Here is a 144,179-nt window from a genome sequence, read left to right on the forward strand (position 1 = left end):
AGGCTGGAAATCAGCTCAGCCCACAGGGCAGCAGCTCCCAGCTCCAGCTGTCCCCACAGTGTCACCTTGGCTGCCTCAGACCTGCAGCACTCAGAGCTCTGCAGGGCTGATTTTCCTTCCAGCTCTGGAGGAGTTGGATGCACACCAAGGCCAGCTGGCTGCAAGCTTCCCGAAGGTATAAAACATTAATGTCTTGTGGTGGTTCATGAGATATCAGTCCAAGGACTGCACTGCAATTGGCAGCATCCCAATGCTTGGTAGGAACTTTTTCTGGAGTCACATTTGCTTCAGAAGGTTGGTAACTTCAGCACCTCTTACACTCTGGACAAATCAGTCTCCATCTTGTAAGAAATTAAGATTGAATTTCATCAGAATGTATAAACTTCATTAAAAAATGGGAATGAATTAGTGAAAAAACTCAGTGAATTAGTCTGGAGATGCATTTGTCCCTGGCCCATCTGTTGAGGCAGTGGCCAAGGCAGGGAGCTTTTCTTAGGAAAGGAGCAGCAATTTTGGAGAACATGTCCCCACCATGAACTTTGTTTATGTCTGAAAGCCACCTACATGCACTCCTCAGAAGAGGATTTTTTCCCTTTCAACTTGCAGAGTTTGGGGTTCTCACCTTGCTTTGGCAGTAGTACTGGCAGTAAGGTTCCATGAGCAAAGCACACACTGTATGAAGAATCATCTTCCAGAAATCTGAATTTCAGTTTCACCAAAGTCCTCTCAAACTCTTCATCCAGAAGCCCCTGAACTCACCCTTGGGGAACCAGCAAGCATTTTGACCACCTCATGTACCTGAAAGGGAGCCAAACCAGAAGAGTTTCATTCAAAGCAAAGTTAATTCCTGCTCAGGAACTGCTGCTTGATTTCCCAAGCAGCCTGGAAGAGAAAAACACAGGGTAAAGTTTCAGCTCAAACATGCCAAGACTTTATTGGGTGCTGGAAGTTTCTTAGGAACCCATGGCTGACCCTTTGCCCACCATGAGCTGTTACTGTGCTGTATTTTTGCACATATTTGAGTTCAACACTTCAAAAAGCATACCAAAGAGGTCCAGTTACCCAGTATTTTGCTAGTTGATGCTGTTACTGAACAGTTTGTTGAAATGATTCCCAAAGACAAGTCTCAGAGCAAGCAGACACTGTCCCTGTGTGACAGGGGCAGGACAGCTGCACAGCACTTTCCCTCCCACGCTGCTCAGGAGAAAGCAGGGCAGTGACTTCCACAACATTGAATACATCCCCTTGCTGATGGAAAGCTAGTCCTTCCAGGAAGTGGTCTGAAGAAACCCTGAGAACACATGACAGTCTATTTTGACTAAAGAATGCATTGCAATACTGCCTTAATAAAATCAAAAGCTGCCAAGTTATGAAGGATCAAAAATAGCTGTAGAGATGGGAAACCTTAAAGAATGTCCCCAGTAGAATCCAGGGAAGAGAGACTTCATGGGTTTGTAACTCACTTCTGCTCTATTTCCTGTCTATGGCTTGAAAAAACAGCTTTTTTTCCAAGACAATTGTGCAGTAACCACCATTTTCCCCCTATATTTTTCCCCCTACTTGGAAGAAGCAGAAAAGCTTTTGCAACAGAAAGAGTTCCTTCCCATTTTAGCAGCCAAAATTTTTTTATTAGGATGTTTCATGCCTTTTTACCATTTGGGTAACCCTCTAGCAACTCCTCTCTGTCTGTCCCTTGCTATACACACAGCTCCCCTTTCATGAGTCCTACTACATCATTTTTAGCTAGTGAGCTAATTTTCCAATACCATTCATTTCAGCCTTATTTTAATACTGTATTTACTTTCTTTGATTGCCACTGCTCATGTTCTTTAAATTATCATTTTTTTATGAGCTCTGTGCTGGCTCACAAAGGCTGGAACTCTGCTTGGGGATGCAGTGCTTGAGAGGAAGAGCAAACTTCAGCCCCACAGAATGTCAGGAGGGGATGAATCACTGCGCAAACCAAAAATCAAAAACACAGCTCACATAAGACTCACAAGTGATGCATAAAAGATAGAATTCAAACCCAAAATTGACTAAGTACTTTGTGTTGATGCAGTGTACTGAGACCAATCTGTTGCAAAAAAATAGAGAAGCAAAGCTTGCAGAGTACTGGGGTGGTCTGACCCAGCAGGGAAATTAACTGGCCACCCAAAAATCATTATTAATGCCAATCTCCTAGACCACCAGCAAGGGCTAAATTTATTACTGTCAGCAGCAGATAGCTTAGGAAATAACCAGCTGTTGGGAGACACTCGATGTGCAGCATGACCGATTGCCCTGGGAATTCAGCAAGACACAGGATCAAGGCCAGCTGTGCTGCTTAATCCTCTCTGCTGAATATTTTAAAAATTTAAGCTGACTGGAGAGTAAAGGCAGAAAGCCACAAACCACTGAGCTTTCCTTCCTTAGCCTAAACAAGGAGTTAACAATATTTTTATCTCATCCAGAGGATAAGAACAGGATGCCTGAGAGTCCTGGTGGCACCAGGAAAAAAGGGTCAGTGCTTCAGCCTTGGGATGGCACAGATCCTCCTTGGAAACACCAAGCTGATGTTTCCCCACCAGACGGTTTTATCAGTCCAGGCAGACTTACACACACTTTTACAGAGCAACAACACAACAACAACAGGGGAATTTGCAACTTTTCCATGATAAAATGTCACAGCACACCTGGAAGCATCACTGTAGATGTACATCATATCAAAAGTTGTTCCTGGCAAGGAGGTGATGGAAAAAGTAAAAAGTGAAACCTCTGGTGCTCTGGTTGTGCTCACCAATACATTTTTGTTTGCTTTACATTGGCAAATTGATTTGTAGATTGCATGGCAAAGCAGCTGAACTGCAGGGATATTGCAGCAGGTAACTGCAGCAAGGTCTGGGTCAGAAAGAAGAATGCTTCCATGTAAAAAGTTTCAAATATTAGACTGGATTTGTGGAAGTGCAAAATCTCAACCACTTCCCCAAAGAAAGACCAGACCTTCCCATACAATAACACTGATCACACGGAGCTAAATTAGAAGAAATGCAATAGTTGGAAGAGAAGTATAAAAATGCAGGAAATATTAGCAGGCAGCTGCCATGGAACTGGCATCACCCAGCCTCCCAGAGGGGAGGGAAGAACTGCTTTCCCGAGGAGGAGGCAGAAAGGCAGAGAGCTGCACTGTCAGGTGATCTGCCCCCTTGTGAGCATTTCTGCAGCTTGAGGAAATTCCATATTATGCTCCGATTAGATACAAGAGGATTTGGTTTGGAAGTGAAAGGCATGGAAGGATTTTGATACATGGACATTGTAAAATATTGGTGATATTATGAGTGCTATTTTTTGTCAGTTTAAAGTATGCAGCTTCTTTGCATAACTACATAAATTACTCCATTATTCATATTTTTACAGCTAGATAAATATTTTAATCCCTGTTTACTGCCCGTAGCTTTAACTAACTGCTTTCTGTAATCCTGTTATAAATCTCACTTGTAATGTGTTATATCTGATATAAATTCTGAGCATTCCACTGGTAGTTTTACTCATTTAGATTCCAGCTGCCTGCCGAGTTCTGCAGGCCAGATCAGTCCTGTTGCTGAGCTTTTGAAGCCCCACTTGAAATGACATTTTAGCCTGAGACTGCACAAGGATTTTGGGCAGAAATATTGCCAAGAACAGGCAACAAGCAGCCTGCAGAGGCATCTGTGACTACACATCAACAAAAACACACACAGCTCTTTGAAAGGTGCTTTTGTCAACCAAAAGTGCATAAATGAGTCTAAGAATTGGCAGTTACCTAAAGAACTTTCTGCAGTATTTTTCAATGGAATTTGAATTCCCTTAAAAGCAACCAGTATACAAATATGGTGTATTTATGTTCTTTGAGCAAACAAATTAATTTCTTCAAGCAGCTGTGGCTGCACACCAGTTCAGGATAACAGCAATAGGTGACACCTGGGGTTATTATCAGAGTTTCACACTGCAGGACTGCCAGGACAAACCTGTACATCTACTCCATTGCAGCACAGGGAATGGAAGAGCTTCAGTGTTTTCCACAGCATGCTCAAATCATACTGAATAATGAGGATCTGCAAGGAGATGAACACTCCAGAGCTGTGTGCTCACCCTGAATGGGAGCAATTGCTCTGCAGCATGCAGGGAAAGACTGGCAGAGCTGGCAAAACCAGCAGTTCTTCCACAGGCACAGAGCAGCTGAAAGGAGCAAACCTCAGAGCTCCAACCAGCATCATGTCCTCAGGTCCAAAGGCCACTTTTCCTGGGAGCAGAAATTTTCCTTAAAAGCCTGCAGCAGATCCTCAGTGGGGCTGCTGTGTTTTCAGGGGTGTTTGTGTCCTTCCCACAGGGAGGCTGAGCTGATCTCCTCTAACTTCTCATACATTTCCCACTCCCAAGCCCACTTTTCTGTAGGTATCTGAGACCACAGGGAGCCTGGGAAAGAAGGGAATTCCTTTGACAAGTCACCCAGAACATCCCACACCATGGAATGGCAAAGGATGGCCATTTGCTGCTTTTTCTTGTGCAACAAGGGGAAAAGTGCATGAATTTTCTGTGCAGGTTTTGGGACTGGCTGTTGCTCTTAGTAAGCACAGCTATTAAAGCCTTTGAAGCAAAGTGGCTGAGCATGTGTAATATGTTGGTTTTCTAATTTGTCACCCTGAGTGAATTCAGACCTTCATCATTTAGTTTGTTAAAGTAAGATGGATCCAACTCTAGAAATGGTTCTTTGGAGCCAACAGGAGATTTCCATGTGATGCTACTAAGAACATTTGCACCCTAATGCTCCAGTCAGGTGTCTCAAAGGCCGTGGGTGCTGCTGGAAGATAGCAGAGATACCCTATGGATCAGAGAGTGACAAAATGCCAAAACCCTGCAGAACTAACACTGAATTAACAAACTGTTTGCAATACCTGTCAAGAGCAGAATATCAGTCTATAACATAACTGCCTCTAAAGATGAAATACTTCAGTTATATAAAAAACAGGAAAATACAAGAATTTTCTGTCACACTTTGATTTCACTTGCCACAGGAATGAATCAAAATAATTGCCTGGTCCAGCATTTAGTATGACACTAAATACAGTGCTGGATCTATTGATCCTTTACATGAACAGCTCTTTGAACCTTCTTGCATCTCTTCACTTCTTGCATTTTAAATCGAGGGAGGGAAACACATTTAAATGTCATATTCTGCCAGGGGGCTGCTTCTTCATGCATTTGTTTATTCATCTTTGCCATAGCAAGTGTTAGTACTCAGGCTGGGTTTCTCTCATCATTTCAGTTACTGATGGTGGTCTGGAGAATTTTTTAGCACATGAGAAAATTTTCCATGAGGCTGGATGGAAAGACTGCTGAATTATTTAATGCCCCCAGCTACAGAAAGCCTTTAGAGGGTTGGTAACCTCTGGCTGCTGGCAACCCAGCACTGAATCCTCTCAACTCAGGGCTTTTCCTGTGGAAAATGTGCTCCTACAGGACCTCTTCTGTCCAGTTTCAATCAAGCCCTGACACACTTCTGCTCTGCTCAGTCCCAGCAGTGCTGCCCACAGGCAGGCAGAGCTCCAGCCAAGCATTCCGAGTTTTGACATGATTTGGGTTCTCATCCCAAGCTCCAGCGAGTGCTGGGCTCTGATGATTCTGGTTGTGTTCCCCCTGTACCATGAAGGCCTCCTGGTACTTTAAATGTTTGAGCAGAGACAGATGTCTCTAAGGGTGGATTTTTGATGTGCTAGGACCTCATCAAAAACAAGAGATGAAAGTAAAATGACCTCTGAAAGCTTTGATTTTCCAAGTGTAATTTTCAAGGCAATCACAGAGGGGGAAAACTGCTTTTTTTTGAAAATCGGATTTTGAGATAACTAAAATGATTGTCAAATAAACACAGCCAGAAATAGCCAAAATTATGCAAACAATATTTCAAAATTCACTGGCCAGAACCAGAGAAATGTACCTGTAACAACACTGTAAGAGGAGGGTATTGATTGCATTAACAGGGAATGATGTTGTGCAGCTGTACTGATTTCACTCTGAATATCTTATAAAAGACTTACAATCCAGCCACATAATGTTCATGCTTTAATTTTTATCCAGCTCTGACTTTAAAGTAGCTTTCCCCCAGAAAGAAAATTAAAGGATTTCAGAAACAGGGTTTGATTCACAGAAATAATAAGACAAAACTCCTGCTGGAGTTAAAAAACCCAATGTAATAAAACCATGGGGAAATTTCCTTTGAAGGATTTGACACCAAATCGAGTGTTGACCCTCCTGTGAACCTCCCAGACTGGAGACATTTCAGTCAGAGGTGTTGGCTTGCTCTGAACATTTGGGTCCAGCTGGGTCAGAAGGGAAGATCTACAGATTACAGGGAGGGGAAGAGTTGTCATCCAGACTAAGTGAGAGCACATTGCTGGGGAATTGCTTGGGGATTGCTTCAGGAGCCAAAGGGACATCTTGCTGCTGTGTTACATGTTGGTCCTGACAATAGATCTTCCCAAAAATATCGTTTTTCTCTTCTTATGCATCCTCTGCCACCTCTGGCACTGCTCTCCCTCCTCATTTCCTACCTTCAAACACACCTTGACTCACCTGCAATCCGCCACCTGAGGCTGGAGGATCACCTGGAGCTCCCAGGAGCACAATGGCATCTGTTCCCTCCTGAGCCATTGGTACAGACAGGATGAGTCACCAGACTCTGCTAGCACAGCTGCTGCAGGAAAACAGCCACAGGATTTAGTGTCACAGGCTAAAGGGGAAGAAACAAACCCAAAGCTTTAGATATCTGAAGGCACAAGGGACAGGGTGAAAGATGATGCAGCTGGAAAGAAAATCATTAAGCACGAGGGATTCTCGGCAATATCCATCCTGCCCCTTGCGACACCCCACTCCTTTCCCATTACAGCAGCAGAACATCAATTTCTGGGCATTACTCCATGGGATGAGAAAGCTGTGAAACACTGTGCATCATGCAGGAAAAATATGGGGTTTTAAACGCAGAGTGCTAATCACATCCATCCATTGTACTTCCATCTCCCCACTGCGGCGGCAGGAGGATGTTTAGCTCTGGGCTTCTTCCTGAAACTCTCCAGCACAGACCCATCCTCAGCCCTTCAGGCAGTAGGAACCAACCCAGAATCCCTTCTGGCAGCAGATCTCAGTCACCTCAGCAAGCAGGTGACCCCAGCAGCCTTCCTTCATCAGCACTTGGGAAGCTGTGAGCAACCCTTCCGTGACATTGCTGTGTGGCTCGGGATCTGCCAGAGCTGCAGTGGGCAAGGGGAAGGATCATGACAGGGATAAAATATTCTTACCATCACAGCAAACAGGCTGCCCAGTTTCCACAACACCCCAGTGCTCCAGAGGCAGCAGGTTCAATAAATAGCCCCTGCAAAACATAATAAAGAAAGTTCTTTCTTCACAATGACACAACAGAAAGTGAGGAGACTTTTCAATAAAGTAACAGAGCCCTTAGGTTAACAGAGATTAACAGCAAAGAGGTTTATTAAGCGTGAATCATTTCCTCCTTATTGTCCTCAACCGCATTAGAGTGTGCTTTTCTTTTTTGTAAGCCAAATGTGTAACTGGCATTATTAGTTTCCTCCTCCTCTCTCCCTCTCGTTCAGTTTTTAATTAGAGCATAGAGGGGGGAAATGCATATTTGATATGAAGAAGAACTGGGGAGGGAGAATAATAATTCTGACTGTTTCAATGATTCCTGCACAAGATGAGCCAGATTTCTGTCCAAGCTCAGCCTCCACAGTCAGCACGGATCTGAGGCTTGGCCAGCAATGCCAGAGCTCAGCGGGGCAGGAGAGCTCTGGAGATCCAACCAGCCCAGGCACAGAGGGGCTGCAGGCTCTGCTGGGCTCACCCCAGCCATGGAGCCTTTTCCAAGCCATCAGCCTCACTCAGACACTGTGGCTCTTGACCCCTGGTCAGCAGCAAAGCACTGCTTTGGGCTGAACATCTCCTTCTTGGCAACTCCTTATTCCCAGGGAACCTTCGTGTGTTGAAGGGAATCATCCTTCAGCCTCAGAGACCTGTGATTTGGTGTGGATGCATCTCTTTGCTCATTTTTGTTGCTCTCCCCTGAACTTTTGTTTTCCTCCCTCTCAGTACCCTTTCAAGGCTGTATCTTCCCAACTCCCTGTCATTCCCTTACCCAGTTTGAGTACAACAAGCCCTGCTGACAGGACATGCACACAGCCCAGTCTCTTCCCGAGGCTGAGCTGCACCCACTGGACCACATCACAAAATTCCAGGCACAGGCCTTGTGCCACGGGCTTTCTCTGCCTCCTTTTCCTTCCATCTTTAATTTGGGAAAAAATTAAGATTAGAACTGATAAGGCTGCAATGACCTTTGCAAACCTGTTCAGTTTCCATCACTCAACAAATACTTCAGGAGTGGTTTTGTGCAGAACACACTTAAATGTAATTATTATCCCTGAAGAACATATTTTAGGTGATGTATAGCATTTACAAAACACCGTCAGGTGTATCTATAGAAACCACAAGATAGAAATGCCATATCACCAGGGCTCCATCAGTTAATTCCATATTATTTTGCCAATATATTTACTGCAGCAATTCAAATGTTTAGTTCCAGCTTGGTTTCATTCATAAGCATGACTTTATCACAAAAGCATTTTTACAAAGTGGGGGTTACACCACAAGCACTTCCAACGTGATGTCTCAACCAGCAGGTTTTTCAAGGAATGCATTTGCAAAGGCAGCGAGGAGCAAGCAGAGGAGGAGGTTGGATCACTCTGATCCTTCCTGTACCACAGGAGCAGAGGGGCTGAGCTTGCAGAACTGCAGAAGGACATTCTGAGTGCAGAGCATTTAGCACTCCAGCTGGACAGCTGGACAGGCAGGGTTAGCCCTGCTGACCCCAGCCAGCAGCCAGCAGTGCCTGCAGGACAAGCACAGTGTCCCCACAGCCCTGCAGCCTTGTGAGCTCAACAACCACACGGGACAAAGGAATTTGTCTCAGCTCTAGATTCAGCAAGCACACAGCTCACTGAGTCATTTCAGGGCCTGTCTCTAATTAAATGTAAGCAAATGCAGACATGGATTAGAGAAATCCAGACCGCCAAGAAAGATGAGAACTTGTAGTTCCTTCACATGTTTAAATCTCTCCCGATTCTGCAGACGCCTGAACACCTTGTCAATCCTCTTAAATACAAGCTGTACAAGTTCTGAGGCAACAGGCTGGCAGGAGGCATTTTATCTCAAGAACACAAATAATTTTAAATGGTATTAATATTTTTCCCCACATTGTGGGAACTGTGCAGTTGTTCCCACCCACAAATACCTGTGTGCTCCACATCCCAGCAGGGAGGAGAAGATGTTATCTGGAGATAACAGTTGCCAGCTGTGTCCCAGAGCCCAGAGCTGCACTCTTGCCCTGCTGTCACAAGGTCCACATGAATAGCTAAAGCTTTGCTGGCAAAACCCCTGGGCAAGAGGCTTACATCAGGTTGATTTTAAACTGAGAGAACTCGCAAAATAACTCATTGAACTTTAGGAAAAAGGTAGCAAAGGACTCAGCATTACAAAGAACAGGTTTGGTAACATCAACCAGAAAACTGGAAAACGTTTCCCTTGGTTGCTCCCCTGTTACCTGTAAAATGCCACCTCCAGCTGGGGAGCAGCAGGGACAGCCTTTCCCTGTTTGGGGAGAGCCAAGCACAGTTATACTACAGGATAGGAACTTTGTTGGTATCCCTGTTCCCTGTATGCAAGAGGGGAGGGAAATGTGGCAAAGACTATGCAAACTTGCTTACTTTCTGTCAGAGAAATGGAGTATTCTGACTTAGAGTATTCCCTGGAAACCAATAACTTGCATCCTCTATTATATGCAAGCTCCACATGACAGAAAATCTTAATGTCAGAGCTTTAGAAAAGCCCTTTTCCCCAAAGAGGATGCAAGAAGCAGAGAAGCAGAATTTCTGCTAACTCCAACCAGACTTGAAAAATTCCCTGAGTTCCTGATGGCTCTCAGGCAGTCAGAAGGAAGAGTTGGGTTTAACATTTTAGGAGCAAGACTGTGAAACCTGACAGGTGCTTTCACCCCCCTCAAACACAAGTGGATGGTGTCTAAGCACAGGTGCATTGAGACATTTTGGGAGGTGACACCAGCACAGATCTGTGAGGTGCTCCAAAACCCCTTGGGTGCAGAGGAGGAGCACAAAAAGAGAAAAAGCTCAGACCCAATAACATCTCCTCACTCTGCTTGGTGCTGCAGGGAAGCAGGGGAGGAGATTGGTTTGTCCTGCCCTTCATCTCCATCTCCTCCATTCTCACCTCACATCAAAGATTTACTTTGGAACACTAAACTAAAACTAAACAGCTGCCCAAATCAGAAACGTGTTACCTCCCCTAAAAGCAGCTAAAGACTGAACATGGTGGGCTGTGGGTAACTCACGTGCTTCACTGCAACAGCATCAGGATGTGGCACAGCAAACACTGGGAGCACTTTGGCAAACAGAGCTGATTTGTTGCATTGCATCAGTGCAGCTGAGCCAGATGAAGGCTGAGCTTCAGAAGATGGTATCTCCCACCATCCCTTGTATGTTTATTGTTCCAATCCAATTTAATTCATCCTTTCAATTTGTAAATGAACAAAGCCCTGCAGAATTTGTAAATTGGAGTTTGCCCAGCAAAAGTCCTCATTTTCTGTAACAGAAGGCTTTAAAGCATACAAGCAAAATATGGTGCATTAGGGAGGACTACAAACCCAGACATTACTGATGTGCAAGGTGCAAAATTAGGAGTCTCTGCAGCATTTGACAGACAAAAGTCACTCGAATCATTACAGCCTAATGACTAGGAAGGCAACTTCAGAAATGCCAGAGCACTTACATGCTCTTGATGAATTATTCTTTGAAGGTAGATTTGATGCTTTTCTAAACAGAATAATTTTACTGCATAGCATTTGATATTGATGTGCAAAACAGAATTGTCACACTAAGAGTTGAGCCTCAGCATTGAGAGTTCCTCCTACCTGTGATCTTCTGATATTCTGTAGGTGAGGAAGAATACAAAAGAAATTGGAAAACTCTCACCACCCCACCTTTTAGCCATGGACCCTCCCCTAAAACTCAATCCTTATTCACGTATATTCAACTTCTAGTCCACCCCAGTGGAACAATAATTTAAATATTTTTCTCCTTCACTGCTCTTATTCCAGAATGATCCATTCATTACAGCACCAGTATCGAAGGGAGAGATGTACATTCAAATCCCTGCCCTGCAGATTTCCTGTGTGTCTGAGATTTCCTCTCAGGCACATCCGAGAGCCTCAGTTATACAGGCAGAGCAGAGACTGGCCTGAATTTCAAAGAGTGGTTGTTATTTGGTCTATGAGCATTTGTTTTACCCAGAGTGAGCTAGAGGGGGTGGAGGAGAAGGGGCTGCCAATGCATCTGCTGGCTGCATCCCATTGGGAAAAGCTACATATGGCACATTCTGATCTGAATAACTTAATCATAAAATAGATTTCTCTTCTGGTTGCAGGATGGGCTGTTCAAGACAACTGTTTTTCTCTCAAGGCTCCCAAGTTCCCTTTGGAGAAACAGGGAATCACAGCCAGGAGCCTCAATCTCCAAAGCATGTAATAAAGCATAGGGAAAGGGGCTGCTTCAAGGCAGAATTGCCTGCAGGCTCACAATCATTGTCCTGAGCATCCCAGCACAGTTTGGTTTTGCACACTGGGTTTGCCCACTCATCCCATCTCTGACGTCCCCCAGACCACCTGGGTGGGAAAACACACTGCTCATCTCAGACACAGCTGCCTCTGCCCTGAGCACAGGTTTCTCTTTCACTCTTTTGCTCATACCTGTGCCACTGTGCAGTGCTTGCCCACCCCTGTCACAGCCCATTGGAGGGGAGAAGACTGCTGCAGCCCAGGGGTGAGCAGCAGGGCTTGGAGTGCAGCCTCCTCTCCTCCCCTCCCTTCCCTTCCCATCCCATCCCATCCCATCCCATCCCATCCCATCCCATCCCATCCCATCCCATCCCATCCCCCGCAGAGAGATGCTGTCTGCCGAGGCTGCAGGAGCAGCAGGCTGGGTGTTTGACGGATGGTTCTGTCGCTGCTGTGGCCTCTGGAGCTCCCACAGGAGACAAGAGCAGTGAGCTCATGTTCCAGACACGATGACTCAAGGCTGAAGTTAACCCAGCCCCGCGTTATTTATGCAGCAGTTAAACATCTCTGGTGCTGTGATTCACAATGGAGATGCTGCAGTTGTGTCCTGCAGCTCCACACAGGTAATGCAAGACCCAAGCTCTGCAGAAACTGCATTTCAGTAGTGATTTCACAGCAGGGTTTAAATCCTGACTGTCTGTGATATTTTCATGGATTTCTGCAAAACAAAACCAGAGTGCTATTCCAAGGAAACAAGAAAGTTACCTGGCATCACATGCTGACAGCATCATGTACTTAGTGAAGGTAAGGAATAAAGCTCCTGTCGGCTGCTAAACATGATTTAGAGCTCCAGTTTGCATTTAATCACCTCATCAAAAGGCAGAAGCACTAAGGATTGACTTCTTCCAATGACTCTTTGCTCTGACCACCATCTCCTCCAGCCCTCCAGAGAGGTCAGCCCACTCCTGGAGGCTGACAGAGGCAAACTCTGTGGCTTATTGGAGCAAAGCCTCCTTCAAGCACAGTTTGAGCTGATCTGGTGCACTACAAACAGCCACGTGGCTCCCCAGCTTCTGTGGCGGTGGGAGAGGTGTCTGTGGGAGTTAACACTGCAACTATCATAACAGAAATGTTCAAAACTAGCAGATAATTTTAGCACCAGCATTAAAAAACCCAATAACCTATCTTTCCTCTCTAGAGTTGACATGATGAGAAAATGCATTAATACTCAAGACAAGTCCAAATGCAATCTGATCTAAACTTCTATTTGAATTACCTTTGGTCACCTTGAGGTGGTTCAGAAATGGATTGGTTTGGGGGTTCTTAATTGGGAGGCAAAGATAAACCAATTTCATTAAAAGCTACAGATCTGCTTCCTTTTTAAACTTAAACTTTCCATGCATTCATTTTTAAAATAACATTTCCAAAAATTACTTCTCCCTAAATAAAGTGTTGGGCTTTTTTTGCTTGGCATCAATTGCTGCCTTGTTATATCACTAGGATCAAAATCTAGTGTTTCATCTTTGGTTTGGGACAGTGGTCTGATATCTAGAGAAATGCTCTCTTTATGGAAAGAGCCCTGATAAGTGGAACCACTTGGTACCTATCTGGCTGCACACAGAATAACACCCTCACACCCCCCAAGTGCACAGCAGCTCACTTTCCTGGCCATCAGCAACTGCTGGGGCTTTTCCCTAAGCCTGATCATTCTGGCAGAGAAAAATTTAGAAAGGAAAAATTTCCCCACCACAATACATGAATAAACACACTGTTGGCAGAGGAACACAACACCCTGAAGCAGCTTGTTCTAAACTGGTGACCCTGTGGTGACAGTGCTGCCCCTGAGCTGCCAGAGCCACTATGTAAGCATCTTGTCTGTCACCAACACACCCCATGTGGACATCTCTGTCATCTATGGACATCTGACCTCTAGCAAAGGCTATTTAAGATGCTAAAATTTGATCTGGGTGGGGGGAAGCATGCCGAGCACTCAGATATCAGGAAGCAGAATATGAAACGAATTTTCAGAGGAGCCCCAAGGACCCCTACAGGAAATCTCTACTGGGAGAAGAGAGCAATGAGCAGCAGAGCAGCCACACCACAGGAGATGTTGGTGTTCAGGTGAATCCAGATCCCTGCTGTGCCTGAGGCAGCTTGGTTCCCTGCACAAAAACTGCTCATCCAAAACTTCCCTGCTAGTGCCAGGGAATCCCATTTTGTGAGGCTCATGTCATTCCTCAGGGGACAGACAAGCCACAGCAGGGCTGAGAGTGTGGAGCAGAAAGGCAGAGAGCAAAGCTGCAAACACATGGGTTTAATAGTCAATACTTACCAAGTGGCAAGTTCTTTTCTTTTAGAACTCCTAGGAGGATTCCTCTACCTCTTCCATATTTTATCTGATAAAACACTACAGACATTCACACAAATTTATTTCTCTGCATTAAGCTCCTCAAGACATTGCTTAAGAGGAAAAAATCCACACAAGTAAAATAGTTACATTCATACATTAAACATAATGAAATACAATGCACATATGAGATGCCTGTGAAATATTTATGTGCACATTTATTTTCTTGTAAATACCTTCTCCATTAAGATTCTAGCTTGATCCTTTGTATAAGATGCCATTTTGCCTGCAAAGTGCAGCCACTGGAGAATGGCAAATATAATTTTTTTCTCAGTTAAGAGGATGACAATGATGCCCAATACATCAATGAAATTTCAGTCCGTGCTAGCATCACTGATGGAACAGGAAATTGGATTCTACTGGCTAATCCATTGTTAATGATTTCACTTCATAAATACACTTAGGCTTCATTATACTTCTTGCTATTGGAAATGGTTTAAGCTTTGGGAAAAATATTCTTGGAAGAATCAATTATCAACATGGCACCTTCTAATATTTTGATTTATTTATTTTTCACAGGTAACAGACCTCGAACCCAGGCTTGGCTGGAAGAGATCAAACGAGTGCCATAACCTCCACCTCCCAGCAGCAACCAGGGCAAGTTTTCATGGGCTTAAATCCCATCTATGGGAAGGGCTCTGTGCACTGCAATGACACAGAATGGAAACTCTTGATTATCTTCCTTAGTCCTGAACAGCTTGGCTGCACCACAAGCTCCTCATAACAATGTAGTTTTGAAGCAAAACCCTCCTGCCAGGGACGTGTGCCTGCAGGACTCAGGTGACAATGGGATAGCAAAGCGGAGATGGATCTAGACATGGTTATTAATCTTCCCTGGTATCTTTCCCTGGCTCTGGCTGAAATCCTCCATTCCTGTTCTTCCTTTCAAACGTGTCTCAGGCTGGTTTGTTGCAGCAGCAAGTTCTGCACAAGTGTTTAGAGCCACATTTGAGGCATATGTTAACTAGGAGGAGATAAATAGGGTGGCTGAGCAGTGAGTCAGGACCTCAGCACACCTCCCACCAAACATCACAGCACCATGAAGGTCCTGCTCCTCCCCACTGTGCTTCTCTGCCCTAAGTCTGTCAGATGTTCACAGCAGTGAAGCACCAACTCCTCCACATCCTGAAGGTCCTGAGAGGGCTGACATCTCCCTGCAAGAGTTATCCACTCAGAACACGAGCCTGGGAGGAGTGTGAGCTCCTCTAGTCACCTGGAAAATATTAAATAACCAGACAAGGCATTAAGGGAAATTCAGTACTAGGTGGAAAATGGAAGTGCCCAGAAATATGGTTTATAAACAAATATTGACCCCTGAGGCTTTGCTCTGGTCAGAGCCTCTTGAGACCCCTGTGGGTTACACCAGAGCCTGCCAAGGGTAAAGCCCCATGCTGGAAGTGCTTGAAGGCAAAAGTAGGTAATATTTAGTGCAGGATTTCCAAGCACAAAAAGTTTCATGTTTTCTACCCAGCTTCACGGGAGATTTTTCACTATTATGCATTAGTTGAATTTTAGAATGGTTCAAGTAAATAGATCACAAATAGCAAAGGAAATGTGTTTCAATAACACAGGTGTCCACATGAATATATGCATGAATCCTGGCACATATTTTTTTTTGCTAAGAACTGAAGAGTTTCCCTCTGGCATCTCTCGTTGTTTGCTGTAAATCTCAGATGAAAATGCAAACAGGAAAGGACACAAAACTCATTGGTAATCCTGAGGAAACTGCATCAGCCCAAAAGGCCAAGACTACCCAAGTCTGCCTGAAGCATCCTTATGCCAATAATTAAGCAGCAGCTGGATCAGCTCAAAATCATGGAGTGACATTCAAACTGGACATGGCTTTAACTCCCAGGCATTTCCAGACAAGCTGATGTTTGTTCTACCTGCACTGTGCACCTTCAGGTGGTGCTGCCACCGCCAGGCACCAGAAATAGAGCATGACTTACCCAACATCACTTTCTGCATCCATCCTGAACTGCAGTGGAGATGCAGTGCAAGTAGTATGAAGCATGAGACAAAAGAAATTTGAAGAACTTTAAAGAAAACAGAGTTTTAACTATGAACCACATATATTGGCCACAAACTGAAATCTCTGGTTCCTTGAGGTATCAGACCACAGCTAAAATTCCCTGATGACGTATGTGTAAAATAGCCTCACTACCTGCATTCTGCTTTCTTATCTGTTTTACAGCTATTAACTCCTCTGACAGTGATACTTTCTGAGATTAATTTTGAAGCAACAAAGAGCTAATGTGCTCTCTCCTCTCCTCAGCTGGGCAACCACAGCTCCCAGGTCACAGTGCCTCTTTCCTCTGCTTCAGGGAACTGTGCTGTAATGAAGAAAAGTCCTTCTCTGTACAGCTACAGCAGAGGAAGCACTCAGGGAGCTTTATCAGATCAAACCAATATCTGCTCTTAAAAAGCTTGTCTCCTACAAGGCTGCTATTAAATAACTTGCTCTGCATGCTCCACTAAGTGCATGCTCCTTTTCAAACACTACATTTCTTGAAGATGGAAACACACACACCTCTTACCCACCTTTCCTATGCCTGCAGAGTTACTCTGGGAGCAAAACTATCCCTGACAGGATTCCCAAAATCATAAAGGTCCTCATACTGCTCCAAGCTGAGTCCAAACTGGATTGAGCCACTGAATTCCTGCAGCTATGGTACAAACAGACCCCACTCACTGCTGCTCTGCTGGAGGGTAAAGCTCCTACTTCTGCCCACATATATCCCTTATCCCTTTCTGGACAGAATGAGCTCATTAGCTTAATCAGGTGCTTCTGCTAATCCAGCCCATTTAAACTGAGACGATTGGAAGCTGATGAGCAGTGCAGAGTGTGAGATCTGCTGCAGGGAGATGGCTGTGTGGGGCTGAACAGAAGGGGTTAAGCAGGTCTAAGTGAAGAGTTTGTGGAGATGGGCAAAGTGGAGAGAACCACCCAGAACATGAGCACCATGGGCAGCACTGCTGCTGTGCAGTGCTTAGACCAACACCAACAAACATCCTGCCAGGTCAGATCCAAGGCCTTTCTTATTTCTTTTTTTTTTTTTTTGGTAGGTAAACTTTCTTCCCTGCAGAGGAGTGGCTCTGTGTGAAAACTCTCTGTGGCCACCTGTCCCTCCCAGCACACCCAGCAGCAATGAGCAGAGCTTTAATCCCAGCATGGGCGAGGGGTGTGAGTGTGGCTGCACAGGGTGTCTGTGGGAAGGAAGCCCAGAGACAATGTCAGACAGCAGAGATCTGCACAAGTAATTTAGCTGTAGTTCAAACATCTCATTAATTTAATTTATAGGGAAGAGCTGTCAGCCTTAATTTCAGTTAAACACTGAACCACAGGTGAACTTTATGCTTGTGAAAACTGCAAAGAGAAAAGCGATGCCTTTTCTCCTCCAGCACCCCGTGGCCTTATTAACCCGTGCCAGAAAGGTGGGAACAAGGCAGCATAATAACTTCCCAGGAAGCCCAGGATGTTTCTAGGCTGTAGCACATCTGCAAGCTCTGTGTTTGCAGCAGAAGCACAACAGCAGCTGTGTTTCCACAATGTCATGGATGGTGAAAAAGCAAAGTGGTCACAGCTGAAGGGTGTAAGCTGCTCCCCTCTGCTGTATGCAGGATCAGCTCTCTGCTGTAGATGGCATTTCCACTTTGCAGCTTTTCCAGTTCCTCCTTCGTGCCTAAGAGCTGTCAGTTTGTAGCTGCAGCACAGGTGGGATTACAGATCTTTGGCACCTCCTGCACTGCCCTATAAACCTATCATGTGTGTAATTCTGATGGGCTTGGAGCGAGGGCTGCATTTCCATTTCTCTCCTTGCTGAAAGAGAGACAAGGCACTGCACAAGAAGTTCCCAGGCTTGTGTTTGGCTGTGGAAAGGCTAACAAGCACATCCCAGACACACACAGGTTCTCACTGGAAAGTTGCCTGTGGCACTGACTGCAATGGGGACTCGAGTAGTTCTCCCTCCAACCAGCTCTTCCTCAAACTCCCAGCAGTCTGGGTCAATCCCCTGGCTGCAGATTCAGTTCCTCCATGTCTCCCACTGAAAAGGAATGTGAAGCTGACCAGAAGGGATGAATGATAAATAGACTGTGAAAAAAGCACTTCTCTGGTGCCAAGCTCCTTTCCCAAGGCTGGGTCAGCAAGCAAACACCCTCCAGGACAAAACCAGGGAGGATGACCCTGCCTTTGTGAGCTGCTAGCATTGAGGTGCTGCCAGTGCAGTGATTTCTGGGGCTGCCTGCACTCCCTGATTCATTCTGGGCAAACCAGCTGGACCACAACACCACCTGCAAACAGCCATACAGGAGCGAGGTGTTTGTGCCCCTGCAATGTGACAAAAAGGTATTCCTCCAAGATTTTAAGAAGGCATTGCCTTTTCTCTTGGTGTTTGTAAGCCTCTGCTTCGAAAGCAAGGAAAAAATCAAATGTATTTCTCAAAAGCTGCTGTTATTCCTGGTCAGGTCACATCCAGCCAGATGCTCTCCTTACTTGACCAGCATTGTGCAGGGAAGCAATGAGCTCCTGGCACTGGCAGTGGGACAAGGCCATGGCATCCCTCCCTGCTTAGCTGTCCCCTGCCAGGGTCCCACCAGCTTACACACCAAATATTCAATGCAATATTCCCTCTATAGTGGTGCAAGAAATCTCTTTCTGCATTTCAGTTGTGTTTTTCCCATCCTCCTTATTCAGTGCTTTGTTTTAAGAGCTCATCCTCCACAGTAATTTCATAGGTTTCTATTCCTAGCATCAGTAGAGGGAAGGGAGAATCTAATAATATTGATGAATAACCAAGCTCTGCTAAGAAGTCTGCCTTTTATTTAAAAAATACCTGCTAGAGAAAGTAAAAAGGGTGCGTCACTGCAGACTGTTAGAAATGCAGTAAGTGACAGATATGGGACCAGGTTCCCAGGCACATAATCCACATCAGGAAAAAACATAATATGGTAGCTTCAAAGAGCAGGGACAGTGTACAAAACAGATCACAGAATGTGACACCCTGAAAGGTGAGCCCTGCTGAAAAGCACATTTGGCCTTTCCTTTCATTTCCTTTGAACAAACACCCACCCATTTCCTGGGCTTGGGTCATGCGATGAGATCCACTCACCAAAGTATATCAGAATAAACAACACTGGCAGGATGAGGCTTGCAGTGACTTTTGGGTTGGTTGTCACATGTCTTTTCCATGTGATTCGTGCTGGGGACTGAGCCTTCCCATTGGAAAACAGTTCAATCCCTACCCAAACAGCACAGCCAAAAGCACAGGCAGACCCAGGGTGATCAGCACAATGGGGTTGCAAAGAATTGCTCTGAAGCAAGAGAGGAGCTGATAAAATGGTGATGGAAGGAAAGAGATGCTCAAAGGGATTTCATCAGAGTTTGTGTGCAAAGGGGGGCAGGGGAAAGCAATAAGGGAAAAATATTACTAAGCTGCAACTGATACCTTTTGGGGTGAATGTAGAGCTGGTTCTTTATTATTTCCAGGAGCAACATTCAATGCTTAGACCACAGCAGGGAGATAAAGGCAACAAAACAGGTCCCTGCAGTTTTGACAAAATACACTGGTCATCAGTGAGTGCAGGGAACAGAGCAATATGGAGAAGAGGTCCTGAGTGCTCCACTTGTCCAGCTGAGCCCCAGAGCACTGCTGGGACTCCCCAGCAGAAAGCAATAGTGCTGTGACTCTTCTGCAGCAGCTCTTTCCCTCAAGGAGCTGTCTGGTGTTTGGGATGAGCAGCACTGACATTTCCCATGGATTTAATCAGGCACAAGGCAGCCAATGCAGGAGCTGACAGACTGGATTCTCCTACAAGTGCATGCCAGGAGACACAATTAGCAAGGAGAATGAAGAAATAAGAGGCTGAATTCCTTTTAAATTGTTTCTGTGTTTCTATTAAATATTCCTCCTCCATCCCAAGTGCAGGGAAACTGTCCACCCACACCCCACCCTCGATCTCTGGACTGCTGCAGCATCACCAGGAGTTTGCTGCACATGTGTGTAGCAGATGGGTATTTATTGCCCTGGGCTACTGCGAGCTCCTTTGGCTCTCCCAGCTGATGCTGCTGTGCCAAAATGTTGGTTCCATGCTCTGTCTTCCAGCCAGGGAAGAAGCCTCTGCTGTCTTTTCCTGCCTTCACATCGAGTCCTTCTCACAAACCATGGGAAATGCTCTGGGTGAGGGAGAGAGCAGCTTTCCTAAGGCGGCAGAAAAAGGAAAAAAAGAAATCAACACAAGGGGAACGGCAGCAATAAAGTTTGAGAAATGACTGGGAAAAATCCGGATGCTGTACTAAAGCTGTGGCTTCCCAAGGCAGAGCTGACAGAGCCATCTAGAGCTCACGGAGCACAGTGGCACAGCAGCCTGGCTGGTGGCACAGACAGCCTGGCACAGCCTCTTGGATCCCCACTGCCTGCACAGCCACGCCTGGAAACACCTTCCTCATGCAAATTATATTAGGCCTATTGCTTTGTGACATCTTTAAAATAAAAAAAAAAAATTGTGACATAAAGGAAAGAAGAAGAGGCTGATAAATAATACATAAAACAAGAAGCAGATAGTTCTTGTAGCCTTTTAAAATAACTCTTACGTGGGTATAATATACCATAAATATCAAAGCTGCAGTGCAGCCCTTGTATGACAGACTAGTCAGAAAACACTTTCTGAGATCTGAATCATGGCCACTTATGTATTCGCTTTTATTAGGGGGGAAAAAAAGAGAGAAAAATTAATAGCATCTCTCAGCAGAAAGTTATTTCTAGTCTTCTACTTTGCAAAGGGAACTGTCACTTCATTATTTTGGTGGGTGTAATGGCACATGCTGTACCGACCATATGTAATCAGAGAATTAAATGCTGGCTCAGATATGAAGACATAATGAGATACACACATTTTTTTAATGAGAAAAATGATTGAAAATAAAACCCAGTACAGAGAAAAACACAGATGTCTCTGGCATGCTAAAACTTTCTGGAAATGTAGATCCTAAGTTGCCATTGTTGCAATTACTTAAGACTCTTCTAAGTCCAAGTTGCTGCTTTTAACTTTTTCCCAAAAAACTGTTTGTACAGTAACTGGGAAATTCATCCGGTGGGGAAAGACATCAGCAGACTAATATTCCTGCTGAAGGACCTGCAGGCAGTGGAGAAAACCCTGCACCAGTATGGATTTAGCCATTTGGGAAAGTGAAGCCTCTACTAAGGTTAAGCACCATTTTTTTCACAGACGGTTCTCTGGTCCATTTTTCCTGTAGCACCAGACTGAAAATTCCTGAAAAGGAATTCTGAAATGAGAAAGGACTGCACGAAAAGCCAAACTAAAGCTGGAAAAAGAGAGCAGACCTTTGTGCAAGAAACAGAGCAGTAAGAATTTACCAGTGAAGGAACTGAGTGTGTAAATCAGGAGCACTCAGTGCAAGGCAAGGACTGACTCAGCTCCAGCTGCCTTTCAGGAAGAAGCAGATGCCAAACAGTTGGACAAACAGCAAGGAAATGATGCTAGGACATTGCATTAAGGGCCAGGAGCCAGATATAGGGCTGAAACCTGGATTGGGAGAGGCTAGGACTGCCAAGAAGAGAAACTGCTTTTCCCTGTGTAACTCCCTGGGAGTGTGAAGAAAACAAATTTTGAAGTTTCAGCTGCAAATACCCACCTTCAGCATCTGTTCCTCCAAAAGCAAAAAATAAATTTGGAAAAAAAATCTGAAATTTAGAGGTAGTTTATGCAGACTAGCCAGTTAAGATAGATTCAACAGAGCCCCTTGTCTCTTCTATACCTTGTGTCATTTGCTCTAGCATACACATTTCATCATCTGTATCTGAAGAAGAACCTGTGTTGTTGAATTTATTACTCGAATAAGTATTAGTTTATCATTTCTAGGGCTCACAAAGAACAGTCCCCATCACCCCTGGCTGCTCTCATTCTGTGACAGACTCAGCAGCAACTCTCTGTTGAGGTTTTCCTGATGAGCTTGGAGTGGTTTGGAATAATTCCCCATGACCCTGGATTTATACATGTTGATGTAATCACACACCTTTAACAATGCAGAATATTAAAGCAGGAAGTTAACATGCTTGGAAGTTTTTTAAAATCCAATTGGATGCCATTAAAATATTTATCCATTGGATGCAAGTTTTTCCAAAGGGGTCTCTTTTACAAATAACTATAACACCAGGTGTGGGTCACAGCAGAGTCTGTTCCATTAATTGTTTTCAGAGCTTTTTAGCATTACCAAATTTCCAAATTAACAGCACATTAAAACAGAAAATTATTAACTCAGAATGAAATGAGTAACACCCAGACATCCAGATTATTACCATTTACAGTAGCTACCAAGTCGGAGCAAGGGAAAAAGCAAATTCAGGCTAATATGAGGACCAAGTGCCATCTGGTGGAGCCACAGGCACTGCACAGGCACAGGCAGGATTTAGGAGTCCTCAGCTGCAGGGTGGATTTGTATGCTGTAGGCATCATTACTCGTATTTAACAAAATCACTTCTCTGAAATCCCTGATGCTCTCCCTTCAGAAGGCTACAGACACTGCCTTCAGGATTTATGGCTATGCTGTAACTCTGGCTCCCACAAGCAGTCCATAAAACTTTTACCACCCACTTCTTGCATCACAGCCATAAATCCCGACAGTTTTATCTCAGACAGCACAGTCTGGGCACTGCAGAGCCAGGCAGAAGCTGCTGGGCTGAGCAGAGAGCATTCACAGCCAGGACCACCCTGAGCCAGAGCCACAGCCAGGCTGCCATCTGCACCAAGCCTCTCCAACAAGAAATCCGAGTTTCTCCCCCTGCACTGCTCCCAGCCTAAGCTCTCATTGCAAAAGTGGCAATTCTGCTCCTGCTGCTCCATGTCACCATTCCAGAGCCTGGGACATCCTGCTGAGTGCAGGACTGAGGCTAACACCACATCTGCCACCCCACAGGCAAGTGCACCAAACGTGTTTCCCAAAACAAGGAGAGCAAGGCAGAAACAAACAGTGAAGGCTTTATTTTGCAGAAGATACCTCCTCCCCTCAAGATCTGGTAACTTCTATCAAACCTTTGGAATGAGAAAAGTTTTGCAGTTCTGGGCTGCCCACAGTTCCACTGCCACAGAATCATCCTTCAAAGCAGGGAAATTATCTTAGCCATTTTTTACAGAGGAGAATGTCCTTGTGTGAGGTTTGCTGCCAGTGCAAGATGTACACATTGCTGTAGGCAAATGAGGCCAAGTCCTCTTCCAACCCATGCTGAGCAGGACAAGCTTTGCACCATTTTCAGGTCCCACCTAGGAAGGAAGGAAGGAGAAAAATTTCACTGTTTCAAAACTTGATCAAGACTGCCACCTACTAACATGCAGCTGAAATGACTAAAATTGTGTTATGTTTCCAGACAGAAATTAACAGAAGACTAAAAAACCCTAGAATTGCACTTGTAAAGTTGTTTGACACGAAAAGCATCTTTTTTTTTCTCTTAGTTTTGGATACGAAACCCTGCTATTAAGATACCCTACAATAGATATCCTAATAGTCCCCTTAAGGATGAATAAAATCCTCTTTTTTCCCTCATAGCTAGTACCCAGCTACGTGTTAGCCACTTACACTGTCATTCTTTGAATCTAAACCCAAGCATTTTTGTAAAAGGAAGATTTGGGATTACCTGGAAAGGAGTTTTCCCACAGGAGAAATTAGTGCAGAGCTCTTGAGCCTAAGTGGATGCCCTGAGCAGAGAACTGTCCTTATTTTATGTTGTGGCCAGCTGGAAAGAATTAACTTCTTGTTCATACAAGATATAGCTTTTGCATTTGGTGTTCAGCTGATGATCTTTTTTCGCTCACATTCTTGAGCAGTTTCTCTCTAAATTTGACACATTCATCATATAGAAACATATATATTATATACACAGAAAGGGAGTTACAGCCAGGTATCATTAACCTGTAATATTTATATCTTCCTGGAACAAGGAGCTGACAGCTGCTAAGCTACTGGCAAACTGTCTGAAGTATTTCCCCCTTTCTTTTGGCACCATGCCCTGGCTTGCTTTCAACTTCACACTGCAGAGGCCATTCAGAATAACTCCACACTGTCTCATAAAGTGACCTGGGGAGAGAATTCCCCCCTCAATGCTGCGTGCAGCTCATTAACAATGATGTGAGTTGCCCACATGTGCATGGAGAGGGGAAATTAGCTCCTCCATGAATCAAGTGACTTTCCTGTCCTTGCTCGAGACTCCCTTCGCACCAGCTGAACCAGTGAAAACTCAGATTTGCAGACTGGTATTTGGATTAACATCTGGAACCACAAAGAGCTAACAGGAGACAAAACTCAGGTCCTGTGTGCACTTCTGAAAGTCCAGATATGGACTGGAGTGAGTCCAGGGAAGGCCAGGAAGAGCTTTACACACGAACATGTCTTTGATTCTTCTTCCTCCTCTGCCATATGGTACTACAAGAGAACACAAGGATTTTAAAGAAAAATCTGTTGTATTAATTTCTGTACTGAATCCATGTGTTTTCCCTTCCAGTTTTAGCAATTTTGGAAAAAATACCTTGAGCCACTAGTGGTCGTTGTTGTCCTGTGCAGCAGGAATTCCTGGAGTTGGTGCCAAACAGTTCCCTCGAGCTGACTTTCTCCAGGTACAAACCACAGCCAAGATTCTAAAGTCAAGTACAAAACAATAGCTCTGCTCATTCATCAGGAGATGAACGGGTGTTACATTTATCTCTTTCTGTAAATTATATTCAGTGTCAAGGAAAGCACAACAGTTTTTGACAAAAATTGGGAATCGCAGTGCATGGGAAAGGCTGCAGAGAGCCAAGCAGACGCTGCTTTGTTTACTGAGTTTGGGCAAACACTGATTTTGATGCAGCTCCTTTTATCTGGGCACATGTATTTCCCTCCACCTAATGACAGGCAATTGCAAAATCACAGGCAAATATGACACCGTGTTTTGGGGGTTTGGTGTGTTTGCTGAGTGCTCAAACAAAGCAGATGCTGTTTCCCCAGCTTCCCCCAGACAGTCTCTGCAGTACACAGAGTTAGACATTTCAGCCCAGATTGACAAAGGGACCGAGGCTTTAAAGCACTCTGCTTTCAGGTCTCCAGCTGGTGGAGCAGAATCACAGATATGAGTGGGGCATTCACAGGGTGGCTGCAAAGCATATTTCTGTGCTGTGCAGAGTTACCCTGGCTACTCTGCAAGAGCTCCTTCCAGCAGGGCAAGCAGAACACTCACTGCCCTTCCATAAATGCCAAAGGTATACAAAAGGTGACCACAGCCATAATTAAGGAGTTGAACTTTACATTTCTAGCTGGATGCACCAGGGAAAAGCTCAGTACCTATGGACTCTGGAAGGCTCTGGCCTGGCTAAAGGTACAACACTCAGTGAGAGTTTTCTAGAGGAAGGGTCAGTGAGAAATCAAGACACAAATTCAGGAAAAGAGTGAATACAGCAATTGCCTTCACTAGCTCCAGTTTCCTGCATTTGGCATGGTAAACTGAGTTACTGTAAAACCTCAGTCTTTAGTAAAATATCATGTTACTGTTACCATCCAATTATAAATCACTAATCAACACTACAAGGATACCATACTCTTTGCCCTCTTTCTACTGGCCTCAAAATACCATTTCAGAAAATAGAAAGCCACAGCTTAATTTTTAAGCTACTTCAAAAATATCAAGATTTTAATTGCACATTCATTACTATATGGGTGTATAAATAAATGCATCTCTATATTCACACATACACAGAAATTCCTTTCTCATGGGCAGGAGTTTTTCAGCTGATTTCAGTGAGGACAGGTAAGTCCAATAAAGGAAAACCCATCCCTTCAGTGGGGAAGGAAAGCAGGAATTTCTCTGAGACAAGCAGGACACATTAGTGCCATTTTAGACATTCAGCAGTGCTCCCACATTTTGCCTTCCCCCTGGTTAAAGAGCACATCAAACATTGTCCACAGTGCACACTGAGAGAGACTGACTGATGAAGACACTCTGAAAGAGGACTCACAACAGACTAAAATCGCTTTGGACAACATGGAAAAAGTTGCTAAACAGCTGACATAAGACTCAATTCAAATTTCACTATTGTTACTGGGAATTTCTCCATTGACTTTGCTGAGCTTTGCATTAAGTCTCAAGCTATGACACGAGAAATGGAAGAGGGAACTCTGTTTTTGCAGAAAACCTCACATCACCTCCACCAGAAGCCTCCCTCAAGACTTTGCAAGCAGTTGTTGCTGCTACACAGACTGTAAATTTCCTAATTTCCTTGGTAAGGTATAAGGAAGCATTCTGAAGCAGCTTTCTCTTTCCTAAAAATTTCTTCTCTTATCTCTTTGAACTTTCCTGTGGAGATGTACTCAATACTCATCCATGCTCCAGTAGTAGATCTAGTCAAACACGTTCACGCAATTTCTGCAGTAAATGTTCTAAACACTTTATTCACTCACTTGTAGACTGTCCCAAAGGCTATGTACTCATTAAAAAAAAATTATTTAAAATTCAGTTCTACATAATTCCATTTTAGTGCAATCTATATTCAAGCAAGCAAGCATTTAAATATTCTATTAAAATGGATCCATCATCAAATATCATGGAATCAGCAAAATAATAGCTAACATCCTGGTGCTAAGCCTCCATCAGAGTCACACCGGTGCCTTGATACCCCCTTCATTTATTTCCAATTCTGGCACCTGTAACCATGGCAACATATACTGAAACATTTCAAGCAGAACAGAACTGACAATCACAATAACAGCACAAAATACCTGAGGTGGGGAAGAAAGAGGAGAGCCACAAGCAGGTAGTTGTTGAAATTAAAAGCTAATGACAAGAAAACAGCTGGAAACAAATGCTGGCTCACACAGCCATATTCTCTAGGCAGATGTATTTTTGCAAACCTGCTCTCTTCCATCTTATTAGCTGTGCAGCTGTGGAAAAGGAGGTAAAATAATTTATTTTTTTTCAGCAAAGAGTGAAAGTGTGAACTCTAAAAAGTAAGTTGCTGCAAATAGAAACCAAATGTTTATCTGTTGCATGCACATCCAGGAGTACTCAGCATTAGCTCATGAAAAGCAGGTATTTTTTCCAAAGGCAAACACTCACATATGTGCTTCAGAGAAACACTATCCATCAAAAAAGAAAGAGAAGTCACCTTTTAAAGAGATTCTAAAAGAATAATTCCATTAGCCTACATCAAAGAATAGGTTTGAAATGAACATGAGTTAATAAACCATATATGTGTAAACTGGGATAACTTCCTAGACATTTAAGGGAACTAATTAGCATTTGAATGCTGTGAAGGAAGAAAGGGAAATTCTATCTTTAAACTGTAACAATCAAAACTAGAAATGAGATTGACCTGTGTGGGAGAGCCTAGCAGGATGCAGCTGCAAGGTTCGAAGGTTTATGGGGCTGGAGCTGAAAAAACACAAAGATCAAGGCCATCATGAGACCTGCAGGGAAGGCTAGGGGTTTTTATCTGTTACCCCATGAAGCTGAATTTAGAGAAGAGAATTAAAAGAACAAGAGCTGGACTTACATCAGCCTCCCAGTTGTAGCACCTCACAAGGCAAGAGCGATGAATCAGGCATCAAAACCACCAGGAAGTCAGCGAGAAAAGCTCCCTGGAAAAAGGGAAGAAAAATAAGACAAGACAAAAGCAAACATGATGTTTATCTAGAGAGTCGAGGGAAGGAGGCAGAGCATCTGGGGATTTCTGTGCTAAGGAGTTGTAACCTCCAAGAACCAACATGAGCTGTTTCACCAAACCTCACTGAGATCATATAAATGCTGCCCAAGAGGCTTCACACACTCTCAAAAATTGCATATTCCATTTAGCCTGCCACAATCCGTGTGGGCTCCTTTTAGATCCCTTTTTCATTCGTCAGAAGGAAACAAAAATACTGCAGCAGGTATTAGGCAGGATAAATCCCATCTTGCATGGAATAGAGTGACAGCAGGTGGAACAGGCAGAAGTGGCTGCAGACTGCAAAAGGCCAGAGGGAGCTGGGAATGCTTGTTTTTAGAGCAGGAAGCAGAAGGATAGTCCATTCCCTTTTTCCATGGCCATTTATTCATTCAAATCTTACTGTGCAGCAAAGGCCAGTGCAGGATTCGGTGGAAGTAGGGGAAGATCTGGATTAGAAATGGAGAACATGGAAATAGAGAGGAGCTGGGATGTGAGTGAGCAATAATTCTGGGAAAAGATGTCTCTTTTCTCAGTTGCCTCTCAGTGAGAAAATGTAACTGTCAAGCCACAGTACACAAAAAAGCTGTCATTCACTGTCATGTAGGAAGCACCTTACTCTCCTTCCTCTGGGGAATTTCCTCTGTCACTGGATTTTGTAAAAGAGAATATTTTCCCCTACCATTGTGTGTCTCATTGACTCCTATTTTCTTCTTTGTCATTCGTAAGACTCTTCTTCCTGACCCCCAAGAATGATTTGAGCTTTCCAACCAATTTCTCTAATGCCTCCAGGTTAATATGGGTTCAGCAGCAGCAGAGTTGAACAGCAGGTTTGTGAGCAGCAGGAGGGATGAGGAAAACCAGACAAGTGCAAAGCCCAGGGCAAAGTCTGTCCATCCTGCAATGTCTCTCGGTGTGTTTGACTGCAGAGGGAGCTCACGATGGAGCCCTGTGCTCCACCTGCACGGGGCAGCACACCTGTACATCTGCACATCTGTACATCTGCACCCTGCACATCTGCACCCTGCACACCTGTACATCTGCACATCTGTACATCTGCACCCTGCACACCTGTACATCTGCACATCTGTACATCTGCACCCTGCACATCTGTACATCTGCACCCTGCACATCTGCACATCTGCACCCTGCACATCTGCACCCTGCACCCTGCACATCTGCACCCCTCTGGTCACCCTGCACATCTGCACCCTGTACATCTGCACCCTGCACATCTGTACATCTGCACATCTGCACATCTGCACCCTGCACCCTGCACATCTGCACCCCTCTGGTCACCCTGCACCTCTGCTCCCCTGAGCAGACACTCCTCAGCTGGTGCAGCTAACTCCCCTGTCCCACCAAGGCTGAACCCTCAGCTGCCAAGGCCAGAGGAGAGCAGTGTGATCTCCTCCAGCCCGAATATCCCAGCCTTCCCCCCAGGACTCCTTGTGGAATTATTTGTTACACAACTTTCTTGAAAATGCTATCCCATTGTGAGCTACAGTGCTAGAAAAGGTACTGTGCCCCTTGGGATGCTCCTTCAATGGTTAATTAATCTCACTTTAAAACCAGCCCCCTTTCTTTCTAATTTTTGCTGACTTCTTCAATTTCTAGTTACATGATCTTGTTATACTTTAAACACAGATAGAACAGGCTTTCTATCTTTACTAGGGTGCTGACAGACCAAAATTTTCAGTTTCCATTTTTTCAAGAATCTAGTTAATGTTCCAATAAAAAAACCCTTTTCATTTCAAAATCCCATTAGATCACTTTTATAGAAAGATATCCATTTATTCTTAGACTCTAAGAACTACAGCAGTGAAACCATTTGCATCCAGTGTTCCTCTATTTTTATATTCACCTAAGAGCAAAAGTGGGAAAGTCTTAACTCACTCTGGATTTGGATTTCACACCTTCAAAATTAATTAATTATCATTTGGAGTAAAATGGCATGTTTAACAGCTGTAATGAAAATGTTAATATACTGGACTTCAGGAGTTCTGACCAGAATGCAAACTGTCAATAACCAAATTATTTATTTTTTGATTTTGCATTGTTTGCCATCCCAAACTGGGAGAAAAAGTACATATAATGAGAAAAATACTCACTAACCTCAAATATTTTGCAGCCATGAAAGCAGAATGCTGTATCTCAAGTCTGACTCCTCAGAAAGTAAAAATGAGATCATATTTCAAAACAGAAGGCCTTTCAGAGTTGAAAATTGAAACATGGTCATTGCCACCACTTCAATTTTTATTTTTCTGCAGTGTTTTCATATTGATTAGGTCATTTGGAGTGTCCTCATTTCTGTGTACACCCAAAACCCAAACCAAGATATGGCAATGGAAGGCACTGAATCACTGTCCCTTCTTTGTCACCCTGGAAATCTTCTGTCTCAGGACAAAGCACAAGCAAGCACTGCTGTCCCTGCCTGTTCTGCTGCAGGAGGTATGCAAAGGGCAGGAGCAGAGCCCAGAATTAGGGCTTTACAGCTGTCCTAATGTTAGCTTTCTACCTGTGGAAAAGGTTTTATGGGGTTTTTTTTTATTTTAAACTCATGCTTTATGACTTTGGAATTAGGGATGAATCCTATTAGGGAAACAAAAGGCTCCTTGTAGTTCACAGCTATCTAATAGTGTGAGCGATAGAGAGACTATTATATTTGGCACAATATTTAGAGAAATTAATCCTCAAGCGCTAAAGATTTGAGGGATTAACAGTTTGAATGACAGCTGAGCTCATCCAGCCTCTATCCCTGGATTGTGCCACAAAACCATTTGCCTTCAAGTTGAACATGTTCCTCATTTCCACCCCAGTCAGCACAATTCCTGCTTTTATTGCACTCAAGTCCCCAGGGGAGATCAACAAACTAATAAATCCTTATTTCATGGTGGTTTGCAGAATTGTCACATTATTTTCATTTCTAAGATTTGATATGTCCCTTCCTCCCTTTGTGAAGAAAAAGACATATCCCCTGTACAAAATGCACTACATTTTTAAACCTTGAAAATTTGATTAAAGAGCTTTGAAACTGTCCATTTTCAGCAAGAAATGGTGTGCAGTGGCCACACATGTAAAGATGTTCACAAAGCATCACCCAGACCCTCCCAAGCATTGCTTGGAGAAGTCCTAACTACTGGGAGACCTCAACTGCTGTGTCCTTCCTGCCAGGGTTGGGAAGAGGCTCTGCATGGCTGTGGCATCACTCGGCAGAGATTTCCCAGCCGAGCACACAGGGTAGGGATGGAGAGGAGATTCCGTGGTTGCCATGGCAGTGGCAGCATGGGGCCATGGCAGGAGAGCCAGAAATATTCACTGCAAGCTTATTTGTGCAGCTCCGTAAAAAAAAAAAAAAAAAAAAAAATCTGTGAAAACAGCTGAAATAAATTTACAATTCATTTTTCCAATGTCTCCAGACTTTGAAGTCAAAGAAACACACAAATAACAGCACACTGGGCAAGGTGCAATTCTGCTCTGAGCTGTGCAACTTTGTAGAAACCAATGAGGATACAGGGTTTTGTCCAAAAGGATAATAAATATCACAGTACAAATGTGTTTCTTGCTTTTCAGGCCTTAAGAAACTAAGAGAGGAGGAGAGTTCCTCCAAGGAGCAGAGTCACCCAGGAAGCTGGCAGAAATCACCCAGTCTTATCCAAAACAGAGACATTTACTGCCCTCCACAGGAATTCCTGCAGGGAAATTGTCCATGGCAGGATGGTTTTGCCATCAGTCTGCCCAGCTGTCAGGTTATTTCCATGGCCACTTTTGAAAGGGAACATCCACTTGCAGCTCCTGGGCCACAGGAAAAGCTTGTGCAAAATATCCTACAGCATCACATGGAGATGGAGACCGGGGATGAGGGCTGCAAGCTGGCACAGCTGGGGTACAGATGTTTTCTGGGAGTATGAAGGAGATCCAGGCTAAACAGAAAAGCCTCCAGAAGGATTGGGGAATTTCTTGTGAGTAGAGAAATTTCCAGAGCCTGTGGCTGACTCACTACTCATAAGCTACTTCCCTGGCCAGCATGTCTAGGACTCACTGCTCTTAGCTGCAGATCAAATTAGGATTTTGATGAATAAACCATAAAATTCAGTGTCTTCATGGTAGGACTCAGGCATGGTTGACACTCAGGGCTGTGTTCTCATGAGGCAACATGAGCACCTAGAGCCCAGTGGTGGGATGGGGAGAACAGCCAGCCTTGGTGCCTCTTGCCCAGTGCTCTGCACAGCTTTGGGGTGTCTGTGCATCACCAGACTGCACAGCTTTGGGGTGTCTGTGCATCACCAGACTGCACAGCTTTGGGGTGTCTGTGCATCACCAGACTGCACAGCTTTGGGGTGTCTGTGCATCACCAGACTGCACAGCTTTGGGGTGTCTGTGCATCACCAATCCCCTGCAGTGTGAGCTGTGCCACTCAAATGTGCCCTCAGTCCTTGGCAATAGATGATATTTTCTTTTCCTTTCTTAAAATTGTCCTTCAGCCTTAATTAGCTTCACAAGCCTGTTGTTCAAAAGCTGAGATTTCCTCTCTGGGTTTTCCCCTGCTTCAGTTCAAATCACATCTGAAGCCAGAGCCATCCTTTCATGAACAGAACCATTTATTTTGCTTGCATTGCCAGCATGGTCAGGCCCTTATCAAATCTCTTCCCTACTGTAATATTTCTTTTCAAGGTAGCTCACTAACCCTTACCTGTTTTTCATTTTTACCTGCAAATAACAAAATACCATCAACTGGAAAAGATAATTCCTCACTTGTGAAAGTGTTGCTTTTTTATTCTATGAGATGGGCAATACAAATGTCACTCCAAGTCAGGTTGTATTAAGTAGTTTCATGTCACATGACACAGTGTGAATTGACACATGCTGTGCTGTTGTATGAGATCTGGGGTTACTTGTTTGAAGAGGATTTTCTTTTCTGCTTAGGAGAAGATATTACATACTCTAGATATTACATGATCCATCCATTAGCTAAAAAATAGATCCAGATAAAGGTGTTATTTCTGACATTCAGAGCAAAATAAAACCTGAAAATCACTGCTTACTTTTCATATACTACTGATAGCTTATTCCTTACAATTTATTAAAGAGAACAAAAATAACTTGAGGTGACTACATCTGTTACTAAAAACAATTGATAGAGAAAAGTAAAAAAAAAATCTCCATGCAGATGCCAAATGACAAACTAAATCAGGGACCTGCTTCATGTTAGAAACTGAAAAGCCTCTCATAAGTTTCAGCATTGTTTTATTTTTCAATAAATTGTGGAAAAGCCAAGGAGTTACCAACAATAATTCTCACTGTGCTAATCCACACACAAGTCCAGTATCACCAGTTATCAGTACTACCAACCCCTTCATCACTGAAGCTTTACTAATAAAGGTTGGGATAGGGCAAAATAGTTAATTCCTTATTTGAATACATGTAAGAGCATTCAGTCAAATCACATCTACCAACACAATTAAAATCCTAATGAAAGCTCATTAAACCCATGCATACAAACCATGACAGTATTTGTTTGTTTGTTTGCTGAAAAATTTCCAGAACTTGGTGCTTTGCTTTCCAGGAGCCTGGAAAGCCTCAGAACAGTTTTTTTGGCACAGGAACAGGAAGGCTGTTTATTCACAACCAAACAGAGGGATTCCCCTTGCCTCAGTCTGATTATTTTGGTGTGTAAGTTACCATCCTCTCCCTGTTTTCAGAATTAAATGACAAACTGGCTTGCTCAACCAATCTACCTCTGAACAGGCTGGTTAGCAGCAGCATCTGCCTCAGTGAGCCTCACAGGAGACTCATCAAGCCAGTCCTCTCCTTCACTTTGTGCCAAAACAGCCACATTTCTCCATGCTCACTCAGCTTTGGATTTATTCTCACCTTTAATTCCATCCTAAGGTTCTTCCTTACATTCCACCTCAGACCTCCACTTTGCTCTCCCTAATGTTTTGGATGAAATTATTGCCTTCATCTGAATTTCCCCTTCATTTCAACAAAAGGAAAATAAACAACTCAAAGCAAAACCTAACTGAAACCTCTCCCTTGCAGCTGGAATTGCCTCAAAGTCACAGATTTTGACATCAAATTCCACAACACATTCACTTGAAGCCAGGCCCAGCTGACTATCAATATTGAGGCACTCCCAGTGCATCAGAGCTCACAATTTGTCATGAAACCCCAAAGGGGCTTCACAAAGATTTATGATTTGATCATGGAAGTTTTGCCACACTCTGAGGTTTGAAACCTTTCAGCTGAAGATGGAATTGAATATATATATATATATGTTTAACCAGGTCTGCATTCCAGGTAGTGAGAACAGAACAGAACAGATCAGAACAGCATCAAGAGCCTCAAAAAGCCCTTCATCCAAAGGAAAGCAAGGATCCCCTCGCACAGAACTGGGACAAGTAGCTGAGGATTGTCCTCATCTCCCATTGTGTGGCAGGGCATTTGTCTGGAGAGACACATTGGAGACACAGAGCAGAAACCACCATCTCTGAGAGACAGAACCAACCTCACCTGCTCTGGAATGAGAGTGACAAGTCCATGATTTCACTGTCACGTCGCAGTCCGAGAGCTTGTAGGGTACATCTTGATCTTGTTGACTGTAAAAACTTACACAAAAGCTTGGAGCATCAGGCTGCTTATAAATAAAAGCATCACCACTGGAATCTCTCTGCCCTGTCCCACTTGTCAGATTGTCACAAATCATGGTGCACAGAATCACTGAGACTGGCAAAGTCCTCCAAGATCACTGAGCCAACCTTTCACAGAACAGCACCACAGGTGGTGTTGGCTCAGTGCTGCATGTCAGCCACACCAATGACCTCAAGCCAGCCCTGCAGTGTCCACGGCCCAAATCTGGAAACTCTGCTCTCCCACAGAACACTTCTGGAGCTCCTTTTGGTGGTTCTGTGCTCGAGCTGCACTGCAGAGCAATGCAACCCCTGCTCTGCCAGCAGCACCGACAGTGCCTGTGCTGGGGCATTGCATCTGCAAGCAAAACACACTCACTTTCTCAATATTGGCTCCTTCATTGCAGCTCTTATAGCTGGCAACACAGCAGAGAACTTCATAAAGAAAGTCTCATGATAGCTGTTATTTATTATGCAAATGCTGCCTGCCATGGCAACATTGCATGCAGTAGTTTGCTTTATTTGCCCTGCTACATGCATATTCAAATGAAGGCTGCATACATTGTGCCTACACATTACAAAGATTTTGTTTTCCTTGACACTTACAGGAGAACAAACTGCAATTTATACAGCCTGTTTAAGCAGACAGCACCCAATTAGTTATCATCCATTTTTAGATTGGGACTCTAGACTAAAAAACATGGAGCTGGCTTCTTATTTAAAAGGAAAATACATCCAAACTACAGGTTTTCAAAGACACATTTAACTCACAATGGCCAGGATACTCACTTGGCCTTTAATGTGAAATGGAGTGTTAATTTTTCTCTGCCACCTCTTAATTGCTTCCTTATTATACTGTTCAAGCAGTTAATTGCTAGACTAAGTGAAAGAGTGTTTTCAAGGGAAAGGAAATGCCACAGCATGAAAGAAAAAAAAATAGAAGCAGCACACTAGTGTAATTTGGCCTGATATAATGTTAGTTGTGGTATTGCCTTTAATGGTAACTACAAAAAGTAACAGGAAAAGCTAAATTGTTTTCTATTGCCAAACAAGGCAGGAGAGGTATCAGGAGGTTTGGCGATCAGCTGAGATCACTCTCAGGGAGTGAACCAATTCCTCGTGTTTGCACACGGCAGATTTCCTTCTGCTCCACCTCTGCAATAAGCAACCTTTCCTGATCTGCAGTTTGTTTCTCAGCTTCACATCTGTCGCTGCACTCCCTGATACCTGCAAGGCTGCCAAGAGCATCTCTGTGCCTCCAGCAGGAAGGACGAGGAGTGGAAGCAGCCACAACCTCCAGCCCTCCAAGGCTGCTGTCCATGACTGCTCTGCTGAGCTCCCAGAGCCTCCTGAGCAACCCTGTGCAGCAGACTTGAAGGAACAACCATCAAACATTTTTCTGCCAGTGCTGCAAGTGCAGGGAATTGAAATGACTGCATTTCCACAGGCTGAGAGCACACCTGACAGCTGACAGCCCTGGGCTCCCCTCTCCAGCCAAACCCAGCAACACTGACACTGCTCAGGCATCAAGGCTTTCCTTCTGCAAGAGACTCAGTCGGTGGGGGAAGACTTCACTGATGTCACACAGAGACAACAGATAGTCCAGAAGCAAAAGCAAGAATTACAGACCTTTATTTAAACAATGATTGCAGACTCTAAAGGCAATCTTTGCATGACAGTGCTAGAATTCATGATCAGCAGTATTTCCTCCCTCCTCTAATCTTTATGAGAGAATAGTAATTATTAATGGGGAAGGAGACAGAAAAAAAAAGGCAGATTCCAAAGATACTGTTGCATGGTAGATTTAAATATGGACATTAATTCATAAGCAAAGTGAGTTAAATACAGATTTTGAATTAATTTCCTAAATGTAGCATCCCAGTGGACAATAGGAAAGAGTTGATCCAGTTATCAACTTGTTCTTATTAGCATTCAAACATGCTGATTAAGTCATTAGGAAGACTACATTTGAAGTCATTTCTTTTGTTTCCTTCTCTAAACTGTTGGTCTTTAATTTACTGGAAGAAGAAAAATACATTTATTTAGGACTGAGAAGAATGAGCCAACTTTGGCTGAAGAATAGCAAACTTTATAGAACATAAAAACATCCCCTTCATTTTACCAGAATTTATGACATAGCACTGTCATCTGCTGAACTGGGTGGGTGAAAAGCATATACCTGACAGTGTTGCAATTTTATTGGGAGAAAATAATGAGCAGGAAACATCAAAGCAAAATTTAGCTTTCCGCCAGACAGATCTCAGAATTGCCCAGAGAACTCCAAAACAACATCCCCAATGTCAAACTGAGAGATTGGCTAGTGAAGCTCTCCCTGTGTCCTGCCAAAGGGCCAGGCTGCCCATGGCTCTTGTGGAGCACTGCTGTCTGTTTGCACAGCCTGCAGGCATCAGGCACCCCAATTCTCAGCACAGAAACATCCCCTGGACGTGTGGGATGTGTGATTTACAGCCCCAGAGCTAGGACATAAGGCTTTGGCATGAAGTGAGTAGAAGGCTGAGCTGCACATCCTCACCACCTGCAAGTCCCACACCCAGTGAGGACCAATATTTCACCTCTGGACAGAGCTGCAGGACCTGCCCTGCTCAAAAACACTGCTGTCACCTCACTGGCACAGCCAAGGGACTCCTTTTAGTCAACAGGAAAAATGAAACAAGGCAAAGGCTTACTTTTCAGGCCTGAGTCACTCTTGTACCTCCATGCTGGAAAGGGTGAGGAGACGCAGCAGAGCCCAAGGTGGCTGCAGAAGGAGTTTGTCACTGCAGTAAACTTTCTGGGACACTTTGGCACACAGAGAATCCCCAGCAGAAACCTCAGTTCATCTGCCCCACATAACCAGCAATGGAGATCTGTCCTTGTGAGGCAGACATCCATCTGGGGTAGGAGTGACTGAGGCTCTCACAAAGGTAAATTTGTCCATAACAATCAGAGCACCAACTCCATTCCTCACCATGCAGAGCCAAGATTTTCTCAACTCAGCCACCTGGAAAAAGTTTAATAACTCTGGATTTTCTTTTAATGATTATTTCAGTGCTTCTTGAGTATTTTGTTTTACTGACCCCCTGAGAAATTGCACAATAATAGCTTTGCAGTGCCCTGAGATTTTTACTTCTTTTCATAGAGTAAGCTGTGCCTTGGCCATATCTCAGCATCTTCATTGTCTACATGTTCATATGGCCTTCACTTCCACCTGACCTATACACCTCACAAGCTTTAACTTATTTTATTCTGACCACTACTCTTGTGGAATATTTAATAATAAAATGCTGAGGCATAGAACAAATTGAATATTCTACCACAGATAACACAGACCATCTTTCTCCTCCATTTTTCTAGTATCTTCCTGTTTAAACACAGAACAAAATTGTTAAAAACCCTTGAAACACATCAAGAAATATCTCTCTTCCACTGGTGTAATCAACAAGTCTTTAAAATTCAGTCTAAAAACACCTAAAGATCTCATTTTGCAGAGCAAAATTCCTGAAACCTTTCTGTGAAAACATTTGATCTCCATACAATACCTAAATATATGTATCTGTTACTCCCTATGCAGCACTTCGCTGTTATTATAGTATAGTAACAATCTCTTTACATATTTCTGCCATTTTAGGGGGCACAAATAGGTTCTCTGAATGGGATGTAATTAAATTGAACGACCTAATATCTTATTTTCATAGAAATCCATTTTATTAAACTGTCTGTTTCCATTCTTGTATATTAAGTTCTTTACCTAAATCTCTCTCATTTTCCTCTTTAACTTCCAATTTGCCTTTGTCTAAGGATACTGACAATGTCCTATATAGCCTTGAAATCAATTTAGTGAGACAGTCTCTTTGTACAACAATTTTTCAATCTGCTACATTTGCATTTCTATACCTTTTTTAATTCACAAAGAACAGCATGTCTTATCCAAAGGAAACGGGAAAACTGAGCTCCAGGAATATTAAAATCTTCTACAAATTGGTCAAACGATTTTAAATGTCCATCCTTAAACAAATCTTTAATACAAATGGACTCTTTTTGTTGCTAGGTTCTAAAGGCTCCATTTTCAATACAAGTGGAAGGTCCTCATTATAACACAATAGAGTTAAGGGAGACAATTTCTCATACCAGCCCATGAATTTATGCACTTTCCCCACATTTTACAGACTGGGAAATAGTTGTTAACATAATCTTTTCCTGACACACCATTTTTATGTATATTTTTATGTCTGTCTCAAGTTCAAGTTCTGTACATATAGATCCCTGTACGAACGTGTGAAGGAAATTACCCTTGTCAGGTCCTTATCACTTAGAGCTGAGGTGTGTTAATCCTCCTCTCCTGTCACAATTCTCACAGATCTGCTGCATTTTATTGGAGCAAAGGTTTCCATTTAGCTTCCCTATACCTTCAACTGCACTACAGTCTTTATCAATAAAAGAAATAGTGTACATTTCTCTTTATAAAGTTTATATTTCTCTCAACTAAGTAAGTGGAAGAGTAAAATAATAGTTATTCACATAAAAAGAAAACAGAGAAGTATTAGAAAGGACTAATATGTGAAACTGAAGTTTGTTCTACAGGATTTAGAGCATGAGAGATTTAGATTCCACAAGGCAGAACCATTCACCTAAACTTTCTCACCTCCCCAAAATAGCCAGAGTGTTTAGGAACTATCAATCTAACCAGGACTATAAGGCCTTCTCTGTGATACTGAAAAGGAGATTTCTCTCCCAGTCAGAGAGCTGCAGGACAGATAAATTACTTAGGATGACTTAACCTCACTGAACACTAGGCTGTGGGAAATCCAGATGTCTGAGCAAAGCTTTTTGACCATGATTTCCCCATTTTCATGGAGACAGACAGGTCTCCCACCTAACACAGGTGAGATGAATTTCCCTCTGGAGGTAGAGAGCTCATAGATGGAGGACTCTGTATGACAAGTTAGACAAAGTGCCAGATTCTTAGCTGGCTAAGCAAAGGCAGAAAAAACTCTTTGTCCCATGGGTTTGCTTCCATCAAAGAGAACAAAGAACAGCCTTAAACTCTGCACAGTTAGTCATTGGATTTCCTCATGGAAATCTCTCCATTCAGGTTTGTGTAACATTCCTGTCACCTGCACTCAAAGCTGCCAAGGTATTGTACCTCAGTGAAGGTGGTGAGCTGCAGCTTTTTTTCTCTAAAGGTTGGAAAACATCAGCAAATTCATGACAGATGGGAAGTGACTAACAAGGTAACAGTACAAACAGGGCTGCCAAAGCATTGGCAGAGAAAGTGGTGTCTGAAGGAACTCTGACACCTTCCTGCCCCAGCCTCTTCCCCTTCCTGCAGATTGACCATCTCAGCAGCAGAGCAGCAGATTTCAGGGGATGCTGATTAGCCCCAAAGTCAACAGGTGCTTGGCACAGCTGGTGAAGTAATACTCCCACATTCATAAAGTTCCTGAAGAATCTTCATGTTTTGTTCCTGATTTTAGAATAGGTTGAAAAACTTCACATTCTGGGATCCTCACCTCTCAGTCATAATTAATACAGACTTTTTCGTTTTAAGACTCTGAAAATTTGAACATAAATGCTACTACATAGTGGGGACACCAGTAGATCCTCCCCTCTATCTCTCCACCTCAGAAAAGCTTAATCTCTTCTTTGAGAGGTGTTTGTTTTACCTATTCCCATCGATTTTTCCATGACAAAAGACACCACAGCCTCCTATCTCTATTTCAACACTTTGCTTTCCACTCATTCCCCAGCCTTGCCTTCTGACTTCCATTAGGCTGTCAGATTTTACCTCCCCACTCCAGCCCTGATGATTCTGAGATCCTGTAATATGACCAAACTAAACAATTGGGACAAAACTCATTCCACTACTGTTCTGCTAAAGCCAGTGGATTTACTTTACGATTGAATTTGCTCTTCTTATGTGAGAAATGGGGGATTCAGAAGGAGATAAAAGAAGAATGAAAAGAAAAACTGACCTTCATGGTCATATTTTCTTTAATCCACAAGGGCCACTCGATGAATGCACACAGCCAGCCTGACAATGCTGCCTGCATTTAAACGCTGCTTGGTGTAAATATAGGTGAGGGCACTAATCAGCCAGGTGGCTACATGTTACCCTGAACACAAGCAATTAACTACAAGGGCAATTTTCTCCCAGAGGTTAGTTATTTCATAGCCAATTAACCAGGCAGCTTCACCCCACTTTGAACTGTGTGTGGAGTAGGAGCCACGTCTGCATCTGGACCTTCAATAGATTCCCTGTAGATTTAGCCATCAGCCCTATTCATCTTTTTCTAAAGTAGTTACAGCATCCACCTGCCTTTCAGTATTTAACTCCTTCATTTGTAAAGACGCAAGCAGAACATTTGAACAAAAAGATATTTTTATCTTTATAATAGGCGAGGCAATTTTAGCAGTATATGTCTATGAAACTCTGCATTCAGCCTTGTGTAGTGTCTTCACAAAATCAGTGAATGCACTTTATATTAAACATCCACAGTGTCTGCAAAGCTGGCCTTTGGAGAGAAATCTGTGTTCTTTCGTGTTTGGAATATGACAGGTCCAAGGAAGATTGACTGAATGCACGGGAGGAGAATACATCCAGTTAACACAAGCTAACACTGTGCTATCTTTATGTAATGCATTAATAATATAATTACACCTCAAATATTAATCGAATATGCTGAATAGCTTGGAACAGATGCATATCACAGGCTGTGTATGACTGTGTGCACACAAGCAATACTTGGATTTTATTCCCAGCAGACACACATTAGAGGCTGTTACAGAGCCTGGGTGGGACAATCCTGTGCAGCTCCTCACTCCCAGCCCTCCCAGGTGGCTCCAGGCAGGAGTGCTGGGAGCTCCAGAGGAGAATGACCTCCTGCCCAGCCCTGCCTGCTCTGCACTGTCCTTGCAGCTGAGCTCTAGCTACCCTCACACTCTGCACCTTGTCCCCTGCAGCCCACAGGCCACAGCTCAGCAAAGGATGCAGCAGGGCTGTAACTCTGATTATTATTATTATTATTGCCATGAAAACGAGTCCAGCTGGATGAGGTTTGCCTGTGGATCAGCAGCACCACAATTCCCTGTCCTGGCAGCTCTCCTGTGTCTCAGAGACACCAAGAGCCTGCAGAGCACATCCAGCTCAGCTCCCACAGCCTGCAGTGCCCAGGATGCCCCAAGGACTCCACATCCCTGGTGCAGGAAACAAAAAAGCATTTCCCAGCACTGTCCTGGTCCATCTGGAGGAGAATCAGGGAACAGTTCCATCTCCTGGTGCTGTGATTTCAAAAGTACTCCTAACCCCTGTATCTCACTCTGAAAATCTTCTCAATTTATGGTAAACAGAGTCAAGAGTGTAGAGCAACTAGAAAGGCTGGAGCTGTTGTGAATTCCTCTGAGCTTTCCTTTACATTCTCTCTGAGACATTTTAGTATAAGAGATATCTCAGATATTTTAAGAAGAAAAAAAGACACTGTGAAACAACACAAGACACACATTCTCCTTCCATAAAGGGATTAAGAGATATGAGGGAAAAGGAAGAATCTCTTGGACTTTCCAGTTTCTAGGTTGCCAAGTCCTTGCTGAAATAAGAGCATAAAAGCAGAACACAAATAGAATTTTGAATAAAATCAAATAAAATAGTAAAAAACATACAGAAATTGAGCAATGCTTCAGTAGTTGCTTTTCACTCTGGATAGGTTAATAAATCAAAATAGATATTTAAGTGAAATTTCACTGTTTATGGTCAGGATTATCAGAGAAGAGATGATTATCATTTGGCTGCATCAATTCCCATCCCCCTGCTCTTGCTATTCTCTGTGTGTCTCTCAGTAACAAGCCTGTCATTTTAAGTATTATTTATTTACCAGACAACCACAGTATTGTTTGACATGTAATAGAATATTTCCATGAATTTTATTTGCTAAAAAATAGCAACATGAAATGTGAATAAGTTTTTTAATCTGCTCCAAAAAGTAGCAAAAGCTCAAAACTAATCAAACCCATGCTGACAATTAGTTAGATAAAAGTCTGACAATGAAGTTCTGTCCACTACAGCTATTGCTATTTACATAAGAAATTTATCAATTTTAGGCAGAGAATTGGAAAATGTATGCAAGTTACACAGTCTGCATTTTAAAATTAGCTTTTCCTAGAGTAGATGGGAAATGAAAGCACAAATGCATGACCCTCCCACACTACAGATTGAAAAAATATGTTGTATCAAACATCCACATAAATTATAAAGGCCCCTTTAAAATGTCAAGTATAGATCCTACTGTGCTTAGGATGTCAGCATACCTCTTAAAATATGGGGTGATGAGGCATGGATACAATTTATAGTGGAAATCAAGTACGCTTTTCAACTTGCACAAAAAAATGTGATAAACCAAACAAATCTTCCCCTTTTCAAATTGAAGTTGAACTGCAACTGTATTAACTTCACACAAATTGTCCAGATTAGTGATATCTGATTACAGTATTTAGGGATCCACAGCTGTAATGTTATATTGCCTTTTTGTTTCCAGTAGGATTACAAAATTTAATGCTGCAGTTTTAGAAGATGAATGCATTAGTTGAAATTAGCAGTTTAGCCATTTCCATTAAATGGTGTTAAATAGAAAATTTTCATTAGTTCAGTTGTGGCACCCCTAGTTTTTGTTAAAAAAGCCCTAGTTTTTGTAAAATCAGTAAGCCAGCACTTTTAGGTTGAGCCTGCAAAGGGATGTACCTTGGCACCCTCTTATTGCAAACAGAAAAATTTCTTTTCCTAGATCTTATTGTGGGACTAAATCTGTAGTATTTCCTCTTGGTTAGCAACAATTTCCCAGGAGACACTTTTTAAAAATGAGCAAGAAGTATTTATAAAATAATATCATTTATGCTGAAAACTTATAGCTCTTGAGGACTGAAAAGAAAGAGTGGGGTGGGATAAAACATAACACTGAATTAACACTGAATTAAGAGTAGGTGTGAGTAATGTGATTTTCATACACAGAGAGAAAATTCTTGGACTTCCCTCAGTGAAAGGCAAAAAGCCTTGGCTGTGTGGCTGCCTTGCAAACTGCTTCAACTGCAACACCTTCGAATAACGAGGCTAGTTAGGGGAGAAATCATCAGTGATAATGTGGTTCTTGGGCACCAAATCCTCGCTTTCTGTTTACACGGCTCTGCCGTGCGCTGTCAGAAATCTGCCAGGATATTAGCAACCCTCAGTTTGCTCCCTTTGAGGCAGAGAGGGATGGAGCACAAAACACTTGCCGTGGAAGGTTTTTCCCTTTCCCACCGTTCTGCACTGAGCCGTTCCGAGCGGGAATGCCTTGGGAGGCGCGCTGTGTCCCGAGGGATCGCAGGGATTCTGCCCACGAGATGGCAGCCTGGGATGCTCTCTGCATCCTCCAGCCACGCTGCAGCTGCAAACAGCTTCCCCTCTCAAATGACAGCAGCCCCAGGTAGCAGGGGTGACATTTGCTTTACATTATGATACACACTAATTAATCATTAGCGATCCCAAAAGTATGTCAACTAAAAATGCTTTGCTATGGCTCATCACAGTAGGGGCTTTCAATATTGATACTGTTACACACACATATGTTCCACGGCTGCTTGTTATATACCCACGGATTTAGCGGTTTAGGCTACAGAATATCTTTTAAGTGCTGCTAATTATTGTTTGCTAAAATTCCTTACAGTCGGTAATGAACTTAATGTCTTGTACTTTATGTGATAAACTCTGGAGGTCACAAAACCATTGCTTGACTGGGAGATGAAACAGGAGTTTCACAAGCTAAAGCTGCTGCAAAGCTGACTGGAACTTCTTGTGCCACAGCCCAGGCTTTTCGAAGGGGTTGGCATTGTTCCACCCCCGTTTCAGTCTCAATACCCCTGGCACAGCTGAGCAGTGCCTAGCAAAGGTGACTGGAGACACAAGAGTTCTGGAAAATATGATGTCTGACTGCACTTCAAATGTGACCAAAGCTCCGTGTCACTTCAGTGAGGACACTGAGGTGTTGTGATTCACCTCTACCACCAAGTACCCAGGCTGGAAAATGGGAGGTGATGAGGAGTACAGGAAAGTTCATGTCAATAAAGCCGAACAGGAAGGTCAGCAGGTCCAAAAGCACCAGCAGCTCTCAGTCCATCCTCACGTGCCTTTAGCCATAGTTAAAAGCACCAAGATAGGCAGAAAGAAGAGGCGAAGAGATTTGGACCTTGGTTACAACCAAGCTTAAAATGGGAATTGTTTTTAAAGTAAGCACAACCCTTTTCCCTAGGAAGTGTCTTCAGTGGCTGTAAAGCTGCTCAGCTGTCTCATTTTTCCACCTCATCATTACTGCACAGAACAACCCAACCCAAATGTCCCTGGCAGCTCCTGCCTCGGCAGTCCTTCTCTCAGTAGTTCATCTGCAGTCATCCCGAGCACACAGCCACTCTGCAGAGAAGGATACATGGTCTGACCTTAGCTTTCAGGGTTTAGGACCTTCAGCAGATCCCTTGAAATGGCAAAGGATGTTTAGGTGCACCCCAGTGAAGGGAATAACATATGGTCAAAATGTTCTGTAAACCAAAAAATCCTGAGCTCCAAAACAGTAACAAAAGCCCTTGTTTAAAAGAGAGCCAACCAAAAATCATACATCAGGTAGGCTGACACCATTAAAAGCATCTCTGGTGGTCACTAATCACAGATTTCTATAACAGAATATTCTGAGTCGGAAGGAACCCACAAGAAACCTCAAGCCCAAGTGAATGACCCATATGGGAATTAAACCTGCCACCTGGGTGGTTTTTAGCACCACTCTTACAAACCGAGCTAGTATCAGGCTCTGCACTGGATAGCAGCTAAATTGTTTACAAAATTCTATTCTAAATATAAAAAATGAAACCTTTGAATCTGCTAGTGTTGCAAGACAAATATTGAAAGGTGAGCACAGGCTTTTGCAAAGGTTATGAACTGAATATCTATGATGCTTCTCAGGGAAGAAGAAGCAACCAACAAACATTTATTACAGGACTTTTCTCTACCCCTCTGCATCACCCATGTGTCAGAGGGACTCCTGCCAGCCTAGATGTCAATTGTTTCCCCCTACAAATGCTCTGCTGGGCACAGGAGATGTGCCCACACTCACCTCCACTCCCTCCTGTAACTACTTTGGCTCACATCCTGAAATCCTGTTTCTAATGTGAACAATTTGTTGGCACAAGTCAAGGCTAGGTCAGCATTCAACAGCTAAAGAACTGGCAAAACCATTATTGGTCTAATGGGTCAGGAAATTAGTCCTGTTCAAGTAATGGAACTATATTAAAAACACAGAAAACAAAATAAAAAGGATAAAGGGGGAGGGAGAGAGAGGCCAAAAAAAAGAAAAAGAGGAATTTCCAGTTCTGTATGATGTCAGGACCTGAGACTTTAACAAAAATATCAAATACCACTAAATACCATCTGTGAAAATTAAGATTTACAATTTACTTGACTTCTTGCATTTTTATTCCCACTAATGCACAGTTTGGGGACTATATATAATAAACCAAGATTATGAAAAATGTGACTTATGGGTTGATTCCCTGAATTCACAGTAAAGTCCTTCACACGGACAGGTGATTTCTGAAGGGGTGAGGCTGCAGAAATGCTGGTCTTGCATTTGGGTGTTCCAAGGCACCAGATGTTTGCAGCCCTGCAGCCACACATGGATTTTCCATGGAGAATCTTCTCCAAGCAGAGCCCAGAGGAAAGTTTCTCCTTTCCCCCCATGGCCACAGCCAAGGCTCACAGTGTCCCCAGAGCTCTGCAGCCCTCAGACACCTCTGCATTCAGCCACTTACATCTGCTTGTAATGCTTCTTCGTATCTAGCAACCCTCAAAAAATTTTTAATTCAACAATAAAATACTCAATATTTTGATATAGTCACTGTGCCATTCCAACACACTTTTCCTCTTTTACTTGGTTAATTCTTCAAAAGTGAAGAGAAAGCAGTAGTCAAGGTAGACCACTTGACTTCCAAACCTATATTATATATATTAGAACTTTAGAATTAAACCCCATTCTATCCTCTCCCTCTCTCTTGCCAACCATAACACTTATTTAAAATTCCCTCTTTTCCTGATGCATTACAAGTCTGAAAGCCCCCATGGCATTTTAAACTTTGGCATCTTTTCAGCAGCTCCCTGATTTATGAGCTTTCAGTTTCTACGTTCTATCTGCTTTACACTGAAGCTCAAAAACATTGCAAGAAAATAAAAAATAAATAAAAAAGAGAACTGACTTCTAGCAGCAGGATAGTGCTCCTCAAGACATGCCGATTTCGTTCCCTTCTTGCTTGTGAAACAGATGGTGTTTTATGCTTAACACAATCAGCACCATTCTCTATCTGTTGCTTTCTAACCTTCCCCACCTGTGTGAAACCCAGCCAGGGCTTAATGAACATACTTGGAGCTGTCTGGACTGAATTAGTCCCAGTAGGAGTTACCCTTCAGGTACTCCACAGTCTCTCACAGCCGTGTAACTGCAAAGAAATACAAGAAACCTTTACACTGTGGCTAATTAAATAAAGGTTTGCCTCTGCTAAGTGCATTTTTTTCCCTTCCGCAAGCAGGTAATGGCTCATGTGTTGAACTACTTTGGAAGTACTTGCCATTATCTTGAAAATTCAGGAAGACAATTCTGGCATGAAAGTGTGGGCAGAATGTGATTTTAAGCAACATTTGTCTTCCAATTTTAAACATTTTTCACTTCTACATACCAAATTATTATAATAATTACCTTGCAAATGTAAGGCATTACCAAAATAATGTTTTCAAAATTCACATACAAAACATTTTGTTCCTTCTATTCATGCCCTAAACTTGCATTTTTCCCACTTGAAATTCTACAAAAATTATATTTTTGGCAGCAGGTTCTTTAAAATGAAGATGAAATTACAAGCTGGCTACTTTGACCATATTCCACATCCCAGACAGTAAATCTTAAAAATGTCATGAAGACATTTCACATGCTAAAGTAATTTCCTTCATGCTAATTATCAGTCGTGGAACATTCTACTCCCTTAGCCTCGTCCCTTGCAAGTGCTCTAGAGTGACCCTCATCCTCCACAAGTGGTTGTTTGCTAAAATGATTGTACAAAGTTTTCTGAGATATCTTGTTTGTGTAAGTGAGAAAATGACACCTCAACAGAGTTCTCAAAAACTCTCCTAGGGCCAGCTGGAGTAGAAGAAAATGCAAATCTTTCAATGTGTGTGAAGTGATGAACCTTGCAGAAAGAGTTTCCCTCTGCTGGCTGTTGGGTGACTTCTGGAGTAGGATCAGAACATTGTTGTGAAAAACCTGACAGGGCACAAGGGTGTTCTTGAAACCAGGAAATGGGGAAACTAACATACAAGGCACACAGAGACACACTGTCAGTTATGTGTCCATAATGAGATATCTGGTTGTGAAGGAAAAGGCAAAAATTGCAGCTGAGCCCTGCACAGGCAGGCGTCCCTCCCAGGGTGACATCCAGGGACAACTCAGCATCACAAAAGGTGATAATAAAATAGAGAGCAGTGGTCAAACAAATGCCAGCAATCACTCTTCCTTACACTGCCATTTAGCTGAACTCTGGGGGGTATTGGACATCCCAAACAAGAACAGAGGAGGCACTTTGCTGTGGGCACAGCAGGAAGGGCAGATAAAGTAAAAAATGCTTTATCAACAGCTGGGAGACTTCAATAACATAGTGGTGAAGTACGATGGAAGAACAAAAGCAGGTGAGTCATGTACCACTCTTCCAAGCCATCAGGGGTTTTTCTGACATTTCTGAGATGTGCAGGCTAAACATTTAGGGACCATGGAGCTGGGGACTCTGCCCAGCTCTGATTCTGTCACAGGAACTCACAGAGGTGAAGGCAGCAGCACTGGGGGTGCAGGAGCTAAAGCCTCACATTCACTGTGGGACAGGACAGGCATTCCCATGATGTCAGACATCATCCTTCAGGTCATTGGCACAGCTTTAAACTCCAACATACCCACAGAACAAAGGGAGATGTTCTATCTGCAGGTACCAAGACACCCCGGGGAAGGATCTGTACCAACTGCAGACTAAGATACAGAACTGGGGGAGAGACAGTCTTCTCCATGGTCACTCTACCCCGGAATTCCAGTCCTTGGTCCTCTCTACCAAACCAAATCCCCTACACCTCTACCTGCAAAAGCAGCTCTCCTACTCAACCTTGGCCATGAAAAGGAAATGTAATTTTAGAGAAGTGCTCTGGATGAGGGCAAAACTCATTGGGCTGTAGAGCTCTTGGTGGAACTGTTCCATTTGGATTGCAAATCAAGGTAGCTGTTGAAACTTAACTTTTTTTGCTTAAAAAATACTGACGAGGTGCTCCTTTAGTGGTGAAAATGCAGAACTGAAGAATTCACTCTAGCTGAATCACTGAGTACAAAGGGGCATAGTGTAATTAAGTTCAGTGTCCTTGTGGGAGGGAATGCAACAAAACCTAGCACTGTGACATTAAGCTTTAGAAAGGGGATTTAAAAAAAAAATGAGGAAGCTAGTCAAAAAGGCCCTGAAGTCAGAAGTGAGGAAATTAAAATCCTTCAACTCAGCATGGAGGCTACTTAAGCAACCATAATAGAGTCCCAGAAGGAATGCACAGCTTTTCAAAGAAACACGGAAGGCAAGAAAAATAAAATTAGCATGGGAAAACAGCAAGGTTCAAGGGGTTATTTTAGCCATACAGGTAGAATTCAAAAAGAAATTAAAACCTATCTGAAGGAAAGAAACACAACCTATGGAAGGTTCTCCCCATCATGAAAACATATTTCAAAATTGGGGTCACTGAGAAATGGTCTGGGCAGAGGGGAGGAGTGTGTGTGTCAGAAGGAGAAAATAATTAATTAAAGTAAAAATTAGTAACTGGAACAATGGATTTCCAGAATATTTCAAGGGGTAATAACAGTGAATAAAGTGATTGCAGAGAAAAATAAGTTATTTTTCATCAGCATGGAGGACACTGTGGAGATACAAATTGCCCAGGGTGGTGGTGTCTAGCAGTAGGGCTAAAATCAAGGCATGGAAAAAATAAATGAATTAAAACCCCAGAGATCCCTGGAGCCAGCTGGAATAGGCAACTGCTCCCTAGGGTGGTGTAGCTGGGCACTAATCACAAGGTATGATCTTACAGTGAGCCCATATGGAAAGTGGAGAAATTCCTGCACTGAGACTCTTCCTATCTCTCACGTGCTGCAGCAAAAGCTTCTTGATGTCTTATGCAGCCCAGAGTGACCTCTGAAAATACGAGGAGACCTGAAATCTGTGGGAATGCCTCATGACCCTTCCAGACCACAAACAGCATGATGCATCACTGGTAAATGAGCCAGGAGAAGCAGAGCCTTCCTCACTTTAATTGAGTTGGGCTCCAGCAAAGCTCCCTGTCCCCAGCTGCACCCAACCTGCAGCACAACACCCTCGTTTGAGCTTCAGTCATTTGTGTGGTCTTTTAAGTAATTATCCATTGCATTATTCAAAGGAGAGCACAGTATTTACTGGATTACTGGGTCTGTACTGCCTTAAAGACACAGCTCAGTGGTTTGGGAGCCAGCTGCACTGCTGCAAAGCAACAAGCTAATATTTTTCTTTTCTGCTCCCTTTTTGAGCTACACAAGAAGGTTCTTTAAAAGAAAATGGAAATGGTGGTGCTACAATAAAAATGCAATCTATTTTATATCTTTTATGCAACATCCTTGCTGACCCAGTCACGAATCAGAGGTGGCCATGGCTCATTAGAGTGCCTCATACAGGCTCCAGCTGAAAATAGGCAAATTATCTTTCCATAGGCAAAGCAAGGGCCATTTGGGGTGGGCGTTGGGGGAGGAGGGGGGTTGGTCAAATATTGATTTCTACACGTACTAAAGGACTGACTCATGGTGTGTCCAGCTGCAGCACATGGCCAATTTCTGTGGTGATTTCTGCTTTTTAAAAGGCACATGGCCCCAAAGAAACAAAAAAACGAAGGGAGCAGAATACACAGTGGCCACTAGCTGTAGTGCCTGCGGGCTGGGGAGGTGATGGCAGCTCACACTGCAGCCCTTGGGCTCCTGGCAGCCAGCACAGGTGACATCCTCAAGGTAAGGATGCAGGAGAGTCATTGTGGTTGGCTGGGATAAACCAGAAGCACCCAGAGGCACTCAGACAGAGAATGAAGCAGGAATATATAGAAAGTGGAAAAGAGATGAAAAATAGCCCCCTCCAGTGTTTTGGAATTGGATGCTCTGCAGCTGGAGAACTTTCCCTTTGAGCTAACTGCCTGTTGGGATTGCTGCTCAGCTGGGATGGGGATAATGACACCAGGGGGTGCAGGGGGTTAATGCTCCCATTTCAGCAGTTGCTGTTTCATAGTCCAAATGGCTTTCCATGAAAAGCATTTCTGCCCTTGTCCATGGATGTGGACACAAGGAAGCACACTGGCATTCATGGATAATGACAAAGTGCCTTGTGCAAAGACACAGAGCCAGGTGGTGTTGAGGACAACAACCCTGACTGCCCAGTAACCCTCTAGAGAGAGCTAGAGGTTACCTGTCCAGCTGCAGGTAAAAGAGATCAACCACCTGACTGAGTTCAGAAGATGAGGCAGATCCAGGTTATGATACCAAAAGGGGGAAAAAATGGTAACCACTTTGTTTGGGAGACAAGGCATGCCTTCCACCAGTGGTGCAATTTAATATCCCTCCATGTCCTCTTCCACTGATGAATATTCAGATCCTGGTATTGTCTGAATAAGGAGCTGTTTGGGCTGACATTTTCATGTCAATGTAAATGAGTTTAATAAGGACTTACACAAAGAAAATTTGGAGTTCTGTGTAGCTAGAACAAGCTGTCTTTTACAAATATTCCTGGCTGTCACTGCAGCACAAGTTGAGCACAAAAATGCACCAAGCAAAAGGTCCCTCCAGCACAGTCACTTTTCCCCAACAGATGTGCCACACAGGAGCACAGACACAGGGAGAACACACAGAGGTATTTATGCACAATACTCCTCCAAGACTATTCTTGAGGAATTCCAGTGACAGAAGCCATGTCTTTTATTCAAAAAGTTTATGCTTTTCAGATAAAAATGGGTATTCCTCAGTCCCCTTTACTGCCTATAGTTCCAGCAGTCAACAGCACAGCTACTGAAACTAATCCCCAATGTATTAGCAAATAGGAGCAGAACCAGACCTCAGCCTGATCCAGTAGGGTTAAACTTATATTTCAGTGTCCTGTGCTTTTGTCAGTGTGATTTCTGCTCTGCTGATTGTAGGCTAAACTTCATCCATGTTTACACCATTTAAATGAGGATTCCTGCAGAACTGAAGGAAATTACACTGGAATTATATAAATGTCAGAGAGCAAAATTTAGTTTAATGTTACATTAATCTTTTTATCAATCACATAACTTAGACACCAACTAATAAACTCACTCTCTCACTCTCCAGAGCCAGGAGCAGGGGGAGGTTATTGCAAAGCATCACTGAAACTCTTATTTGTCCAGCTTTGGCTTGGCTGACTTCCACGAGGAATGCGTTTAGTTAATTGAAAAGGTTTTGGTTAAAGTTTGCCAGCAAGAGATCATAGAGTTCTAGGCAACACATACTGTGAGTATGAACTCCATTCAACCTTTGAAATACCTCTGTGAAGGCAGGAAATTGAAATATTGTGCTATATTGGCAACTAAACGGTCATTTATCATCCATGCTAAGTTTGGAGCACAGTGGAATGATTTTTAAACTCTGAGGGTCCTGATTAACAATTACAACGTGTGTTTATATAGATATAGATTATGTACTGAAATACAGTTTCAAGAAGAATATGAGATAATCAACAGCTGTATCCACCCTCCTATTTGCCTAAGATCAAATTTGGACTGTGCTCAGAGGCACAAACACTATATTAAAACACAATAGAGTTAAGACACCTACTGACAAAAGCAAGGAAATTCACAGTTAAGGGGGAAAACACGCCATATGTTCTGCAATACCTAGAAACAACAGGGAGCATTCAGCTCATCATTAAAGAGGCACCCAGTTGTGCTTAGGTATTGGAGAACATATGGAACACTTCCCTGCTCATGTCTGAATTTCCTTACTATTGTCAGCTTATGGATCAAACTAGACTTTTTACTTTTTTTTTTTTAATACAGAGTTCAGGGGAGGGGTTTTTTGTTCTGTTTTGTTTTAAATATAGAGTTCGGGGGATTTTTTTAAGTAGTTATTTAGTTTGCAAAATGCCATTTTAAAATTAAAATTACCAGCCCCATGGACATACATAAATTATTGCAAGTCTGCTTTCAAGAAGAGTTCAGGATCACTGGAAACCACAACTTTTAAAAATGAAGCAGTGAGTTGCTCTGGGAGTTTCCAGGCAGACACCTCTAGAAGGTTACAACTGGCAGGACTAACTGGACTTGCTGCATCTGATAAGCAGTGATTTTATTTTCTTTTCTTTTATACTTCAGCCCTTCCCTCTAAGCTATCTCAAGGTTTTAACTGCTTAAGACAATGTAATGAAACCATTGCACCACAAATGTCTATATTTTAATTACCAGGCCGTTAGGAGTCCCCAGCTGGAATTGCCAGGCACTGTGCTCGGTATTGTACATCTATTTATGAGATCCAAAGGGCTCACAGTCAAAGCTGCTAAGGAGCTAAAAGAGAAAAGATAATGGTTAGTGCTCCCATTTCAGAGCTGAGCAGCAATGATCTGCGGCTAGGAGAAGCTGAACTGGAACAGCTCGCAGCGAGCACTGAGCATCCTGCGCTGGCCACTTCTGCCTTTGAAATTAATTTGAAACCCAAAGCAAAGCAAAGCAGCACCAAAAGCCAAGCGGCAAGCGGCGCAGAGGCGATGGGCAGGCGGTGTCACTGCTGTCGCAGCTGCCCTGGCTGCCAGCACGAGAGGGCGGCATTGCCCGAGGCTGCCAGCATCCCCATCCTTGGGGCACACTGATGTCCCTCATGTCCCTTGTCGCCAGCGAGCAACCGCGGGGACACACATGGAGCAAACAGGCTGCTCGGGACTGGCACGGCAATTCACTTTGCCTCAGCTTTTTTGTTTGTTTGTTTTTAATTATTATTTCGTTTTAAAAAGTAATCTAAATCATAATAATACATATAAAATCAAAGCAAGTTATATGGTATGTCAGGTTTGTTTATGAAAACACGTAGAAATCTGGTGTCTTGGAAACCACTCCAGTCTCATTAAAATGCATATGAGTTTCGTCCTCTCATTCAAAATATACTGAGGAGGATCGAGGAGGAGTGGGGTTTGTACAAACATTAAGTCCTGTCAGATCTGAATTTTGGTTTGATCTCATATATGTACTGGATAACCGTAATTCTCATTTTCCTAGAACACAAGGTAAAAGAGTAAGTTCATCTTGTTTTCCTCCTAAACAAACCTCTCTTCCTATCTCCAAATCAGACTGTTCTTTCAGTAAAATTTAAATAATAATTTTTTTTTAATTGATGTTTTTGAAACTTTCCATTTTGACCCACTTTGTTCAGAAAGAAACAAACTCACCAATGACTCCAAGCCTTGGAGGTGTTCCAATCACTAACTTTTTAAACTCCATTTCTGTACCTTTCAAAACATCAATAAACCCTTCCTGAATGCCTGCAGTGCTCATCTCAAGACCTACAGCTGTCTCTGTACAGAAACACAATTGGTCTAGTTCCAAGGTCAGAGCCCATCTCTCCACTAGCCAAAGTTTGGAGCCTGGGCTTCAAATCAGAAACATCACAGAGCTGACAGGGAATACTCTGACAGTGACTTAAAATATTGTGGTCACCCTGCTCCAGAAAACTGTGCAAATCTGGGGATCAAGATCCTAAAAGATTGCCAGATGTGTCCTGCCAGCCTGATGGGACAGGGGATGGGATGGGATGGGATGGGATGGGATGGGATGGGATGGGATGGGATGGGATGGGATGGGATGGGATGGGATGGGACAGAGGATGGGATGCTGTTCTCATCCTGCTGAAGGAGGAGGAAGCAGGTCCTGCACGCAGGGCAAACCTGAGAGATCCAAAACCTCCTGTGCCACCAGTATTTCTGCTGGGGAAGCCGTGGGAGCAGCTTGCCCTGTCCTGAGCGGCAATTAGTCAGACAGAAGTTATATCGAGTAACAGGGCACAGAAATGTAACCTTGTGTCTGCTGAGGTGTTCCAAATTGCCAGTCATCTGGAAAGGGTGTGTGCAGGCAAGGGTCAGAAGTTTAGCAAGCTCTACACCAGCAGCATGGCAAGGCAATAAACTATCACACATGCAAGTGCAAGTATTAGCTGTGTGTACATTTGAAATCTTGAAACAGATTCGATAAAGATTTAGGACTTCATTAAGGCCTAAAGGGTTATGCTGTAGCTGATAGGCACATTTGTTTTATTAATTGAGTCATAAGTTCTGGCAGTCTGCAAATAGATTGCAAAACATGCATCAGCTGCTTTTGATTGCCACGAGAGATCTGAAAACCTGCCAGTAAGTCTGTTTGCAGCTCTTAAAAGTTCTGGCTTAAAAGCTGTTTCAAACTAATAACAATTACTTTTTTTTTTCTTTTTTCTTTTTTTCTTCTTTCAGTGTGCAAGGAGGGCGGGCAAGATAGAGAGAGAAAGAGAAGCACATGTTTTCTTTAGACACAGAGCACAAGTTACTGATGCATGCTCCTCTCAAGGAGGCTGGTTAATTCCTAGACAGCCCAAGCTCTGCCATGCCCTGGTGCCCCAAGCCTTTGTGGTTATCATCTCATGCAGCTCTCCCTGTGCTTTAGAACGAACAGCACTTGGTCAGCATCCTGCTGGAAAAGAAATATCCAAGCAAAATGGGAAGATGTCTCATTGTTTTAAATCTGTTGAGCATTCAGGACACGAATACCAAAATGAAGCAGTGCAAAGCAGGTCCTGCACTAAGATCTGTCCCAAACACTGTCAAAAGTACCAAGCAAACACAGAGCAGCTGTTTTTCTAGCACAGGACCAAGCCCAAAGCCATCATGTCACAGCTCTGAGAAGGTTTCACAGGTAGTGCTTCATGTGTGTTACTGAAGCTTCAAACCTAGTGAGACTCTCCTATTACCCCATTTAGAATGAGGAACCAGTTCATGTGGACAGCAGCCAAATGATATAAGCATTTAAGAGTCCATAAATACTCTTTCACAAGAGAGGACATAATAGTCACTGGGTCAAAGTCACCTTCCAAAAAATTTGTTACATTAGTGCCTAGTGAATAAAATATATGCTTTCTATTCTGTTAGCAGCTACATGATCCTCTTCACAATTCTATTTTAGTTTAGCCTGAATCTTCATCAGCTTTAAATAAGATTTCCCAGATTTTATTCCTTAAAGTGAACAATAAAAATTTCCAAGGAAAATCCAGCAGGGAATGGTGGCATTCCTAGTGTCCTGTGGCATTTGGAAAAGGTCATAGCTACAAAGCAATATAGTCCATTAGAGATTTAAACTCTGGCCTAAGCCTGCATCAGATTTAAGGATGCAATTCAATGCTTGACTCAAAATTTTCTGCCTAGGCAGGACAGATGTTATGGTTCTCCCCTTCATGGGATTTTTTAACACACTCTGTGAGTTCATGCTGTGTGAGACATCACTGCTCTAACCAAAACTATGCTTTTTTTTTTTAATTTTGGAGTTTCCAATCATCTACTCATGGTTCTGAGAGAACTCTCTTGTGACTATGGAAATTCAAGCCAGGTTATAAGAATGCACAAAAACAATGAGCACCAACTTTGGCTTACAAGAAGAAAGACCAGGAGAGGGCATGTGCAGCTATTTCATTTGAGAAAAACATTTGTGGGACTCGTGTGTTCTCACTTCTCCCTTGACTTTAAAGGGCACAAAGCCATTTCCATCTCTTCAAGCTGCTCTGCAGAGCAGTATGCACAGTAATTGGGATCTTACATTGGGAGGAATTGATTTCTATTATACAAAAACTATACTCTTTTATCAAACACCATATCAGTGCACTTTGCAGGTAGCAGGTTGAAGGATGAGGACTGATATCAGTAAATCTGTCTTGTAAAGAAGAGCCTTTGAGGCTGAACCAGTAGCTTTTCAGGGAACAGGGTCTGCTAGGTCTGTCCTGCGTACAACAAGCCCCTTTTTTACATCATTTCAACCTTTAGTGGCTTTGCATTTTTAACAATTCCTGCCAAATTGCATGTATTTATTTCAAGCCTGACCGACATCTGCTATTTACAAATATTGCCATATATTTTAAAGCAAGAGTCATTCCCAATTAGCTCAAGTGTTTAAGAAAATCATCATATATTCTGAATGATGAAAGATCACGGAAGGAGGTCTCCTAATGGATGGCAGGTGTGGGAATGAAAGCATCTAAAGACTGTGAGCCAAAATCTAAGCAGTCACAGAATATCATCATTCACTCTAAATTGCACCTAGGTCACAAAGTTAAATAAGACTTTTGGCTCAGAAAATATTTAAAACTACCACCATTTTTATAACAGAAAAGCAAATAAACAAAAAATGCCCCCAAATGCTGATTCGTTATAAGAATATATGTAAAGTCAGCTACATATGGAGGATAAATAAAAATAAGTAATAAATATAAAATTAATATAACATTGAAAGACATGGATATTTTTGACTCTGTTTTCAGGCAGCTATAAAGAGCCTCAAAAAGCTCTAGTCACCCACAAAGATCTCCTCCTTCTGTTTCAGTAGAGAACACTGAAAACGAGGCAGGTTAACTCATATTTTAAAGTGTGCATCCACTACACATTTGTAGTAACAAAACTACTTTTAGGCTCTTCAAACACAGAGGGTAATATAAAATAATCTTTGTCACAAAAATAGTCGAGTAAGATCAACAGATTAGCTGGATGAAATTCTCCAAGTCGGACTCTCATTTTATTGACACAATGATCTGTGTTTTGCTATAACCTGGACTTGTAGTGCAGGAATATTGCAGAGCCCTAAGGTGATTGTGGTCACAGGTAACGTGGTGGATGTTGGTACTGAGCTGAACCACAGCTAGATGCCTTTTCCTCCAACAACTCCCAAGTGCAATATTTGCAAATGTTCTTACCATTACTGCGAAAGCAGGGAAAGTTAAAACTTGAAGATGTATACATTGTCTCTTTTACTCTGTATTCCTTCAGTCATTCCCTGCAATTATCTAAGTAATTTTAAAAAGAGAGAGAAAAACCAAAACCCATGTTGTGTGTTAGATTCTGCCCTCTGATGCTGGGAGCACTTCTCACCACAGCAGTTAAGAGCAATAATGTGAAAAATATTTCATTTCTATTTACATACCATGGATAGAAACCTCTGAAGTTTTAGATATTTTTCCCAACCAAAATGTTTGTTTACTGATCAGAGAAAGTCCAAGTTATGCTGGAAGAAGTCATGGTAAATCACTCCAGGCTTAGCTGAGAGGTGGGGAATGCAACCACCAGGAGAAGTTGTGTACCTCCAGGATTATCCTTAGCCTGGCACATTGATTTCTCTGTTTCAAAAGAATTTAAAAGTTGTGAGTATAATTTTCAACAGACTGATATAAAACAGAACCAAGTTTCGTTTTTGTTTTATATTGGACTACCTTATGTGTCTTTTGAATATTTGTTTCTCTCCTAAAAGATAGAATTTTGCAATTATGATGGTTGTAAAGACCATTTCTAAGCAAGAAGGGACTGGTGGCAGAGCACAAGCAGCTCTGCTGCCACTCACTGCTGCCCTCAAACAGAATCTCCAGACCTTCCCATGCCACATCTGCTGAAGAGATGCTCCCAGGGGGAGCACAGCAGTGGATTAGAGTCACACCATCCTTGATTTGCAAATTCTAGTGTAAATCAGAGCCACATGAGAGCATATTAAATGCTCCCTTTTCTTTTAGAGGAAAAAAAAATTAGAAGAGTAGAGTGGCTAGTCAGCACATCCACAGTAATATTTTCAAGTCAAGTGAAAAAACCACATTAGAAATAAAAGTGCTCAGAGTTCCTAATTTGCAGTTTGTAAGAAGCTGAGAGAAGCATCAAGCATTTGCCCTGAGAAATACTCTTCCCAACCTTTCGGACAAATTCTTCCAGCTCTGCCACATGAGTTACACAGAACCAGGGCTTCAGAGGTCACACAGCTCCCAATAGTTCCCCCCAGATCTTTGAGTCAGCTGTGAATACACTGAAAAAAAATCACTGCAGTGACTTCAATACCTAAACAAGGCCCAGAAGCCCAGCTCTGAAAACCTTTGAAATAAATTGTAGCAGTGAACTTCAGCCCACACCCAGCTGACATCTGAACCACTGAAAAACTCGTCCAATTACACCCGAGCTCGGCAGCAAGGCAAGGCAGCCTGAGGATGTATTAGCCTTTTGCTATCTCATTCAAACCATCTGAAGTGGAAGTCAGCAGCCCTTAAATCAGAAGAAGGAAGGCAGCACTTCCAGTTCTCAGCAAGTCAGAGATGCAGCTAAAACTTCAGCCTGAAAACTAGAAAGTTGGGTCTTACCTGGGGGTCACCTTTGCTGAAGAGCACAAAATGCAAGAACAGTGTTATGTCACCTGCAGGATGTGACAGGTTTGATGCATTATCTGGAAAGTCTCAGTTCAAAAGATGGATTAAGAGGCATTATCAGTGGAACACAGTTCAGCACCAGCCCACTCTCATCTCAGACATAAACCCATGCAAGTGTAAGCTGCCTTTCCACTTCAGCTCGGGATGTAACAGGGTGATGTTAAGAGTTCATCCTTCTGCTGTTTGCCAGCTAAAAACAAGATTCCCTTTGATTTTAAATTACTTAAAGTTTTCAACTAGACTAAAGCAACTGGCTAGCAACAGATTTTGTAAGCAACATCATGCCATTAATTCACTGACTTAATAAAATAAATGCAAGAAACCATCTAGGTTTGGTTACTAAGAGAAAATCTGCCTGCAGCAACATTTGCAAAGTACTTTATTTCTTCTCCTTTGGAACTCATAGAACCTTTCAGGAGCTGTAAGGCTGAGAAAGCCACACAACACCACAGTTGTTTTCCTATTAGCACACCCCATGCTGGGAACAGCAGCGATTATCACCTCTGTGGAATGTGGTCTGCCTGTGTTAGATTCACTTTGACCTCCAGCATGGGTCAAAAGATGTCACCTTCTGGAGAAGTCTGTGGCTATTGTGTCACCAAGCAGAAGATGCTGCCTTGTGCCTCACAGAAGGCCCAGGAGCCTTTTAAAACTCACTGGTGTAATGCAGAGGAATTCCTGAGTCTTTCCTCTCACTGTGTCACTCTACAGCTGGCTAAGCAAAAGCTCTTACAGGATATTTCCTGGGTATTTTCCTAGCCCTGACAGGAGTATCATAAATCCATTCAGTTCTTTACTAATCCCTCTGCAAACCCACCAAAAACGAGGGACACATACAGGTGCTGCAAGATCAGCCACGTAGCATCTAGTGATGACTCCAATTCAGCTTTGCAGTGCCCAAATCCTAACCCTTAAAGACAAAAATGCCACCTCAAAGAAACCAGGATTCCCATCTAAAAACATGCTCAGGAAGTACGTGAAGTGAAAAGATCTGCACACCATTTTTCTTTGCTCAGCCCCAGCAACTTCTGGTCCAACTCGGCAACACTTCCTGCTGGCACAGAAAAATCTCTTTCACAGCACTCATGCCAAATAATTGCAGCGAATCTGTTAAAGCCCCAAAAGCCCAAGACTGCAGGAGTACAGAGAAAGCCACCATCACACTGATCTTCTTCTCATGTCTGCAAGAAGACAGAGAATGCAGAGCTCAGTGTGTGCACTGGAAACCTCTGTAGGAAGGCTGATTAACTTAAATCACTGATGATATAAATATCATTATCTGCAATTCAATCAAAATGCAATCAAGGCCTGTTTATTAGTGTATTTTTAAAAGGCATTTAGAGCATAGGTTGGGCACTTATTGAATTTAACTAATAAATAAGATTACAAGAATGAAATCACTGCTCTTGCAAAACAGCACTTTCTGTGGTGAGGAGCGATTTACAATGATTACCAATTTGAAAAGGAATGAAAAGATGAAAGGAAAACATCAGCAGAAGAAAGGGGAGCAAGCCATTTATTTTTACTTTTTTAAGAGGATTTGCTATCAGTGTGTAAACATCACACAGGATCCCAGGATGGTATTATTTCCCATTGCAGATGTGTGCCACAGCACTGATCTCCTCAGTCTCCAAAACTGCTTCTAATATTCTTCTTGTTTGGATTGTAACTTGACCCACACCTTCAATTCATGTTTTGTTCCTGTGTACCTTTTATGCTGGATGACTTTACTTGTCTTCATCACCTTGGCAAGTCAGAAGGGAAACATTTTTAAAAGCTGTGGCATTACTCAAGCTGTGAGGTGGGCGACTTGAGAGGAACAACATCTTAAAACATTCTGCACAGGGGCAAGTAAAAAGTCAATAAGGAAATACCATAGTTAGGCTGTTTTTAACTTGCTGAAAGTGTGAGACAGCCATTCATTTCCTGATCAGTCATGTGGAAATGGTAAAAAATAATTAAGAGCAATGACTAATCATCAAATCAAGGCAAATATTAAATAAGCAAACTTGAAGTCTACCCTCAAATCCAGCGTGCAAATGAGAAACAGTATTCAAAAGTTTAGTCTTTAGATAATTAAAAAGGGTACATTAAAAGAAAAGAAAGATCCAGTTTATGGCTGCATCACGTCAGAACATCAGCAACAGGAGTTATGGGAGCAGTTGGAGCCACATGGTCAAGGCTGGAATAAAACACAAGGAATTGCTTTGAAGTCAGAAATAAACAGTGTATGATAATAGAGAGTGTACATGGGAAAAGCAAATTCTTCCCTTTGCTCATATCCTATCCTGAGGAAATGTCACTGCTGCTCCTCTCAGTCTCCTCTCATTTTGAGAAACAGAGACTTTTCATTCATATCATCAGGGTGGCACAAAACACCAGGGAGAACTACATGAGAAATAACACAGCAAAGTTTGAGTGCTGTCACTGCACAGAGAAATTTTTATCTGGAAAAGTGAATGAGGAATTCCAGCAACAGCCCAAGTACACTTCAAATAATTCCAAAAACATTTGTATTGTTCTTAACACATTTTGAAGAATACTTGCTACAAAGAAGAAAATTGCACAGATGTGTTTGCAGAGAGAGGAAGTTATTCTGAAAGATTTTGAGCTCTTTTAAAAGTCAGCCAAATATTTTTAAATGGTCCCATATTCAGATGGTTCCAGCAAGATCTGTAACTTCTCCCAGGATATGGCAGCTAAAGACCTGAGACTCAGGTTCTCATTAACTCATCACAGCAGTTTTATTCTTTTGTTAAAGTCAGGGTGCAAGAACATGCTTAAATAAGTGAGAGATCGGTAGGACAAATTGAAAGATATATTTCCATGCACTAAAATGAAGCATTGGTAAATGGTTTAATGAATCAATTATATTTCAAAATGGACTTCTGTTTTGTTTTACATTTCCTTCCCTTGTAACCGGCGTGCCAACTCCAATACTTCACTCAATAAATTACTACTAAATGAGTCCAAAGTTACAGGCATGTTGGTCTCTATGACAGGCCATACATAATCACTATAGAAATATATAATTACAACTGTCAACCTCATCTCATGCAATTGATTCAATAACTAACAATGTCAGCAGCAGGCTAAGCTTAGAGGTCTCACTGTGTGAAAATACTCATACATGGCTAAACATCTTGGTATTTTAATTGCCTGTCATAGTGCCAAGGTTCCTATATTGTACCTATCTCCACAGCAACAGGCTGAAATGAGTAAAGCACATTTAATAACTGCAGAAAGGTGAATTTATAAGCTTGCAGTTATTTTACAGCTCTCACAGACAGTGCAGGGTATTCTGAAGACAGCTGGAGATGGAGTTCCATTTGAGAGAACAACTTCAATTTGGGAAAAAAATTTCTTCTCTGGCTGGACTGTATGTACACACTGTGAAATAAAACTCATCACATAAATCTCAAAATTGTTTCTAATTACAGCTACTGTAGAGGTCAGGTCTGGCAGTGTACACACACCCAGGCTGGCAGGACGTTAATCTCCACACACCAGGAAGGGCTGTGTAAAGAAACAGCTCCTTGCAGGCTCCTAAGAACTTAATCACGAGGCGTTTGTCCATCTAATATTCTAAATCACTGGTAAGCTGCGCGGCACTGAAAGGCTCTGAGTGGCCAAACACTAACCCCACTGAACCCCACGGCCAGGCTCTGAGTGCCCCAGCAGCAGAGGGATTGCAGCTCCTGTCTGGCACTCTGTGCTAATTGCACATGGACATGACAAGGGCAAAGTCTTTGTGGCCTGAACTTTGAACAGTGACAGAGAGAGACCAAACACTCTGGGTCAGGGAGAGGTACTGAGCACAGTCCCACGAGGAGGGGAAACACAAACAGATACTGGGAGCTGATGGGAAAGGGAATGAACTCTGCAGGAAATAAATGTGAGGTGACAAAATATCTGGCTGGCAAAAAAAATAACCTGGAAAATGAGAAGGTAAACAGGTGGGAGAACTGCTCCACACATTGGCAACAGGCAGTTCTGGAGGCTTCCACTCCCCAGGACTTTAAAATCAACAGTGTAATCAACAGAATGTAAATTATGTTCACATTTTCCCTAGCACAGAGAAGCCTTCAGCTGTAGGAAATTTCTATATGAAAAGCTAAATTGCTTTCAAACAATTTGTAAGCTCAAATATGAATTAACAGAAAGTAAACAGCATGACTGAGGAAATCCTTCTATTCACCAGAAAAGCAACAGAACACAAGTGGGTGAGAAAGCACAGATGTTTAATAAAGTAAAGTGACACTTCTCTACAACCTTACTTACTCTGCAGACCTGTCAGGCTATATTCTTCCCCTCTGATGACTGAGCCACTTCAATTCTTCTGTGTCTTGGCTGAGTTCAGCTTTATTTCTTAAATATCAGCATAAACTGAAACCCTTAAACATAAGAGAAAAGGTGCAATTCCAAAGTCACCACAGAAAAAAGAAAAAGCAGTGGTAGTTTCCCCCTACAAATACTTTTCAGTTAAATGATCAAGAAGAGCATAGCATGGCAGAAAGATGGGCCCTGACTCATTCCTGCTTGGTTTGATGTTGAATGAACACAGGAAGGGGATGGAGGGCAGATGTTAAAGCCAATGAATACAGAACACAGGAACACAGGAAAATAAAAAACACTTTACCTTCTTGCTTTAATTTACTGTAAATAAAGCACCTCCAAATGGAAAACAGCTAAGTGGCAAACATCATTTTTTAAAACGGGATTATCATGGAACTCATCTCCAATGACAGCATTTTATAAAACAAAAGAGAAATTAAACCCTGTAAAGCCTAGCAGAACCTCCTGTTTTCCAGCTTAGGTAGGAAAAGGAGAATAAGCCTGGAAGTGCCAGGCAAAGAAGCCTTTCTGTTGGAAAGTGGAGCAGCAGAGCATTGTTTCTAAACAAATCTGGAGCAGAACTGCTAGCATGACCCATATTAAGGCACCCAAACCTCACCAACTGCTGTCTCCCAAAGAAGCAAACAGGTCTGTTAGGAACATGAAAAAGCTGGCAGCATCCACAGGATGCAGAGCATCCAGGACAGGTGTCCTGTGGGCAGATGCTGACCTGGCCAGCACTGAGCCCAGCTGACCGCCGGGCTGAGCAGAAGAGCCACAGCAGTGCCACCACCCAGGGTGCTGAGGGTGACATGGGCTGTGTCCTTCCCAGCACAGCCAAGCAGCTCTCCCCTCACAGCACAGATCTGCTGCTCACATAACTGCCTTTGTTGGGAATAACACTTCAGTGAGGAAAAACAGAACTCAGCAAAAACCCACCAGTGCTGCCTGTGTGTGCATAAGGAGATGGAGACCCAGATTTTTCAGCTGGCATGGATCACACTCACCCTGTTGAAGGAAAAAGCAGCTGTGCCGATTGTCAGTGTTGAGGAGTAAATACATGTAAATACATACATGTCAGTGTTGAGGAGAGGGCTGTAAATACACACAGCCCAGAGGAAGAACAAGGCACACACTTCCCTCCCTGCATTCCAGGGTTAGCTGCAGTTGCCATCACTCACTGGCCAATTCTTGGAGCTGCTCCAGAACATCAATCTAGCATGCTTTCAAGCTCATCCCTGGAGAGCTCAGCTGGCCAGGAGGCTTCCCAAAGGATGTATTTTCTATATCCTTTCAAAGCAGAGAAGCCAGAACAAGAATCAGCTCAAGGAATTTTACAGTCTTTTATACTCATTGTAGTACTTAAGAAACAGGATGGGCACCACAGCTCTAAGTTCATAGTATAGATGATCCACAAAGTTACATTCTAAAAGCCTTTCATCCACACAGAGTTGCTGTCTTCTCTACCCATTCACCCCACAAGGCTCCAAAGCAAGGACACTTCATAAAATCTTTATCATTTTTCATATCGCATTTGCAAGGAAACATCTGCAAATTTGTAGGAACTGCTTTTCAAATCAACTTAGTTTATTTTTGGTTTTGCTAATTAGGCTCATTTCTCCCTTGCAGCCAAAGTAAAGAAAAAGGAAAAGATAGTGTTCCTTTATAAACATTGAAAACGTCAAACTACTAAAGTTCAAAATAATGATTATTAGAATACCTTTCAAGTAAAACATTTTTCCAAAGATAAATTACACATTTCAAACACTGTTTAGAGAGCAGTTTGGGCTCCTAAGTGAATAGGTGAATGAAGCAATGCCAGGGCTGCCCTCACTCAGAAAGCTGCAGTGTGTGTGGCGTGACAGCAGCTCAGACTAGGCAGCGTGAGTCACATCAGCTCTCTGATTTCCAGGAGCACAAAGCCAGGTTACACCAGCAAAGGATTTGCCCCAATATCTGCAGCTGAATTTTCAAGCCCCAGACAAGGCCTAATTCAACTCCCATTAAAGCCAATAAAGCCTCCCATTGATGACAGCAGTGGTTGGATCAGGGCCATACTGATGTTTACTAGGAGCCAGATACAAAGTCTGATTACTTTTATACTGTTACACATCAGATCCTTATTCACTCCATTATTTACAGGCTTGCAAACAAGCAAGAAATTCTGATCACACAGTCATAGAGACTTCATTTGCATCCTTGATTGGCATGATGAGAGCTGCAGAGAAGGGTTTGAATATGTATTACACAGAGCAGCAGTGCACAAAACCTGCAGGATGCAGTAAAGCAATCAGGCAGCATAAAGAAATTGAAATGGAATTCCTTGGAGAAAGGGATCATTAAGTGCTTAACAAGCATCACTCCGTTATATCTGTTTTAGTGATGTTAGCATAATTTTAATTGTTACCATCCAATCTGTTTTGATAGCTTTAGAGTTATCAAGATGCTAAATATTTTACGGTGACATTTGAACAATCAGGAAGATTAGCTGCAAAGCCCTCGACCCAGTAGCCCAGTGCCTGCAATAGACAAAAAGGAGGATCTATTTTCTGTGTGGAACAAAGACAAGACAGAAAGATCAACACAATTAAATATTAAACAGAAGTAATTACATAGGCAGCTAAGTAATAACTCAAACACCCTGCATTTTATTATGCATTTCCAACTAGCCAATTAAATTATACAGTATTGTGAATGTGCCTGGCATATCCTGCTGCCTGGTAGGTCATTTAGTCGAGTTTCACTTCAGGTACAGAGATTCTTACTAAAATTGATATTGAGCCAAGGAAACATGCAAGATAGAGGGTATAACATTGTCCTAAGCTGACAAATAGCTGTTGTGCCTTCTGAGAAGTCTAAAAGTCCTGGAGTTCTATCTAATGCTAATGAGTTGCCAGGTGCAGTTTCAGAGCCATTTGAGGTGATAAGATTTGACATCTGTGGCAGTTTGTGGCCTCAGTGTCACACCTACAAGGTCACAGAGCCAGAACAACATGCAACAATCCCTACCTACATGGAGACACCTTATAGATCCAGGGTTCATGCAACCAGTGCATGCCAGGCACAAAATATAACACAGGAGCTACATGGACTTAAACGGGCTCATTCACTTGCTTTAAAATTACACACCTGCGAGAAGTGTTTGCTCAATCAGGGCCACATAGGTTATTTGCAAGTGATCTGTAATTAAATGCAAACTAGTGCTCCCAGCAGAACAGTAGCAAGTAATAATAATGATGATAAAGCTAAATATTATCCAGAAGAGAAGCAAAAAACATAATTATTGCCAAATGAAATATGGCAACAGTAGGGTTTTAATATGCTTGTAAGAAGAGCCTGCGAAACCTTTGGTAGCATAACACTGAGACTTCCATCTGGATAAATAAGGATCCAGGCTGAAATCTGATGTGTTTTTAACTTCCTTAGGGAGAAAACTCAGAACCTAGCAGCATATACTGCCCTTCAATCAAATGATCCTAACAATTTCCACTTTAATAGCTCATCTCTCTGTCTGATGAAACTATAAATGCTTCTTAGTTATTCAACTCGTGCTCATTAATGGATATTTGAAAATAATCTCTCTCAGGAAAAATGGTATTCTTTACCTACGAGGAGAATGAACAAGCTTGAGATTTTGGGTTAATCTGATTAGTCAGGACATGGTAAGGATCAGAATGGCAGGGCTTAGAAGTGCCCTGTTAAATCAGGGTCACACTAAGATACCAGAGGATCTGGGTTGGTTAAGCTCATCAAGGTCAGGCAGCAGCCTTTGTAGGCAGAGTCACACAAAGCCACAGACCTTCTGTGGGGCTGTGAGGAGTGCAGGTGAAGAGCAGACACTCCAAGTATGGCCAGACAGCATCAGCTTCGCTTCTGAGACTGAAAGCTCAGAACTACCAGCTCAGTACTCACCAGGGAAGAGACCTCCAGGCTGACATGCAAGTTTCCTGCTAACTTGAAAACAGGAATCACAAAAGGTCCACAGTGCAAGGGCAAAGGTTCAGGGAGAGCTGCTGGTCCACACATTCCCCTGATTCTTAAAGGGAAATCTCTTTTCTTGAGCAAATGCAGCAGCTCCTGTCCCTCCTTCAGATGGAGTCCCCAGAAGGACATCAAGGGACTCTGCTGTGGTGACAGAACTTGCTCTGTGCTGGCACTGCACCTCTGCACTGCTGACCAGGAGGAAAGGAACTGTCAAATACTACGAAGGTTGTCACTAAGATTTCCCTATTTTTTCAAAGCTCAGGCAGTGATGTTTCTTTTTTTTGCAGTCACAGGTTAAAGTTCTGATTCCTGCTGCCAAGGGAGGAGGGCAGTGGGATGAGTTAGGCCCTGGTAAATCCACCTGTAAGACAACATTGCTTTCCAGCCCAGTGTGGGTATTTTCAGCAAATGTACTGTAAGTTTTCAGGCAATTTCACAGGCACTAACACTGGGCACTGGACCAACACCAAAACACCAGTCAGTGTCTGACTCACAGGCTTTGGCTCCCTCAAGAACACGCTGAACATGTTACTGATAAACAACTGGATTCAAAAGGGTAGCAACAGCTTCATAAGGAAACAGAGCTTTGGAATAATTAATAATAAAGAAAAAAAATTAAATTATTCTGAAATACTACAAGAGGACTCTTCTTTGAACATCTAAGGAGAAAATTAGCTAATAATTGGGCATCCTCCTTGATCCATCCAAAACAGTTCCGTGCTGCATCCCTGGCAGCAAACTGGAAGTACCAATAGCCTTGACACTGAGTGGAACTTTCAACAATATTTTTGTGCATGTTTGATGAAAAGAATAAAATCTTTCAAAGGCTGAAATACAATAATCCAGTGGAACATCAGGGTTAAAGATGAAGGATTTGGGATGCCACACATAACAGTAAAGTCCAGACTGCTGAGAGAAGAGGGGTTTAGGCTCAGCTCCTGCAGATCCCATCCAAAGGGAAGAAGAGCTCTGTTGGGGAAAACTCTACCACAGGCATTACCTCAGTGAGTCACAGCAAACCCTGACTGTGCTGAACACATGTGACACCTGCCTGGCATTTTTCCTGACTGACATTTTTCCTGACATATTCCTGAAGACGGAAGGAGAACCCATGGGACATGCAGAAGACCATGCTGCCACTCCAGGACAAGGAGTGCAATATTTGCTCTGTGCATCAGCAAGAGAAACTCAGGACCTAAAACTGCTTCCTGGATGTCTAGATATTTTAAAAGATTTTTCTTGACTCATATTTCTTATAACAATTTTGCAGCTACTCCAAATCACAAACACTTGAGCCAAATCTCAAGAGTGCAATTCAAAAAATGAAACCTCTTTAATCTTTTCAGGGGGATAATCAACTTAAGTGGCTAATAACGTCATCATTTGAGATGAAACTGGTAAATACTTGTATCCTGAGAAAGCTTCAGAGCAAAGATATTAGCCAGAAAGAATAAAACCAAAAGACTGAAATTATCCAGTCTTGGTGTTAAAAGCCTGAAACCTTTTAAAGATTAATTAAGTATTTGATGTCACTATTTTTAGCTGAAGAAAAACAGCATTGTCCCTTTTAGACATTTCCATTTACTTAAAATAATTGTGCCTCAGTAGCTTACAAAGGAGTGATTACATACAATGTGACAATTGTATTACTTACTACCCTTGACATCACTTCAGTGAGGGTCACTCTAGTTAAATATTTCATTTGCTGTAATGTCCATCTTCATCAAGCTATTTTTGAAGCAATCTGAAAAATCTTCAAACCTTTGTTTGTTTGTCTTTGTAAGAAGAGGGCCCTGTTCATTGTTCCCTTTAATACGTAGCAAATTGCTGGAGCAATTCACAAAACCCTTAAAAGAAAAGGGCATGCAAGAGAAATTCAAAGTAATTCATTGAAAACATCCTTTTCTCACTTTCTTAGTCCTTCCCACTGTCAAATACCCTGCCTAAGTCCAGTTTCTGTCAGAGAGGCAAAGATGCTTTATTAACAGTATCCTCATAAATATTCTGTGCTTGAATGAATGAGATGAAGGATGCTTGACTTTAAATGTTTCCCACAACTTCATTTATAACACAATTCCATGATATCAAAGCATGCCTCCATAGTTACACATGAAAAAAATTACAGCCTTCTTATATTCCCCCATATGTGTCTTAACATCAGAGATACATCACCATTTTCTTAAACCCATAAAGACCTAAGTCCTGTTTGCTGAATCAGAGCCACCAGAATAATACCACTGAGAAGCACACATCACTAAGCTTTGGTGTCTCTCACTTACCTACAAATCCTCACCACAGAAACAAGTTTATGTCCTGGTCAGCCTATGGAGAGGTGTAAATTGTGGCATTGCACGGAGTGCTGGGGAGTGGAGGAAATATGACAGTGAAGTCACAGATAGGTCAGCTCCTCTCACTCTCGGTTTGATCTGCATTCCCACCTACAGAATCTGAGGAGAGAGAGGAAAATTCAGAGGGTTCCCCACCCTGCAGAGGTGTTTCCAGACCAGCAGACCAAGGACATTTCCAGGTCAAAAGCAAGATCTCCAAAGCCAGCAGCTTTCCACGAAGTTGCAACAAGAGGCTTGTTCATGTACCAGAGGCTGATAGTGCTTCCTACAAAACCTGAATTCTCATTAGCATTCCCATTACTTTTTCTGTAAATTGGAGGTCTTCTTAAGTATTCTGAGACAAAGAAAAAAATAATAACTTTTAAAATGCACTGCATTAATATTAACTGGTTGTTATCATTATTATTAATAGTACTATGTATCTTCATATGGTAAATATTACTTCCCACTTCTCACACCAGCATGAAATAAGCCCCAGTATGGAAATGTCATTGTGCAGATCTCAGCAAAGGCAGACTGACCTCAGTTCTCAGGAATTAATGCACAGCTTTAAAGAAAGTCACACCAGAAGCATATATTACTTTTTGGGTTTCTCTGTAAAATAACCTATCCCTCTTTGAGGCATGATTTAAAGACAGAGCCCGCAGGACATAAATCACAGCTGCTAAAAATATAAACCCCTTTAGGACATCACTCCTTAATGGCAGAAAAAATCTTCACAGGAAAAGACACCTGCCCCACTGACAGAGAATAATCACCTTCTCCAAAGCACGTGTTGGATGCCTGCTGCAGTTAGCAAGTTCACAGTGCCAAGTTTTCCTTTGGAAGAGAAGACAAGTTTCAAAATGCAAACCAAAAACCCATATTTCCTCAAAAAAAAAAAAAAAAAAAAAAAAAAGGCTACTTTTCAAAAGGGTGAATTATAAAAAATAGGTGTGCAAAGGTCTCAAACAACTGCCTTGTTTGGGAAAGGCTGTCCCATTCTTGCACCCAATTACCAGTGCAACCAAACCAGGACATTGGAAAAGGCTGCCCAACTGCCACCTTCACTTATTGGCTTTACTTCCCCAAACTACTTCCCCCAAAGAGATTCAGAGAGTTAATTGTAAGTAAAAGGTCTTTCTCCAAGTTTCTTCTGATGATGCATTAGCTCATCAAGTCTTTGCAGCAATACTGAGTGCAGCATCAATGATGTTGATGTAATGTTAATTTTCTTTCCCTTCCTACCAAAGTATCCATGCCATAATACTTAGGCCATTTTCTCTGGTGAACAAGAAGCACAATTACCTAATTTCCATGTCTCATTTAAGATCTCACACTTCTTACAAAGCCTACAGAACGAGGCAGATGCCTTTCTGATATGTCAGGGATTTTATTTGCTGTATGGAAGCTTCCCTGCTGACTGCTGGATGCTGACGTATCCGAAAGCAGACCTTGTCCCCTTTTACACAGGCTACAGAGGGAAAAGAGGCCTCACATGAATAATTTCTTGTGTATGCCTTCCTCTCCTGCCAACATCCCAGATATACCAATCCCATTTTCCCTTGGACTAGGCAATAAAGACAATTGAAGTTTTCAACCTAATCTTGATCTCAGCCTGCCAAAATGCCTTTTATGGAAACTGGACACAAATCATCTCCTCCCATATCTTTTCCATCCTTTCCAAGTAAGTCTTAATTTCTCCCCTCCTCCTCATAAAAAACCCAGCAATATTTTTTAGCAACATCTATGACTTCAGAACAAGTTTAAAGGCCTCTTTAATTTATTTGTTTCACACGTTTTGAGGAAAGAGCCCCCAAATATTCACATTCCCCAAAGACCTGCTGTGCTGCATTTATTCACTCACCCTGTTTTGAACACGCAAAAAAGGAATAAAAAGGAGGGAAAAAAGATGGGAGGTGGTTGTTGGAACAACATCTGCTACATCTAGGAACAGAGAGCATGTGCACAGAAATTAGGATCAGATACACACATTCAACAACCAGTCAAATATGAAAGCATGGAAAAATCATCAGGATTTCACAAGTTAGGATTCTCCTGAACTTTTACATCTTCTACTTGTTACCGAACTAGATGGGATCTCTCCAAGGAAAAGCCCAAAATGTACTCACATTGAAATAAGGCCAAAAGCCCACTTTGCTTGCAGCAGCACAAGCAAAGCTCACAGAAAGTGCATGAGCATCCCAGCTGGGCTGAGGGCTGCAGACAGCCTGCGTGATCTTTCTACAGCACTTCCCCTGCAAATCAAAATGTGACAACGTCCTCACTGGAAACTACAAGTGCCCAACAGCCCTACCCAGATAAGAGACACCCTTCAGCATCCACTGAAACAGATATAGCATTTTAAAGCACTTAAGACTCCCCTTGAGACATGACTGCCACTCTAAAGCCCAACGCTTCAGCACAAGTTCACATCATTCCCTCAGAGCTGGATCTGGCCTGTGGCAGAGAGCTACCAAAGAGAAGTATTTTTAGCCATTCCCTGCTCCCACGCTCCCTCCTCAAATTAAAAGGCTGTGGCAAACACGGAATACAAACAAATTCCCCGTGTTCAGTGGCACACACCATATTTCTGTCCATTATTAGATGTGACAAACACGAGAGGGGGCAGAGCAAAGGGCAGGACACTTAGCGATCTTGTCATACAAAACTTCTCAAACATGCTCAGAGCAGTGTGGGATTACTCAAGGCTTCTCATGCGGTGGGTCAGGAACACCAGACATGCAGCAAAACAGGTTCCTGGGAAACCCAGACAGAGGAAAAACAGCCCTGTGCACATCCTTTCAGGCACCTGGCATCAGTGTGTCTTTCAGGAACTGTTCACCTCTTTGGTCTCCTTAACCATCACCTTGTCACAATGAAACCAAACCACTGAGAGAGTTTTTGTCAGGTGCAGAAAGAGGTCAGGCTAATGCCAAGAATTTGGGGACAGAAAAACCTCGAGTTTTCACAATCTTTTCCATCACATGTCCAAGATGAGAAAACACTGCTGGGTACATCCCATCAACATCCAGCTCCCCAGGGCAAACTGCAAGATGGTTTGTGCTTGGGCATTTTAGCCTTCAAAAATCAGAAAGCACAGTCTGACAAAATGTAATCCCCGAAGCACTCTATTCCCTCTACCAAACTGTCTTTCCTAGAAATGCTGTCCCAGGTCTGGTAAGTACATGGAAACAAAGACTATGCCATTCTAGAGGAGGGCAAGGCAGACTCTTGCCTAACCCAAGCACACATGGTTTCTCCTTTCTTCCTCTTCCAGACCCAGGTAACCACCTCACACTGTGCTGATGTGTTTATTTTTCAAGCATCTTCAGAGAGCAGCTTTCCCAAGTGGAAGCTCCCTTCCACAGGCTCTGTTCTCATGCAGACAGAAGGATGTGCTGCTGCTGCCTTTTTGATCTCTAGGCAGAGGTAAGGGGGGTAGAGGAGGGGAATGCAGTGGGAATTTCTCCACCCTAATGCTATTGGTTTGCTCTTCAAGATGCTCAGCAGCACTACACATGACACTCCTGTGCAGCAGAGGCTCTTTAGGATGATATCCTCACTTTCTTCTGTGACCTTTATTCCCACTGTTTGCTTTCCTCTGAGGCTGACTGCAGCCTAACCAACCCCAGAGCATCCCCACCCCCTGGCTCCTTTGCTCCAGCTCACAGATCAGGATCTCCATCCTCACATCTCTAGCAGATGTTAAATGCACAGGAAGGGGTGAAAACCCCTGGCACAATGATGTCTGTGTGAGCAACTGCCCTCTCCCACGTTGTTCTGGCAACTCACTTAACCTCAGCCACAGCAATGAAGGAGGGTGCAGGATGACATGGCTTTCCTCATGAGCATCCTCCTTTTGCTCCCTTGCTGGCATCTCCTTCCTCCCAGTTATGCCTTTTCCACCAGTTCCAGCCAGGTGGCAGAGCTCAGAAAACAATAATAGGGATATTGAGATGGCTTTCTACCAGACAAACAGCAGCAGCAGTGGTTGTCAAAAGAAAAGCTACTCAAATTTTTCTAAGGGATTAGGAGAAGGCGAAGATAATCCAACCACCAGCTGCAAAAGTCAGGGATGGGAGAGAAGACTCACATAACCAGCATGGCTTACATGCTCCAGGAGAAGTCAACACATTATATTTCACTTACATTCCCTCCACCACACAGAAAATGGCTGATGACTGTTGAAAAGTGTGCCTTAGACTCAGTCTGACTGCATTAGTAATTGTACTTTCAGATGAGAGGAGGAAAAAATCTTTGGAAATGCTGTGAAACAGAGTTCGACCTGAGGTATTCCAGAGATGACACCAGGATAGTCCACGAGGAAGAAGAGTCAAACAGAGGCTTGAACTTAAAGTGGACAGGATGGAATCACTTCAAGATTTGTACATCAAGAGTTTTTATATTACCACAAACTTTTTTATCATTATTAAATATGAATTTCTACTACACTGATCAAGATTAGTACTAGTTTACAAACTTTTGCTTCTCATGGCTTCAAGTCCTCAAAATGTGTATTTTTCCCCCTGAATTTTCAAATGCTCAGTATTTTCTTTGCAGATATTTCTAGAAAATTCACCACTAGCTCAGCATTTCCTATTAAATTATCATTGTGGTCATCCTTAGCAACTTTAACTTATGGAAACTGGTCAAACCACAAAAACTCACACCTACAGTTGTGCTGTATATAGATATCCAAGCAGACAGTAGCTCACACCAAGCGATGTGTGGGAGGAAGTGGCCAGAGATGTTCGTAGACATTATCGCCTCTTTTAGAAACCAAGGAGGGATCTAAATAGATCCAACAAATGCAGCTGAACATCTATGTGGCTTGACATGGGAATTTTGCAGTCATCAAAGCTTCAGATTAGCTTTTCAAGGGAAAAGCAAAGTAATTATTATAGTTTGTTACTTATTTGCAAGCAGCCCATTTCCCACCATACATATTAAGGGTATCCTGAAGACTTCTGCAGCCACAACAGGAATCAAAACCTAGTAATAATATGGGCAGATTACATGTAAAAGCTCGGGGAAAATCATGTTTTCAAACACCATTTGAAATCAGCCTCCCACCCAGCCCAAATGTAAGGGGGGAAGAAAAGACTAATTCAGCCACATTTTACACCCAAGTGACCCAAAAGGATGCTGTAGGAAAAGACCTCCTTGTAGCAGCAGCACTGCACACTCCTGCAGTTTAATCCCAAGTCTTGCAGCAGTTGGTGCTTCCAGGAACTTCAGAACCTGCAGACACCTGACACCCAATTCCAGGCTCTGCACAAAAAAAAAGGACCATAAAAATAAGTTTCCAATTCTCAGTTGCAAATAAAAGCTTGAAATAGGCTACACAGACGGACTTAAAAGCTCATAAACATGACAACATATCCAAGGATTTAAAATAAAAGAAAACAAAACCTATCCTCATGAACTTTCTGAAGTATAAATCCCAAGTCACAGATACCACTTGGACTCAAATAACCAGAAAATGGCTGCTTTTCAGCATCCACCTTTCCACAACTCCTTCCCACTCCTATTAAGCGCTAGTTGTTGGCAGTGCAGTCCCTGGTACAGGATTGAGGTTTTCCCAGCATGTATGGCAGTTCTCTATGTCATGCACCTCAGCCCTTTCCCTGGGACAAGGAATTGAGCCAACTATTCACAAGGGAAGACAGAGATTTATCAGGGAGCAACACTGGGAAAGCCCAGCTGAAGACAGTAATACCATGTTATTGAATTTTTCAAAATGCAGCCACCTTTGGGGGAGACTCACAGATTCCTCCTCATAGCAAGTTTGATGAATAAGAGGAAGAGTGGATAAAGGTCTATTTTACACAGCTTCTGCTCCCCACATGCCCATAGCCTATACTCTGTGTTTCCAAACAAAATCCCTTTTGTGCTCCCCCCCTGCTGCCCCTCCTGAGAAGAGCTCCCAAGAGCCATCTACAAAGTGCCTTGCTGTTTGTCTCCAAGCCAGCCTTCAAAGTCTGCTGGCCCATCACACAAACAAACAGCTTGTTGTCACTTCAGTCGCTGTTTCCCTGAGAGAGATCCACAGACCAACCTTGTCATCAGCCCCTTACACAGCCCTGTCTGCAACCCCTTGTCTTGGGCTCACTTTGGAAGTGTTCTGAGGACAAAACCATTTTGCCTTGTTTCAATGCATTCCCTCACATCCTGGACCACAAGCAACAAATTCTAAGAAAATGAACCCATGAAGAGTAAACCTGAACGTGTGTAGATTCTCCTCTGATTATTTATATCAATTTGTCTACAGGAGCAGGACAAGGTTGCAAAAAAAAATCCATGTTTTATTTTGTCACCTACCATGAAAAATTTTGCTTGCAGAGATTTAGTTCATTATTTTCCTAGCCACTCATGGGACCTAGTCCCACCTCTCAACAGATTCATCTTCAGTCTTACAGAACTCTGTTAACTCCTCAATGGAGCAATTCATCCACCTGTGAAGCAGTGACAATACCTTGGTCATGGCTGTTAGGGAGCTAAGTGCACCTCCATTTGGGATATATTATTTGATGACAACACAGCTGGAGGGAAAAAAATGCCACTGACCTTCTCCCTGGTTTTTTCTCTTCTTAAGTGGTGGCAGGAAGTTCTCAGTCTTTGTAAGGGTTATTAGACACTATCATGGTATATAGAACTAATAATGATGAGCAGTTTAAAATATATTCTATTCCTTCAGCTCAGAAAAAGATACATTATAATGAAAAAAAATTATAGCAAACTGAAAAATCATCATCATCAAAATAAACCATGAAGATCCCACATGGAGAGAAGCATGCATTTGGAGATTTAATTTCTCCCCTGAAGTTACATCTACTGTAGAATAAAGTTGATGTGGAAATTCACGTACTTGCAGTTCTTATAACAGACAACCTGTTTCTTGGAGGTATCATAACAGTTTGGGATCCTGCAGTTGCTATGGCAACTACTGCTGCATCCAACAACAAAGTCCTGTGTGCAGTTAGATAAATCTGTTTAAGTTATATCTGCCCCAAGTTCCCAATGCTGCTCCAAGTTATTATGTACCCTTAAAAATAAAGAAATGTACATTGAAGAAACATTTCAACATTGAACAATGGTGCGTAGAAAATACTTTCTTCATAAACATTGCCTTTCAGGACATGGTCATTATGTACCTTCGCTAGATGTCCTATGTCAAATTCTTATGACACAATTGCCAAATACATGTAATTTATTTGTATAAAGCAATGTGCTATTAGGATGATGTCTCAGTATAGTAATAACAATTGCATGAACTCTGTGCATATTTTAATGTTGAAGTCTGGTAACACAATAGGCATTTGGTATGCATGTGCTGGGGGAAAAAAAAAAAGCTTTAATATAAAATAAAATGCCCTGAGATGTACCACTTTATCATTTTATGTCTTTCATCTCCTGCCTCCAAGAGTCACAGCATTCCACGGAAAGCAGACTTCCGTTATCATACCCCAACCATACAGAAAATGCACAGTGCTATCCATGTAAATAATCTCACCAGCACCAAGGCCCCCCATTTTCTTTTCCATCCCATTGCTTTTCATAAAGGACTTCCTGCAGGAACACAGATTATTTGCAGTTCGTTTGCATACTACAGGGAGAAGCTGTAACACACTTCACAAGTGCTTCATTTGCTCCAGTTGCTCGCTTTATCTCAGCAGGGACAACCAGCACATGAGCCAAGAGCCTTTTCCAGATGAGAGGTATCTGCCAGCAACCAGCTGACATTTTTTTCAGTTTAAAATATTACCTAGTTTTTTGTGGTAATACCTAAGCACAGATATATTCTGAGAAGCCAGCAACAGAAAACCAAACCATTTCACAAAAGCAAAATGATAGGCTCAGAGATTACTAAGGACTGAGGGGCTTGGAGACTGAAACAAGAATCATAATCTCTGTGAAACTACTGAGGTTTGAACGCTTAGCTCATTAAACAGGGAAAGCCAAGCCATCATTTTTTATTTCCCCACCAATTCCTTCTATATTTGTAGTTAAGAGAAGCTACATGATTCACCACAGGGGTTTCTGATAGCCTAAAATCATCTGCACGAACAAAACCTGGATGTGGTAGAGTCCCAGGCAGTGACACTGCAGACACAAGGAAGAAGGACTCAGGGTCCCCAGGGGTGATGACACCCTAGTGCTCCTGGTCACACCAGGGGTGAGAGCAGAGTTTCAGCTGCCCCTCCTGAGGGGATGCACAACCCCTTGGCATCAATGAAAGTGCTCACAAACACACACCTGCACAGAGGCAAACACTCTGTAGTTCTCAGAATAAATGGCTTCAAAATTTGTGGAAGAGCAAGAGAATCCTTCTAGGTTCCCTTCAAGGTATGGTATTAATTGAGTATATTTGACTGCTTGAGCATGTATTTTTTGGAGCAGGCATCTTCGTTATGCACCAGGATTTTAGCTGTAGGAGCTGAAGGAGGCTACTGCAGTTGTATTGAAGACACCTTTTCCCATTGAATAGAGTTTCCCCAGAGAGCAGAGAGCAGCTGGAGCCTGTCAGTCTGAGCCCAGCAGAGATCCCTGCCCTCCTGAAGGCACAGAGTCCCTGGCACATCCCGAGGTGAGCACTGCATGCTCCCTCTGACACACATAATGGAGAGGAGCAGCACCTTTTTCTGCTCCTCCACCGACACCACAGAATGAGATGAAAGAGTTGGGTTTATTTTTACATTTTTATGACTTTTCCCACCCCTTTGCTACGGCGCTGGCAGCATTTCCCACCCCCAGCCCCATGCCCTGGCTGACCCCACAGGGATGCCTATGCCCAGGAGGGCAGAGATACAGTTGCTATGGCAACACTACCTCCAAATTTTCTGGCCTCCATGCATGTAACATATTAACCTTATCATTTAATTGCCAGATGAATTTCAGGGTGGCACACAGGAAATTATTTTTAAGTAGATTTGCAGAGGAGTCATTCTGACAGGCAGCATTTCTGCACATCAGGGCTGCTCCCCTCATTACTCCACCACTTGACCCACGGTGCAGAGAAAGGTTCTTTCTCCCTCTGCCAGCCAAAATCCTCACAGGGAGTCTCTGCCAAAGCCTCCTGCATTCCTCTGCCATACAATCCAATCCAGAGCAGGGACAACCCTCTCTTTGTGGCCAGCTGGAGGCACCATGCAGGGACAGGGTGGCTCTCACTGGCACCCAAACCCATCCAGGAGAATCACATCCTACAAGAAATAAATCCCACAGGGCCTGCCCTGCTTAGCCCAAAGGTGCTTCCTCAAAAATCTGCTATTGCAGAGAGCTCTCATAACAGGCTGGCAAAGTAATAAACCAAATTCTGCTTCCTATATCAGGATGCCAAGGAAGCAGAGCTGGGACCTCCCCCCTTCAGTTCCCCATAAAGCAGCATAAAATCAGCTTCAGGAGCACCTCACCCCTCCCACCAAACCCACTGCTCAGAGCTACTGCCCAAAACCACTGTGAGAGAAAACAAACCACTTACCTCCTGTTGATCCCAAACCTCCTGAAGCACATGACCCCACCAAAAACTTCTTGTTTTCAATATGCCTCCTCTGCACAGAACTTCAGAGATTAGGCACCTATCGAGACCCCGGGGACTACTGTGCAAAATTCCTTGGGCTTGTGGACTATTAAACCTGAAAATTGATTTTGTTGGCTCTGTAATTTTCTTGACTATTTGCAGGAGTGAGAATCAACCACTTATCTTTTTTTTTCACCTCAGCCACTTATTATGAGCACATGGGGGAAGGAGAGAAGTGGGAGGAATCTATTTTATTTGTTGACCACTAAAACTTGTTTATTCTAGGAAATAGCATCCAAATGCATCTTCCAAAAAAGCCGCATGACACTACCTACTATCAGCAGCAGGTGTGGAAAGCTCTCTGCTCAAGAACTTTCCATGGGCTTGCAGAAAGACCAGTTTCTGCCAGGAAAGGAACCTGAACCAATATGGAAACAAGAATATGTGAGTTTATTCACAGTTATTCTGACCTGTAACTCCCCACTGAACCATTTACTTCTGCAAGGCTAATGCAGTATTACAAAAAGCACTTCCATTCATTACTTCTCAACATTCCCAATTTTGGAATTCAATGTATTGCTGAATGCTATTGTTGTATGCATAAAAATCCACATGTTCAACAAAATCTACCATTCAAGAAACAGAGTTCACTTCTACCTTCCCATTAATTTCTACAGCCAAGGCTGGGAATTCTCATGAAAAATAACCATCTCAGCTGTATTGAAGGTAGACAGGTCACACTGGTGCAGAATGTCCCAGGTGCAAAGTGCACTCTAAACAGCTCTCTTTGGACACTGCCAGTTTTATTCTGAGGGACACAGAGGACTAAATGGCAGAAGATAAAATGTGTAAGCTGGTTAAATTTGGCTGCCTCTGTTCCCATTGTGTGTCTGCCATCGCAGCACATATTTCCTAATTCTAGATCTTCTGGACAATAAATATTTACAGGAAGGTCATTATGGCATGGCAAATTCTGAGGGAAGGGTTTTATATCACCCCTGAGCCTGCAGCACCCCACAGGAGGATGAATCTAATGGTACATGGGATGTGTGAGATACCCTAAGCAGGCAAGGGTGAATTTCCAATACTCAGGTCTGTTAAGTTACACCCTCTGTACAGATTGTCTTGGATACCAGCACAAGGGCAAGGCAGCTGTGTGCACACCTCTCCTTCTCAGAAATCATGCTCAAAAGGGCACCAGACAGCTGAAGTCAAGAGAAAAGCCCAAACTCACTGAGTAGGAACTAACTGCTCCAGCTAACAAACGCCTCCTCAGATCCCTACATACATCACACAGCCTTGGCTGGGCAGGGATATTTACCAGTAAGATGAAAGCATGTGGTAGAAATGCTGGAGGGAAGTAGAGTGAATACAATGCCCCATAAAAACAAAATCTTCCATCGTTTGCGCCCCAGACAAGAAGTTGCAGTTACTCAGCAATAATAAAGGCAGAGTGGGAGAAATGCAGCAGGCAGGTCTGGGCTGCAGTCATTGTGGACTGTAAAGCAATCAGCAAGAAATGCAGCATTATGCTTTCAGATCCCATTTACACTGGGCATGGCTTGGAGGAGTGAGAGGAAGCTGGATAGGCTGATGGCCCAGCATCACCCATTTTATAGAAAGCAGAGCCTAAATGTGCGAAGTGCAAGGAATATCACTCCCTGCATTTGCTGTGCCCCATCTTTCCTACAAAGAATCAGCAGCAGAAAAAGACCACTGTGCCTAACAACCCTGCCTGCTCTGTTTCTCCCCATCTCTCATCTGTGGTCACATCCTTCTGCCTCCCCACCCACCCACTCCTAACTCCTCTGGCTCCTCTCAAGCTCATTTTCACTCCCTGCTGCAGTGCCCTGGCTTGGCAGCCTCTCTGCTGCCTGCAGGCAGAGCAAACAGCTCTGCCATTCCAGGTCACACACAGATCCTGGTGGCACTTGGTCTCCTCAGCGTGCACTTGCTCCGACCCCAGAAAACCTGAGCATGACCAAGCAGAACCAGCTCACAGCCCAGAAGGAAACACGGGAGGGAGGGAAGGAAAGCGCCAGGATTTCTGTGGGGCACTCCCCTTCTGGGGGTCACTGCTGAGGCAGACACTATCCAGCAGAGCCCCCAGCAGGACTGGGGCACTCCCTTCCAAAAACCTTCACGGTCAAAATGTTCCAAACCCTTTGTTTCAAGTCTCTCTCACCTTTTGCCCTGTGCAGAGACATGATCATAATCCTCTTTCTCCACCACCCTCCCTGTGCCTCAGTGTTATGAGATCTCTCCCCTTCCACCAAGAACAAGCTCCAAGAAATGTCCTTCCTAAAACCCACGGGGCCCATGAGGAGAACCCTCTGCAGCTTTCCCCAGAAAAAATCTTGGGGCACTGAACACAGCTCTGCCTCCCTGCAGGGACTGCAGCTGTCATGTGTGCTCTTTCCTTGTGGTTATGCCCACTAACCTGTTTGCCTGTTTTACAGCAGCCATACAATAGCCTGAGCACCACAAGGATTTTTCCATAATTCCTCTAAATCCTCTCACACCTGCCTCCTGCTAAAATACTCCTTATCCATGCAGAGACACACACTCCCTCTGTCCGGTCTTATTGCTGTAGTCATTTAGACAAATAGACTTCAGCTACCTGCAAAATTAGAGAAATAGGCACTCAGTCCTGTTTTAAATAATGAAATATAGATTGCCCCACATGATTGAACGACAGTCTGAACAGAACTCACTTCTCTCTCAGTCAGCCACTGCCTCCTCATCTGTAAAATGGGGCAATGGCACTTCTTGCTTCTGAGTGACAATGTTTGCAAACATTAAGAAACGACTCTGCAGAAGCCAAAAGGGAGTACTCTATTTGCATGCAAATTCATGTAAAAAATTAATCCTCACGTGGTTCCAAAAACATGATGCATACAAATACATTACTGCAAGCCTAAGAAATTTAGCTTTAGAAATGCAGCAAACTGTTTCCTGCACTGACTGGGGGGGAGGAGGGGAGAATCTGACAATGCACCTTCCTTTCTTTAACTGTTAACTGTTTATTCTAAACCTAATACTGATCCTTCATTTTCCATCGGCGTTTTGACTGCAAGAGAGCAGGGGGCAAACAGGAGTGGCAAAGACAATCCATTTATTTCACCCTTTCTTCACTCCTGGGGTCAGCTACTCCCTCTCAGAATCAGTGCTAGACCTGCTTGAATAGCTGAGAATGAACCTTCCACAAAGTGTGGATTTACTTTTACTAAATCCTCTAAGTATTAAAGCTCTTCACACCATTTGGTCTTGAAGTGATGCAAGAGCGAGGTGTGGACACCACTGACAATAAAGCACCATCTGGCAAAGTGAACTCCAGGCAAACAATGACAAGCACAAGTGAAAAGAATTGCAATGATTTCCACAAACATGTGAAATACTATAAACTGTGTGACTTAGCAGCTTCCTCCTCCTCACAAGTAAATAAACATGTCTGCAGAAGGCTGTTTGGTTCTGTCTTTTATATGAGCTGAGAATACACAGAGACTACTCTATTTGCATTTTGCCTTTAAAAAATATATGCAGATTGGTGAGCAAGGGGGGAAAAAAGGCAAGAAAGAAAGAAAAAATAACTAACCAGACTTCACTTTTTCTTGGTTCTTTACTGTCAGGGTGATGTACTGGAAGTCTTTATTTCTTTCAGCTTGGGCCCCTCAGTAGTTCATTCTCCTTCCAGCCTGTTCTCATGCCTTTCTTATCACCTGCTGAGGCCTTGATCATGGACAGAGCAGACAAGCAGCAGGGGACAATTAGAGAGGAGTTCAGACTTTGATCATTTGACCATATGTGAATACAACAGCTGACCACATGTTTTAAAAGACAACTAACTTAAAAGTATTAAAAAAATCACAAAGCAGGCATAGATACTTAAATTTACATTTTAATTATCTGGCACAATGGTGCATTCAACTTTGCAGAATATTGAATTTTTCTTCCTAAATGTACACATGTACACATCTCCAAAAAGAAAATCATCACTTTGCTGCTTCTCCAGAGCCTAAATAAGCATGCTCTCACTAAAATAAATATTTGGATGATTTAAAACATAGACAAACGTATCTATCTAGTAACCTGAAGCTTTTACTGACAGATAAATTCACAAATAATTTCTGTCCTGCAGACAGCCCAATTTAAATAGAATAAAACTGTGTTAGTTTACCTCTAAAAATACCATGTATTTAATAGTACAGACATACCACCCTGCAGTACTTACACAAGTGATTTTTTTTCAGAACCTCTCTGTTAGCCTTTAAAACTTAATACAGAAACACAACATGATTTAAAAGCTCAGCTGTTGTAGGGACTTGGTTCTTATTGCTCATCCACCTGCTTTAAAAAAAAAATTAAAAATCTTCATTTACTCAACTGCTCAATCTTTGCTAAATCTGTTATCAAAGCAAATGGTCCAGTTGTGAGCAGTTTAACTTGCAATCATCTGACCCCAAGTACTTGGGAAAAATCCTTGTTGGAAATTTTTGTATACAATAGAAGTGTTATCATCATTTGTGAAGATACAAAATCCACTTATCTTCTGCACCTTCCAGATAATTAACATATTCATGAAATGGCTATTTACTCTCAAATAGGAGGGTAATAGAAAAATAACAGTAATTGCTTTAGCGGCAGTTTGTTTAGGAGTTATCTGAGGCAACAAATGTTTCTTTTGTAGTTGTGGAAAGGCAGAAATGCTCCTTTCTGTAAACACTTCTGTCTTCAGCTTTCCTTTCTCCCTGAAATTTGAATACTATCAAGAAAAAACTGTGGAATCAGTGAAAGGAGAAGGAGGACGATTTAAAAAATGAAATCGTAGTTAGTTTTCTTTGGATAACAATTGTTTGCATGTTTTTATTATAATGGAAACCACAGAGTATAAGAACATTTTGGAGAATGAGATGTGTTTTGCAGTCCAAGAAGAGCTGTACGGCGTGCTGACTGAACAAAACAATGGTACTAATGGGGCATGAAGGGTGTGTACAAAATAGTTTAAGAGACTCGGGCTGTTCCAACACACAGCCTTGTTTTTTGCTTCTCTGCCTGCACTATAAAATGTCTCCTGGCTGGCCCAAGGCTGGCTGTAATGAGGACAGACAGCTGAGTGCTGACAGCAGGTCACTTTGTGCCTGGCTGCCCCAGCAGGACAGCAGTGACCCTCCCGTGTCCAGCACTGGGGCTGCTGCCAGCGGGGCAGTGCTGGCTCTGCTCAGGGTCACCCCAAATACTCCAGCTTCATCCCTGTCCCACCGTATGTCCCCCAGCTGAGCCATGCCTCCAGGTGGCCTCAAAAGCACCAAGGCCACCCCAGCCAGCAGCATCTCTCAGTGCTCCCAGCTCAGCCCAGCAACCCACGGGACATGAGACAATTCAACCCATGGTGTGTCACCACGCTGGGATTCAGAGCCACAGGAGAAGGAGCACAGCGTGCAGCTGGAAGAAGGGAGGAAGCTCAGAGAATGGAAAAGGGAACCTCACCAAGCCCAGCAGCTTATCAAAAAGAAAAAAGAATCAGTGTGGTGTTTGTCTGCAGCCCACTGAACCTTTCTCGTTTACAACATAAGAAGATATTAAAGCTAATCAAATATGAATTATCAGCAAATTTGCCACTTTCTTTTCAGCCCAAGGTTGATAGGTGAGCAGCAGAGGGGTCGGGTCTGTCCTAGGTTACCCTGGAAGGAATTTGGGTTTGTTTTTAAAACCAAGGTTCACCTCCTCAGCACCATACAATGGTTTCAGCACTCCAAAGCAATTGTTCTCACTGAGAATCTTCCTGCACCTAAGGGCTCTCCGCAATAAAATATGGATGCAGTATTAATTAAATATAGATGCAATTTCCTCCTCCTTTCTCTCCTTAGCTGCTATCAAGAACATTAGTGCAGGCGCCTAAGGAAAGCATCGCTAACGGAGAACAGCTGCCACACTAATTAGGCTCCGTGGTCTATCAGGCAGGCACAGCCCAGCAAACAGCCACCTGACTTCTCCCCTCGCCATCCCCACACTCTGGCTCTGCTGGCCGTGTGGCTCCAGCTCAGCCTTGCACTCCCTCAGCTTTAAGCACAGGAGAAGACAACACTGCCTGGAAAGAATGGAGTTACCACTGAGCCCCAGAGGGCTTTGGTTGAGCTCCCTGCATGCAACAAGCACTGTCTCTGTGCTGAAGGCCCTGCTGACGGGTCATGTGTGCAAAGCTTTTGGAGAAATGCTTGGCAGCATTGCCATCTTTGGGGAAAGGCTAAGGGAAAGCTCCTGCCAAGGAACAGTGTGGCCATGTAGGAGCTGCCAAAAATTCCTACCCCAGCAGACAGTCTGCTCACAGTGCTCCAGCAAAATAAAGCAAATCCTGAGCTGATGGCCACACTTTAGATTGCTGGGCTCATCCCCACTCTGAAGGCACTGAAAAGAGGGAACCAACACCCCTCCAAGAAGAACAAACCCAGGGAGCAAGAGGGAAGGACACTGCCACTGAAAGACCCTTTGCTTTCACTGTCAGACTAAGAGGACTCCAACCTCCCTCTCCCGTCCTGACTGGGCAACTTGACAGAAGCTTTTGCATCTAAAGTCGCATCACTGGGACAAAAATATTTCAAAACAAGACTGAAGAACGAAGAGGCCAAAACAGGGATAGGGCATGACTAGGACCTCATATTGCACTGGCTGCAAGACTCGTGTGTGAATGGGAAGACCTCTCTTCCCCATGCTGGTCTGTGGCTGATGAACCATTTCTTGTGATGCCATTTTCTGTACCATTCAGAGCAGCCTTCCTCCAACCCCAGCACCACCTGCTCCCAGTTTAGCCAATTACCATTTAATGTGCTCCATCTGTACAACAGGAGCGCTGGTACTTCCTGACCTCACAGGTATGCGTGTGTGTCTGCATGTGTGAAGATAAATATATTAAAGATTGGGAGGCATTCAGGCCCTGGGCCAACGGGAGCCATATAAGTGCCAAAGAGACCAAGACAAATGAGGGCCATATAAATAGATGGCTGGAGAGCTCCAGCCCTGAGGCTACAGGCAAGAAGGGGGCAGAGGCAGAGACAAACCGTGGGAAAGAGCCCTGTTTGAAGTCTCTGACAGAGCAGTGAGCCAAGGGAGCACAGAATAAAACCCAGCTCCTCACACAGCGAGCTGGGCTGTCACCCCTGCCATCAGGAGGCAGCCCATGGAGGAAGGGCAGCATGGTCAAAATAAGCCCAGCTTTAGATCAACAGCTGATAGGGGAGCCTGGTCACATGCAGGAGCCTTGCCATGGGTTATGGAGAGCTGCAGGGCTGTAAAATGGACTTGCCTCCCAGCACAGACAGGTCCTGGGCTCTCTTGGCACCCCCAGCTCCTGATGCAGACACTTTAAGCAGGGAAGCAAGGAGTGAGCAGGCAGAGGTGTCCCCACTCAGTCCATGACACAGGGAGCAGATCCATCCCCTGCCTGCCTCTGCAGCCCCAAACTTGGGTGGACTTCAGTCTCCATCTCTGTCAATCCTGCTGCGAAATGCACTTTATAAAGTGTCATAAATCATAAAACGCATCTCCGCCTCAGATCCACTGCCTCTTCTGCAGCTACTGAGGAGGAAAAAAGGCACCTGGGAGAAATCTGGCCCACAAAGGTTCACAGAAGACTGCACACAGCGCCTTACTGGCAAAGACAGAAAAAAAGAACAGAGGAAAGGTAAAGACTGTAAGGGTTAGAGGGAAAAGCAGTAATATCCTTTGAGAGCTCCCTGAGCTTTTCTGACTGGTAAGCTTTGGGGATCTCTCTCAGCTTTCAAGAAGAAGGCAGCAGTGTTTTTCAGGGGAAGAAAACCCAGAACATCGAAGGGACATGCATCCTAACCATCAATGTATTTGTAAAGGAAATATGATGATGATTTTGCCACAGTGGGTCTTCAAAGCATCTCCCATGCCCCCAGCTGGTCCATTTCTGCACTGGTACACCCATTCACTCCTAAAGCAACACCTCTTCCCAGCTTTATTATTTAACATTTATTAATGCAGTACCTAGAGGCCCTCCCAGATCCTCAATAATGTACAAAACACACAGACAGTTCCACCCCCAAAGATATTTAAAGGGAAACCACAGAGCATCACAAGGGAGAGGGAACAGGCAGAGGGGTAGGAACAGAAAATACCTCTTTAAATGCAGAGCAGCCAAGAGCAGAGTCACAGAGCTGATTAAAGGATGTGGAGATGCATTTTAGTGAGAGAACTCTGTCTAATTAGCTTATCAAAGCATGGGTTCATGCACACCAAACTGTGATAACATTTTCCCAGTCTAGCAAAGGCCTAACAGAAACTAAAGTTAAACACAGTCTGACTGGGCTGGAAGTCACTCACCACAGGTGATAGCAAAGCAGATCCCTCACTACAGTTTTTTAATGAAGACAAAGCAGATTGTTTGGAAAAGCATCCTTATTCAAACAAATTCATTCATTTCAGGAAAATCCTGTTGCCTGTTTGGGAGAGGTGATAACAATAGAATTAAACACAGCTTTCCCTGCACTACAGGGATTAATCAAATTGAAAAGTATTTAATAGTGGGGTAAAGGATCACAAAAAATGGTACTAGAATGCAGCAGCAATACATATTTGCTCCTGTCTATTTCATGGGGAGAAGGAAGAGATTTGTATATCTCTCCAGAGTCTTAAACTGCTTTAAGATAAAAATGAAGTTCTTCAAATATTCTATACAAACAGACTGCAATATACTGATGTTTAGTTTTTGCCTGGGGCTTAGAAAAGTTCCCAGCACTGCCATGCTCCATAAGTCTTCAGTTTAAACACTCCCTCCACTCTCAAAAAAAAAAAAAAAAACCAGAAAAAAAAAAACGGAAAGAGATCTGAAGTCACCGAAATTGATATGGGTGCAAAGCAGAAGAAGCTTTTTCTAGGGGAATTAGTCTTTCCTTTTGCTTGTCTCAAAGAGACTGATGCAGAAAAACCAAATCCCCATACATCCACAGAGGATGATGGAGTAGTTCAGGAATAAGATAACACAGAGTTTCAGCCTGCAGATGCTGCCTGCACAGACTTAAGGGTATCAGCTCTCAGCTCTATCCAAAATCTACCAAAACTACCATTAACATGCAAGTTTAGGACAGCTGAAGTTTTAAAACACTTGACAGTATGACCAAATCTCACATATCCAAAAATCACTATGAATCTCCTGAAAACTACATCTGTCTGTAATCTGCCTCCAAACTTTCACTCTCTTTTTCTCTTCTTTTTGGTTTTTTTTGTTCTTTTTCGGGGGGGGCATGTTGGGGTTTGTTCTTTGTTTTGTTCTTAGCTTTTGGAAGAACACTAAAGCACATAACGGTCCCCTAAAAAACTGAAACTTGTGGGGAAGAAAATAAATCAGTGCATTACAAAAATTACAACCCAAACACCCACCTGGATGTGCTTGACTGCCTGGGATGAGTTCAGGTGGTGGCACTGGACTTCAACCAAGTACTTCCACCATGCTCACCTCTGCTAGCCACACTCACCAAATCATGACTGATCATTTTTAGGTCAGGTTTTTAACACACCATGGGACTTTCATGGTGTTTACCTCACTTCTATTCCTGTCTTATATCTATTCCTGGGCTGCAATCCTAAAGAAGCAAAAGCAGAGTGAGGACCTTATTTTCATGCATCATACTAAACTGTTTCCCCAGAGTCATAAAAATCTGCTACACTCCTGTTATTTTCAGCATTTCTGCAATGTAAAAATCATCTGAGGTAAAAGAAAACACAGTTTCAAAATCAGCAGTGAATGTTACTTTTTAAAATATAATAAATCAAATATTTCACCTAGACTTAGCCAAAAAAGATTCAACCAAAAGAAAAAAAAACCCCACAGTTGCTTAAGCCTCAGGAGACATTTATGCTGTTAAAAAAATGCCTTTACTGCCCAGAGAATCATGGGATAGTTTGGCTTGAAAAGGACCTTAAAGATCATTTTGTGCCAAGTCCCTGCCATGGGCAGAGACACATTCCACTGTCACAGGCTGCTCCAAGCCCCATCCAACCTGGCCTTGGACACTGCCAGGGATCCAAGAGCAGCCACAGCTTCTCTGGGCACCCTGTGCCAGGGCCTCAGCACCCTCACAGGAACAATTCCTTCCTAGTATCTAATCTAAATCTACCCTCTTTCAACTTAAAGCCATAAGCATTGAGTTTTGGCAGAGAAAGGACTGCCAGCTAGAGAGGAGCCCTTTGACAAACCAACCATTCCAGGGCAGCAACTGGAAGGGCTTTAGGGGTTTAAGAGAGACAGGCACTCGACCCTTTTGGAGCTGGTCTCTCATTATTTAAACAGAAAGTGAGAATCCTGTGTGCTGGGAGGGAGAGCTCCACCACCCCAGATCTAATCCTGCCATTTCTGCTCTGCAGGGTTTTGCTGAACTACATCTGCACATCCTTGAATGTAATAACACAGCAAACCAGAGACTATCGTGAAAATCGCTGGACTAAACATTTTGGCTTTCTGTCCCGTGGAAAGGACCACTGAAGAAAACATCTCTTGCCCTCTTGTTGTAGCAGGATGTGATTCACTAGCTCTTAAAAGTTTTGGTTCAGCTTTTCTCTCCCCTCAAGTCCAGCAAGACCCATTGGAAATCACCCCCAGCACTGCCTGCACTCTCCACACCACAGGCAGACTGACGACAAGCAGTGCTAAGGGCAGTCAGGGTGCCCTGGCACTCGGGAGCTGCATCCTGAGACTCCACATGGAGTCAAGGGCTGGTCCAGCTGATTCAGCCCATCCCCGATGGAGAGGAGAGCTCACACAGAGCTCATTTCCCTTTGTTTGTCCTCCCAGCCCCAACAGCAGCACACAATGCAAGGGCACATCCCCAACAGGGTCAAGTGAGCCAAGACAATACGGAGGACGAGACAAACAGATTTCCCCTTTGTGGCATTACTCTTGATTTTTCAAGCATCCATAGTTACAGGAAAAAGACAATAAATTTGAGGAGAAATTGAAACTTGGCCCTTTTCCCCATGTTTGCATTTTAAAAAGAGAGAGCGGAAAGAAAGAGAGGCAAAAAACCATTTGGTATTTGTTCTTTGCTGGTTTCATACTTTAGAAACCTAGACTAAAAATAAGAGGGCTAATAGGAGCTGTCAGATTTCCACCATCACATCACCATCTCTGGCTCCTCCAAGTGACACACACCGACAAGAAGCTTCTGGTATTCTGGTCCAAAGGAAAAATCAGTGCAGAGGTTGAAAACACGGCAGAATCTGAGAGAACTGGAAACTCCTGGCAGCAGTAGATGTCTGGCAGCAGAAGTGACCAGAGGCCAGCAGCAGTGTTCCCCAGGCTGCAGTGTCCCCAGGCTGCAGTGTCCCCAGGCAGCACTGCTAGAGCTCTCTGCAGCCCAGCCGCCGCCAGAGGAGGGCAGAGTGCCACCGAGACAAGGGGCGATGCTTCCCAAAGCTCTGGGCGACAAACTGCAGCTGAAATTGTCACACGTAGACTTTGCACGCCCTTCTTACCATATATATTTTCCTAACCGAGGAGTCTCCTCAGCTTTAATTCAGTCGGAACTGGGGGGAAATGACATGACACACACCCCCCCAAGATATCTCCAAATTTTATTTAAAACCCAAGGGATCCCAAACCCATAGACATCACTTCTAGTTATCACCATCAATGCTAAATCATGATGATTCAGATAATTTCAGCTGCACAAATCAAGCGGCTGCAAGACACAGTTACCTGTTTTTCTTTTTAAGCAGAAGTTGAAAGTTTCCATCCATTCTATCCCTTTCTGTAATCCCCACAGAAAGTCTTCAAAATAGGAGCTGAATACAAAATAGAAGTTGTCCAAGACAGCAGGACAATCTTCAAAAGGACTCCAATTTAAACATAAAAGATAATTTCCTCATCTTTAAGGCCATCTCATCATTTTGGGTGGACCAATTGCTAATTTTAAAGGGTACAGGACTGCTTATTTTGTGGGCACGTTTCTGGCATTGGCAGAACAGACAAAAAGCTATCATTTGAAAAGATTGCAAGACCGCAGACCTCAGCCAATTTCAGACTGTGGCTGCAGTTTCAGAGCCAGGACTTGTTTACCTATTGAGCATTCTTACATCCTTAAAGGAGCAGAATGGTTTCTAAAAGCTTCAAGCCTCCTTCACTGAGAAGTACATTTGACTGCATCCCACCTCATGTGGTGCTGTGCTGGAATTCCAACACCCAGCCATGCTCCAAGTCAGAATCCAAGCTGCCATCACCCTGAAAGACTCAAAGGCACAAGGCTCACCATTGCTGCAGTGTGGAGCTCTTCTTTGAGGACAACTGATGGTTTCATTCTCTGCAGGAGATGCTTGGATGGAGTTCCTGAATAAGGGCTACTGCAGCCAGTCAAGATGCACATCACAAAAACAGCTAGTCCTGGAGCTCTGCTGCAATCCCCAAAAAGGGAAAATCCCCATGGTAATGCCTTAAGAATTCAGCTGGAGAGAATGGGAGAATGTGCATTATTAAGTAACTGTCAACAGCATGAGTAGGCATTATGCATTATGCCAACTACAAACTAATTATTTATGTCTGTACACAAGACACACACATACAAACACACACATGCATATATACGTTTAGGGAGAACAAATTTTACTTTTTGGCATTGCAATTCCTTCCACAATATTTTTCCACTTAGGAAACTCATACATGATCTCTCTATTCCTCTTACAGAAAAAGTTCTCTGTTTCAAACAAAGAACAAACAAACAAAGCCTCTCAGTTGTGAAAGAAAGTCCTTCTATAGCAAATATATCAACTCCAGCCCACACTGTTAGACAGAAATTTCAGCAAAAAACAAATAATATACTCTTAATTTGATATACAGTCTACCACAGGCATTAGGTTGGGGCACTAAAAAAAACAACAAAAAACCCAAACAAACAAACAAAAAAAACCCTGAAAACAAACAAGCAAAAAAAGATCATTGATAAGACAAAAAAAAAACTTTCAAAGCATTGAATTTAAAAATCCTTTTAGAGAATAAGTTCTTCTCCTGCCTCCAGAGTGTTTTCTCACCTGCAATATCAATCACAGTAGCCAACACTCAAGAATTAGGATGTAGCAGAGCACTACTCTTTAAAATATATTTGAAAGGGTAACAGTCACACGAGACTACAAGTGAACTCTAGTACAAGAGCATATTTTCTGGAACATGACATTTTAACACGATGGTGGCTATTTTTGAGCTTAAAATAAACAGTACTACTTAATTGTAAAATAAACTCTACAGGCTCTTCCAAATAGCTCCATCACCTTGGATTAAATAGCATACATTTCATGTGGCAAGAGGTACACCATATTCAGTGCTGAACTTAGCTATTTTAAAAATTAATTAGGCAATTATACACATGGGGAAACTGTTCTAGTAATTTAGCTGCTTAATCAAATCCCAGGTACCAAATTATGGACCTGATCCTGCAGTTCTTATTCAAGTTGAACTCCTATTGATGTCAGTGGGAGTTTTGCCTAATTAAAGATCAGGACATACACATGTGCAAGCCTGCTTTTAAACGCTGGCTTTGAATTTAGTCTTAGGAATATGAATATGGCTCTGAATCCCAAATCGTTGCCTACAAGTTTCTCACATGAGACTTCGGGTATATTAATATATATTTTTCCTAAGTCTGGCTCAAATTAACTTCTAGGTAAAGTCTGGAGATTTAGCTAAAGAGTCTTACAAGGCCCAATGGCAAACTGACCTAGTTTTGGAATTTTTTTTTTTAAACCAATTAACTACTGTTACAAAACAAAGAGCAGATTGTAAAAATATCAGCTGTGAATTGCACTCAGCAGCAGGAGCTGGATTTGTGTTTTTTGGATTGGTGCAGTCCACACAAGGTGTCTCCAAGGGGCCAACTGAGCGTGTTCCCAAAAGGAACTGTCCCAAAAAAGGTGCTGGCTGGTGTGCCCAAGTCTCTGCTGAACAAGCTGCAACTCGAGTAAGATAGGAGTATTTGGGGTGGAGGAGGAAGAGCAGTGTCCTCCCTCACACTGTTCAGTGCCACACACCAAGGAAGCCCTTGTGGCTTCACTTCAGGCAGGAGCAGACTGGGCTCACGGGGCTGAGCAAGAGAACTGCCTTCACCCCTGGCTGCTCATCCTGGCGTTGTTCCTGATGGGATCAAAGCTGATGCCTTCAGAGCAGCTGTACTGACATACTCTGCTGATCTTGCCTCTCCAGATGCCTTGGGGATGTGTGAAGGCACACACTGAAGCATCACAGGCTAGCAAAAGGTAAACCAAAATCAGTCAATGAGCAAGAATCTGGTGCAGCAGAAGATTATACTAAACACTGACAGTTGCCTGGTTAGTATTAGATTCTTAAAGGGAAACACCTGTCTGTCAAAAAACCATGGTAGTGGGCATATACCCCACACCTCTTCTGCTCAATGGCAAGGAAGAGCAGCAAAACTCTTTTTCTTTTAAGCAAAATAGAAACTACACTTTTCAGAGAGCGTTGGGTTGTCTGCACACTTGCTAAGTTACACCCTCAAAGCAGGAAGGACAAGACCTTGTGTGTGTCTGAAGATAGAAGGAAATCACAATTCTGTCTAATATATTGGAGCAATTGACCATGAAAAGGTTACATGTTAGGAAATAATTATCTCTAGACACAGCTACTGACAAGGTCAGTGTCCACAAGGATTATTTCCTGCTCACCCAGTGCCCGCAGCCTGCAAGGGAGGTGGATCTCCCGACGCTCCCAGCCCCACATTCCACTGATGCTAATGGCACTTGTGCACTGAGTGGCCCAGCAGCTGAAGCAGATAACCAGGAGTGAAGGGGTTAAGTGCCTGTCACAATAGAAACCTCTGGGGGCACTTGACCTTTTCACATTTTTTATTCAGGAATGAGCATTTTGTGCCTGTTGGAGGAAGTTCATCTACATTTGTCCTCATTCTTCACCCTGTTTGTGTATTGTCCCTTCCCTTCACTCAGTGCCCCAGTGTCCCATTAAGTACCAAGAAACCTCTGTTGATGAATATGAATTTAGAGCAAAGATAGAGGAGACACAAATACTGCACATTGATCAATTGACTTAAAGGGAATTTAAACATATTCAAGGCAAATGTTTCTGCCAAATAGATTCCTACACATGTAATACTCACCTGTCAGTACTTTGGCATGAGGAGGAAGAAAATCACAGATAGTGAACAGCAGCACTATGCTAGCTGGAGCAACAGTCTGACAAGAGCATAAAAGATGTTTAAATACTAAAAAAGAGACTAAATCACAGCATTGACTTTCACATGCTAAAGAATGTGCCACAAGAGAAGGCACAGTGATACCTGCACTTGGTTTTTAATTCAGCAATTAGACTGTGAATTCCTCTGTCCCAAGAGGGAGGCTCTGCAAACCTCTCTGGCTGCAAATCAGTCAAGGAGGATAAACCCAGAATGAGTTTGTCACTGTCTGTTTCATTTAGAGGCAGATATTCTAAAAAGGTGCAAGCAATATACAAGACCTTGATCCTGCTGGGATCAAGGAGAGTTTTGCATTGGCTTAAATAAGAGCGGGCTCTGGTCTTAAAGCACGTGTGTCCAATTTGTTAATGTTTTGGGTTCAAATAAAAAACAAATCTCAAGTCTTCCCTGCATGGGAGTTTCAACCACATTCTTCCACTGGGGGTGAGCATCAGGGCTTAGACAAAAAAGAGTTTCTGAATGATCTAAGTGAATGGTCCTGAGGAGACTGGCATTACTGTGAGCTTTGAACACAACTACAGAGAGTCTTTTATAGATGTACTCCAGAGGGGAGATCCTTAGATGGGTCCTTTAATGCCTATCCCCATATGCAATCCAGATGAAGTCTTTATCAGATGGGGCCCGGATCTTGCTCCCATTAAAAGTTCTGCCACTGAATTCAGTGGAAGCAGATCTGTTTGTCTTAGATGCTTATACAGCTTCCCTTATCTCGGTGCCTCAAAATAACCACCCTTCGTTCTTTTGAGTCTGGGGAACACAATTTTCTTTACTCTGCACACAGAGCACAGCCAGACCAGGTGACATAGTTGTGTGTCACACGTGCATGCAGGTCAGGAAAGGGTCTGAACTCCAACTATCCCAAACCTTAGACCAAAGTACTTTTCCACACCCTGTCACTACCATGAAATACCTTTCTCAAGCAGAGACACAGAAGTTAGATTAGAGCAGCCAACTTCCTTCTCTTGTTCAGACAAGGAGGAACAAAGACACATCAGAAAACAACATTCAAGTGTCTCCCACGTCTTTCTTCAAGTAGGTTTTTCCAACTGGTCTTCTGCCACTGGCCTTCCTCAGCCACCAGAGGATGAACCCTCCAGGAGTCAGCCTTTGGCTGCTGAGCAATGCTGCAGTTCTAGGAAGCATCATTCACAACTTGTACGTCTCCACTGGCAGCTTTCCAGGACTTGGCAGCCCATCCCAAAATAAAAGTGCTCCAATAAACCAGCAGGTATAAAACCAGCACTCTAGCAAAATTTCTGGAACCTTCAGTCACTGTCCACTGTGTCCCAGAGTTAGCAGGTAACTGCATCGTCACCAAACTGTCCTTGAAGCACACCCACAGAAGAGCTTTTGGGAGGATTCAATGCAGAGTAGAAGAAAGGTCTTGGACTTGAACAAAAAGTAACTGAAGAAAGCTCAAGCTCACATAGGAATGTTCCCTGGCAGTGAATAGTCCAAAATCTCTGAGGTGCAGGAAAACTTTCAGAAAGATGCCTTCCCCATTCACAAGGGATAAGTGTGGTTCTCCAGGCACTGTCAGCATCACCCCACATCTCCAGGGATGTGCTTCAGGACAGCAGGAGTGAGCAGCAGTACTGCAGGCAGGTTTGCTCCAGGGACTCTTGCACACCAGCAGAGCCAGCCCATGCCATGTAAACACACAGGAGATACCACAGCAGCCTCCTGAAGAGGCAGCAGCAGCTACTTCCCTGGCAGCTTCATGTCATACCTGCCTATAAACCACCCAGCACTTTGCTGCTCCTGAGAGCCACTCACCATCATTTAGCCCATGGCCACTCGAGCATTAAAAAGGAAAGCATTTTGAGAGCCAAATCACCTCCTTGAATGTTTGCTATTATTTACATTTCTGTTAGCCCCAAAATGGCTCCAACTGAGATTCCCACCAGCCAGTCCCCATGGCCCAGGTTTTCTGTGTGCAGAGCCCGAGTGAAGGCTGTTAGCACCAACGGGAACTTGGGAAATACAGGGAGAAGTCTCTGGGAGTATTCAAAAGAGAACCCAGTTTCCCCATTTCCAGACTAATACCCTGCCCAATAGCTCCCTCTCCATTTTCAAGAGTACTGACCCAAATACATAAATGAAAGTAAGCATGTGTTGTTTATTTCCAAGTATGAATGGCATGGTTTCCCCTGGGCTCCATGTTTCTTGGAATTATTTGAACTGGAAACCAATCAGCCTGTATTCGCTATTGATTTATTTTCTAAAAATCTCTCATCCCTAAAGTAACAGTGCCTTTCCATGTCTCAGCCTGCTGTTTAGTGACACAGTAATCTAAAAGCTATTGATCACTTGGGTCTCTACAGCCATAACATATCTTTCTAAGTGCCTTCATGTAGGACTATTTGCAACACAAGTACTATAAACTGCAGGGCTGCTAATAAAATCAGCAAAGATATTAACAGAGATGTAACACTTGCATTGTAACACAGCATGGACAGAGGCCAGAGCAGGCCAGCATCAAGAGGGAACAAGTGTGGTCATTATGAGAGAAGCTGCATTCCTCTTTGAACACCAGATGGGCCACAACCAAATTTCAGTCTGAACAGGAATCCAAGCCTGGACATGGACTGGTCAAACTACTCCCTACCCAAGCAGTAGAGTATCAGCGCTGGAAACACCAAGATGGTCTCGTTCTGCTACAGCAGTTCCACTTGACTTCAGTTTATCTGTAGTTCCCAACATGCTGCATAACTTCTGCTTTTCTACAGTAGCAATCAGGGCTGGTGCAGCCACCGGATCAGGAGCAGGGAAAGTGTGGACACCTCATGGGAGACCTGCTGCTGCAGAAGTGCTGAGCACTGCAGCTCCTATTGCCTTGAAGGGATGTTGCCAGCTGCATTTTTTTCCACCCTCCTCAACAGTCTGTCTTACCAAAAACATAAGAGCCCACAGTCCAACTGATCTGAGGACAGACAGCACAGCAGCTTTACACTGGACCTGCATCAGTGCCATGCAAAAGGAGACATTTATGCACAAAGAGGAGTTATTTAGATCAGGCTCTGTTTCAGTAGACACATCAATAAGTCAGGAACAAGGTCTCCAGAGAGGACACTCCAGTGCATTACCCTAGTTGAGACATTCCATGAGCTACAAATTTAAAGGAGAAACGTTGGCCACCACAGAGATAAGGTATCTTCAAGTCAATACCTACCAGCATGTGCCACTTTACCCAGCCAAGCCACAGTGAACTGTGCCTGCCCAGTCCCCTCCAAAGAGAGCCAAGATGTGCTTATTTTACATGGCACAACTGGATTCTGTCCCACGTGTTATCTTTGTGACCAGAACAGAACATTTCCCTCCCACAAAATGAAATCAACAATGGGAACAGGGCAGCTCTCCCCGACACTGCTAGGCAGTGAGCCTGGAGACAGCCCTGCTCAGTAACATGCTTCCAGAAGCAGCTTTCAGGAAACATTTGCAACCATTTATATTTCCCACCCAAGAAGTTTTGCACTTGTCAATTTACCTTATGCCACAGGTTTTTAATTTAGTTGTACAGGGAAAAACTTTATATGCCTTAAATTTTATATGGTAATGCCAGATGTGAATACAATAGCATGTGCTCCCTCTCTGCCTGCTGCACTTCTTGGGAAAGGATGCTGTAATGCTGCAGCTCCAAATATTCAGACAATCAACAAAACTCTTACGCCTCTTCTTCATCATTTTCCCCCAGTACTTTGGGGAATTCCATCTGGCAAGACAATCTGCTCACACATATCTTCCAGCCTTCTGAGCACCGCAAAATATCCCTGGATGCAAAAGGATTAAAGACAAAAATTTGATTTGCTAATTACAAAAGATGATAAGGAAAACTGCTGAAGACCATGCACTGTCCATTGCAACATGCGAATGCATTCCAGCTGCTTCAATGTATGGAGAGAACAGAGATTATTGATCCAAAAAGCTTTTGAAGTAATGAAGGTGCCAGAGGTTTTTCTACTACATAGACCTGAGATGGATGAACATGAAAAGATGCAACTTCTTTTGATGATCATTGTTCTGTTTTAAAACTAGGAACTCCTTTGCACCTTTTACTGGGATTTTTTTCTCTGAAGTTAAATATTTTTGCAACTCTTATCAGTTATTAAAGGGCAACTCAATACATGATACACATGTTTGTCCTCCAGGACTTCCAGCACTCTTCCAAAGGCATCTGTGAGGACAAGGCTTACAACTTCAAACTCCATCAATATTATAATGCATTAAAAATTAGCATTACCTGTTAATGGCATCCAAGAGTTTGCATTTGTTAAGCAATAAACAACATTTTCTTGTTAGAATCACTGACCAAACATTTCAGTCATGAGCAGGGCCATCTTCCCTGAAAGCCTGGGCCAGAGGAGATGGGCAGGCATGAACTCTGCCTCCCCCAAGCCCACTTCTCATTACCACGTTGATCCCTAGGAAGAACTGCCCCTGCACATTGAAGGGAAGCCAGAGGTGTCCTGGGGACAGCCAGGGTGGCTGAACAGGCAGAGAAGACATCTCTTGTGGCCTCACTCTGTGTCACTGGGTACATGTTCTGTCTCAGCCTGCAACTTCACACTCTACAAACTATTCATTTCTGAGTCCATGCTGACTGGGACAACTGCCCAGCTGGGAAGCACAAGGGTTTGCCCCAACCAGCCTGCTTTGAGCCCTTGCTCAGCATTATAACCTCAGCAAGCGGGGGGAGAAGGGGCCCAGGGCAGCTCAGCATGGCAGAGCAGAAGTCACCATGGGGCCCATTTCAGTTTGATTTGTTGCGGCACTCTAGATGCAAGATGAAACCTGAGAGATAAAATCTGAGCAATTTCTTGCTTCTCTTCTTTCTGGACAGTTATTAACACTATAAAGAAAGCTGAACAGTGGGGCTTCCCAACTCCATTATTGTCAAGGCCCATTTCAAAGGCAGTGGATGAAATGCCCAGTACTGTCTTTGTTGATCCTGGGCTCAGGTCTCCACGTTCACTTCTGTCACACCGCAAGGCTGAGCAAATTAAAAATAAGCTTTCTCGGGAGGGGTGGAGGAGGGGGAGACAAGGACGAGCACTTTGCTCAGTGCCCACAGTGTTCACTCCACTCTCAAGTTCCTGGGGTCACCCTGGGGGAAGCAGAAAGGCCCCAGCAGTGCCAGCTCTCCTGCTCTGCACCTGACTTTCCAGGCAGCACTGTGAAGCCAAGCCTGGGCTGGGCTGTGAGTTGGTGCTGCTCTGGCCAGCCTGCCATACCTGCCACCAGCCATTCTGATCACAGACAAACACAAAACGCACGGCTCTTTATTTGCCACCTGCAGGAGAGGGTTTATTTGTCCCCAAGACCCGTGACAAGCTTATTACAGACCGTTTCAATTCGAATCAACTTGTCAAGAAAAGAAAGTGCAGAAAACGCATTAATTAAACAGCTTTACTCATGCAGAAAAGCTGCCAGCGTGAGCATTTTAAATTACCTGGGCACACCTAGCAGATTTGCATTCCCTTGGCACAGCTTTGCTCTGGCCCACAAAGCATCATCCACTCCATACTTCCATCTGAGCAAGGAACAAAAGAGACTGACAGCCCAGCACCACCTTCCCTGCTTGGGGCTAGCGCCCTTCCCCAGGGATTTTGTGTCACTTTATGCAGAAACCTTGTTCCTGCTAGATGCAGGGACAGGAAGTTTGGATTCTTCTATAAAACTAAAGACCAAGGCAAAAAGCGGCCTTCTAGAAACAAAGGAGGTGGAGTGGTGCCAGCAGGGGGGTAACTGCATGCCATTGTTAAATATTAACATAAAATAAAGCAGTAGAAATGGATGTCCATCAACAGAATTAGAAGGAACTAAGTGAGTTTAAGAACAAAAGGTTTACTTATTTAAATTACAGGAGATGAAAAACAGCTGGGAACGCAATTTATAGCACAAAGTACAAAGCTACAAGACTGCTAAATGTAATTATATTTCAAAGTATGTTTCCCCCTACATTTTCAACTAAACATGTACAATTATTTTAACTAAAATAAAACTAAAACACTGTAGCCTTTAGATGTTCCATCCCTTACCTCAACTGTTTTCAAATTCAGCTCATCCCTTTATATTAACCAAAGAGTTTGATTTCCTCATCCAAATAGAGGTCAGCCTTTCAGATAGAAGACTAAAGCTTGAAGAAAGAAAACCACTGTGAGCAGATCTTTATTTTTAAAAATTACCTCTTACTCTTAAATTCATGGACCTTAGATTGTACTTTCATATTTATTTTTATCACTTTTCTGCACAAAGGAAGAGTGGAAAAGTAGCTGACTAATTAACTTCACTATTTGTCATGTTTGATTTGTACATTCAGTCATGGCAGGGACACTTAAAAGTAAAGATATTTAAAGGTATTCAAAAGTTTGAGGTTTTGGAGGTTTTTACCCTGCTTGGGGTGTCAAAGGCCAACAGGGCCCAGCACTAAGGACTAGGATAATATCTGCATCAAGGCCTGGGTTTGCAAAACCACCCTCTATTGCACTTTTTTGCAACAAAATTCTCCAGGTGAAAAAGCTTCCTTCTCCCGAGACACTGGGTTGTTTTCCTGTGCTTCTGCAGAGCTGCTGTTTGGTTCCACATGGCTCAGGAGCAGCACACTCAATCTCAGTGGACATCTCAATCACAGGCTCCACAGAGTCCTATCTGTTAATGGCATTTTCAATTCCAGATGTTTCTAACACTGAACAACACAACTGGATCCTGACTTGCAGAGCTGCCTCTTGCAGCTGCCCCCTGTGTCCCACATAATTAGACCTGAGAGGTTTTCAGAAAAATCAAAACGCTGGCGCAACCAACTTTAGCTCATTATTAGCTTTTCCAGCAGGAAAAAAGTTCAGGACCTTAGTCACATATCAATACATTTATTAAAGTTTCCTTCTAGTACAATTTTCATACTTGAAATATATTCAAGAGCCAAACGAAGCCCTTTTGTCCCAGTAGAAAACTAAACCTATTTCTTTCAAAACAAAGAAATTGCAAAAAAAGACTTGCAAATCCTTGCTGTGACAGATTTTTCTCGGTTTAGGTCATCTTAAAAAAATATTACTGTTTCAGATGCCAAATAATTGCCAAATGAAAAAATAAAAACTGCTACTTGCACAGATCTTTTTAAAGCTAAGAACATACTTCAAGTGTTATGGGCAGCAATAAGCCATTAGTTATGATTCACCTAAAAAACTTACCGATTCACCAAAATTTGAGTTGAAAAAAAGTACCAGTCCTGCTAATGAGCTATAAAAAACACATGCACATATAAATTAGTTCATGTTCTTCTGACAACAGCCTGTACCAGATGTTTCACAGAAAGACACAAGAAGTCTTGAAGTAGACAGATGTGAGATAATCTGCCTCCCACCATGGGTGTTTTCCTAATCCCTTAAAACCTGAAGCAGAAGGTTGAGTATCTTTCCAAAAACACTGCAGCAGTTTCTGTTTGCATTAACTATCATTAAAGACAAAGTTAGCAATGACAGCTTTTACAAGCTCTGTTTTCAGTTACTTACAGCTTTGCAAAAGTTGGGACGTTTCACGCCAGGTACTTTTTGGACTCAAGTTTTGCATTCTCTTTTGATAGTTTCTGCAAGAAATATTAATATACTTTTAAGAAAACGGCTTGAGGAATATACATCATTCCACAGGCATTCTAACAAACTCTTGCTGACCACCTCAAGGCACAGATTGTGCTTCCCAACAGAATAGTCCCTTACACTTCAGCAGAAGCATTTTGCTGGTGACAAGATTTTGCTGTGCCTTTTACTAGTTGAAAAGAAAGGAAAAAAGAAGAGAAAGGGGAAAAAAAATCACATTTGGCCAGGTCGTAAATCTCTGGGGAAGAGAGAGTCAGCACAGCTCTCTTCAAACACCACATGCACAGAGCAGACTCCAGCCTGGATCAACAGGGGCTGAGCTGGATTTCCCTGCTCCCTAAAGCTGCAGGCAAAAGAGCCAAGGCTTGGGATGTCACCACTCCCAAGATCCTGCTGCTTCTGGTACCAGCACAGTGTAAACAGTCTGCAAAAATATGGACAGTGAGAACTGCATCTGGAAGAGAGCAGATCAGGGAGGAACACTGGGCTGGAAAAGCTGGAAACTGCTGACTGCAGATGAGGAGCTGCTGCTGGGGTTAGGATATCATTGGAAGAGGACTGAGGCTTGGCCCTCGTGAGAGAGAAGCAGGCAATGTTTGGAAGAGCCACTGTGACATGGTGAAGTCCCCAAGGGTCACAGAATGGGTTGAACTGGAAAGGATCTTGAAGATGATCTCATTCCAGCCCTGCCATGGGCAGGGACAGCTTCCACTGTCCCAGGTTGCTCCAAACCCCATCCAGCCTGGCCTGGACACTCACAGGGATGCTGTACTGAGGACAGAGACAGAAGCAGCAAGTGCAGTGCTTGCTCCTGGTACATTGAGCATGGGAGAAAGCAGAGGACAGGATTGTCACAGGGAAAAACCTGAAGAAATCCAGAAAAAAGACATCAGAGCCAGAGAGTGCAGTGAGACCACTTTACTGCAGGGACTGAAATGGAAATAGAGGTTCCTCCATCAACAAAGTTCCTATAAGGTCTCAATCCTCCACAGGGCAGATCACACACCAAGGCATTTATTTACCTGTCTTTCCATTTGTCCTATTTCAATTACAGGAAACACATATCAAATCTGTCAGGATGTCGAAGTCTTGATTACTACCAAGTTGCACTATTTGCATGCAAACACTTGGATCAGAGTAGATCTCTGAGGAAAAAGGCCTGATAACCTAAAAAACAGTGCAGTGCCCTGTGCAGAGATCTTGTTTATACACACAGTTTTACTGGCTTAACACAATGTGCCATCTTAAATCAGTTCAGCCTACAAAAAATGAAATGCTAAATAAACAACAGTTTTGTTTAAAGTAAATTAATTTACTTATTAATTAATTTATTTCAGACTATTTTAAACAGATTAGGAGCAGATTAAATTTAAGAACTTCACCGAACCACTCCACACTGTCTTATGGTTTGAAAGTGGAAATACACTTGCAGAAAATCCACAAGCAAGGCAGATTTTGCCAGCATCTTTTGGTAAAGGCCAGGTGCTGCAAAAACTGAAGTCCACACCTGAAGTTTAACTGCAAACAACATGAGAACAACATAAAGTGGTGCAAAAACAGCTATTAGTGTCCTGACAGGAAAAAAAAAAAAAAAAAGAAAAGAAAATCCAGCTCCCAGGAGATTACTGCCAGAAGAGAGGCCTTATTAAGGCATTTCTAATTTGCTATTTTTGCAAAATGAACTATGAAGTATTCAGTATAATAATTCCAGATATAATGTGCTCAACAAAAAGGAGAGGTGCCTTTTCTTAAAATGAATGCATTCTCTTTGCTTTTTATTTTGTTTGTTTGAATATTAATTTGTTTTTAAATTCATAGTTCTACAAAAGTTTTGGGTTTTTTAATGGCTGAAAGTCAGAACTCACAACATGAACACATGAAAAAGTCTTTAAAGAACTGGAGTTCTGCTGTTTTTCCCTGCTACAGCCTGCAGCCTATACACCAGAGAGACAGCAAAAATCTCACCAAAACCAGGAATGCTTTAATAATAAATAAAAGCTTTCCTGTCATTGAAAAATATTTTCACCACAAAAAGGAATGTATTTTTAATTCTAATGTTGAACATCTCCTCAACATGGGGACGTTTTCCTCTGAGAGAGCCCTCAGCACAAATGCACACAGTGACACATCTGCTCAAGCACTGGGAGCCACCAAAGCCAGCTTCAGCTTCAGGCACTGCAGCACATCTGCACCAGGGGCTCCCACGGCTGTGACAGGACTAGTCCACATAAAACAGGTAGTAGAACTCAAAAAAGGTTGAATTTTCTTCCTTGGGACAGGAAAGCAGCTGCCTTGCCCTGCCTTCCCCTAACCTGACATTCAACCCTATGTTCTGCAGCAGAGTGTGGGAAGCACGTCTGGTTTCTGTGTCCTTTCGGAGGACTTTGGAAGCACAGAGCCAAAGGAAAGGACTGTGCTGAGGTGGGACTGGCAAGGTGCTGGGAAGGATGATCCATGTGGGATCAGACCTTGGAAAGACACCAACCCAGCACCGGTAAGCAATTGTCAGATTGCACGGGGTGAGCACCCTGCAGTGGGAAGTGATCCCTGTGGGGATTTCCCGGGGAACAAAGATGTTAACAGTGTCCATCAATGATGCAGATCCCACTAGTACTGACTGAAGCCAAGGTGGCATCTCTGAATTACACACCAACTTTTCACACACCTTCTCTCAGGTGGGTACTTTTTTTTATTTTTTTTAACTTTTCCTCCTGCTACCTTTTAGAGCTTATTGCTGATTTTCCACTTTGTTGCATAAAAAAAACCTGCAAACACTCTTACAAGACCATAGCTAAGCATCTGCAACTTATAAAACATTTAAAAGCTTTACATTTAACCTATCCATTGGAAATAAAACATACTCCAACACAAATTCACTATTTGAGACAGATGTTTGAAATATGAATGAATGTTTGAATATTCAGTTTTAAATACTCATGATAAAAGAAGCTGCAGAGACATGCCATTGATCTAATACTTGTTTGCACATTCCTTAGGGCTATGCATGAAGCATAATGGGATTTCTATGTTACTAAACAACAAAAGGTGTAAAAATGCCTTTTCAGTTGCAAACTTTGTTCATTTATTCCTGTAGCAAAAGAATGCAGATCTTAAGTAATTTTTTGTGCACTGACATCGTCTTTCTCACACAAAAAGTTCCTTAAAGAAACAAGAAGAAAGTTCAGAATAAAGTCATGCTTCCTCCCCCACATATCCCTGGGGAAAAAAAAGAGAAAAGAGAAAGAGAAAGAAATGTCACTTAACCCAATTGTACCTGCCAGCTAAAAGCAAAGGCTATTTAAGTAGGTGACTCTAAGCTATTAGGCATGTATGTCAGTAATAAACATGGGTTTGCAAGATCCAAGCTAAATATTTGTATGGTTAAGCCTTCAGTGTTGCCACTGCATGAATTTCTGTCCCAGCCTGACGTGATATGACAGAACCTCTTCACAGACAGAGGTGGCAAAACAACTCCACATGAGGGCAAATGATAGCTGGTAACTTATAAACATGAGCAAGAAGATACTCTTTAAAAAGCAACATTGCCTGTTAATAGCTCTAGTTTTGGTTTTTCAACCTTTTACGTGTAGAGTGGGAGAGGAGCTTTTATTTTCACTATGAAATTGCAGATATTTAAAATTAATAGTAAAGCAGGAACTGAAAGAATGGGGTGGTGGGATGCATTTTCAAGGAATGTAGGGAAACAGTGTTAATGTCAGAATCAATCCTTGAGCTATGAATAACTTAACTTCAAAGCTGATGCTACTGTCTGACTGAGCACCCTATGTCTTCAAGGAAGATAAAGCCACATATGTAGTCAAACCAATGTTTAATTCAGATTACGCAGAACAATACAGAAACTTGACTCGAGCCAATTAAACTAAGCTTTCACTGACTGATAAAAATGCCATTTCATATCCTTTCTGTACACAGCAAGGTGCAGTTTGAGAGTGTTACAGTTCTGAACCACATTTATTGACCTAAGACATTTTTATGCTTAACACATCTACACCAGAATTTCAATTATGACAGTTGATATTCTCTACCTTTCAAAATTGAAGGAACCTTTACCTCTACCAGGAACAAAACCTCATAAGCCTATATTGGCTCTGTAGAAGTACAGAGAATGTTTTCCAATGAAAAATACCATTTGTGGGAGACAATTTGGAAAATGTGAGATACTTTGCTCAGGCATTGTGCATGAGTTCAAGTGCATCTCTCCTACCAGTCTTATGACTGCCATTCAAGAAATAGAAGCAAATCTGAGCTGCCCAGACACAAAACATTTACTTTGACTTAGAAAAGTGCAATGAAATATTTCAGAGTTCAGAATTTAGTATTGTGACTCCACTGAGTCATGTCTTTTCAGAATAACAGTTGCTGGCACTGTTGAGAGAGAATACAAAAGTATCCCAGAACTATAAAACCAAGAATTTACAGTTAATATAACTTAAACCTTTCGGAATCTGATTCCAATACAGCCCAAAAAAATTTAGGTAACTGATGGGTGACTTTAATAGGCTGCAAATTGGCAAAGCTGCACAGCAAGACAGACTGGTCACAAAGCAGTCAGGTGGAAATGCAGCATAGAGAAAAGCCCCTTCATCCCTGCAAGGAAGAAGCCAGAAAACAACACTGTTGATTATGTTCAGCTGCAAGTCTTCCACAAAGCCCTATTTCCAAAGGGCGCCTTCAATTCCTTAAAGATCTGTTTTCCCTGTGCCTTAAATCCCCACTTGTAAAACAAAAGCAACTGCATCCTGTCCTACACCTTGCCCACCTGTGTATGCAATTGCAAGTTCTTTGGGGTAAAAGAACTGTGGATAAGGCCTCACATTGGGGTGGTGGACCTTTAGGAGTGACAAATACAAATAAAAACTGGATGTAGGAAGTAGTGAGAGTCTGTGAGCAACCCTGGGAAAGGAGCAAAGCTTGAAAGCAGCTGTATCACCTTAAGTCTGAGCTGTGCCATTGGTATCAGACGAATGGCATGCAAGCAATGTTTGCTGCCAGCACTAAACTTTACCAACAGGCAGCCAGGAGTGGAGGGAGAGAACAATTGAGCTATTTTCCAAGAAATTCTGTGATTTTCCAGCAGCTGTAAAACTGAAGATCTAGGCTGGATTATGCAATAAGAGAAAGCCAATATTGTAGGCAGTCAACACATTTCAAAACACAGTGGTGAGTTTTCTGTGGAATTCCATCGTCTTCTTTCACCCTCATCTCCATTTTATTAAAAAGTTTCAAATCCACACTGCTGACTTCATTTCCAGGGCCAAGTGCTGGCAGCACTCACTCCTTGGCCAGGCAGATGCCGCAGTCCCATCTCGCTGACAAACCAAGAGAGATTAACAAAGAGGAGAGGAAGGCCTCTTAAGAGCTCTTCATAATGGACGCGTCTGACTCCATGCAGGGAGATAAAAGGAAAGAGATAAACTCTCTTGTTGTCAAGCAGGAGAAGAGCGCTTTAAAAGCCTCTAGAATAAGCAATTTCCCCTCTCATCAGTATCCTCTTGACGGCTAAGCTCCCTCCTTTGTCCCTCACCTGAATGGTGATCAGCAATGCATGGTTGGCCAAGGGGCATCAGCTGTAAGTGACAACACCAGGCGAAAGCACCAGGAGGGAAAGGCTGCTCTCCAAGGACCTCTCTGCCTCGTGGAGGAGAAGGAAGGAAAGGCAAAGCATGACAGCTTCATTTGTCTTGCCTGTTTCGGCACAGGGTACATGATTTGCCATCCCATATTGGGTTTGCTTAGCATCCCATCTCTGAAACAAATCATAATTGAATGTGCAGATGCCAGGCACCCCCTGCCAAACAAGCTTCCACCCTACAATTCTTAATGATATTTTTGCTTCTGTCCTCAAGGATGTGGGTCAGCAGCCCTGCCACTCTGCTCATTTGCTGTCCTGTCCTCAAACAAGTGCACTGCAACTAAGAAGTTTCTCTTTTGCAAAGTGTGTTGCACCTTCTGGTCACACTGGTCTTGTGTCTCAACCAACTGGCAGGTGCCTAACAGCACCCTGAGCACAGTCAGAGCTCATATGAAGTTAAAGATCACAAAAAATCAGCTTCATTGCCATAGACAAAGAGGGAAAATTCTATTCTTTAAAAAACTTTGGGGATACTTCATTACATTACTTCATTTGGGGGAACTTCATTAGGGATATTTCACCTGTGATACTTTAATTTTGCTGTTTAACCTGGTTGCATGAGGAAGAGCTTTCCAGAGTTGCTTGCCATGTAGAGATTCTTCACTAATCCAAGTCCAGGTACAGAGCATTACCACCTTATTGCAGAAGGGCCAACTTCCTTCTCTTACAAGTTTTAGAAGCTAGAAATAAAGCTCCCAATTTCCTTAATCACTCCCTTAAGAGTGTCAGCTCAGGACACAGACAGTTCACTCCTCTCTAAGAAACACCAGTTTGAAAAGATGCTTTGCTGGGGGAGGTGAACCACAGGAATACTGATTTTTTGTTTAGAAAACAAGAAAGGAGTACACCGAGTTTAAATAAAACCAAGCATAAATAAATACCATCTGGTACTTTTTGTGTACGGTCATTTGTCTAGAGAAAAATGTCACTGGGACAATTCTCTGAACAACAATGACCTAACAAAGTCATCACATGTTACACCATTTGCTCAAATAATTACACATAATTTAGATATTAGTCTTCTATCTCAAGGCATCACAGGGGAGTATTTGATTTTGAGCACATGCAACTCCCATTAACAGTAATGAGAGCTCTTCACATATTCAGGATGGACAGTACCTCTCGTGGGAATCTCTGCATTCGTCATTCCTCATCTGGGTAAAGTACAGAAACGCAGCAAAGGCAAGGAGGATTCAGACACTGACCTGCCATGACTGATTCTCAGCATTTCTCATCAATTCCTGCTCCCCCAGCTCCTCAGGAAACATTACTGGGATGTTGCTCATTGTGCTCCTGAGCTGCACACCTGCCTCAAATTCTCCCCAGAGCTGCTCTGACTCCAGAGCAAACCAGGCAAACCCACACTGGGAATGAGTGAGAATCACTTTCTGGGAATCCTGTTTCTCAATTTCAACTCAGTGGACAGTTTTTCACTTTGAACCTTTCCAAATTTTGTGCCCACTCACAGCACAGCAGCCAGCTGGTTTTGCTGGCAACTTCTGTTAGGCCTGTGTCAATGAACATCATCATTCCTCTGTGGTGTTGGCCTTGAGAACCAACATATGCAAAGAAGTGTGAATCTTACCCACCCAAGTGTGGCTGCCATGTCACACTCAGATTGTACCTGCAGGTATTTTAACTCCTTCTTTTCCTACACCTCCTCAGCCCTGTCACATCTGTAGAGTATTGATCAAACTGCTCTTTGCTATGCCTGTACAAACTCCCAGTTTGTACTACCTTGACTTTTCAGAAAGGTTTGAGCAACTCAGTTCTTAATGTTGTATTTATGGGCAGGATATCAATTGCCATTCTTTTTCTATTCCCAATGGTTGTAATAATTTTTTTTTTCAAAGTTGTGATCACCTGTGGAGCACAGTACTGCTACTGTGTACTTCCATGTAATGGGGGTTTTTTGTGGTATTTTTTTAAAGTGCCTGTTTAAAGATTGATGTCAGTGCTCTCTGAATTTGAACATGTGAGTAATCTGCTTGTAGAAGGGTTTTGTTATGTGGCTGTGTTGGATGTTTTGGACATATACTTAAATATGAGTTTTACAGGAACCTAAAAGGAACGGGGGAATAAACAATAGATCAAATGTTTTGCTTTGTTGTTAAATAAGTAGAAATAATCATGGGTGCCAATTTGAAGCTTAGATCCTGCTTGACTAAAATTAATTTTGAGCAGTGTAAGGATTAAATCACAGATGGAGACTTGGATCTGGGTTCAGTTCTCAGATCTGCTGTTTCATTGAGTAACTTGCTCAAGTCACTGCATCTTCTGGTGTCTCACTTCCCCTTCATAAAAAGGGGCAACAATACTGCTTTTATCTTGGGTTATGAGGCCTCTGGGACAGGAACTGCCTGTTAGTTTGAGCATGTGTAGTATTTAGCACAATGGGGTCCTCCTCTTGGAGATAATAACAACAACATGTGTGACATACACAGAATATGATTTATCTTTCATCTTCTAATGCACTGGAGTTCCCAGATTGCCATGGTGTTTTCTTTCTTAGATGTGAGAGATCTTTGGTTTTTTGCCTTGTGAGAATGCAGGCTGCTTTTTGTCTTTCTACCCTCTTGCCATCTGAGGAGGGAGGTGAGTGGGATAAATATGGTGTTTAGTGCTCAGTTTTCTGAGAGGTCTCCTTTAGCAGGTTGTCAAGATGACTTCCCAGTTTCAAAAAGATCCACCCCAGCAAGGGAAAGTACTTGTGATACACAGAGAGAAATGCTTCTATATTCATGGCTTATGATGCACTACGTGCCAAAGAGCAAGTCTGACTATCTTGAGCATTGCTGTACTCCAAGGTAAATTACTTGGGTTACATATAATATTTTACAGTATTAGGGACAACCTCAGAAAATAGAAGGCTTTACAAAGGGAGGAAAGAAATTATTGCCAAAAGCCAGTCAAATCCATGAGACTAACATCTACAGAGTAATAAGGCTGTGCAGAGATGCAATGGGGGAAATACCTATTTATTGTAAATGGCATTGGGTGGACAGTCAGAAGAAAAAACATTTTTTTCAAGAAGTTATTTAATGGTAAAAATTACGTTATGCTCATAAGAAGTGGGAGGCTTCCTGTGGCATAGCTGACTTTAAAAAAAAATTGGATCCTAAGTATGTCAAAGTAGCAAGTAGAATTGAGCTGGAGGGATTGTTTCATTAAAGACTGGGAAATTGAGCAGCTCTGTAGATTTACAACTTCTTTCCACATCCAAATCATGACCCAGCACATCTTAATGGTGTAGATGGGCAAACCTCCCTCAGCAGATCTATTCTTTGTGCTATGAAGATTTGTGCTTTGAGACTAAACTCAGCAGACTGTGGAAACATCAGTGACTTTGTTCTGCATCTCCACAGGTCACTGTGAAATCACTGGCTTCTCCTTAAAGCTAAACAGCTGCTCTGAGCAAATGCAAGCGGAGTGTTTGCAAATTCCACATTTTGAACTGTTTTAGCAAATTATTCCAAATAGTATTAACCCAGGATATTTCTGCTCTTCTGAATCAAGAGTTGGAGGATGGCTTCAAAATAGGAGAATGCCTACTGGGTTACAGAGAGATTCTTCTTAAAAACCTTTTACAGAGAATCAAGTACAAAACGTTTAATCACTGGTAGAGTACACAAATAAGCAAATTTACTTTGTGTAACTTCTCTGGCTGTCCTCAAAAATGTCCTTGAATAACCTGGCTGCTCACAGACAAAGGTGCTAGACTCCAGAAACCCACAGTGTGAACAAATGGAGGTGCTCTTTGTGCATCCACATGAACCATTTTGTGCCTCTGTTGGGGTGCAACTGCCCTAAGAGTTGTGCCTTCATGCAATATTGCTGGAAAAGGCTGAGTAGACACAGCAGGGATAAAGCAGTGTTTTCATGAAGACAGACAGATTCCATCAGTCCCAGACTGCAGTCAGCAAGTGCTAAGATACTGTGCTGGGATGGGTAGAGTCGTTCCAGGCAAAATGCAAGATTTAGCAGATGTTTAGCAAAAGGTTCCATTCTTCTTGCCACAGACACATGTGGAGCTGTCAAGAGTCTAGTAAGGATTTTACAAGTTTTATAAGTCATAGTTTATTGAACTTGGGAAAGAATTTAATATGGCATTGTGATCTTGGAAGCTCTTTTTCTCTGAAATAATTTAATTTTTTTTTCTTTTAAAGTAAGCTCTGCATTGTGTTAACTAGTGAAAGAGAAGCTAGGTAGTTTTTTTGTTTTTTAAAAAATATTGTTGCTCATCTTTGGAGTGTCCTCCTGTGCTATTCTCTTCAGTTGCACAGCGGTGTTTTCCTCTGAGTGATAAACAACCAGAAAGCTGAATCAGCATTTTGGAGCAGCGTGAATCTGGCTTAACTTTGCTCTGGAGAAAGTTCTTTACCAGGTCTCATAACGACTATGGAATGATACAAATAAAGGGAATAACATTTATCAACCATTGTTGGCCATGGAAAGTGATATATTTAGATGAGCAGTTTATGTAAGCAAAGGACTTCTTAGGACATGAAGCAGTGCTGCATATCACAGGAGGCATTCGTAGGGAGGGATTTGATTTGGGCAGGGAGATACAGCCCTGGAAGTCAGTGTTACTTCTATCTGCTGAGCTTTGAGGCTACTAATAAAAATGAAAAATTAAGTGTGATAATTTTACAATAATTTGTGAAGTTCAGGCTGTAACTTATGCTATTTAAAGTGTCCCATTGAAATTCTGTTCAGTTGGTTAAGCCCAAGGAAGTTTACTGCTAGACTTGATTGTTGAGGGGAGAGTGCTCTGCATCAGTCCTGCTGGTGTAAGCTGAAGTCACAAGCATTTGGGTGTGAAATTAATTAATTATTAATTAATAATTCACTAATTCATTACACTAATGTAATGAAGATAAGCATGCTGTGGAACTGCGACCTTTAGAAGAGTTAACCCTGGGTCTTACAGAAGAGCTGAGGTAGAAGATTACATTTATAAGGCAACAAGGCTAGACAGGAAGCTGCACCCTGGGGAACATGAAGTTTGTGAGGGGCGAAGAAAATGAAAACTCATAATGAAGTTCCAGCACTTTGGGATGTGGGAAGAGCGATAGTCTCGCCAAACTGGATGGCTCTGCTAGGCTGGAAAATGTCCTTTCTCATAATCAAAGGGGTACGTGAATTGCAGCAAGTTCTTGCAATTATTTTAAAGAAAATACTCACAGAGTGAATTCTATTCCCATCCAGTGGGCTTTGCATACCTTCATAAGACAGCAATCAAATTTGATTTGTTCTCAGTATGCAATGAGAGATTGGGGTTTGGCCACGTTTTAAGAGAGTTTGTCAAAAAAGGTCAGAAGTACTGGAGGAGAGAACAGAGCTGTCCCAGAAGAGCAGAGTGCTACTGCATTAACCTGGAGGTCATCGCAGTGACCAGAGCAAAATTCTACCCATGTCTGAGAAAACATTAAATTCAACTCTTTAGAGAACTGATTTTTATTCATCCCTCTGGAAGAGAGACTGGGAAGTGCTTCCCACTGCAGCTCTTGGGAATTAATAGAATAAGAGCCAAATAAATCAATACCAGAAAGTGATTACACTGAATGTTTTGAAAGTGCATGCAAGTGGACTTCTCACTGGTGGCACCAAGCCATTCTCCTAACCCAAGTTTTTAAGTCACTGAACTCTATTTGTTCCTATTCTTTTCTTTGTCTCGACAGTCCGTTTATTTCCTCATTTTTACAAAGAGGAAAGTACATAGGGCTACCTAATGTTGCCAGATGCTGTGTTTGGCAAACTGGGAATAGTAAACCTATGTTGGATTACTGAATCGGCACAGAAAAATTTCCCTGTTAATGTCCAATATTTCAACTTGGTCTGTTCTGACAGGTTTCTGGCTTTTCAGCAAGAAACACTAAAACAAATATTTTCAAACACTACCTCAAGAAAATTAGGTTTGCAGAGTTTTTCTTTGGAGAGGCCTTCTTTAAAAAATAATTTTAAAAAACAAAACAAAGCAAAAAACAGCAACAAAAAACCACCCACCAAAACCAAACCAACCAATAAAACACACCAAAAAGAAAAAAAAAAAAAAAGATCAACAACCAAACCAAAACCAGAAAGTTTGTTTTCTCCTCTTCAAAAAAACAGAATATTTTCTTGTTAAATGGCATCAAGGACTAGCAAACTAGAAAAATTTCAAGTAACTCCAGAGAGTAGTAGTAGGAAAATCACCCTTCTCATGCAAATTTCTCTCCAGCATCAGCAACCCCAGATCTTTATCCTCCACTGAATGAAAGTACACATGGAAATTAACAGAAATTTCTGCCAATTTGTTCCCTTTCTCCAGGGAATGCTGCACCAGCTCAAAATCTACCTTCACTGATGCAATGTTTCAGCTATTGTCTGGGTAACAACATGTCATTCTTTCATTACCAAGTTTGAGAGAAAGATTGCTCATTTCTCTCAGTCTTATCCTTGGTAATATATCATGCAGTGTTTAGGAGGAAAAAAAAATAAAATAGGAGAGAAACAGTGTATTCTCCCAGGAAAAATCAGATCTGGGACACTGTTAGGAAAAAATAATTGGTCCCATTATTATCATTGTGTCTAGATTTGCACTTAAGGGAGAAATATGTCTGAATAGCTGGTTACATCAGCAATGCAGATAGAGGAGAAATTCCCACAGTGTGAGTAAGCCTCCACACACTTAGAGAACGTGACCACACACAATACACACAACAGTGGAGAAGAACAAAGGGACCTCAGGAAGTGTCCCTGATTGCTTTCGGCTGATTAGGGATATGCCAACAAGCCTCTAGTTGTTGAGGGAAGCTTTGCAACTTGGGGAGGTCAAATTTACATAACACAATTAAAGATACCGAGTTGTTTGGGTCCTCATAAAACATTCAGAACAATGTAAGGTACAAGTTGAGGACAACTTAGTTGTTTCAGACCAGTTCAACCAAGGGACAGCTTTATCTTTCAAGTTAAAAGAGCAGGGGGAGAGATTAAAATTCAGTTAACTAACATAAATAGCTAATTTACATTAACATCATTCACTTGTTTTGAAATCAAACCACACAGACTTCAACTAGTTACAACAGTTTGGGAAAACTGCATGGAGCCAGCATGAACATCAGGCCTTGAAACCAAAAACCTGCCTGTTACTTTTTCCTAAAGTCACCACACAAAGACCTAAATACTTTTGGATCAAATAAACCACCAAAAGCTGCGCTGAAGTTAGCAGAATTAGTCCGGTTGGTGCTCTTTCCAACAGAGAAGGCAGATTTGCCCATTCCAGGTGTGAAGGAACAGCCATCCTCAATCCCAAAGGCTTCCATGGGCTCTGCAGTGGCGTGAAACTTGCATCCTCTGGATTGCTGATTGTGTCACCTCAGAGCCACCAAGAGGGAAGGTCAAACTGAAGATCACCTGCTGGCAGCATCACCTCGGTGTTGGGCCAGGAGTGCCAAGGGATGCCTTGAGAACAGCTCACCTACACAAGGACTGCTCACTTCTCTCCTCCCCCGTCAGCCAGCCAGAGAAAAAGGTATTACATTTCCATACAAATGATTCCAACTACTGTAGGGAAGCATTAAAAAAAGCCACAGTGGTTTTAAAAAAAAAATAGATAAACTAAACATAGTACTTGGAGATGTAAGGCTTCCTGTAAATTAAACTGAACCTTTTTACATAATAGATCGCTCACAGCTATTTGTAAGGAAGTGACAAAGCTGCTGCAGATCTTAAGATATTGTAGCGAGGTTCACAGATGCACTTATGTAAATATTTTCTGACAACTCAGCTGCTACCGAAAACATTTTTGAAGTTATCAAAAAGAATTTAAAGTATTTTCCACTCTAGTCATTAACGTTTTATTTGCAAAAAGGCACCACCAGAAGAGTTCAGCAAAATGATCCTTTCTGCAGGAGGCACAAGCCCAGGCAGCAGTGCTTTTAAACATGCACTGATCTGTGAGCCCAGCACTGCCCTCAGAGCACAGTCCATCCCAGCCTGCTGCCCCAGGATGACCAGCAGCAAGTTTTCAGTTCACAGTGACCACACTGCCCAGCCCTCATGCAGTCCATGCCCACAAGATGCCCTCTCCACCCACTCAGGACACCCTGAGCAGGCTGGGCAGCTGAGCCAGGACAGCTTTACCATTCTTGGAGCTGCCAGAGGTGACACTGAGCCAATTCAGCCAGCACAGTTCATATGTGAGCTGAGAGAGTCAGAGCCCAGCCATGCCTGGAATCAGCAACCTAAAACACAGACAGCAGCTTTACCTCAAAGCCATTATCTATTTCTTGGCATTGCAAAACAGGAATGTTACATGGCCTGGTAGTGGTCTATTAGCATATGTATTTTATCTACTGTCACAAATGCATTGCCATTTAGCTGCAGTTTCTTTTGGAGCTTATTTTTCTCCGCAGACATTTAAATTGCATAATATTTTTTACTGTTAAGTAGATACAAGAAAACGTCTAGTAAGAGAAGACTATGTAAGTTAGAAACAACTAAAGCAGGCCATTAGTGGTTTGCTATCTCTCCAGCAATCCTCCAGGAATCACTAGTGGACTCAGCAGATCCTATTAGATTCTGTGTTTGGGTCTTGGGTTTGAGACAAAAAGCTTTGTGAAGATATGCATACAGACAGCTCTCCCTACTGGGTACACATCCAAGTCACCTCAAGCATGCAAGACATAACCTTTTACTGCTAAGGTCAGCAGGAATTCACATTATTAAAAGGAGCTTCACTGCAGCTCTGTTTCAGGTGGTACAAGAACTTAGTGCTTGAGGCTTGATATCAGTGGTCTGGGTTTTGCCCAAATAACAACCCTTTGAGGGGGAGTAGGGGCATTTCAGAGCAAAGGATAGGACAAATCTTCATTTCTAGGGAAGATCAGGTGGTAGCAAATTACCAGGAGACCATATCTGAGCTACAGAAGCTGCTTAGCAGCTCCTCAACCATGTAATTCATTCCTCTTCTCAGAGCTACACTGGGCAGATCTCACAGCAGAACATATCTTCAGGGCAATCTGCTTTCAGAGTTCAACACCACATTGCACTAGGGATGCTTACAGAAGTGTAAAAGACAACTGGACATATTTACAGCACCATCTTCTGACCAAAGCACCCAATTAAAAAATTATAGTTTACAGAAAAAAAAAAAGAGAATTAAATTACCTTTTGTGTGTGTGTGTGTGTGTGTGTACTCACATATTAACCCCATACATACACCATTTCTGCAAGTTCTTCTAAGTCTAACAGAATTAATTAATGCCTTTTTAGCTGGTTCCTTTTAATTATTTTATTTCTCTGTATGGGTGAGAAGTATTTATAATACCTTTCACTTCACCAATATATCAGGCAGGTCACACAATCCTGGAGACATGAAACAGATTCTTACCTCCAGAGGAAAAGACAGAGTTAAAGTTAAGGAATGGTCCATACTGGAGGCACAATCTCTCCTGATTATATAAAACAGTGTAGGGAGTTTAACCCTACAAACACCGCACAGGTTTTCCCTCTGCTGTCTGGACATACAGATGGAGTTTGAGAGCTCTGTCACTGCAGCTGTGACACTTATTTTCTATAAAGCAACACTTTTATCTGCTATAGATCTTCAGTTGCAAACACTGCAATGGACATACTCCAACTTCCCACACACAGCTGGGATAAAATATTGATGCTACTCAAGTCCAGGACAAAACTGTATGCCACCGACTTCAGTGGTGCCTGGATTTCACACTGGTTTTGCAAGGGTTCTCATTTTTGGCTGGCAAGATTTCAACCTTTTCTAATTCCCAGAAGCTCAACCACAAATCCCTCTTCTCCTCCCACGCAGCTGTGCTGAAGCTCCCCAAGCTCCTCTAGGGCAGCAGCAGAGCAAACCTCCTTGGGAAGACACAGGGCTTTGCTTGCAGGAGATCCCCACCTCCTCCAACCATCTCTGAGCTCCAAAAAGGCCAGTCTGTAAAAATCTCCAAATTGATTAAGAACAGACACCCTGTGAACTCAGCCCATCCCCTCAAGCTCTGTGTATCACAGCCCACAGGACTCACTCCTGACTTTTCCTGCAACTCAGTCAAGGAAGCACAGCCCTGGCACAAGCAGGACTAACAAGATTTGGAGGCATGACCCAGAGTCTGGAGCAAAGCAAAGGACACAGCACTAGACTCAGGAATCTGCAATAGTCCCACAAACTCACAGCACTGAGGTCTAACTTGGAGCCTGATCTTCCCCCAGTGTTTGTTTTTAAATAAAGCAGATGTTAAAAACAGATAAAACTGCAGTGAAAGAAACAAGATACATCAGGTATTGTCCAGCCAAAAAATTAAGAACCCTGCTTTTGGTGTCCCCAGGTGTCTCCCACATATAGAGCGTATCCCAGCCATCTGGCCATCAAACATGGAGACAAGACAGGAACAGCCTAACAGAAGGAGAGATGTCAGAGAGCCACAAAGCAGCTTTTAGCAGGGCAAATAAAAGGATGAATGCAGCCTCCTGAAAAGGAAGTGTCACTGTGATTGGAAGGAGAAAGCAATTTAAAAGCTGAGGGAGATTTTCAAAGTAGGAGCTTACCAATATCCACCAGCCATCCAGAGGCTTTGGCATATTCATTTTAGGGTCTTTTGACAAAGTTGTCATCACACTCACACAACAGGACAGCAAAAGTCATTCTGTTTGAGGCAAAAAAAAGTCCGAATTACAAAGCACTTCCAAAGACAGAGAATGCAGACCATGCAGTAGGGTTGAGATGGGACAACAGAGCCCCTTCTGAGTCACATCTCAGCCTGCAGGAGCAAGGGTGACAGTCCCCAGAGCCTTTCCTCAGCAGCACTGTAATCAGCTCCCCATGTCCCTGCAGAGGCAGAGAACAGAGATGCCTCAGAACAGCCTAATGCAAAGCACAATCCACACTCAACCCACAAGCCCAGGGCTCTGCCTTCTTATCCTGGCCCTGCCACCTCTCCTGCACAGGACAAGCCACCAGCCCTGGGGACCCCTGCATGGAGCAGCCCTTTCGTGTCCCCAAGGTGCCTCCCACCTTTCCCTTTGGCAGATCTTAGAGCAGCTGTGCCACCACTGAGGTGATTAGGCTCTTCCTGAACCCTTTGCTGGCTGTGCCATTGATGTGCCCCACAAATGTATTCCACTTCACTTGCCAAAAACATACAGGAGCTACAAAAGAGGAAGATATCTTTCAATAGCTCCTAAAATGACTTTTGCTCCTTTCCCTAAAAAGCTGCAACATAAATTAGGGCAGAGACGGGCTGCTAAGGGAAGCTCCTTTGTCCCTGTTTTGTTAGAAGAGAAAAATAATTGTTGGCTTTCCATCAGCCAGCAGGAACAACTGCTGTGGTGCCATGCCAAAAGGATTTGCACCTCTCTGTACTTCTTTGTGGACAGCTATGATCTGCTGTTCTCCGAGTCAGTGTTTCTTTATTATGGCATGTATCAAAAGAGCACCATTGTTTAGAATATGCTCCTTATTTCACATCGGAAAGGGAAAATGATAGGAACACGGGGGCTCAAAGTTTGGAAGATGAAAAGGCAAACACAATAAAGACAGTTGTCTTTGAGCTTACGAGCCTCTGACATGTCACAACTGTAAGCACTGAATCATCTCCTTGGCGTACCTTGTGAACCACTTCCACTTCAAAAATAAAAATAAAGCACCAGGTTTCTTTATGGTCTTGACAAAATCTGCAGCGCCTGGCATTGAGCAGTGTCACATTATTTCCCTTGCAGGTGACCTGGGAGGGATTTTCAGAAAATTGATTTTTGTTTACTTTTATATGTTTCTTTACAAAGGATAAATAAAGCCTGAAGGACCCTCACCTCCCTCAAAATCGCCTTCTGTTCTCACTCACTGCCCTCAAAGTAGTTTATTTCTCAACAGCATCAGAACACTGAAGACAGTCTCATCCCTCTATGTTGACTGGCATCACACACATATTGTGAATTTTACAAATTGAAATAAGTGTTAGGAACATCTATCCCAAATGTATCTTTCCCCCAAGCATTTCCCCCAGTATTACACTTGACATACAAGCTAAAAGGCCATCAGCTCTGACATCTCCTACCCAGCCACCTGCAGTAACAAGGTGCACAGCTCCTGCAGGTGCTGCCCCACTGCCGGCTGCAAAGTAGCCGCTCTCACACAGAGCTTTGTATCGACCCACACGTTCAATTTTTCAACAGCCTGAACTACGCCAGGTAGGACAGTACACGCTGCACAACAAACCTGTTGGTTTTCACTGGAAGTGGTAAAGCCACTACCTCAAAGATTCCTGCCTTTGCTTCCAAGCAAGAGACATCGCAGATGTGTTTAAGCTTCAGCAAGTACACTCAAATTCACTAGCCTAGAAACATCCACAAATCAGAAATTTTGCAACTTCTAGATTTCATCTGGATCTTAATTATTTTATGTCCATATAGGTATGAGGTCCTTCTCTCCACCAGAAGGCTCAGTAAGAAGAGCTCTGAATGCACAGACCACACCACAGACATCACAACAGCCTGGGTTTCGCTCCAGTGCAGCACACAGAACCCATCCAAACCTCATCCTGTCCAAATCCAACATCAACATGATGAGCACATTCTGAACTTCTACAGCAGCTTTCTAGAGGAAAACATTCTGCCTTAATATTAAAATTTCCAGGGACAAATCACCATATTCCTCAACAAGCTCTTCCAGTGTTACACACTACCAAAGTGAAGATGGATCTTTTTGACCCTGTGTATTCCTACCTTGAGGAACTGGGCTGTATTGTGCCTTTCTTTGGAAGATCAAAGAGCCCTTTATTATGAAACACCTGCTCCCACACAAAAAGGTACAAACCCTGCGCATCTAACAGGGCCTTGATTTGCTTGATTCAGAGGTGCCTCACCTGGTCTGGATCCACTGCAGTGCCCTTCTCAGAGAGCAAACACCAGGTGCTGCACAGCACTGAAGCAGAAGTTAATGCAGTAATCCCATTCCTAATACAGTCACTGGCTGTTAGACCTTCCCAAGCATTAAAAACTCACGAAGACCTAAGTCATAAATCAGACCTTTATTTTCACATATAAGAGCAGAGAGGCAGAAGGGTTTGGCAGCAATATACAAGTTCTGGTTGCTGACCTGTTTGCTCAGTTATTGGTATCTCCTCTCACTCCTCCTGGGGCTGAAGTCATGGCCATTCAAACCTCTGCCTGTCCTCAGCATCATCCCTCAGGACCAAGCTGCCCCCATCCAGGTGTGGGCACTGCTTCCCATCCCATCCCACACCACCACGCCCAAATGTCCTCTTGCAGCTGCCATTCCCCATCCTACTCCAGAGAGAAGTTATTAATCAGGCACCACCAGCTCTCCCCACTCTGGTTTGCAGGGGCAGCTGCTGCCTCTCGTTATGGGTTTATCCTTGGCCTTCCAGCAGTGAATGGGGACTCAGAGGCACAGCCCCAGTTGTTCCCTGTGCCCCAGCAGTGAATGGGAACCCAAAGGCACAGGCCCAGTTGCTCCCCATGCCCCAGAAGCAGAAGGCAGGGAGCTGCAGAGGAACAGAGCCCTGGCACTGTTGGGTCACCGGCCCAGGGCTGCCCATGGAGCATGGCAGGACTCCCCCGGGTGACCAGCTGAAAGAGTTCTGAGAGCCAGAACAAAGCCCAGAGCACTAACTATCTAACTGGTAATTACTTTCTGGTGAAGACTGAAAAATGGGTCATTAAAACCATATTAAACTGTTTTCATTAATACAAAAACCTGATTTACATTTTTTTTCCCACAGAGCCATTATGTTCCAAACGCACTGCACGGATGATTTGGTTAATCACAAGCACATGGAATAGCAATTTTAAGAGCCTGTGACAGTCACTTTTTTGACCAGGAAACCTAGCTTGCAATAATTGTCATGTTTTCTGTTAGCCACCCTTCCCACTGCTGTCATAAACCTGCTCCTTTCCAAACACTCTGCCTTCCTAGCTGCACATAAAAGCAGCACAATCCACTGATACAATTAATAACTCTGAATATTTAGGTCAACGTCAGTTCTATTAATTTTATCTCTTAAAGACTCACACATTTTCTAAACAAGTCTAGCCCTTTGGGGGGTTAAACTGTAATTTGCAGTCTGGTTGTGAGTCCCTATCACATAATAGATCAATTAGGTTGAACACTCTAGTATATTAATCTTATTCACACATAGTAAAGGCAAATATGGCTAATTACTGTATTACAATATTGCCTACTTTTTGCAAATATGTATTAAGGAAAAGGGGAGTTTATTACATTGAAATATCAAATAAAATTATCTTGATATAAAACTGACAGTGAAGATGAATGCCTGTATTAATCCATCTTATTTTTCCTAAATCAGCATCTGTTGGAAAATCTGTTTGTCATTACTAATGTGTTGGATCTGTAGAAGAGGCTCTATTATATCAAGAACTCAGTACTACCCTTCAAAGCATGGTTTGCCTGTCATGTCATTCTGTCAAACACAGTAGTGAGATTTCTTTTGCCATAGCTATTAGCTTTATTTTTGTACTTTCCAGTTATAAACTAATGGTAGGATTTCAATGACTCTAGAGAAATGCAAGTAGTGATCCAAGCCTAATTTCTGTGCCTCTCCCTGCAAACTCACATGGCCAGAGGGCTTGTCTCTATGATGAAATTAATTGAATTCAGTTTTTAAACTACCAAGTTAATAAAGATTGGCACAACAGCTAACTGGCCAGTGGAAACAAGGAAAAGTCATGGTCAGCATTAAGTTGACCCCAGGCAAGCTGAGGTGAGCCTGAGCAGGATTCATCCTTGTCTGCATTCCCTGATTAGCAGGTACCAGCTAATGCATCCATAGGCTTATAGTAAAATGGGACAAAAAAAGTACTGTAAGAAGTCACCTAGTCTGCCTTGAGGCACCGTGAAAAATGAGTTTAGATGTGACTAAATATCCTAGCAGAGACCTAATTCTATTCCTTGTTCTGCCACTGATCTGCTGTGTGACCAAGTCACTCCCTCTCTTCCCCACTGTGGTGATTTCCCGGGCCCCCATCTCATTTAGTTCCCACTCAAGACCCCAAAGGCAGGAATTCCCCCTCCCACCCACATGGCACCAGCACAGTGGGGCTCACGGAGCTGCTGCTCTAGGCATTCCTGAACTCAGATGTTACACACTATTAGGAGCGAAGACAGGGCACAAATTAAGAGGATGGCTGTGTTTAGTGCTTCCTTAATGTTTTGCACATTTGAATTTTCCAGCAATAGCTCACAAGCTGTGAATTTGCTAAAGTGGAAACCAGGCCAATAAAAATAAAGACAGAAATCTAAATGCTTGGGCTGCTGCAACAGAAGTCTTGTATGAAACACCTGACAAAACCATGGAGATTAATTTGCCCACATAAGAGACAGTAAACTCAACAAAAATATGTTACTTTGAAAAAAAGGTGTCATTTCCTGTGTCCTGCTGCAGTACATGGAACATGTTGGATCTCAGGATCACTCCACAGGACACAGGTGAAAAACAGGTTCCTCAGTTTTTTTAAAAGCACACAAAATGTGTTTATGCTAAGCACCTACTCATCCCAGAAGCCAGTTGCTCCAAGGCAGTCCCTCACCACATCAAACATGCTGGCTTGTGATTATTTATACAGCTCCACATACATGCACACTCCCACATACAGGAAAGAGGCTGAGCCACAGAGGATGCAGGAGCCAAAATGCTGATTTCCTGTCTTGGGCTGACATCATTGGTTTACTATTTGCTATTGGAAACCTCCTTGCTTAGAAGCGTTTCCCAGACTTCTTGCATCTATTTTCTGCAAAATTTGGGAAGATGGACTATTCTCAGGTGATCCACAAAATAAAATGCACCATAATTGATTCTACTAAGAGCTTATACAGCTGCATGAATTACAAATTATTATTTCTGCCTAGAAAAGTATTATTACATAGTCTGAGACTACTCAGTCTTTTCCATGCCTAGAACTGTTCCCAGGTAGAGCTGCTTCACACATCTTGCTGTTCCATAAGCAAATCTCATTTCTTAAGTGTGTCATCAAAAGTCAGGAATACTTTGGGTTCCCCTTCTCACCTCCTGGGCCTCTATCTTCAAATCCTCTCTAGAACTTTTTAACTGCCAAGTTGAAGGAATGCATGGCCAGAAACATCCAGATGTTTGTTATAAAGGATTCCAGAATGCAAGTGACAATGGAGAAAAATTTCCTATTTGCTTACAACAGACTCAAATTATTTCAGTGCTCCATTTACCCAAAGTCAATTACTGAATTAAATCTGTCCCTGTTGTTTAATAAGGCAATCACAAAGAAAAATCAGTCTCTCAGTTCTAGGAAATCTGTGCAAAGGACCACATTTCTATCCTTGGTTGGACCAAGCTGCACTAATCAATAATTTAATTGCATCAGATGGAGCCAGCGCTTGGATTAATTATTTTGACAGAAGCATGATCAACTATAGGATTATTGGCTTCATGGTGCCAGAAGTTCCCAAGGAGCCAGACTCAAACCATTCAAAAGAACAACACTTAAGGATGCCTGGAGTGAGGAAAAATTCTCCAGAAGTATCTCTCAAGCATGAAAGTGATGTATCTCCCATTTCAACCAGCAACTGCAATCTGGAGTGCATGGTCAGTGCTCAGCAAGGAAGAGGATATGGAGAAAATGCTGGAGGAGCTGGAGCTGACTTTTTTCCACCAGCATTCAGCATGAAGGAAGAAATCAGCTCTGCTAGAGTCATGGTTTCAGACAATACATGCTCTCTTCAAAGTACAACAGCATTTGGGGAACACCAAAGGCATTCCAGAGCCACAGCCACTGCTCATACCACAATCAAAGAACTATTAATCTTGCAAGCTTTTGCCTTGGCTATATTAATTTATGTATACTTCACCCATTTTCCTTCGCTATTTTCAAATAAGTGGTTTTTAAGATTTCCCTTTGTTCTGTGCTGCACATTATGTTAAAGTATGCACCAACCATCAACGAAGCATACTTTTTAAGACTCCAAAGGATCCAGGCACATCAATAATCCAGGAAACAAAAGACAACTCACAGAGAACACACAGGAGAAAAATTTGGAGGTGGACAGTATTCCACAGCAGAAAAATTAACATTCAAAAAGGAAAGCGTAACTAACATAGGGGCTCACAAGGAACTGTAAGAGTTAATACTCTCTCCCTCCACTAAGCACATCAAGAGTCTTCTTTTCCTAATGAGTTAACCTCTTATTATTCAAGTTTAATGGGGACATATATTTGTTTAACCCTATAGCCTCAGGAGTCAGAATTTCCTGGTGTTAATTATGTGGCATATATTCAGATCCTTTGCTAGCAATGTGAAATGACAATTCCTGCCAAACCTTGAAACCAGAAATCTCCAGCAAACCTCAGTCTGCTTGGCAGAAGAAATAAACCTGAAGGTTGTAACTCCCCATGATTCCTGTAGCCCAATTCCTGCAGGGCAATGAACACAAGCTTAGCACACATCTTGCTCCCTAAAGCCAGCCTGGACTTGTGTAAATTGAACAGACACCGGCGAGAGCCTCCCTGAGAGCATGGCAGCATTACCTTCCCTCTGCCAGGAAAGGGAAGTGATGCACACAGATCACACACCAGGGCAGAAATTCCACCTGGACGTTGCCATTTTAACTCAAAGGTGTATGGAAGTGACTGTGTGTGCACAGCACACTGCTCTGCTCTGACAACCCTACCAGAGCTTGACTTTGTGTTGCTGTTTTGGTCTTTTTCTTTCAAGAAAATTCAGAAGGAAGAAGAGCAGGACCCACACTGTAACACAATCTCCAGCAGCACCAGAGTGCTGCTTTATGCACTCACCGGGAGTTGGATGTGCGATCCCAAGGGACATGAGAAAGGTGTGCACATGGCACATGCACACAGCACATCACACACAGCTAGCTGTGCAAGGGAACACATTTAGCTCCTCAAATCTCCTGAGTTTCTGCACATGAAAGCAAACAGTGGTAAACACAAATATCTTCAGAGCCAAGGTTACCCTGGTGGTTCATTTGCCTATTTAATGATCATGCAGATCCAAAAGAGCATAAATCCCATGATAGCAGCATAACATGTATGAATTCACAGAATAGATACATCTCCTAAAAACAGCCTCTTGCACCATTTATTATTATCATCCCAACAGAGAAACATTAAGTCACAATTTCAAGGTGGAAGCAGACAAACAATAAATATCCTAATTTTGGATTGTTTAATTCATTATGCAAATCAGAGTTTATTTAAACAAAAAATAGTTGTCTTTGGAGTCACTGATTCAGCATCTCCCCTCCACCTTAATTCTCTGCTAGATCTGGGCACTCAAAGGGCAGGAGGCTATTTGCAGCAACACAATGGTTAACAGGAAGCTGAAATTCCACTTCACAATATGATATCCTGAAATGACAGCAAAGAAGAACAAGCTGCTACTAGAACAGGAGATCAAGTCCAAGTGCCATCAGTACACAACACAAAGCCTGATCTCTTCTGATCAGGAAAGAAGCTGTACTTAACTCTCTGGAAGTTAAACTACACCCTCTGTCCTCCTTCGCTATTTTAGGCTGCAGACAGATCACCAAGATGACAATTAACAATGAAACTATATCTCTTCCAATAGATGGAAGGTACACACACAAGCTCTTTTTAATCAAATCACAGAGATGTTCCTAGGCCTGGAAAGGGAAGAAGTCTCACCCGCACCAGCACAGCAAAGCAGCAGGTCCAGCAGGCACCTCCTTGGGACAGTCACAAAAAGTCACTGTACTGCCACCCAGCCACACATCAGCTGAGCTCACCATCACCCTACTACTTCCATTCTGCTTATTGCAAGGAATAAATGTATCAATAATTAACAGCAAGTAAGAAGATGATTTGCACTTCTGTGGGCCCTTCCTCTGAGGAGCTCATTAACAGCACAAGGCCTTGCAGAGCCATTGTTCTCCCATTTCACAGATAGGGCACTCCACCACATCCAGCAGTGCCTCCTCCAAGGGCCCTGGAATAACCCACCAGCGAGAGAGGCCAATGCTGAACACCCACGCTGTACCCACCAGGCTGCACTCCACTTAGGGAAAAAACACCAAGAGCACAGGCTGCCTTCACAGCTCTCCTGCTGTGAAAGATGCAGGTTTCTTTTAGCTGTGTAACACTGAAAAGACAAGAATTTGGGGGTGGCAGGCAAAGTCAAGCAAAAGGGGAAAGTGGTTATTTGTAAATAACCATGTAGCCATGCATGGCTTGTGAACCATGGTTAATTCAATACCCACACGTGCTCATTAGAGCTATTCATGCGCCTACTGCAATCAGCTTGTTTACACACTTATCAATGACAACTTTCAGATTATTACTTTAATTAAGAAAACCCCTTCATTCATTTGGATTGTATCACCAAAACTCCTTTTCCACAGGGGGAAACTAGGGTTTACAGGGAGACAAGGAACTGAGCAAGTCACTAGAGCTGCCAGTTGCTACATGGAGTTCATACTTCAAGGCTAAGGAGGCACAGGGAGCCAACATCAGGTGCCTCCACCATAAACAGCAGCAGACAGGACTGTGATGAACCAACTCTTGGTTATATGATCTGCAGTGAAGAGGCTCCACAGCAAATCCTGTAGGTCTCTCTCACTGCTGAAGGAATATCCTCTCAGCAGAAGGCTGCAGGATCTTTATACCCAGCCCTGGTGCTCCTGATGCCCCTGATGCCTGCCAGGTGCCCTACCAGTAGCCTATCACAGAAATGCTAAACCTCAGAGCCTTTGGGCTGGGAGTGCCACAGTTCTGCCACCTCCCCCTACCTCACTGAGGGGACTTGTCCCAGACCCCAGCACCAAGTGTGTGGCAGCAGAGCCACTCTCCCAGCCTGGCAGGGCAACCTCCCAACCCCACAAGCATCTTGCTCCCACCAGCCCCACGGAGGTTTGCACTGGGGCACCAGCTCCTCCAAACCTGTTACAGGTGCTCCCCAGAGGCCTCAGCTCAACAGCAAAGCCAGCAGCAGCAGGGCAGTGAGGAAGCCAAGTGGGAGCCATCAGCACCCAGCACCCACCATCCTGCTTGCTCCAGCCCCACGCAAACCCCTCAGCACCAACCACCTGCTGACCTCCCACCAGATCAAAGTTCAACGTGAGCTGACCTGATTTTATCACAGGAATAAAATCATTCCTTATAGATCATGTAACACACCAAGTCCACAACAAACCCGCCTCCAAATCAAAATTATCATCTGATTATCTCCAGTCCAGCTAGAGCAAGATTCAGCTGCAAATGAACAACTGATTAACAACTGGTTAACTCCACCAGCATTTCCTAACATCCTCAAGTTCCATCAGTGGCAAGCCATGTGACATTATTTCCCAGGAGGGGATTTTAACATTGTTACCATTTTACAGAGCTAAAAAGGAGATGCTAATAAAATGCATAATTGAAATTTACCCCTCTTCTCTTACTAAGAAGCTGTAAAATTTTTTCACAGTCTGTCCTAAATATTTTTTGTATTCTACAGTTATAACTGTTTCCCCACACAAATTTTAAACTGACACATAAATCAGTGTATTTGTTTAGCAGCTATTTCTGAAAGCAGTAAATTAATCTAGGTTATGGCATCTGACAACAAAGTATCCTACAGATTACTTTTGTACATTTGCCAAATACTTTCCAAAATGGTGCATGGAATAAGTACCAGATAAAGAACATACTCTGAAAAACACTAAAAAAAAAATATTATTTGTCTATTTTTTCCAGCTCACCAATTCTTCTCTATGCCTTTTTTTCCATGCATATTTCCAATTTTCCAGTACTCATCTGAAAATCCACTTTTCCCCGTTGTTTAAAATTAAACCCCCAGCTACTGACACAGAGGAGATTCTCTCACACTCTCAGCAGACTGTAATAAGTTGTTGAAAGAAAGAGCCTTGCAGGAGCTGGCATGAACTCAGGCTCCCAGCACTCTGAGCAGGAACACGAGCAGGAATACTCCAGCCAGCCACCAGCACCTCTTTGGTCTGCTTCTCCTCCACATTACCCACAGTATGTTCTACAAGCTAAACGACAGAACAAACTAAACCACTTTCTCCCTCCGCCCCCCCCTTTCAAATTTGTACTTGTCTTTGATGCTGACACAAACATCAACAAACTGAGTAAGTTTTGGCTGCAGCTTGGGTTCAATAGTAAAACATCCCCTGATTTACCAAGCCACTGTTTGTCTCCACACACAGTAACTGCTCCAAAGACTTTAAATCCCCAGAGAGTGAGCCAGAGATCTCAGAACATCTTCTGGAGCAAATGATTTTATATTGGTAAGAATCACATCTATTCTCTGTATAAGCAAGCTCTGTCAAAACCTCTTTCCAGCTACTTGTAGGTGGCTACAGAGTAATTTTAAATACATATCTACATCAGTAATTCAGTAGGAGATACTGAAGAAGCCCAGCAGATACCAGGTCTGCAGCAAGGCCCAGAGCAGATGCAGCACTGCCTTTCAGGGTCAGATCTGACTTCAGGAAGCATCCTAGACCTTTAACTCCATCCCATGACCCACACACAGATATTCTAAGAGAGTCATTTTCATTTCAAGTCTCTGTCCCTAAGCACCCATTCCTGGGGTAAAGGCTTTGCCCTGTACATGCAGTTACACAAATACACCCCCAGTTAAAGATCATCGAGTAGGGGCAGGAAATCTGTGAAACCTTTCTTCCCCTCTGCAAAGCAGGAACTTTGCACTGAAGGTCACCTGCTTGCTCAAGAATGTGCTGCTGTCACCCAGTTCTCTAGCTGCCAAGATGCTGCTCCTGCAGGAAAAGGCAGGAGCTTTGTGAAAAGACAACACACACTTGCTGATATTTTATGGCTATAGAGTCTTTGGTAGATGCAGATCTTCAGCAGCTTCTGGAAATTTCTCAATTTTTGTCTGCTGGGTGGGAGGGAAGGGAGGGGTGGTTGTCATTACCAAGTTAGAGGAGTCTTTTGATGGACTAATTCTTCTTTGTGAAGTTCACTAATGCATAAAAACCATCCCAGGATGTGTTCTGGTATTGTAACTTGGAAACGGTGAAGACTCTGATGGTCGGAGCAAAACAAATATAACCCACATTCCAAAAGAGAACAGCCCAAAACAGCCTCTGCTAGTCCAGTGTCGTCCTCCCAATGCCAATGAGAGCTCTACCATCCTCTTGGATAGGATTAGGGCTCAGCTCTAGATAACTAGCTCAAGGGGAAACCACGGAACATGCAGCGCAACTAGAACTATAAGGCAGAAATAGAAAGCTATGGGCCAAATTCTGTCACCTTTATTCAACCCTCTTTCCTGCACCTCAGGCAAGCACAATCCTGTCCTCTAAACCAGGCTGTTTGCTGCTCAGCAGATTCTTGGTCCTTGGTGCTGGATGCCCGGGATTTACTAGCCATGTTTAGACATAAATAGAGATCAGTCTCCAGGCAGGATCACACAAGGGCACATCCAGCAAGGCAGCCCAGCACTGATGACACCGACTGAGAAGGTACAACCGGAGGGATGAACTAGCAGGAGACTAAAACATGCGGGCACAGCACTGGCACCAATGCCAAGGGCAGCAGGAGCAGCGAAGCCCAGCAAGCACCCCCAGCATGAGAAAGGTAGCCCAGATGCCAGAGCGGATCAAGGCCGGGGGTAGCAGGGGTGCTGCGATCCCGGGGCAGGGCTGGATAACAATGCAGGGCAAAGACAGAGCAAGTGCTGGTCATTAAAGCTTGAATAGGCAGAAAGGAAAAGGAATCTCCTAATCATTTCCTTTAGCCATCTCAGCTCCTCTCCCATCCTTTCCCCCCCTTCCTGGCCTTTTGAAGATGCTTGCTAATAAGTGTTAACGAGTTGCCTGACAAAGGAGGAGGGGGAGGGGAAAGACGCTACCAAGGAAGAAAAGGGACCACAGAGAGGTCTGTGCATGCCATGGCAGATTCTGGATGCAAACGATCCCTGGGACAGGACCTCCACTCCTGGCAGGCTCATTTCAAGCTCTGACCTCTCTGACTGAGCGTCTCAATCTTTTTTTCCTGCACGCCGCATGTCTCCTTGCCTTTCTTCCAGCCCATCTGAGACACGCCTGCAGTTTGCACTCGCCAGCTCTCCACCGTGTCAGTGCTGCCACCTTCTTCAAATCCACCACTTTTCTCTCTCTCCATTTCAGCCCTCTGCGATGTGAGCCACAACACAGCTGCTCACACTGCTTATCTGGGCTGCCCTGCTTACCCTGTCCTTGGCACAAGACTATGGCTGTCGCACAGCCTGGCAAGAGACTCAACACGGCATTTTCCAACCACCTCTACAGCAACTGCTCCTTCCACCTTGGAAGGCTCACCATCTCTGTCAGATTTACCCCTTGCAGCCTTAAATTCAGGTATTCCCAATCTTCATAGCACCCAACCTTTGTATGGAGGGGCTCTACTCCCCATCAGAGCTTCGCTGTGGACACAGAATGCCACTAAGCCACTACCCCTTCAGGAATCATTCAGTCGCTCAGTAATCCACATCACTTTTGCACTGGGACCTCAGAGGCTGAGGAAAGAGAATGGAGAATCAGGAGAAGTATCTTTTCCCTCGGGCGAGTTAATCTCAGCCAGCTTCTGGCACGGCTCCATTGGCATGGTCCATCACCCAAGGTGGCCAGTCTGCCCTCTCAACTGGGAATTGCAAAACCAAAGAGATGCAGCAGAGCTTGAGGATCACCACCATTTTGCTCTCACCTTACAGAAGGGAGCACTTCGTTACAAAAGCAGCACCTGTTTCAGAAGCGCTAGCAGGACTCAGAAGAAAAGTGCAACACAGAGTTTCTCTCACCTTAACCTGTAACACACTAAACCACACGCCTCCTTGCAAACAAAGCTACCTCTCCAACAGACCTTCCTGAGTGTCTTTTATCCAGACCCCACCCCAAAGCAATCAGCTCATTTCTCCCAGCTGGCCCATCCCAACTTTCCTACAAATCACTACCTGCTGCACACACCTTGCTCCAGTTGCTGCCAAGTAGCTCATTAACTCCTTCCCTGCCAGCTGCTGGAGGTTTGTCTGGCCTGTGCCAGCTTCCCATCTGCATTTTTAATTCCCTCTAAGTGCCTCTAAGATTGAAAGGGTCTCTCCCTGCCACAAATACATATGGGGCCCTGTCTACAGAAGGAGGTCATCTGGCTGTTCACCTCATTTGGAAAATCATTGACCTCATTCATATTCTAAATTCAAATCCAAGCTTCCAAACATATGAAGTGGATCCACTCAAAACCTCAGCCCTGAGGAATCTCCCTCACCTGCAGCTGTCCCTGTTGACTATTGGCCTCTCCGCATTTCTTGTGCCAGAAAAGAGAAGGCAAAGCCAGACTCCCCCCTGCTATAACAGCATCAAGAGATATTTGTGCCAGCTGAATCCAGCTTCAGTGGTGTTACAGACTAAATGAATTTAACCCATAACTTTGTTTCCCACAAAGTACAGCCGAACCCTCAACATATGGATATTTCTTAAGGAAGTGATTTTCTGAGAACAATAGGGAACTTGAAGAGACCGATAATGCTTCTTTAATGGTTTGGCTAGTATAAGAAGGTTATCGAGTTGTCCCAGGAACAAAAAAAACCAAACACTGAACCAGATATGCAATTTTTGTATTGTCAGAAAACAATTTAGTATATAATCAGATCATTGTGGTTTTACTCATTCATCCTCAATTCATCAAGAAAAGCAGTTCATTAATCTAAAGAACCAGGCATAAAATTTATATATCAACTACTCTGTTTTATTGCCAAGCCTACTGTATTATACTTCAGTTTTAAGTGCATTATAATAAAAAGCATGTGTGAATTCTCATCTTCTAAAACAGTTGTGCATCCGTGTGGTTTGAGTTAATGCTTTTGAAAACAGTCTCCATACAATGCTATCTGCAAATAGAATCTGACTATGATAAAACTTTAACTCTTGAGATGTGGTATAATAACATATTGTGATAAAAGGAAATCCATTTTCAGGAAATGGACTTTAGCCACAAGCACAAAAAATATTTTAAAAATATAAAACTTCTAAGGAGGCAAAGATCAATTCACCCTAGTACAAACTCCACCTCCACCAAGGAGAAAAAATACTTCAGATACCACAGCATGGGGAGAAAAAATGGCAATCCCAGCCAGGTTGAAAGGCTAGAGTGAGTACATCAATAATTAATCCTCATATCTTACCCAAGAAGGGAAAAAGAAATATATTTCAGCCTAGGTACAGGTTAATATTAATATACAGTTGCTTGTGAGTACTATATAAACAGAAACTGGAAACATGCTGTTGGCAAATGGCAGTGTTCTTCATATATAATGAGAACAGCAGTTGCAGGAGGATTATGAAACAAACATTTGTTCCTGTTTTACTGAGTCTATTTATCAGCAGTAAATATCAGCAGCAGAGATAAGAATAATATCCACTTTGTATTTTTCAGGACACCATCAGAGAACAAGACCTCCTGCAAATAATGAAAAGAAGATGAGGGTAAATGAAGCTCTAAGTATCTGTGCAACATAACATTCACATTACTCACGTGCTGAGAAAGTGTAGTTATGTCAAATGCTGGGTGGGATTTAACCATTTGTAATTCCATATTTTTTACACTAGCTCTGTACACTTCGAGAATGTGTTAATGCAAGAAGTGACACGTTTTTAATACTCGACCTCTGTCATATAAATAGCAGTGATACACCATCTCCATTACCTTCACACTAACAGGTGCTACCATCTCTAGTCTTCACTAAAGGTCAAATGCAGCTTTCTCAGAAACTCTGAGAGCTATTCTGCTAACAGACTGAAATGCAAATGTTTCTTTTTCTGCTAAGGTGGAATTCTGTTTAACAATCATGTCACAATATGGCCTATTGTTAAACCAAACTACCCAGTCCATTGATTACACAGCTATCTTTCCATCGACTAATAAAAATACCCCCAATTACAAACACATAGTAAGTAACCTGTTGGTGCAGCACAGTCAACATGAATAGTGATGTGAAAAACAGCAGTGTAACTCCCCTGGCCCTCCTGAAATTAAACCACACTGCTTTTGGCCCATTAGTCTAAAGAAGACAGTGCTCTTCCTGGGTGACTGATTTTTAGTGACAATTACTAAGTACTTGTCATATTGTGAAGTTGCTCACCCTGCCCTCCAGGGACAAGGGGCCCACTTGAATTAGTATTTGTGTCCAAGCAGTGGGAGCCTGACTGTTGCCCTCCTGCCCCGGGGTACAGAACCAGTACCGAATCATCACCCCGGTGAGCTTGTTTGGCTGTAGCACCGGAACATTGTAGTCATGGATGTCCTTGGGCCAGCCCTCAGCTTCTCAGTGCTCTTCATGTATAAAACAGAAAATCCTGTCGTTAAGAACCAGAACCTGAAGCTTCTCATTCCAGGAGAGACACTTGGGCTTTTGGGTCTGCACTGGATCACACCCTGAGGCTCCAGCAGCATTTAGAGGTATTACATTAATAAACTTCTTAGCAAACCATCCATTGCACAGTGACAGAAACTCCAGCTCCCGGTGACATTGTGTCAAAGCTTCAGTATGTTTCAAGTGACTTAAAATGACAGTCAGCTGTACTAAACATCTTCAGAACATTTCATTTTCACAAAAGAAATAGCTAGGACCATACAATTTTGGGGGGGGGGGGTTGGTTTGTTTGTTTCCAACTCTTAGACTTCATTATTCCACCCAAAAAACTGCTAAAAGGAACCAAATGCTTCATATGGAAAGAGAGGCACAGAAAGTGGATTACAACCATTGGAAGAATGGGGACCTCATGAAAAATGAGTGTATGGTTCCCCCTGTGACAAGACAGGAGAACTCCAGCAAAGCCTGGAAACCCCTCTGTCATGTCTGGTTACTTACGCTGCGTATTGTGCCCGCCAAAATATGTTCCTCTTTCGCACAAATGGGAAATCTTTACTCTTAAGCGAATCTAGGGCAGTATCTAATGACACAGCCAAGCAAGCCCAGCACTGCACCTTCCACAGGGCGTTCAGAGCAGCAGGCGAATGTATCTGTGGCATGTCTGCAGGAAGAGGCACAGCCAGCCAGCCTTTCTCTTGCCTTCAGACAAGATAAGTAGCTGAGAGTCACCACCACGCTACTACATTAACTCTTCCTGACAAAGGCTGTTCTGGGTTTAACCAGCTCAGAACAGGCAGGAAATGGGGCTGCCTTCATATGCCCTGAGGGATGTAGCCAGTGTCTGACAAAGACTACAGCCCGTATCAGATCTTTATTCATGGAACTGGAGCCTGCAGAGTGGCAATGGAGAAGCAATACCTTCGCGGGATGTTTTCCATCTGGGCTCCCACTAAAAAGGCACATGATGCAAACAAGCTACAGCATATGATGGCTCTGATGTTTTTTCCCCTTCCAACCTCTCTGGTTGAATCCTGTTCTTATGGTTTGTTGTTCGCAATTATGATACACATTATTTGTGGCTGAGTAATTAAACCAATCCACTGCAACACTTACATGAGAGGATTCACTGCTCTGAGAGTATTGTGATGCAGTGAGTTTGGACACCTGCATCGCAGCACCCTGCATCATACCTGAGCAGTGTAAATCAGCTCCATCAAATACCTGGTTTGTCTTGGTTAATGTCTGCTCAGCAAAGCAGGGGCCGTCAGGAAGATTTAAGCATATACATAAAACTAAGCATACATCCAAGAGCTTTACTGAATATATGTCCCTTGCAGCCTTGTGATAATCACGTATCTTTGCAGAAACAAAATGTTAATGAGTATTCATCAGAATCCTTTTTGCTTCACATTAAAAATACTCTTTGTGCAAGTGTTCCCAGGAGAACAAGGAAGAGAGGATGGAGATTTCACAGCTCTCTGAAGGCTTTTATACAGCATTCATCCTATTTTGCCCAACTCAATGGCAGCTTCTGCTTCAACCACAAGTATATGTCACCATCACTGCCCCCTAAAAAGGCAGATATGGATTCACACTAAAAATGACTGTGATGAAGACAAATTTGGCCGAATATCATCACGTAAAAGAGAGACAAAATAGACGGAGTGGGGGTTATAAAAGATAAACAGTGGGTGACCAAGAGAACAGGCAGAGAATAAGAATAGAAAGCCAAATGCATTTAAATAAGCCCAATGACAGACTCAGACAGAGATCACTTTTAAGCTGGCTGAAACAGGCTTGGAGTGGGAACACAAAATGACTCGTGATGTTTTGCTGACTGCAGTGTCCAGGACCTGGTACATCTTCTGGGTGAAGACATATAATTGCATCAAAGTAATTTCTGTTTCCCATCTTAAAGGAAATAATCTACATGCCCCAAATTTTGACTAACCACCTGGTTTGAAAGCAGTGAGGCTCCAGAGCAGGCAGCCAGAGCAGCTGGTTTCACTCAGGGAGCAGAAATGACATTATGACTGCAGTTAAAGATACTGAGCCAAAGAAAGTCTGTGTCTGGACTTCAGGTTCATGCTCACACTTCAACAGGCTTCAACACAAATCTAAGGACATATGGTGTCCTTGACTCCAGTGAGTCAAGTTTTACTTGACAGTCAATAGTGTGACACCATCCTCCGACACTCAGCCACATCCTGGGGCCTTTCAGCTCTTCTCAGACATTTGGATTCCATAAACAAACAGCAACTTTTGTCAGCACTGGCTGTGGAGGCTCCCTGGGGAATGCCCTCCACCACCCTTCCCACGGTGGGCACCCTGCATTTTCCAGCCCCCACAGCCAACAAGGCCTTGAGGTTCAGGCTTTGGGCCTGAAATAATGTCCAAAGCTTCCCATTAATTCCTCTATGATAGTCATTTGGAGAAATGCACCACCAAAGCAAACACTTTCCCAAATATTTCAAGGGCCTTGCATCATCTCCTAACAAGCATTAAGAATAGGGGATTTTGAAAGTCAAATTGTGCCCTCAGAAAGAGTGGCCACTTTGCTGTGATAATGCTGTGCAGGCAGCATCTCTCCACATCGCCTTTCGTGCAGTCCCAGTGGTAAGTTGCACAGAGATTCCCATTATCAGAAGCTCTCTAAAGTATGAGACAAATTGCAGCTTGGTAATAACTATTAATGAAAATATTTTGTACTTTCAGATTTTTGCTTATGTGACAAACAGGTTTTGAATAATCTCTCAGCCAAAGGCATAGACACAGGTATTAATGCCGCACCAAAAAGCCTGTTCGAACCAGGCACAGCTCAGACCCTCAAGGCTGTCACCAGGGCACAGAGCAAAGCCACCAACTCCTGCTGCACAGATCTCCTTTTCAAATCCAAGGAGCCCTGGCACTCTGAGCACAGCCACCACTGGAGGGATTTAGCAGTGCTCTTGTTTGCTGCTTTCTGTCACTCCCAAAAGCCAGGGCTCGGACTTCCCAAGCCTGTCTCCTAACTGCGGGAGCACTGTGCCCTCCTGAGCCCTCCCCACCCCTCTCTCCATGCCCTAAACTGACTGACGGAATTAGATTTGTGGAGTGAACTCAGTTGCTTTTGATCTCTATTCAAGGTGCCATCAAGGGATCTTAATAGGTAGTATCTTAGCAAACGCTTTAAGGCCTGAAACCGTCATTAAAGAAACTCCTGATTCTCACACTTGTCTGAAAGAATAGAGGAGCAAGCTGGCTTCAAATGCCAGCTGACAGATGGGAAGACATATGGACTATAGGATTGCTGATCTAAAGAGTCAGAGCCATGGTCAGGCTGAGGAAACATACATCTTTATTTTGATGTTGACCTCAAAGAGAAGAGGTCTGAGCCAACAGAAAGGGGAAAGGGCAGAAAATATCACAAGTCTGAGGCCAGGATTGCTTTGAACTTGAAGACAAATAACACTGAACAGTACCAAGTTGACAAAAAGGCTTCTTGACACTCCGTGTCTACAAATTTAGCAGTCTGACCCAAATAGCTGCTTGATGCATTTTCAGTAACGAGCCGAGTAGGGATCAGTAATGCTGATGCAATCTCTTGTGGCACCCAAGAAGTTTGTCATTTCTTCCAGCTCCAGATATTCACAGAGCTCCGGCATGAAGCAGGACGGAGGCACAAGGGGGCACTTTGGGTTAAAGCCCTCATTATCCTTCTGCCAGACTTTGGAGCCACAGAGCAGTGGATCCCTGCAGAACACTTCTCATCAAGTCCTGTATTTGTTTCTGTACTGGCTCTCTATGGAAAAACATACAATCCCACCCCAAGTCTTTAACATTGCACATAGCATTTTCTGTAAAATTCCCCCTGGGACACTTAACTGTATTACTTTCCAGCACTGAAAAAATGCTCAGGATGAAGTTTAGACACTTGGAGCCTGCTGCTGAATTTAAATGGCTGTGCAAGGAATCCATGAAACAAATGAAGGGACAGATATCCTATTTTCTTCCCAGAAAAAAAAAAAAAAACGGAGCCTTTTAGTTCACTGTCTTTCTTCATGTTGTCTTTTTATCACAAGCGTGCACTGACGACACTACTTTAATGCAGTCTGTTCCAAGAGATTAAATTGAATGTCTGTGTAGAGTTTCAGCACTCAGCAGCATAGCATGGCAGCTTCGTTTCACATCTCCAGGACACTGGGCAGGCATAAAAATAATCGCAGACTCAGAAACGATCAAGGAATGTATCCCGGCTGCAACAGATGCTGTATTAAAAGGAAAGACAAAAGCCAAAGTGCATAATGAATTTTAAAAGATTTCTTTATCAAACATGTCATTTGTTTGAAGGACTGAATTGCTGGCATCAGATGTGGCAGATGAGCTTGTTACCAAAGTGAAACATGAGGACCGCTATGCAATGGCAATTGATGAGTCAATTGAAATCACTGATGTTGCTCAAATGCTCATCTTCATTTAATATGTCAGTGGTCAGAAGTTAACCAAAGACCTTCTGGTTTTGTTGCCAAAGAAGCAAACCAAAGGCTACAAAACATAGTGAGCTAGCACTGAACTTCAGAGGCCCTAATATATTTAATGGAAGATGACACTCCAACTACATTTGTCTGTGAAAAATAATTTCTGACATAACCTTAACAACTGAACTCAGGCTCGTGAGCATCAGTGCCTTGTCCATCAAACCATTCTCTCAGCTGCATTAAAAGCAAGATATTAAAATGGCATTAGATTACCCAGAAACACAGTCATCTGTCTAAGGCTGACACCTATTCTTTTGGCTGATTATTTCAGATCTCTCTTTATCGGAATGTTTTTGAAGGAAACAGTTTGCTTAGTGCTCGGATATTTTGCTGGTTGATAAAAATGTAACTAATGCTTATAAAATAAAGAAAGCTATTTTAAAATTCTTTCCCCCTCCAAAAAGAAAAAAAAAACACAAAAAAAAAGAAAAAAATTTAAAAACCCAGACAAACAACCAAAAACAAACCCAAAAAAACCACACACAAAACCCCCCAAAAAACATTCAAACACCACAAACCCCCCCCCCATATTTCCTCCGTCCTTCCTAGCCTTTTCTAGGTTATCTGGAGTGATTTCTTGGTCTTGACACAAACAACAAGCCTAAATAATCTTGGAAAATCTTTATGAGTTGAATTCTTCTACTTTAGAAACCCAGAACAAGAAAGCAGAAAGTGTGACTTCATACAAACCAGTCTTCAACACAAGTACCCATCTGGATTTTTCACTAGAGGAAAGAGCAAACTGAGAGTGTAAAATCTCTCTCAGGGTCTTTGGGACATGTTTTGAACATTTTAGTGCAGACATGCAAGTCTCCTCTGAGCTTGGTAAACAACCCCTGGCTAAACTTGCTGAGCACACGCAGGCAGATTTAACTAGCTGGGAAGAGCTTTTAGTATGGCTTGCTCTATGGGCTGCACTGCGACTGCTTTTCTCTGCCCCAATACTTCCACCTCCCCTGCTGGCAGGGTCAGATGGGAATGAGAGGTGAGAAGCCTGGGGGGCTGGGGCTGGAACACACAGGGCTGACCCAACAGCAGGAGAATTTGCTCTGTGCCTAAAGAGACACAGAGCAGTCCCTGTGCCTCTGCCCAGGACCAGCATGCAGTCTCAATCCAGCTGCAGCACCATGCCTGGTAAATGCTCTGGGATTTGTTAAAAATGAGGCTTTTCTAATATGCTAAAGATGACAGACCTCAAGTTGTCATATATTAAAATGGTGCGTACATTCCTTCCTCCGAGTAACCAATAATGGGACAAAAATCCTTGCCAACTCCAGTCTGTCCCTCCTGCCAAGGATTGTTTAAGCTCAGCTCATCCCGAGTGCCCCCATTGGGATCCAGATATAGATGAACACAGCTTTGAAATGCACAAGGGCCACAATCATGCAAGGCTTGATCCAACCCAGACTAGAGTCCATGGAAAGGTCTGCATTGACGTAAGCAGATGGAGCAGAGCACCACCACTCCTGCTGCTGAGAAACCAACCCCAGTCCCTCTGCCACGGCAGGACCCACTTGTGGCCTGCAAGAATGGAGGGCAGCGGGAGCCATGGGGGAGCAAAAGGGCAACAACAGCTCCCCGAGGGTCCCTCTGGTCCCGAGCCTGGTGAGCACGAAGCTGCCTGCAGGAAGGCAGCCTGCTTTCCCCCCTGCCGCTCAGGCCTGGCTCGCCAACAGACTCTGCCACCAGCTGCACGCCAAAGCCCCTCATGGGAATGGCACCGCTGGTGCCCACGCACTGCACCTGGCCAAACCCCACACAGCTGCATCGTGGGAGCCAAGGCTGGTGTAGCGTGAAGGGCACCTCACCCCGAGCACCACACGCTGCTTCCTGCAGGGCAAATCCTGTCCACGTTTTCAGAGACTCACACACTTTTGTGGGGCTCTGCCTGAACAGCCTGCAAATGCAAAAGGCTCAGCTGGATGTATTCACACAGGGGGACAAGGAGCAGCTCCTCGCTGCTGCACCAGCCCGGCTGCCTTTCACTCCACTGTTTCTCCTTCGCCAACCCACATCTCTTTTGTTCTTCCTTTCCTCATTCCCACGTTTTTGTGCTGCCGTCCAAGGCATCCCCTCCACTACCCAACAGGCTGCCCTTCCACACTCTTCTCCAAGTTTACTTCTCAGCCATCATTTCTTTGGGATTTGCTGCAGTCAGAGGAGCAGGAATTGAAATGGTGAAATACCAGCCTTGGGGCCCTGTCCCCTTTCCAGTCTCTGGTACTAGTTTAGAGCTCACAGAAGACAGTACCAAGCCAAGGGGGGCAGCATTCATGCATGCACTAGCCCCCAGCTTGGGGCCTTCTACTCTATCACAGCAATAAAAAACTGCCCATTCAAGTCCTTTGTCTTAAAGATTTCCATCCTGGCTACAGCAAGTGCAGATTTATTGGTGGGAGCAACTGCAGGAGGAATAGTAAACAGCGTGCATGTGGATGTGCCAGCGCACCAGGGCTGTGCCTCCACCAGAAACTTACCACAGCCAACATTAAATATGGGACTAATATAAAATGTGTTTTCTGGCACATTAAAAAAACAAATATCTCATTTGGCACCTGATTTCATGACATCCGCAGCACAGTCGGAGGGGATGCAGGGATGGGGAGAACCGAAGCCAAGAGACAGCTGCCTGCGCTGGATCTGAGGAATCAGACACCTGCCTCATTACCAACACTGATGCACAGCGTGGCCTCTGCTTGCTCACAGCCCTCCACTCACGCAAGCTAAATTGCACAACCTGTGTCCACCGCTGCCTGCCTCAATCCTATTGAAAGGTGCACCCTCAACCCCACAGGGAGAGCCCTGCCAAGGGGCAGACCCTGGGCTTCCCACCCCAAACTGCCTGCTGCAGTCTTTCATCCCTTCCACAGAGGCACACAGAACTCTTCCACGCTTGTTGACACTTCAAAATAATACGTTGCTAATGATAAAATCAGCAGTCTCATCTTTTGTTGACTTCTGTAGGAATTTTGCTGGAGAAAGGATGGCAGGACCCAAGTTGAAGCTCGCTGAGTGACATCTTATATTTTCTAAACCATCCTCAGATTTTTCATAACAATCTAGCAAGCAAGTTGCTGACAGATTAGGATGGTTGCCTGTTTGTTGGGCAAGAATACTTTGTGATTCAGTAGAATACCAAATTTGGTAGAATGTCTTCCACTTTGGTAGAAGATATTACAAACAACTGTGCATTTTAACACGTTTTCACATTACACATCATTCATTTTGGGGAGGGGGTGGTGATCGCTCTGTGCAGACAGCCAGCAACGCTTCCAAGAATGAAAATGTTCATCTTAAGATAATGAAAGCCAGATATTTAGTAACATTTTCATTTTGCATGTTTAAATATTTATAACTATGTTCATAAAACCACATGTTTGCTCTCCTAATGCTCTAGTGATTTTGTTTATGAAATGCAGTATTTCTCCAATTCCCCTTCCTTGCGTCAGCCTCTCCACGGAGCGCGATTTAGTCCCGTTGCTGTACTAACAATCAGCTTTTTTGTAAAAGACTGTCCGAGATTAAGAACAGAAAACCAATGAAAAGAAGAAAACATATTTTCATGGCATTAATGTTTTGCTAATACATTTGTGATTTTGTATTTTACAGCGGGCATTTATGCCGGTTTAATTCTTTTAGTGCAATTTATTGTCAATCCAGGAGGAAACTATTTCTTAACCTACAGCAAAATTACAAAATCTAGAAATATAAGTGTGATAAAACTAAGGTGCTGATATAAACTACTGTTCTCTCTACATTTTTTTTTGCCTAGCTTGGATGAAAATTAAACAACAAAGAACTTTGCTTTAATGCTACAGTTACTCAAGTTTGTGTTACAAATTTCTGGAGTTTTGAGTTATAAACTTCTAGAAACCTGATCAAGTGGACATAGTATGAAATTGGGACTATCAGAAGAGCCCATTGTATTCTTCTCTGTCCTCTGACTGCAGACATCATGCCATAGCTTACAGGGTCCATTCTGATTTCGTGTTAAACACACAGAGCAACCACAGCTGGCTGAGCTCAGCCCCACAGCAGGACCCAGTGCACAACCCAGTAAGTTCTTTATCAAATAAAAATTCTTAAAATGCCTCATGTAATCTCATAGTTTAAAAAAGGTGCTAATGTTTTAAAGTTTTTCTAAATTTTCTTCTCCTCTTTTTTTTTAAGTATTTCCAACCTGAGCTTTTTTGAAGGCTTGGGGAACTCCTCTGAAATTAAGTCCTCAGCAACATGAAGTGAGCACCAACAGAAAGGGTTTTTTTTAATCTCAGACCAGCATCCTCCCAAAGGCAGAGGGAGTGTCTTCAAGGCGTAGTTTCAACTCCTTTGGTCCTTTGCCTGCCTTCTGCATCAGCAAAGAACAAAAAGGAAACAAAAAAAAATAGTAGCAGATTGCAATGATATGTTGGTATCTCATTTTAAAAACAAAATGAGTGCTGCAAAGCCATTAAAGTAAAACACTCCACTTACTGTATTATTTTAAAATACTCCCTTGGGTCAGTACTAAAAATTAAATATCTATTTTACTGATGCAGTTTTGCCTATTTTTACTATGTTGGCAATAACTTCAGTTTAAAAAATATAAGTCAATCTCTAGAATAATGAAATTACAGAAAAATTCAAGCTCACTTTAAAACACTTAAAACATACATTTTAAAGCAAGTTAAGTGCCCCTCTGGCCTTGCAATTGTCACCGGGAAAAAAAAAAGGTAGCAAAATTAAATCTGGCCAGTGAGGCACTGAAAAAAATAAGAGAAAAAGGAAAACACAGTTGTCCACTTTTTTCTTTTATAATCTTGTAAAATTGAGAAAGTCCATTTAAAGTGTGCCTGGAATATGATTTTTAAATATGTATGACTGACAGCTTCAGAAAGTTCTTGCAGCATCTTCTTTCTAGTAAAAATAAAAATACTATGGGGAAATGAGTATTCTGGGGAACATCTGCCTTCCTCACCAGAAATCTCTGCACCAGTGAGAAACCAGAGACCAGTCCTTGCAAACTCTGCACTCTGCATGAGTCAGAGAAATTTTAGTCATATCACCTGCTGCACAAAGCTTTTTCTCTTAATCAAAGCTAATATTTGAGTCCAAATTAAGATTTTTCCTACTGTTAAGACTGAGTTTCACCAATCTCAACACAAGATTTACTTTTTTCTTGAGTTGACCAATAATCCCTGAAAAACTCAAGTCCATGGAGTTAATAAATGCAAACAAAAAAATATTTATTTTCAGTAAGAACACACTGAAATAGTGGAAACCCTAAATTCAACAGCATTTTACTAACACAGGTAAAAAAACAAACAGAAAAAATTAAAATACGGACAAAAGCAAACAAAAAGAACAGTATCTTCTTTCTCAAAACAAGAATTATGCTACATAAACTACAGAAGGCAGCAAAAATACTTAAAAAAATAACCAACACCAGATTTTGCACTGAAATAATGTCTTACTGAAGCTGGGAGGAATTTAAAGAAGGTATAGATTAGTAAGTAATTTTATTTCGGGCAAAGACTGTATGCTAATGCCTTGCCTCTCGAGCCTTTCTGGATTGAGCTGTATTTTCCAAAGTGGTTCCTCTCCCTGGCATACAAATGCAGCAAACCCATGGCCAGTAGAAACCAAAATCCCAGCGTTTTCTACCCTGCTGTGACCCTGCCAGCTAAAGGCTGCATGTCAGGCTGTGAATAAAGCACAACATCCCTTTCTGCTCCAAAGCCCCACTCTGCTCCCTCTGGAGTGCACGGAGTGC

General features: G+C 43.0%; 3 long non-coding RNA genes across 6 annotated transcripts; 1 reads left to right on the forward strand and 2 right to left on the reverse strand.

Moving 5' to 3' along the window:
• Nucleotides 1–628: 628 nt before the first annotated feature.
• On the reverse strand, nt 629–7,389 carry LOC146437612 (uncharacterized). Its single transcript, XR_014852349.1, has 3 exons — nt 7,308–7,389; nt 6,586–6,706; nt 629–798 (listed from the first exon to the last, which is right to left on the reverse strand). It is a non-coding gene; the product is annotated as an uncharacterized LOC146437612 (long non-coding RNA).
• A 2,792-nt stretch (nt 7,390–10,181) lies between these two features.
• On the forward strand, nt 10,182–12,445 carry LOC146437613 (uncharacterized). The gene is made up of 4 exons (XR_014852350.1): nt 10,182–10,567; nt 11,515–11,611; nt 12,111–12,267; nt 12,380–12,445. It is a non-coding gene; the product is annotated as an uncharacterized LOC146437613 (long non-coding RNA).
• Nucleotides 12,446–23,046: 10,601 nt separating this feature from the next.
• Nucleotides 23,047–67,562, reverse strand: LOC146437614 (uncharacterized). Of its 4 annotated transcripts, XR_014852313.1 has the most exons (5): nt 63,196–67,562; nt 27,585–27,669; nt 24,590–24,698; nt 23,702–24,486; nt 23,047–23,330 (listed from the first exon to the last, which is right to left on the reverse strand). It is a non-coding gene; the product is annotated as an uncharacterized LOC146437614 (long non-coding RNA). The 4 variants fall into 4 exon arrangements; XR_014852310.1 differs by having other exon boundaries at nt 23,047–24,486; nt 63,196–67,555; XR_014852311.1 differs by lacking the exon at nt 63,196–67,562 and adding an exon at nt 52,920–53,022 and having other exon boundaries at nt 23,047–24,486.
• Nucleotides 67,563–144,179: the final 76,617 nt, after the last annotated feature.

The sequence above is a fragment of the Lichenostomus cassidix genome, chromosome 4A (assembly GCF_008360975.1).
Source record: "Lichenostomus cassidix isolate B80296 chromosome 4A, HeHo_3.0, whole genome shotgun sequence".
NCBI classification, from domain to species: Eukaryota; Metazoa; Chordata; class Aves; order Passeriformes; family Meliphagidae; genus Lichenostomus; species Lichenostomus cassidix.